Source organism: Bos indicus x Bos taurus, chromosome X (assembly GCF_003369695.1).
Source record: "Bos indicus x Bos taurus breed Angus x Brahman F1 hybrid chromosome X, Bos_hybrid_MaternalHap_v2.0, whole genome shotgun sequence".
Classification (NCBI taxonomy): domain Eukaryota; kingdom Metazoa; phylum Chordata; class Mammalia; order Artiodactyla; family Bovidae; genus Bos; species Bos indicus x Bos taurus.
The window spans coordinates 59738591-59882769 of NC_040105.1; the positions used below are offsets into that span (position 1 = coordinate 59738591).

A 144179-nucleotide genomic window follows, 5' to 3' on the forward strand; every position below is an offset into this window, starting at 1 on the left:
CCCATCTGTTTGTGTCATCTTTGATTTCTTTCATCAATGTCTTATAGTTTTATGCATACTTGTCTTTTGTCTCTTTAGGTAGATTTTTTTTTCATAGGTGTTTTATTCTTTTTTGTTGCAGTGGTGAATAGGGAATATTTCCTTAATTTCTCTTTCTGATTTTTTATTGTTAGTGTATAGAAATGCAGAGGATTTCTGTGTATAAATTTTGTTAACATGGGTCTTCTCCCATTTTTTTCTTGATGAGTCTGGCTAATGGTTTGTCAATATTGTTTATCTTCTCAAAGAGCCAGTTTTTAGTTTATTGATCTTTGCTATTATCTCCTTTTATTTTTTACTTATTTCTGTTCTGATTTTTATGATTTCTTTCCTTCTTCTAACTTTGAGGTTTTTTAAATTGTTTTTCTAGTTGCTTTAGGTGTAAGGTTAAATTCTTTATTCAATGTTTTTCTTGTTTCTTGGGATAGGCCTCTCTCAGCAGTGCTTTTAGTGCATCTCATAGGTTCTGAGTTGTCATGTTTTCATTGTCATTTGTTTCTAGGTATATTTTCAGTTGCTTTTTGATTTCTTCAGTGACCTATTGGTTGTTCAGAAGTGTATTGTTTACTCTCCATGTGTTGTGGTTTTTGTATTTTTTCCCTGTATTTGATATCTAATCTGATAGTGTTGTGGTCAGAAAACAGGCTTGAAATGATTTCTTTTTTTCCCCTAAATTTACCAAGGCTTGATTTGTGGCCCAAGATGTGATCCATCCTGGAGTAAGTTCCATGTGCACTTGAGAAAAAAAGTGAAATCTCCTGTTTTTGGATGAAATATCCTGCAGATATTGATTAGGTCCATGTGATCCAATGTATCTTTCAAAGCTTGTGTTTCTGAAAGGGTTAACAGCCTTGGTAGGGAGGTCAGAGGTCCCCAAGCAGCAGGGGGAAATAAACTGCAAGTGGCAGACTTTTTTTTTCCTTCCCTATACAAAATTAAAGGAAGCTTCTTTTAATTCTGTGTTGCCATGACAACACCTGGTTCTACCTGAATTAATACTTTTCTCAAACCTTGAGCTAACCAATGCAATGTTAGCTATGGAAATGTTTTTCTTAAGCTATGTTAATGAAACTGTATTTGCTTTGGAATCTGCCTTTCTTCAAATCGGTTCCACCTAAGGCTAACATTTTTCTCAAACCTTGAGTTGATAATAGCTCAGCAAACCAGTGTGTCTTACTCATGGAAAAGTTTTCTTAAACTATGTTAATGAAACTAAATATTTGCTTGGGAATATGCCTTTCTTCAAGATTCATGTCAATTGTTTTATGGCTGGAGATGACTCCCCTAGTGCCATTCTATTTCAAAATGCATGCTGTGGGAGAGGGGCCTAGTGCAACTCTCTCAGTCTTAAGGTGTTTCTTTTATCCGATTAGAAACTTGCTAACAATGCAAAGAAATAGAGGAAAACAATAGAATGGGAAAGACTAGAGATCTCTTCAAGAAAATTAGAGATACCAAGGGAACATTTCATGCAAAGATGGACTCGATAAGGGACAGAAATGGTATGGACCTAACAGAAGCAGAAGATATTAAGAAGAGGTGGCAAGAATACACAGAAGAACTGTACAAAAAAGATCTTCATGACCCAGATAATCACGATGGTGTGATCACTGACCTAGAGCCAGACATCATGGAATGTGAAGTCAAGTGGGACTTAGAAAGCATCACTACGAACAAAGCTAGTGGAGGTGATGGAATTCCAGTTGGGCTATTTCAAATCCTGAAAGATGATGCTGTGAAAGTGCTGCACTCAATATGCCATCAAATTTGGAAAACTCAGCAGTGGCCACAGGACTGGAAAAGGTCAGTTTTCATTCCAATCCCAAAGAAAGGCAATGCCAAAGAATGCTCAAACTACTGCACAAATGCACTCATCTCACATGCTAGTAAAGTAATGCTCAATATTCTCCAAGCCAGGCTTCAGCAATACGTGAACCGTGAACTTCCCGATGTTCAAGCTAGTTTTAGAAAAGGCAGAGGAACCAGAGATCAAATTGCCAACATCAGCTGGATCATGGAGAAAGCAAGAAAGTTCCAGAAAAACATCTATGTCTGCTTTATTGACTATGCCAAAGCCTTTGACTGTGTGGATCACAATAAACTGTGGAAAATTCTGAAAGAGATGGGAATACCAGACCACCTGACCTGCCTCTTGAGAAATCTGTATGCAGGTCAGGAAGCAACAGTTAGAACTGGACATGGAACAACAGACTGGTTCCAAATAGGAAAAGGAGTACGTCAAGGCTGTATATTGTCACCCTGCTTATTTAAATTATATACAGAGTACATCATGAGAAACGCTGGACTGGAAGAAACACAAGCTGGAATCAAGATAGCCAGGAGAAATATCAATAACCTCAGATATGCAGATGACACCACCCTTATGGCAGAAAGTGAAGAGGAACTCAAAAGCCTCTTGATGAAAGTGAAAGTGGAGAGTGGAAAAAGTTGGCTTAAAGCTCAACATTCAGAAAACGAAGATCATGGCATCTGGTCCCATCACTTCATGGGAAATAGATGGGGAAACAGTGTCAGACTTTATTTTTTTGGGCTCCAAAATCACTGCTGATGGTGTCTGCAGCCATGAAATTAAAAGGTGCTTACTCTTTGGAAGAAAAGTTATGACCAACCTAGATAGCATATTCAAAAGCAGAGACATTACTTTGCCAACAAAGGTCTGTCTAGTCAAGGCTATGGTTTTTCCTGTGGTCATGTATGGATGTGAGAGTTGGACTGTGAAGAAGTTTGAACACCGAAGTTTTGATGCTTTTGAACTGTGGTGTTGAAGAAGACTCTTGAGAGTCCCTTGGACTGCAAGGAGATCCAACCAGTCCATTCTGAAGGAGATCAGCCCCGGGATTTCTTTGGAAGGAATGATGCTAAAGCTGAAACTCCAGTACTTTGGCTACCTCATGCGAAAAGTTGACTCATTGGGAAAGACTCTGATGCTGGGAGGGATTGGGGGCAGGAGGAGAAGGGGACGACAGAGGATGAGATGGCTGGATGGCATCACTGACTCGATGGACGTGGATCTGAGTGAACTCTGGGAGTTGGTGATGGACAGGGAGGCCTGGCATGCTGCGATTCATGGGGTTGCAGAGTTGGACACGACTGAGTGACTAAACTGAACTGAACTGAACTGAACAGGTATAAAACACCTTGCTAAGAACTAGCAAGGCGGCATTCTTTCTGTCTCCTTCTGATTTCTATGTCAGAAGCTTTCTCTGTCTCATTTTATACTTTAATAAAACTCTGCTACAAAAAATCTGCAAGTGATCAAGCCTCGTCTCTGGCCCCAGATCAAAATCCTCTCCTCTGGAGGTCATGAATACTGGTGTAGCTCACGTTTCATGACCACAACTTTTCATGTCCTTATTAATTTTCTATCTGGATGACCTGTCCATTGGTGTGCAAGTGGTATTAAAGTCCTGAACTATTTTTTTGTAGCTGTCTATTTCTGCTTTAATAGTTTTTGACATTTTTTAAAATGTATTGATGTGCTCTTATGTTGGGTGCATAGATATTTATAATTCTTATATCTTCTTAGATTGATCCCTTGATCATTATGTAGTATTCTTCATTGTGTCTTGTGCATTCTTCATTTAAAAGTCTATTTCATCTGATATGAGTATTGCTACTCCCATTTTCTTTTGATTTTTATTTGCATGGAATATTTTTTTCTAGCCCCTCACTTTCAGTCTGTGCATGTCCCTAGGTCAGGGGTGAGTCTTTTGTAGACAGCATTTATAGGAGTTTTGGTTTTTTATCCATTTAGCCAATCTCATTTTATTTTCAAGATTTTGGATCATCTGTATTATTATTGCTCTGAATTCTTTTTTCAGGTAGACTGCTTATTTTCTCTTCCTTTGTTTGGTCTTGTGGGTTTTTACTATGTCCCTTCATTTGTTACATGCTTCTCTGTCTTTTCAATTCTTTAATTTACTGTGTTTGGGGTCTCCTTTCTGCAGGTCTGGGGGTTATTGTTCCTCTTAATTGTGAAGTCTGCTCCCCACAGGTGAAGTTGAAGAAGTGCCTTGTGAAGTTTTCCTGGTTGGGAGGACTTGAGACTGAGCTCTGGTGGATGGACCTGGATCTTGTCTTTCTGAAGGATAGTGCCATGTCCAGTATTATGCTTTGGGATGTCCATGGGCTTGGTATGGCTTTAGGAATCCTTCATACTAATGGTCAGATTTGTTTTTCTCTTTTGCTAATGGTTTGGCATGAGGTGTCTGACATTGGAGCTTTTCGGCCTTTGGGTAGTGATTGGTCTTAGTGTTGAGATGAAGGGATTTGGAAGAGTTCTCTTCAATTAATGCTCAATGGGGTCTTCAGGCCTCTGGTGGTTCAATGTCCTGGACTCAGATCTACCACCTTGGGGGTTCAGGCCCAACCAACTGCAGCACCAAGAATTCACAGGCCTCACAACGCAGAAGACAAAGCTTGCATACTTACAAAGAGAAAGGAAGAGAGAAAAAGGTGAAAAAAAAAAGGATGAAAACAAGAGTCAAAAAGAAGAGTGTAATAATACTTTAAAAATAAGAAGAAATATAAAATAAATTTATTTAGAAATAAGACGTTTTACACATGGAAAATACCAGTTGTAAAAAATAAAAATTAAAGGAATAATAGAGAAAGAACATAAGAACAATATAGGGGGAAATGAGGATAAAGGAAGTAAGGAAAAAAAGAAAGGAGAATAAAGTATATAGGTTGGTAGCTCTACCTCTGCCTCCCTAGGAGACCCTCCAATACCAGAGTGTTCTCTGGACCTGCTTTGGCAACAGCTCAGATTCTAATCTGGCCCTATTCATGCTTGTACTTGTCTCCAGTGTCCACTGTTGCCAGAGCCAGGGCTTTTTCTTTTGTGTAAGCACTCATTGTCCTTTTATATGCTCCATAGACACAAAGTCTACCTAGTTGATCATGTGGACTTAATCTGCAATTCGTACAGTTGGGGAAAGGTTTTTGGTCCTCCTCCTTAACCACACTGCCCCTGGAGTTCAGCTGTGGTTTTATCCCCACTTCTGCATATGCATCACCTACAGGAGTCTGCTCCTAAGGCTGCCCTGGAGGACTTGGCTCTGCCCCAGTGAGGACCGATCATGGAGGTGGTGCAGCTGCTTGGATCATGGGGACCTTGGCAGCACCAGGTACACAGGGGAGCCAATGGCCACAGATGCAGGGGTATATGGTGCTGTTAGTTTTTTTTTTTTTTTTTCCCTTGCCTCTGGTATTTCTGCCTAAATGAGGACAGGACATTGAGTTAGTCATGGCTGCTCAGATTGTGGGGAACCTGGTCGTGTCAGGTGTTCAAGGAAGCCTGCATCCATGGGTGTAGGAGATAAGGCGCTATTAGAGCCTTTTTCTAGCCTTTGACATCTTGCATTCAAAAGGGCTTCCCTGGCTGGTCCTTCTGTGTTGCTTGGTGCAGCAGGTGCTCAAAGCCCCCCAGTGCCCCTCCCCACCCCACCTGGCTGGGGTCTTTCTCAATTGTCCCATGAATGAGGTACTCAAAGGGCCACCATGTCCGAGGTCTTCCTCCATTGGTTAGCTGCTGTGCACCAGCATGTGGGGAGAGGGAGAGGCTACAGTGATAGCTTCACCCCCTGCATGTGAGTGAGCAGTTTTGCCCTTCCTCCGTGGCCACCAGGCTTTCCTCCCAGGGCATTCCCTGCTGGGATCTCCTTCCTCAGCTCCCCTTGGGTTATCTCCACACAGTCAGTAGCTGTCCTCACCTTGGGGTTGCCGTCCAATCCCTACATTCCAGCTCCCATCCACTGCTTTTACCAAGGACCAGTGTCCCTGTTCAGAGTATGTAGGGCTGAGGTACGGAATTGTCTGTGTGGTTCTCACCCCATTCAGACTGTCACAGATGAGCTGCTGCACTCTCCAACAGCCTCAAATGCTTACTTTCTGTCCCAAACAATTGTCCTGATGTGGGAATCTGCCCCTGCTTCAGTTCCTCCACCCCTCTGGTGCTTGTTCAGCCCCACTCACTTTCCTCCTCTTTTTCCCTTCATTCCTTCTTCCCACGGAGTTTTGTGTGAAGAAGTGAAGTGAAGTGAAAGTTGCTCAGTCATGTCAGACTCTTTGTGATCCCATGGACTATAGCCTGCCAGGCTCCTCTGTCCATGGAATTCTCTAGGCAAGAATACTGGAGTGGGCTGTCATTCCCTTCTCCAGGGGGTCTTCCCAACCCAGAGATCAAACCCGGGTCTCCTGTGGCTCCTGCATTGCAGGCAAATCTTTATCATCTGAGCCACCAGGGAGGCCTGAGTTTTATGTGGATCTATATATTCCTTTTCAGTGATCAGGGATTCCAGCCAGCTCTCAGCTGGTGCTCTGTGAGATCCTTTGCATCTGAAGATGTATTCCTGATGCATCCATAGAGAGTACTCCAAGTCCACCTACTCCTCTGTCATCTTGAAATCTCCTTAACCCTCCTTTTAAAGTTAAGTTTGGATGTCGCTTGCTTTCACAGCCTGAAGACTCTGTCCAGGAAGCTGACATATTAGAAATCGTCTGTATTTGAGCATAAGCTTACATATGATTCTGTAATTGGGATGATTTGTAGGGGATTAGTTAATATACATTAGGAATAATACCAGTTTCAACCTCAAAGGGCAAAGAGTTGAGTTTAAGAGAAGGATGCAGAGGCAGGAAACAAAGTTGATGGAAGTTTTTGAAGGGTCTTTTAGAGGAGCAAGTAGATTACCTGCGGCCATAACCATGATAAATAAAGCTGTAAGTAGGGGAGAGAATTTTTCTATGGGGAAGAGGTTCTCAACCCCTGGCTACTCATTAGTATCACTTGGAGAGGCTTTTTTTTTTTTTTTTTAATTATGTTCAGGCTGTACTCCAAAATAAGTTAAAATCTCTAGAGATGGGGATCTATGCATCAGTATTTTAAAAACTCCCCAAGTGATTCCAGTATAAAACCAAGGTTAAGAATCACTGCTGCAGGGGTGTTGGACTAGAGTAGGAAGGTTCAATTCACATTAATAAGAAATACATCCCATACAAGACAATTGGAAGGTAGAATGAAGAAGTGATTAATCAGTGATTATCAACAACTAAGGCTTCTTGGAGAGAGTCTCTGACCAAAACCCAGGCTTTTAATTTTTATCCAAATGTGTTGTTTAATATAATACTTTTCAATATTGTTACTAATTTATGACTTTAACAAGAGATCTAGTGTATATACAGCATACAAATGAGAAGAAAAAATGCATCATGGTCTGGCTCTTTTGTTCTTCCTATTGAAAGCTTAATTTCTCAGATGAATCTGGAGGATCTGAAAATTACCTCTAGAGGCACCTTTAATGAACATTTAGTTAAAATTTCAGGGTATTAAAAACAGATGATTACAAAATAGAATGGAAAACATCAATAAAACTCATAGGTTAAAAAAGTTGCATTTACTCAGTTGCATTCTAGTCACTATTTCTTGTTATCTTCTCTGTCCTTCCTCTTCGAAATATCCTGCTACCAAAAGTGAGTCTATAGCAAAACTAGTTCTTGTATGTTCATTGTACATCAGTGTTGGAAACCTCTCATAGATCATTGAGTCCAATCTTCCTTGTGCACCATGGGGGAAACTGAGGCCACAAAAAGTACCCTTTTCTTACTCTAGCAATTCAGATCTCCAGCATGTTCTTTCAATGACAACATTGTGGCCAAGGAGACAACATGATCAATGTGGTCCTTCTGATTATATGGGAATGATTAATGTATCATGAGTTCATAATACTTTGACACTGCTATGTGATACTTAGAGATGCCTGGGGAGACTCTCTGATGTAGCCTATCAAGCTATGAACTATGAGAAATCCAGTGGAATAAATTGTTTTCTCTTTCCTGAGGTATGTCTTAGAGAGGCAGCTGTGGCATAGTGGGAAATGCTTGTGCCTCAGAGTCAGACAGACTTAGACTGGAATTCCAGCACATCATTTACTATTGCATCACCATAAAAAATTATTAAATCTGGGAATTTGAGTTTCTTTTGTAAAACGAAGGTTATAAAGAGTATCTACTGCTTAGGGATATCATGAGGATTGAATGAGACAAAATATGAAAATGAAAGAGTACATGAGAGATAACCACTAAATACTGATTCTACTTTCCTCTTCTATTTCATTGTTGCACTATTACTTAGAAAGGAGATATGAAAGAAGGGAATATACTGGCACTAGAGACCACAAGGCAAACAAAAGCTTTGGGGATGATGATCATGTGACTAGGCAGCTGCTTTAACTGGAGATCTATTTTGTCCAGGTAGGCAGCACTTGAGACACACACACACACACACACACACACACACACACACACACACATATGCTTTAGAAAGCCTTAAAAAACTACCTGTTGGGTATACAGAAACTTGCCAATCATGTTGTGAACATAAAATGAAAGATCATGATATTAGTATAAATATACAAGTGGTCCTAGTCCCTAATAAAAATCATCAAAGCATGCCTTATTTAAGAGTTTGATGACTTGCTTGCTGCTTTAATCCATCTGATTTCCCTATGTCCTTCTTGGGTAAGGAGTAGGAGTTCACTGCCCTATGACTTGTACAAGCACACGCTGATATTGGCTACAACAGATAAATGCTAACCCTTCCTATGCCTTAGTCACCGTCTATAAATTAGAGGGTTAAATCTCTTCTACTGTAGCAGAATTCAATTTTTTTGACTAAGAATGGGAAGTCTGATTGGGGAAAAAGGTCTTTTATGACACAATAGCAGGACAGACTTACCAAAGGGCCTGGATTCTTACCTGCCAATTAATTCCCAGTCACTCTTTCTCATTCCATAGTGGTTCCTTCAAAAAACTGTAGCCTGTGACTGTATTTTCCAATATCTCTTTTCCTATACCCACCCTTAAAGCTATAGCAGTTTCCTTTGTTCTTTCTCCTTTGGTTTTGAATGATATTTCCTGTAAGTTCCTTCTTGATCATCCTTTCTCTTTCCTTCAGGCTAAATAGAGAGCTCAAAATGAAGAGAAGCAAATAGGACTCTAGTTTTGTCTCTTTCTTTTGTCTTGAGTAATTGGATCATGTTTGTGTATGTGTGTGTGTGTGTGAGTATGTCTGTCTGTCTACCTGAGAGAGGGCAAGAGAGAGAGAGGGAGAGAAAGGGGAAGAGAGAAATTTATATTATTTCTGTCAGTGCAAGTATTTGGAAAGTAATCAAATTGTTAAAACAAACTCAAGTCTACTTAGATCAATGGTCACATAATATTTTTAAAATGTATTATTGAAGGATATTTTACACATGACAAAATTCATCCATTTCAAGTATGCTTTTCAATAATTTTTATTAACTTTACTGAAAGTTGCAGCAATCATCATAGCTCAATTTTAGAACATTTTCATCCCCAAATAAGATCCCTCATGCATATTTACATTTATAGATTTTTCCTGACTTACAATCAGGTTACATCCTGATAAATTCACCATAATTTGAAACTATCCTGTGTAAAATGCATTTAATATTCTTAACCTACCAATCATCACAGCTTAGTCCAGCCTGCCTTAAACGTGTTCAGAACACTTATATTATTTTACAGTTGGGAAAAATCATAAAACACAAAGTTGATTTTTATAACAATGTCTTGAATATCTCATGTGATTTATTGAATAGTGCACTGAAAGTGAAAAACAGAATGGCTATATGGTAGTGAATGGTTATAAGTGTATCAATTGTTCACCTTTGTGATTTTATAGCTGACTAGAAGCTGTGACTCTCAGCATTACAAAAGTAATTAGAGAGGGGTGGTCCTAAGATGGCAGAGAAATAGGATGGGGAGACCACTTTCTCCCCTACAAATTCATTGAAAGAATATTTGAACGCTGAGCTAATTCCACAAAACAACTTCTGAATGCTGGAAGAGGACATCAGGCACCCAGAAGGCAGCCCATTGTCTTCAAAAGGAGGTAGGACAAAATATAAAAGATAAAAAGAGAGACAAAAGAGGTAGGAATGGAGATCCATCCTGGGATGGGAGTGTCAAAAGAGAAGTTTCCAAACACCAGGAAACACTCTCACCAGCAGGTCTGTGGGGAATCTTGGAATCTCAGAGGGAAACATAACCAGGAGGATAAATAAATAAATAAATAAATAAAACCCACAGATTACGTGCTAAACAGCAACTCCCAGTACTCGCAGATGCCACCAACAAGCAGGGGCTGAACAAGGAGGCGCCGGCTGCATTGCTTAGGGTAAGGACCAGCTGGAGTGCCCTGAGGGCAATCTGAGGGAGCTAAAGTGAGATAGCAATCCAAACTGTGGGATAGCCAGAGAGAGAGGGAAAAAAAAAAAAGGGAGAGAGAGAGAAAACTATCCTGCAAAAAGCCCTAACCTGAGGCACTGCCAGGCCTGCTCATAGAACAAAGGACTGAGGAGAGCTAGCAGGCTGTGAACCACCCCATTCCCCACCGGAGACAAGCAGGTGGGGGAGGGGGTGTTGGGTGGCACAGCCAGAGCCAGAAAGGGGCAATTGCAGCCCCAGAGAGGTATCCTCTAGCAAACTGCAAACAGGCTCCATTGCTGATCAAGAGTTCCTGGGATTCTGGATGGTTGACATCCGCTGGGAGGGTCGCAGCCAGAAATCAACTCCCCAGAAGAGACATACGGCACACCTGAGAAGGTGTGACCCTTGTACACCAAGGAAACCGAGCGGCTGGAACTGGGGAGGCAATAAGATGCACCGCCCACCTGAGGAGAGTGCACTCGCCAAACACATGGTTACCTGAGCTGCTCGGACCTGGGAAGGGCACAGGCCCAATCGAGTCTGCGCCTTTGGGGAGTACTCGAGAACCTGAACCTGAGCGGCTTAGACCTGGGAAGTGCACGCAACCCAGGGCCTGCCTCAGACAGTTCCCAGCAGAGTAACCTGGAGCCTGAGCAGTATAGACTGGGAAAGCACACATGTCATGATCAGGGGCAAACCCAGTGTGGTTGAAACACTGTGAGCACCCCCCACATATGCTAGGGATATTTGTTTGCAGTGTTCCTCCCTCCCCACAGAACGACTGAACAAGTGAGCATAAAAAAGTGACCACTTTCACCCCCTGGTGTCAGGGCTGAAATTAAACACTGAAGAGACCAGCAAACAGAAGAAGCTAAAATAAACAGAGGGAACCGCTTTGGAAGTGACAGGTGCAACAGAATAAAACCCTGTAGTTAGCACTGACTACATCAGAAGGGGCCTATAGATCTTGAGTAGTATAAGCTGGATCAAGGAACTATCTGAAACTGAACTGACCCCCCACTGTCCACAAGAACTCCAGAGAAATTCCTAGATATATTTTTACTATTATCACTTTTTAAATTAAAATTTTTAAAAAATTTAAGTCCTCTATTACTCCTTTAATTTTCATTTTTATAATCTACTATTACCTTGCAAAAAAAAAAGATCCTATTTTTAAAGTAAACTTCATATATATATTTTATAATGTTTGTGACTCTGTTTTGTTTTTTTAATATTGTATTGTTGAGAGTCTAACCTCTACTCTGGATTTTTAATCTTTGCTTTTTGGTATTTGTTATAAATTTTGTACATTTGAGAATCCAATCTTCAGTACCCATTTTTACTTGGGAGTGTGATTACTGGCTTGATTGCTCTCTCCCCATTTTGACTCTCCTCTTTCTCCACCAGGTCGCCACTATCTCCTCCCTCCCCCTTCTCTTCTCTATCCAACCATGTGAATCTCTTTGTGTGTTCCAGGCTGTGGAGAACACATAGGGAACTGATTATTGTCTGGATCTGTCACTCTCCTTTTGATTCCCCCTTTTATCCTCCTGGCCACCTCTTTCTCCTTCCTCCCTCTTCTCTTCTCTGTGTAACTCCATGAACATTTCTGAGGGATCCAGACTGTGGAGAGTACATAGGGAAGTGATTGCTTGCTAGCTTGCTTTCACCCCTTTTGATTCCCCTTCTTCTCCTCCTGGTCACATCTATCTCCCTCTTCCCTCTTCTCTTCTCCATGTAACACTGTGAATCTCTCTGGGTGTCCCTCACTGTGGATAAACTTTTCATCATTAACCTAGATGTTTTATCATTGGTGCTGTATAGATGGAGAAGTCTTGAGACTACTGTAAGAATAAGACTGAAAACCAGAGGCAGGAGGCTTAAGTTCAAAACCTGAGAACACCAGAGAACTCCTGACTCCAGGGAACATTCATTGATAGGAGCTCATCCAAAAGCCTCCATACCTACACTGAAACCAAGCACCACCCAAAGGCCAACAAGTTCCAGAGAAAGACATACCATGCAAATTCTCCAGCAACAGAAACATAGCCCTAAGCTTCAATATACTGGCTGCCAAAAGTCACACCAAACCAAGTGACATCTCAAAACTCATTACTGGGTACTTTATTGCACTCCAGAGAGAAGAAATCCAGCTCCACCCACCAGAACAGACACAAGCTTCCCGAACCAGGAAACCTTGACAAGCCACCCATCCAACCTCGCCCACAGTGAGGAACCTCTACAATAAAGAGGAGATACAAACTGCCAGAACACAGAAAGGCCACCCCAAACACAGAAATCTAAACAAAATGAAAAGGCAGAGAAATACTCAGCAGGTAAAGGAACAGGATAAATGCCCACCAAACCAAACAAAAGAGGAAGAGATAGGGAATCTACCTGAAAAAAAATTCAGAATACTGATAGTGAAAATCATCCAAAATCTTGAAAACAAAATGGAGTTACAGATAAATAGACTGGAGACAAGGATTGAGAAGATGCAAGAAATGTTTAACAAGGACCTAAAAGAAATAAAAAGAGTCAATATATATATATAATGAATAATGCAATAAATGAGATTAAAAAAACACTCTGGAGGTTACCAACAGTAGAATAACGGAGGCAGAAGATAGGATAGGTGAGATAGAAGATAGAATGGTAGAAATAAATGAAGCAGAGAGGAAAAAAGAAAAAAGAATGAAAAGAAATGAGGACAACCTCAGAGACCACTGGGACACTGTTATTGCCCAAACATTTGAATCATAGGAGTCCCAGAAGAAGAAGACAAAAAGAAAGACTATGAGAAAATACTTGAGGAGATAATAGTTGAAAACTTCCCTAAAAGGAAAGACTATGAGAAAATACTTGAGGAGATAATAGTTGAAAAGTTCCCTAAAAGGGGGAAGGAAATAGTCACCCAAGTCCAAGAAACCCAGAGAGTCCCAAACAGGATAAACACAAGGTGAAACACCCCAAGACACATATTAATCAAATTAACAAAGATCAAACACAAAGAGCAAATGTTAAAAGCAGCAAGGGAAAAAAAAAAAAAAAACCCACAAATAATACACAAGGGGATTCCCATAAGGACAACAGCTGATCTTTCAATAGAAACTCTTCAGGCCAGAAGGGAATGGCAGGGCATACTTAAAGAGATGAAAGAGAAAAACCTACAACCCAGATTACTGTACCCAGCAAGGATCTCATTCAAATATGAAAGAGAAATCAAAAGCTTTACAGACAAGCAAAAGCTGAGAGAATTCAGCATCACCAAACCAGCTCTCCAACAAATGCTAAAGGTTCTTCTCTAGATAGGAAACACAACAAGGGTGTATAAACTCGAACTCAAAACAATAAAGAAAATGGCAATGCAATCATATTTATCAATAATTACCTTAAATGTATATGGGTTGAATGCTCCAACCAAAAGACAAAAGCTGGCTGAATGGATACAAGAACAAGACCCCTATATATGTTGTCTACAACAGACCCACCTCAAAACAAGGAACATATACAGACTGAAAGTGAAGGGCTGGAAAAAGATTCCACGCAAATAGAGACCTAAAGAAAGCAGGAGTGGCAATACTCATATTAAGTAAAATAGACTTTAAAATAAAGGCTGTGAAAAGAGACAAAGTAGGACACTACATAATGATCAAATGATCAATCCAGGAAGAAGATACAACAATTATAAATATATATGCACCCAACATAGAAGTACCACAATATGTAAGGCAAATACTAACAAGTATGAAAGGGGAAATTAACAATAACACAATAATAGTGGGAGACTTTAATACCTCACTCACACCTATGGATAGATCAACTAAACAGAACATTAACAAGGAAACACAAACTTTAAATGATACAATAGACCAGTTAGACCTAATTGATATCTATAGGACATTTTACCCCAAAACAATGAATTTCACCTTTTTCTCAAGTGCACAAGGAAACTTCTCCAGGATAGATCACATCCTGGGCCATAAATCTAGCCTTGGTAAATTAAAAAAAAAAATTGAAATCATTCCAAGCATCTTCTCTGACCATAATGCAGTAAGATTAGATGTCAATTACAGGAGAAAAAAGTATTAAAAATTCCAACATATGGAGGCTGAACAACACGCTGCTGAATAACCAACAAATCACAGAAGAAATCAATAAAGAAAACAAAATATGCATAGGAATGAATGAAAATGAAAACACAATAACCCCAAACCTGTGGGACACTGTGAAAGCAGTGCTAAGGGGAAGGTTAATAGCAATACAGGCTTACCTCAAGAAACAGGAAAAAAGTGAAATAAATAACCTAACTCTCCACCTAAAGCAACTAGAAAAGGAAGAAATGAAGAACCCCAGGGTTAGTAGAAGGAAAGAAATCTTAAAAATTAGGGCAGAAATAAATGCAAAAGAAAAGAGATCATAGCAAAAATCAACAAAGCTAAAAGCTGGTTCTTTGAGAAGATACATAAAATTGACAAACCATTAGCCAGACTCATCAAGAAACAAAGGGAAAAGAATCAAATAAACAAAATTAGAAATGAAAATGGAGAAACCAAAACAGACAACACAGAAATACAAAGAATCATAAGAGAGTACTATCAGCAGCTATATGCCAATAAAATGGACAACATGGAAGAAATGGACAAATTCTTAGAAAAGTACAACTTTCTAAAACTAAACCAGGAAAGAGTAGAAAATCTTAACAGATCCATCACAAGCAAGGGAACTGAAACTGTAATCAGAAATCTTCCAGCAAACAAAAGCTAAGGACCAGATGGATTCACAGCTGAATTCTACCAAGAATTTAGACAAGAGCTAACACCTATCCTACTCAAACTCTTCCAGAAAATTGCAGAGGAAGGTAAACTGCCAAACTCATTCTATGAGGCCACCATCATTCTAATACCAAAACCAGACAAATACGCCACAAAAAAAGAAAACTACAGGCCAATATCACTGATGAACATAGATGCAAAAATCCTTAACAAAATTCTAGCAAACAGAATCCAGCAACATATTAAAATGATCATACATCATGGCCAAATGGGCTTTATCCCAGGGAGGCAAAGATTCTTCAATATCCGCAAATCAATCAATGTAATACACCACATTAACAAGTTGAAAGATAAAAACCATATGATTATCTCAATAGACGCAGAGAAAGCCTTTGACAAAATTCAACATTCATTTATGATAAGAACCCTCCAGAAAGCAGGAATAGAAGGAACATACCTCAACATAATAAAAGCTGTATGTGACAAACCTACAGCAAACATTCTCCTTAATGGTGAAATATTGAAAGCATTTCCCCTAAAGTCAGGAACAAGACAAGGGTGCCCACTCTCACCACTACTGTTCAATAGTGTTTTGGAAGTGTTGGCCACAGCAATCAGAGCAGAAAAAGATATAAAAGGAATCCAGATTGGAAAATAAGAAGTAAAACTCTCACTGTTTGCAGATGATATGATCCTCTACATAGAAAACCCTAAAGACTCCACCAGAAAATTACTAGAGCTAATCAATGAATATAGTAAACTTGCAGGATATAAAGTTAACACACAGAAATCCTTTGCATTCCTATACACTAACAATGAGAAAATAGAGAAATTAAGGAAACAATTTCATTTACCATTGCAACGAAAAGAATAAAATACTTAGGAATATATCTACCTAAAGAAATTAAAGGCCTATATATAGAAAACTATAAAACACTGATGAAAGAAATCAAAGAGGACACTAATAGATGGAGAAATATACCATGTTCATGGATTGGAAGAATCAATATAGTGAAAATGAGTATACTACCCAAAGCAATCTATACATTCAATGCAATCCCTATCAAGCTACCATTAGTATTTTTCATAGAACTAGAACAAATAATTTCACAATTTGTATGGAAATAAAAAAAATCTCAAATAGCCAAAGCAATCTTGAGAAAGAAGAACGGAACTGGAGGAATCAACCTGCCTGACTTCAGGCTCTACTACAAAGCCACAGTCATCAAGACAGTATGGTACTGGCACAAAGACAGAAATATAGATCAATGGAACAAAATAGAAAGCCCAGAGATAAATCCATGAACCTATAGATAGCTTATCTTTGACAAAGGAGGCAAAAATATACAATGGAGAAAAGACAATCTCTTTAACAAGTGGTGCTGGGAAAACTGGTCAACCACTTGAAAAGAATGAAACTAGAACACTTTCTAACACCATACACCAAAATAAACTCAAACTGGATTAAAGATCTAAACATAAGAGCAGAAACTATAAAACTCCTAGAGGAAAACATAGGCAAAACACTCTCTGACATAAACCACAGCAGGATCTTCTATGACACACCTCCCAGAGTAATGGAAATACAAGCAAAAATAAACAAATGGGACCTAATTAAACTTAAAAGCTTTTGAATAATGTAGGAAACTATAAGCAAGGTGAAAAGACAGCCTTCAGAATGGGAGAAAATAATAGCAAACAAAGCAACTGACAAAGAATTAATCTCAAAAATATACAAGCAACTCCTACAGCTCAATTCCAGAAAAATAAATGACCTAATCAAAAAATGAGCCAAAGAACTAAATAGACATTTCCCAAAAGAAGACATACAGATGGCTAACAAACACATGAAAAGATGCTCAACATCACTCATTCTCAGAGAAATGCAAATCAAAACCACAATGAGGTACCATTTCATGCCAGTTAGAGTGTCTGCTATCCAAAAGTCTACAAACAATAATTGCTGGAGAGAGTATGGAGAAAAGGGAGCCCTCTTACCATGTTGGTGGGAATGCAAACTGGTACAGCCACTATGGAGATTCACAGCCACAGTGCGGAGATTCCTTAAAAAAATGGAAACAGAACTGCCATATGACCCAGCAATCCTACTGCTGGGCATACACACTAAGGAAACCAGAATTTAAAGAGACACGTGTACCTCAATGTTCATCGCAGCACTGTTTATAATAGCCAGGACATGGAAGCAACCTAGATGTCCATCAGCAGATGAATGGATAAGAAAGCTGTGGTACATATACACAATAGAGTATTACTCAGCCATTAAAAAGAATACATTTGAATCAGTTCTAATGAGGTGGATGAAACTGGAGTATATTAAACAGGGTGAAGTAAGCCAGAAAGAAAAACATCAATATAGTATACAAATGCATATATATGGAATTTAGAAAGATGGTAGCAATGACCCTGTATGTGAGACAGCAAAAGAGACACAGATATATAGAACAATCTTTTCGACTCTGTGGGAGAGGGCGAGGGTAGGTTGATTTGGAAGAATGACATTGAAACATGTATATTATCATATGTGAAACGGGTCACCAGTCCAGGTTTGATGCATGGGACAGGGTGCTCGGGGCGGGTGCACTGGGATGACCCAGTGGGATGGGATGGGGAAGGAGGTGGGAGGGGTGTTCAGGATGGGGAACACATGTACACCCATGGCTGATTCATGGCAATGTATGGCAAAACCACCACAACATTGTAAAGTAATTAGCCTCCAACTTAAATGAATAAATTTATTAAAAAGAAGTAAAAAAAAGTAATTTGAGTGCACACTGATAGCTCAGGAAAAGATCAAAACTCAAAATTTGAAGTATGGTTTCTGTTGAATGTTTATCACTTTCACACTGCCATAAAGTCAATAGTTGTAAGCTGAACAACTTAATTATCATAAATTGGGGACTGTCTATAATTCCTTTCCAGCCTCAGTCAACTTTAATCTAACTTCTGTCTCTATTAGCTTGCCTATGTGGATATTTTATACAAATGGATTCATACAATATGCAGTCTCTTTTGTCCGGCTGTTTCATTTAGCTTGTTTGAGGTTCATTTATGACATATTATGTGTTAGTTCAATCATCTTTATTACTGAACATTACATTATATGTTTATTTGACAATTTGTTTATCCATTCATCAGTTGATAGGCATTTAAGTTGTTTCTACTATTTGGATACTATAGATAATGTTTCTATGAATATTTGTGTAAAAGTTTTTTGTGCACATATATTTTTAATTATCTTGAGGTACATACATAGTGGGGAGAAGGCAATGGCACCCCACTCCAGTACTCTTGCCTGGAAAATCCCATGAATCGGGGAGCCTGGTAGGCTGCAGTCCATGGGGCCGCAGGGAGTCAGACATGACTGAGCGACTTTACTTTCACTTTTCACTTTGATGCGTTGGAGAAGGAAATGGCAACCCACTTCAATGTTCTTGCCTGGAGAATCCCAGGGATGGGGGAGCCTGGTGGGCTGCCATCTGTTGGGTCGCATAGAGTCGGACACGTATTTATTTCCACATACATAGTGAAATTATTGGATCATATAGTAATTCTAACTTTAAATTTTAGAGGAATTGTTAGGCTGTTTTCAAAAGTTGGTGCACCATTTTACAATCCCACTGACAACATATGGGCTTTCCCATTCTCCACATCCTTGCCAACATGTGTTGTTAGCATATTAAATATGGGAGAAACTTAGATCACTCTAGGTCTTGAGTAAGATTATAGTAAAACACAGAATTCAAAGTTAAATAGTATATCTTTAGGTGGTTCTTTAAATTCAATGAGATTGTAAACAGACTCTAAAATGGCCAGGTAGTACTTCTAAGAGATAATAATCTAGATAATCTAAAGATAATATGCTTCTATGCTTTAAAAAATGCTATGATCAAAATGAAAAAACATACAAACTCAGACACTTTGCAGATGTCACAAGACATGTGCTTAGTCCTCTTAACATGGAACCCTGTTTTAAGAAGTGTTAGTTTAGCACACAAAAAATTTTAGTAGATCTGTAGCCTACGAAAAGACAGATGCCATAAGAAATTCAGAAATATTGAAGGAAAACTTGGATTATCACCCAGATCTCTTGGGTGGAAACTCAGTGAATCCAACTACCCTTGGTGCTGAATTCACTGATAAGAAATATGTTTCATGAGCAAAGACACACCAACCAAAGGAGGCATCTTAGTTATTTGAAAGTAGAGGAATAAACAAGGTTTTTGGATGCATTTTTAATTTATTGGCTAATATGAAATATCTCCAGAGCATCAGAAATAAAACATTCTGTCAGTAGCTACCACATATATAAGGCTCAAGATTCAACAAAATGTCTCCAAATAACCAATTTAGGATAATAAAAGTAATTGAAATTTACCTACATTCAATGTAAAACACCAGAGACCTTGGTAGTGAGGTTAGCAGGGTGTTACATGCATAAGAAATTATCTTCTCAGTACAGTAGGGGTTTGTGTTTTGGAGAAGGTGCTACAGTATTGACACTCTTACTGAGCCTGAGTCTGAGAACCTAGAAGAAGAAAGCGGCTCTCCTAGGCTCCTCTTTGTCAAAATTCAAATCTAAGTATACAGAGAAGAAAATACTAAATCAAAAAAGTAAACTCATCCACAGCAAATACTTCTCCTCCCTTACAAACAAAAAACAATTTTCTTTTGCTAGTTCAAATATAGACGACTCAATTATTATCTAGTCTTAGGGGCATGTTGAAAATCTTTCTGTCATGTGTCTTTTGTGATTCCACTAACAAATATTACCCAAGTAGAAAAGATACATGAAAGCAAGGCATTCAAAGATACCTGTACTTTAAGAGCAATGAAATCTTTAAAAGCACTCCCCAGGAACAAAAACTTGAGTGTGACATTTGCTATGGCCAAGCAGCAATTATGGAGAAAATGGCAACCCCCTCCAGTATTCTTGCCTGGAAAACCCCAAGGACTGGACGGAGGAGCCTGGTGTGCTGCAGTCCATTGGGTTGCAAGGAGTCAGACATGACTGAGTGACTTCACTATAAGCAGTAATTATAAAGAAGAAAAACATCCTTCACCTCACCTCCACCCAAGATGTCTTAAAAAGCAAAGTAAAACATTTCCCTAGCTCAATTGCTAACTACAAATTTTTAAAGTTAACTTATTTAATTGGAGGATAATTACTTTATGATATTGTGATGGTTTTTGCCATACATCAACATGAATCAGTCACAGGCATACATGTGTTCTCCTCATCCTGAACTCCCCTAGAACCAAGGTGATCCTGGGTATGACTTGGGATGATCATACAATGTTCATACCATGAGGACCTTGCTCTTGATTGGCATACTCATGTACTGAGGTAAGCCTGGCAACAAAGGCTGGTGTCTTAATTGCTACAGAAAAGGCCACTGCTAAGAAGTTATTCTGGGCTGTGTATTCTAGCCAGAAAGTTTCTTGTCTTGGGTGGAGCTTACAATGAGCTTTGTATTGATTGTGTTTAAGGATATACCATTGGGCAATTTTGCTACATGGCTGCTGTTTTTTTTTTTTTTTTTTTTTCCCCTGCAATGTTGCTCTCAGTGTCACTATGGTAACTGTACCATGTTAAAGCAATTGTTAAAGTGAAATTATTAGGGGTAAACAGTGGAGAAAGCCCTGGTCTAGGGATCAAGAGACTTAGGTTAGACTGACTTCTAGTCTGACAAGTGACATATCTAATATAAGCTGCTTTTCTCTTCTTCAAAAGGAATATTATAACACCCTATTCAGGGGATTGTGAGGATGAAATGAGACCATAAATATAAAAGAGCTCTGTCAATTACAGTCTAGAGCAGGCACAGTGAAGATGGCTGGCTGTAATATTTTATCATTATATTATTGTTAATATAATTGTGACACAATCACTACCTTTCCCATAGATGCAGCAATATTAGACTTGAATCACAACAATGCAAATGGTAACTTTTGAACACCTAAGACCTCCTCTAGCTGAATCATCTTCAATTTGGATACTGGTTCTTGCACTACCAGAAGCTCCAGACATGGCTAATTAGAATCAGTGAGATAAGAATAAGCTGTCCCAGAAAAAAATAACAGAGAACTTAAAAGTCAAGACCTAAACCCTTGGCTCACACATATTTGCCAATACCTGTGTTAAGTCAGGCTGCTTGATGCAGGCTTGCAATTCAATTGCTTCTAATCCCCAGTGCAGTACAATGGGAACTTTTAATTTTTTCCTAGGTGCTTTTTAGAACTTAACTAGTGGGTTGCCCTGGGAACCCTTAATCAGTGTTTGTAGATGAACTGTTCCCTACGATACATTTAATAAAACCTTGAAAGCAGAAGTCCTGTTGTAGAGAGCATTCATTTGCCAGTACTAGGACCTATTGAAGTGCACATGCTGTTTAATGTACTTAATTAACCACCAAGTAATTGTGGGACAAGAATTAGCTGTACAGGACTGAAAAACAACAACAACAACAACAACAACAACTGATAATACAGAAGAATATAGCCTCCAAGTTACTTATTACATCATGCTCATGAGATATATAAGTTCAGTTCAGTTGCTCAGTCATGTCCTACTCTTTGCGACCCCATGGACTGCAGCACACCAGGCTTCTCTGTCTATTACAAACTCCCAGACCTTGCTCAAACTCATGTCCATCAAGTCAGATATGCCATCCAACCATCTCATCCTCTGTCATCCCCTTCTCCTCCCACCTTCAATCTTTCCCAGGATCAGGGTCTTTTTTAATGAGTCAGTTCTTCGCATAAGGTGGCCAAAGTATTGGAGCTTCAGCTTCAGCATCAGTCCTTCCAATGAATATTCAGGATTGATTTCCTTAATAATTGAATGGTGTGATGTCCTTGATGCCCAAGGGACTCTCAAGAGTCTTCTCCAATACCACAGTTCAAAAGGATAAATTCTTTGGTGTTCAGCTTACTTTATGGTCCAACTCTCACATCCATACATAACTACTGGAAAAACCATAGCTTTGACTATAAGGACCTTTGTTGGCAAAGTAGTATCTCTGCTTTTTAATATGCTGTCTAAGTTGGTCATAGTTTTTCTTCCAAGGAGTAAGGATCTCTTAATTTCATGGTTGCAGCCACCATCTGCAGTGATTTTTGAGCCCAAGAAAATAGTCTGTCATTGTTTCACCATCTATTTTCCATGAAGTGATGGAACCGGATGCCATGATCTTCCTTTTTTGAATGTTGAGTTTTAAATCAGCTTTTTCACTCTCTTCTTTCACTTTCATCATGAGGCTCTTCAGTTCCTCTTTGCTTCCTGTCATAAAGGTGGTGTTATCTGCATATCTGAGGTTATTTATATTTCTCCCATGAGATATATAAGTAGAAATTAAAGGAAAAGCATAATTCTGAAGGAATCAAACAGGAAGGAATGATGAGAAATCTGAGATCCAACTGACATTTCAATAGGAAGAGGCAGTAGGTCTTCTTTCCTGTCCCCACTCAGCCACCCCTAAGTATGTTGGAGGGTATCTTTTGAGGTCTGCTAGGAGGTACTTTGGGGAATTCAGGCCCAAGAGGGAAGGTCACTTTGGCTCCTAAATATTCTGTAAGGTTCCAAGAAGGCAAATTCCCACCATGCTCCCTGTTGGAGGCAGGGAGTTATAGGACTTCAAGTAAAGGGTGAGGCCTGGGAGACTCACAGGGAAATATTTGCCACGCCCTATGTTGCAACACAGGATCATCACTCTTCAAACATGCATAAGACGGTCCAGCTGACACGGAGTGTGATGAGTCTAAAGTGACTTGGAATAAGGGAGGAGAAAACTTGTAGGCCATAGGCGGTAAGAGCTATTCAGAGAGTAAAGCAAAAACGAAAAGAAACCCTCTCCATCCTGGATGTGGATAAAGCCATGTGTTGTTTTTCAATGGAAGACTATGCTGCTGCCTCCACAACTTAGATTATGGAGCCAGCTGATTTTTCTGGTGGTGGAAATGAACTGCTTTACTCACTATCCAAAGTCTCTTCCCTATGGTCCTTAATGATCTTTTAAAGGTTATTTAGGCAATGTCTAGTGGAGAGAAATAACCAGTGCCCCCCGACACCTCTGTCTGTCCTGCCATGGTGGTACTGGTTTAGTCGCTGAGTCATGTCTGACTCTTTGTGACCCCATGGACTGCACCCCACCAGGCTCCCCTGTCCATGGGATTTCCCAGGCAAAATACTGGAGTACATTGCCATTTCCTTCTCCAGGGTATCTTCCTGACCCAGGGATCAACCCTGGATCTCCTGAATTTTAGGTGAATTCTTTATGGATTGAGACACCAGGGAAGCCCTTCTGCCACAGTCAAGAGAAATTTCTGCTTTACCTGATCTTCCCTGGGCTCTGTTCTCAGCCATGGAATCCATACTTTGGTCTGGGGATGGGAATGTGGAGCAGGCTGCCTTTCCCAAATATGAATTGCTTTGAGTAAGTTACTATTCCTGTCTTGAACTCAGGTTCCTCATCTTTAAGACAGGTATAATGTATGAAAGAACTTTTTTTACAATCTAAAGCACTAAAGTATTATAATTGACAGATTTTTTTCCAAATATCTGCAATCTATCTGGGAGAGGCTTTTAAAGATGGGATATTTGCCCTCTCCTACCTCGAAATAAAGTTGAAGACTCAAGTCACTGCCAAAACTAAGATCAGAGACTCTTAAATTGAACACAGGAGGGTAGGAAGGACAAGTAGGGTGTACGCTTCTACTGGTTTCAATCTTTCTCCTTTCTCTCTTACCCACCAGGGGAAAATGAGTAAGATAGACAGATGGAGTCTTGTCTGACCTTACAGCTCTTCTCACTTTTCAATCTCTTGAGAGATAGTGCTGATGGAAAGTCTCTTACCTTTCCACTGGCAGAGAATATACATCAAAGCCAGATATAGGGTGGGAGTAGGGGAGCTGATGGGAGGCAGAGAGAATAGGCCCGGTATTGTGGGCAAGGATATTACCTTAATACGTTCAGGCATAGGGGTCTTATTTGGCCCCTCACCCATTTTCCTCCCCCAGAGTTGTTTTCTGGAACAGATATGCCAGAAAACCTGCTACTACAAACACTTCTAGAAAATGAAAATTTCAAGATACTGGAGAGGCCCCTAGCTTTAATAATTATGATATACATCACTGAATAATCTAAGGTCAGTCACCTTTTGTCTCTGAGCCTCAGCTTCATCATATGCAAACTGGGGATGGTAATCCTGGCCTTCAGTTCAGTTCAGTCACTCAGTCACGTCCGACTCTTTGAGACCCCATGAACCGCAGCATACCAGGCTTCCCTGTCCATCACCAGCTCCCAGAGTTTACCCAAACTCATGTTCATTGAGTCAGTGATGGCATCCAATCATCTCATCCTCTGTCATCCCCTTCTCTTCCTGCCCTCAATCTTTCCCATCATCAGGGTCTTTTCAAATGAGTCAACTCTTTGCGTCAGGTGGCCAAAGTATTGGATTCAGCTTCAACATCAGTCCTTCTAATGAACACCCGGGACTGATCTCCTTTAGCATGGACTGGTTGGATCTCCTTGCAGTCCAAGGGACCCTCAAGAGTCTTCTCCAACACCACAGTTCAAAAGCATCAATTCTTCTATGCTCAGCTTTCTTTATAGTCCAACTCTTACATCCATACATGACCACTGGAAAAACCAGAGCCTTGACTAGACGGACCTTTGTTGGAAAAGTAATGTCTCTGCTTTTCAATATGCTGTCTAGGTTGCTCATAACTTTCCTTATAAGGAGTAAGCGTCTTTTAATTTCATGGCTGCAATCACCATCTGCAGTGATTTTGGAGCCCCCCAAAATAAAGTCAGCCACTGTTTCCTGGCCTTGGGTTTGTATAAAGATCCAATGAGATGATTGTTCTGAATGCAAACTGCAAAGTTTAGTGCATATACGTAGTAAATTCCAGCATTCGCATCCTAAGATAATTATGTCCAGTCTTGGTTTTTACAAGTTAAATGACCTCCAACATTCTGGATTATGTTGATGTTCAGTCACCAAGTCATATCCAACTCTTCATGACCCCGTGGACTGCAGCACGCCAGGCTTCCTTGTCCCTCATTATCTCCTGGAGTTTGCTCAAGTTCATGTGCATTGCATTAGTGACACCATCCAACCATCTCATCCTCTGTCACCCTCTTCTCCTTCAATCTTTCCAAGCTTCAGGGTCTTTTCTAATGAGTTGGCTATTTGCATCAGCTATTCAAAGTATTGGAGCATCAGCTTCGGCATCAGTCCTTCCAATGAGTATTCAGGGTTGATCTGCCTTAAGACTGACTGGTTTGATTTCCTTGTAGTACAAGGGATTCTCAAGAGTCTTTTCCAACATCACAGTGCAGAAGCATCAAGTGTTTGGCGCTCAGCTTTCTTTATGGTCCAACTCTCACATCCATACATGACTATGGGAAAAACCATAGCTTTGACTAGATGGCCCTTTGTTGGCAAAGTAATGTCTCTGCTTTTTAATATGCTGTCTAGGTTGGTCATAGCTTTTCTTCCAAGGTGCAAGCATCTTTTAATGTCATGGCTACAGTCATCATCTGCAAGGATTTTGGAGTCCTAGAAAATAAAGTCTGTCTCTGTTTTCATTGTTTCCCCACCTATTTGCCATGAAGTGATGGGGCCGCGTGCCATGATCTTTGTTTTTTGAATGTTGAGTTTTAAGCTAGCTTTTTCACTCTCCTTTCACCTTCATCAAGAGGCTCTTTAGTTTCTCTTTGTTTTCTGCCATAAGGATGGTGTTAAAGTGCTGCACTCAATATGCCAGTAAATTTGGAAAACCAGGAGTGGACACAGGACTGGGAAAGGTCAGTTTTCATTCCAATTCCAAAGAAAGGCAATGCCAAAGAATGTTCAAACTACTGCACAATTGCACTCATTTCACATGCTAGCAAAGTAATGCTCAAAATTCTCTATGCTGGGCTTCAACAGTATGTGAACCAAGAACTCCCAGATGCTCAAGGTTGATTTAGAAAAGGCAGAAAAACCAGAGATCACATTGCCAACATCTGTTGGATCATAGAAAAAAGCAAGAGAATTCCAGAAAAGCATCTACTTATGCTTCATTGACTACTCCAAAGCCTTTGTGTGAATCATAGGAAACTGTGGGAAATTCTTAAAGAGATGGGAATACTAGACCACATTACTTGCCTCCTAAGAAACTTGTATGCAGGTCAAGAAGCAACAGTTAGAACTGGACATGGAACAATGGACTGGTTCCAAATTGGGAAAAGAGTATGACAAGGTTGTATATTGTCACCCTGCTTATTTAACTTATATGCAGAGTACATCATGAGAAATGCTGGGATGGATGAAGCACAAACTGGAATCAAGATTGCTGGGGAAAAATCAATAACCTCAGATATGCAGGTGACACCACCCTTATGGCAGTTGTTCCATATAAGGTTCTAACCGTTGCTTCTTAACTAGCATATAGGTTTCTTGGAGACAGGTAAAATCTCTCTAAGAGCTTTCCACAGTTTGTTATGCTCCACAGAGTCAAAGGCTTTAGTGTGGCAGATGAAACAGAGGCAGATGTTTTTCTGGAATTCCCTTGCTTTCTCTATGATCCAGTGAATGTTGGCAATTTGGTCTCTGGTTCCTTTGCCTTTTCTAAACCCAGCTTGGACATCTGGACATTCTCAGTTAACGTACTGCTGAAGCCTAGCATGCAGGATTTTGAGCATACCCTTACTAGCATGGGAGATGAGTGCGACTGTCTGGTGGTTTTAACATTCTTTTGTACTGCCCTTCTTGGGAATTTGGATGAGGATTGACCTTTTCCAGTCCTGTGCCCACCACTGGGTTTTCCAAATTTGCTGACGTATTGAGTGCAGCACTGTGATAGCATCATCTTTTAGGAATTTAAATAGCTCTGCCGGAATTCTATCACCTCCACTAGCTTTATTGACAGCAGTGCTTCCTAGGGCCCACTTAACTTCATACTCCATACTTCATACTGGCTCTGGGTGAGTGACCACACCATCGTGGTTATCCAGGTCACTAAGATATATTTTGTATAGCTCTTTTCTGGGTATGCTGGACTATATAGGCTGCTATTAATACCAAGCAAATAAAATAGTTGCTCTATTCATCTGGGCAACTTTTATTTCAAAATCTGACCTATGTGAGGGAGTAGATGTCAGCTTAATTGGCCTATTATGGACATAAGGGAGACTTAAAAACAATACATGGTGGCTACACCTGAGCCTCGATGTTCTAACCTACCCCGTGGCATCAGCCATGAAGGGAGCAGTTTTACTTTATTCTAAGAAGCGTGTGAAACTGGTCGTGAAGGCTTAGCAATTGATTGGTTGTCTCTAAACTAAGAAAGCACCAATGTTTCCTGAGAGGCCCTAGGGCAGGCTTTAATGAAAACCCAAGGTCTTAAGTGTCTCCCCTAGAGCTCAGGGACTTCACAGTCACCATAAAGACCAATGCTCTGAGCTCTGAGTTTGGCCCTGGGGATGTAGAGAATCAGCCTTGGGCTTAAGAAAATCAGGCACCATGAAGGGACAAAAGAGGCAAGAAAAGAAGAAAAATAAGATAAAAGGAACTTTAGGAAGTACCATTTTAAAGGTAAAAAAGAAACTGAGTTGGATCCCCACTAAAGAAGGTAAGAAACCTATAGGTGGAAAGGAAAACCCCAGGGGGCAAAGGGATTAGCTCTGCAATTGTCACAGCCTCAGCAGTCTAAGAGATGTGTGGGGAATTGAGGTTTCACGCCTCTCCTAACATGTGTGTAGGTGTGTGTGTGTGTGTGTGTGTGTGTGTGTGTGTGTGTGTACTGGGGAGGGGAGCAGTGCAGAGTAGCTGAAGAGGAAAACTTTGATTTTGTCCCTACAGTGCAAGGCAGATGTATCAACAGGATACTGAGAGGCTCCTCCTTTAGGTTCACCTGACGAAAAAGGCAGGCAGTAAAACTCTACCCCATTCATTGCCTTCTATTCTCCTCCTGTCTATAATCCATTGCCATCTATTCTCCTCCTGTCTATAATCAAGCTAAGCTAGGAACATATCTGGTAGTCCCACGACTGGGTAATCTGGCTTTCTAGGCTAGCTTTCTAGCTAGGATAGGAAAGCAAGAAATGCTGCTGGTCAGTCTTGGGAAAATAATGAAGAATCAATCCTTTGGTAGGATGAGATAGGATGCGCTCTGTCTGTAGAGTACAGGTTGTTGTAGATATCATATCCCATGCCCCTGCTGCTGTTGTGGTTTAAGAACAAGGCAGGAGAGTCCAGAGAGAATGATTGGGCTGCCAGAAGCCCAAGAGACCCAGGAAGGGAGTAGAGCAAGTTAGAAACCAATGGGGCAATCTCATTAGCTGCTTCTTCTCTCCATCCCTCAAAAAATGGTTTATGCCAGTGGTTAGGGTACAATAGCAGAAAAACATCACCTGTTTGAGGTGATGACTTAACAATTCTATCTTACTCTACATTGGTAAGACAATTTCACATGAAACTGGATTCAGTTTTAAATACTCCATACTTTAAATGAATCAAAGTGGTACTTTCCAGACAGGAGAAGCTCTCTTTAGACTTCTTCAGGGCTATCTCATGACACAGGAAGCAGATGAGGTCTGTGTGGCCCAAGGAGCAGAGCAGGACCCAGGGTTGGTTACTATAGAGAGAAAGAAAGTTTTTCTTTACATTGAGCTCAAATCCATCAGTCATAGCAACAATACACATTGATGAGTATAGCTTCCTGACATTGTAAGTAGGAGCAAGGATGACACCAACACTTTGTGGGGATATTATAAAAGGGACTCAAGCATGGATTGAAGGACTTGGAAGGGAGGTTGGACTGTATGACCTTGAAGGTATCTAGACTGACCTTAGTAGCAGTCTTGGCTTTCACCTACATATTGTTTACATTTTCTTAGGTGAGATATAGGGAGGGGTAGTCAATGGGGAACCTGGACACTATCATAGCTTAGGAGAAATATTGAAATGGGTGGTGAAAGTAGTTGGTTAGTTGAAAAACAAGAGTCCACTCTCATGCTTCATATTGTCCCCTGTTACTTCCTTAAGCTTTTGAGAAAGTAACACTGGCCATGGAATAGTCACATTGATTGAATTGGACAAGCTCTGGATTGGAGCTTCAATACCTGGGCTCTAGCTCAGTTCTGCCACTGAAATGCTCTGTGACTTTGAGCAAATCATTTCTCCTCTCTGTGTCTCAGGTCTTGCCTCTATAAAATGAGGCTAACAAACCTTGAACTGCTTACCACAAAGGGATGTTATGAAGACCAGGTAACTGTAGTGTATATGTAGGGATATATAAATTGTGACTGGGAGCAAGGATGGGAAAGAAAAACTAACATGGTTTAAATACCTCTAATGAATTAGACACTGTAAAAGGCAATTGCACATGCCATTTCTCACTCACCTCTCACACTATAAGGTGAATAGTATTTCTTATTTTCACAGATTAAGGACCTGAGACTCAGAGAGGTGAAGGAATTTATACAAGGTTCACACAGCTATTAAGGAATAGAGGTAGATTTGAAATATAGGACTGCCAGATACCGAGGTTTTTGTATTTTCCCACTGTACCTTGCTGCTTGAACACATGATGGGAGATAACTGAATATAACTATTAGACAGTGGGGCCCCAAGAAAGCTTGCAAAAGGCCAGGATATAGAAATTGTTATTATGTCAACGTGGCCAGTTCCTTGAAAACTGTAGGCCCAGATCTGTGATGTATGACTGACTGGCTCAAAATAATTAGCATTACCATTGTTGTCCCTCCATCCACCAGTGTTCCTAGCTTGCTGTTCCTCTACCCCTAGCCCTACTGAACTCCAGGGGATAATTCCTCTGGGGATAGTCCCCAGTTTCTGGCCTTTCTGTCTTACCTTTCCAGCTCACCTCAGTAGAGTTAAGGGCTGAGGACTTCAAAGAGCACAGTGAGCTCTGGCCTGTCTCCAGAGCTTTCAGCTGCATTTCCTGCTAAGGTCTCAGCTCCAGTATAGGAAGCAGAACTGGAAAACTTTCGCAGATCCAGCTCTGTGCATTCAATGGGAGTGTGGACCCAGTGGGAATGGCTCTCTGAGGCACAGGAGGCCAAGGTAAAAGATTCTTGTATGGGGAAGCCATGAGTTGAGCTGCCGTTGTCATCTAGGATGGAATTAAGTGGCTGGGTCTCAAATATGCTTTCACTCAGTGGGGACTCAGGGCTGGTCTTCTGGCCAGGTGGTATGGGGAAGAGAGATCCTTCCTCTGCTGTCTCGCCAGCCTCATACTGCAGTGAACCTCCTGCAACTTGAAACAGAAAGCCACTGGGTCAGAGGAAGCCAAAAGTAGGGGCTCCTCTCAGTGGAGCAGCTGGTCCTGAGCACAAAATTGGGAAATATCTGGGAACTAGTGCACTCCTCCCCATCCCTGGGAATCAGAGCACATAGCAACAGGCTAAGATGATACAGTTGAGAAACACATTTACATTGGGGTTTCAGACTGAGGCTACCTGGTGGTGGATCAGAGAAAAAGGAATTTCCCCAGAGAAAGGGAATCCTTTGTGGGAAACAGGAGTCTAACAATCTCCACTATAGATTTGAATATGAGCTTTATTTCCTGGTGCTATTCCTGTGTATATGTTGTGTTATATGGCAAAAGGCAATTTTCAGGTGGAATTAAGATTATGGACCTTAAACTAGGTAGATTATCCTGGATTTCCCAAGTGGGCCCACTGTAATCACACGTGTCCTTATAAAGGGAATATGGAGTAAGAAGAGTCAGAGAGAGTATCAAATATGTGAAATGAAAAGGACTTGACCACCATTGGTAGTTTTGAAAATGGGAAGGGGTCATAAGCCAAAAAGCAGGTGGTATACAGAAACCGGGACTGGCCCTCAGGAAGGAAATGGGACCTCAGCCCTATAACTGCAAGGAACTGAATTTTTCTATCTTTCTGAATGATTCAGGAAGTAGATTATCTTCTGAAGCCTCCAGAAAGGGATATAGCCTTGGCAACACCTTGATTTCAGCCTCATTAGACTCTAAGTGGAGATCCAGCCAAGCTTACAAAGCTTCTGATCTATGGAAATGGTAAGATAATAAATGAGTGTTATTTTAAGCTATTAACTTTGCAATACTTTGGCTACCTCATGCGAAGAGTTGACTCATTGGAAAAGACCCTGATGCTGGGAGGGATTGGGGGCAGGAGCAGAAGGGGACGACAAAGGATGAGATGGCTGGATGGCATCACTGACTCAATGCACATGAGTTTGGGTGAACTCGGGAATTGGTGATGGACAGGGAGGCCTGGCGTGTTGCAATTCATGGGGTTGCAAAGAGACGGACATGACTGAGCGACTGAACTGAACTGAATTTACTATAGAAGTGATTGAAAATTAATATTCCTTTCATCCATAAATCTGATTCAACATCAGGTTACAAACTAAGAGCCTATGGGATGTATGTTTGTTTGACCCCTGCATTGTGCCTTTGGTTGCTTTTAATTACAACTCATTGCTAGAACTTAACACTATTTCATACAAAAATTTAGATTCTTGGCTTCTCTTGAAAATTCAGAAGGTTTTGAAACATTGAATATTCCTACATGGTCATAAACAGCTAAAGCTGGATAGTAGATTCCCTTTAGACAGGGGATGAACTATTCAGTTTGTCACAATTCTTACTCCTCTCTGTTGTACCTTATGTTGGATCCAATTCACATATTAATCTCATCTATACAAGCCCAGTATGCATAAAAGTCAGTGACTTCTGATAAACACCTTCCCCAAATGAGAAAATGTCTTACCCTATTTCCCCTATGGAGAACATGATACCTGCCCTTGTATCCTCAGAGAAGAGTACTGCATTATTATTTTGAAGACAGAGGAGGCGCCAAGAAAGGTTACTTATTTCCCCTCTCCTAAGGCAGGGGGAGGGAAACAGGCAGCTCTCAAATATTGCTTCATCTCCTTCCTTCTGGGCTCTGGAGCCAACATGTTTCATTGCCCATGCCCAGGGATTGGTCAACTGCTCTTATTTGAGAAACTGGCCTCCAAAGTCAGAGACAAGATGGTTCAGCCTGAGCCACAATGTTCCGGGAGACATCAGAGAGTAGAGGTGAGAGAAGCAGAGTTTTAGAAGGATCATAAAGGGATAATAAGGAAATGGCAACCCACTCCAGTATTCTTTCTTGGAGAATCCCATGGACAGAGGAATCTGGCAGGCTACAGTCCATGGGGTCACAAGAGTCAGACACGACTTAGCGACTAAACCACTAAGGGATAATAGTGTTCCCCTTGTGCCCTGCATCCCTGGAAATTCTAGATTTATCTCCACTTAAGTGGTAGAGTCAAACATATCTGCTAATCCTTTTGAAAATCATATAGCAGGCCCTATATCTGAACCTGTAAAAGGCAGATCTATATAAGCAGTATCTTTATACAGAGAGGTTGAAAAAAGTTGTGTTGCTTTGGATCCAATATCCAGTAGACTGATGAGGAGTCCTAAGCATCTGTGTATCTATTAGAATGTATCTTCCCTTTACTAAGTCAACTCCATTTACCAGCCTGGGTTCCTATTTTGGTGTTTCTGTTTAGCTCTCAGCTCCCTTGAGGGCACTGAAGGTACACCAAGACTCAGTACTTGTGATTAAAAATTTAACCGCTTGTTTGATTTTGGCCTGCCACCATCCCACCTCCCCCATATTTGCCCTCAGTGACCTGGACTTTCTGCCCCACATTCTCGGCTAATGGCTGGACTTGTGCTGAAAACAGATCATGATGTCATTCCTGACTTTAAATCTCCTATGGTCTGGGCCAGACCTCTTTGGGTATCATTACGCTCTGAGAAAAAAATCTCTAATTTTGTGAATTCCTCTGGACATTGGACTCTGTTACTCACATCTGGTATATCACTATACTGATAACCATTGCCTGAGACCTCACTCACTTTAATTATAGTCACGTCTCCTTCCAGCCAGCCTTCCTCCCTTCCTGACATGCTCCAGAATCTATACCTATTTGTAGAAATGACTAGCTAGAAAAGAACTTAGAAATTAACTCTATCATTTTAAAGGTTAAGGAGAAAGATTTAAATATTAAGGAGAAAGAAGCTAGATGACTTATTTGAAATTACACAGTGATTTAGAGGTAGATTTAGAACCTAGGTCTCCAGATGCCTTTCTTAAGGGTTTTCCCATAATGTTGTAGTCCTTTATGAACTCCCATACCTTAATGAACCAGGTCCCATAAACTCACAGGGTCACCCTCAATTATCTCTGAAGTCTTGTGCCCATTGCTACCCCCAGATAGTCTACCTCTGAGGCTTTTCATCACTGTAGGGAAAGTCCATTAACTCTCAATCCCATAAAGTTCCTCTATCCAGCTAGTCAGAAACTTGTTCCTGATTCATGTAATATGTGAAGCAGCTACCCTTACCACGCTGGCAATGTCTGTTGAAGAACTGCTTGCAGTAGAGGAAGAAGAGCCCCAGGAAGGCCAGGGTAAACACCACGAGCAGACTGCTCACCAGTGCAACAAGTGTGGCCTCCTGAGGGGATACTGTGGGTACATCTGCCTTCACTAAGCTCAGCTGGAAGGCACCTGTGAGACAAGAAAGTGGGGGAGGTCAGTCACTATAGGCAGTCAGTAGTGATCCTGACACTGGGTCTGGACTTCCTCAGGCCAGCACCCTCTCCCTAGGGTATTCTTCAATTAGGGCTGCTAAATTGGTTCTACTCCCTTGTAGAGCAAGGAAAAGTGTACAGAACAAAGTGAGGAATTCAAATATATTGCTGATATGGTATAAATTAGTATAGCTACTTGAAGATTCACATATCTTGTGGTCTTTCCATGTCACATCTAGTTATATAACCTAGAAAAATAGAAACAAACTAAAATGTTCATCAGGGCACAGGATAAATAAATTATGATATAATTCTATAATGTAATATTATACAGCATTTGAAATAAAAGACCTATATGGTTCAATATAAATAAACCAGAGGGGAAAAGTAAACTGGAGAGTATATAGTTTGATATCATTTATGCAAAATATTACAAAATTTAAAAATAGCATATATTGGCTATCAATATATATATGCATTTGCATGTATCAAAATATGGTTGGAGAGTATGGCAGTCATAATGCTCACCAGTTATCCACATGCTTCTCTACATATCCCAAATACCCTTGTAGTAAGGCCATCAGAGTAATTCTGGCCAATGAACTGTGAGTGGGAGTAATATATGTTACCTTCAGACTGAAATAGTTAACAGCTAATATGTCTGTCTCCTCTATCTCTTACCCCTGTCCCACCAATGTGGAAGTCACATAATTTGATGGTATAGTCACAAGATGGGAGAAGACCTTTGCATAGCAAAAAGCAAACTTTTATTATATTAAACCACTGAGATTTGGGAGTTTGTTACTGTAGTATATCCTACCAACAAGATACACACAATTTTATGTTACTGGTTGCCTCTGGGGAGGTAAAGAAAGACTGAAACTCAGAAAGGACAGAAAAATGAGCTCTGTTTAACCTGTGGAATCTTCGTTTTAAAAAATATCTGAAGCAAATATGTACGATTTTGAGATTTATCACAATAAACTGTGGAAAATTCTGAAAGAGATGGGGATACCAGACCACCTGACCTGTCTCTTGAGAAACCTGTATGCAGGTTAGGAAGCAACAGTTAGAACTGGACATGGAGCAACAGACTGGTTCCAAATAGGAAAAGGAGTACATCAAGGCTATATATTGTCACCCTGCCTATTTAACTCATATGCAGAGTAAATCATGAGAAACGCTGGGCTGGAGGAAGCACAAGCTGGAATCAAGATTGCTGGGAGAAATATCAATAAACTCAGATATGCAGATGACACCACCCTTTTGGCAGAAAGTGAAGAAGAACTAAAAAGCCTCTTGATGAAAGTGAAAGAGGAAAGTGAAAATGTTGGTTTAAAGCTCAACAATCAGAAAACTAAGACCATGGCATCCAGTCCCATCACTTCATGGCAAATAGATGGGGAAACAGTGGAAACGGTGGCTACTTTATTTTTGGGGGCTCCAAAATCACAGCAGATGGTGATTGCAGCCATGAAATTAAAAGACACTTGCTCCTTGGAAGGAAAATTATGACCAACCTAGGCAGCATATTAAAAAGCAGAGACATTACTTTGCCAACAAAGTAATGCCAACAAAGCCGTCTAGTCAAGGCTATGGTTTTTCCAGTAATCATGTATGGATGTGAGAGTTGGACTATAAAGAAAGCTGAGCACCGAAGAATTGATGCTTTTGAACTGTGGTGTTGGAAAAGACTCTTGAGAGTCCCTTGGGCTGCAAGGAGATCCAACCAGTCCATCCTAAAGGAGATCAGTCCTGGATGTTCATTGGAAGGACTGATGTTGAAGCTGAAACTCCAATACTTTGGCCACCTGAGGCGAAGAGCTCACTCATTGGAAAAGGCCCTGATGCTGGGGAAGATTGAGGGCAGGAGAAGAAGGGGACGACAGAGGATGAGATGGTTGGATGGCATCACCAACTCAATGGACATGGGTTTGGGTGGACTCCAGGAGTTGGTGATGGACAGGGAGGCCTGGCATGCTGCAGTTCATGGGGTCTCAAAGAGTCGGACACGACTGAGTGACTGAACTGAACTGAACTAAACTGAACTGATACTGTATAACTGAACATTTTTATTTTTTTTATATTTTTCTGCATTTAAAATATTTTTACATGTTTGAAATACTTTATGCTTTAAAAAGATATCACTCAAAAATGTGTGTTGACATATAGACAGTAGATAGACAAAAATGATGGACATATAAATGGATAGTGATATGGCTAAAGACTAGATCCTAGTATTTCAGTCTGTTACCATTTCTAACAATTAGGGACTTCTATAAACTTCAAATAAATAATGCACAAGTGTACAAATGTTATAATTTATAAAGTGCTTCTAACCTATTATTTCATTAGAAATAGCATCCCACAAGGTATAAAGAACAATTTTCATGACTTACATTTTTTTGAGATAAGGGAAATGAAGTTCAATGAGTTCCAATGATTTTTAGAAGGTTACACAGAAAATATATTGTGAAACTATTATTCAAATGTAACAGATTCTCTTGCCAATTTACCCTATAGGAAGGAGGAGGAGGGGATAGGGGAATACTTTTCTACCCCATTTTGCTGTCATCCAATGGATTGGGGAAGAAAGGAGAGAAGAGAACTGGATACACACACTGAACTTCAGAGGTGGGTGTCTGTTTTGTGCACGGGATACATTCTTGATCTTGTAGGCCTCCAATACGTGTCTTTTGGTAGAATCTGTGGTCAGAACAAAAAGAAATGGCAAGGTGATCAAACAAGTAATGTACTTGGATTGGTGTGTCTTGAACCATAGGGCGCTTCTAAGAGTCTCGCCCTCTAGGAAGCCATCTCTCATTCTGACTCCTCTTGAGTTCTCTGCCTCTGTGTCTGTTTCTGACTTAGAATTCCAGACTCCTCACCTCTTCCCCCATTCACCAGACCCTATAGCCAAAGAGGAACTGGTCTCACAAGAGAAGGAAACACTGCTTTGATACCAACTGCTTCCTAATCTCTTTTAGATCAACAATGAGATTTACCTTGAAACTTGGGTCTGAGCAAAGTATGCCAGCATGATAAAAAAAAAAAAAAAAAAAAAGCTGTTTACAACTCATCTATAACTGACTGTGTGCTAGGCACTTTATAGGAGGATCTTGAGAAGATACTGTTTTGCCCTTATGGGAGCTTAACCTCATCATTATATGGACAGTTAGAATACTTCAACTATGCTCTGAGAGGTAAGGGTCAGTGAGATCTCCAAGGGCTAGAGAAGGACCAGAAGAGTTTGCCCTCATACAGAAGTCTCACCTGGGCAGACAGTTCCCACAGATGGCATTAGAGGTAGCTGTACAATTGGCCTGCTGGATACGATTGATGACAGCACAGGTGATGCAAGTCTGACATCTATGGTGTCCCCAGCTGCTTTTGTATCTGCGGGGAGGGCAGGCTGTGCAGTATGCATCTCCACCCTCTCCATAACCACAATCCTGTAGAGAAATGTAAGTTACTAACATTACAGAAATTTTGAGATAGGATTAGCTATGGGACTAATGGACACTGCATAGAGCAACATTTTACAAACTGCAGGTTGCAACCCACTACTGAATCATGACATCAATTTAAAAGGTTTAAACCAGTTATTATTGAAAGCTGAAATAAGATAAAATAACATAATGACACTAAATATCAGAGTGAAGAGCATGTACTAAAGCTAGGTATTTATATCAATTATCATAAGCTAGGTCAGTTCAGTACAGTTCACTTGCTCAGTCATGTCCTACTCTTTGCGACCCCATGGACTGCAGCACGCCAGGTCTCCCTGTCCATCATCAACTCCCTGAGTTTACTCAAACTCATGTCCATTGAGTCGGTGGTGCCGTCCAACCATCTCATCCTCTGTAGTCCCCTTCTCCTCCCGCCTTCAATCTTGCCCAGCATCAGGGTCTTTTCCAATTAGTCAGCTCTTCGCATCAGGTGGCCAATGTATTGGAGTTTCAGCTTCAGCATCAGTTGTTCCGATGACTATTCAGGACTGACTTCATTTAGGATGGATTGGAACTCTTTGCAGTCCAAGGGACTCTCAAGAGTCTTCTCCAACACCACAGTTCAAAAGCATCAATTCTGTGTTCAGCTTTCTTTATAGTCCAACTCTCACATCTATACATGACTACTGGAAAAAGCATAGCTTTGACTAGACGGACCTTTGTCGGCAAAGTAATGTCTGCTTTTTAATATGCTATCTAGGTTGGTCATAACTTTTCTTCCAAGGAGCAAGCTTCTTTTAATTTCATGGCTGCAATCACCATCTTCAGTGATTTTGCAGCCCCAAAAGATAAAGTCTGTCACTGTTTCCACTGTTTCCCCATCTATTTGCCATGAAGTGACGGAACCAGATGCCATGATCTTGGTTTTCTGAATGTTGAGCTGTAAGCCAACTTTTTCACTCTCCTCTTTCACTTTCATCAAGAGGGTCTTTAGCTTTTCACTTTCTGCCATAAGGGTGGTATCATTTGCATATCAGAGGTTATTGATATTTATCCCAGCAATCTTGATTCCAGCTTGTGTTTCATCCAGCCCAGCATTTCTAATGATGTACTTTGCAAATCAGTTTAAAAAGCAGGGTGACAATATACAGCCTTGACGTACTCCTTTTCTTATTTGGAACCAGTCTGTTGCTCCATGTCCAGTTCTAACTGTTGCTTCCTGACCTGAATACAGATTTCTCAAGAGACAGGTCAGGCGGTCTGGTCTATTTAAGAATGTTCCACATTTTGTTGTGATCACACAGTCAAAGCTTTGGCATAGTCAATAAAGCAATAATAGATGTTTTTCTGGAACTTGCTTGCTTTTTCAATGACCCAACAGATGTTGGCAATTTGATCTCTGGTTCCTCTGTTTTTTCTAAACCAGCTTGAACATCTGGAATTTCATGGTTCACGTACTGTTGAAGCATAGCTTGGAGAATTTTGAGCATTAATTTACTAGCATGTGAGATGAGTGCAATTGTGTGGTAGTTTGAGCATTCTTTGGCATTGCCTTTCTTTGGGATTGGAATGAAAATTGACCTTTTTCAGTCCCGTGGCCACTGCTGAGTTTTCCAGATTTGCTGGCATATTGCGTGCAGCAGTTTCACAGCATCATCTTTAGGATTTTAAATAGCTCAACTGAATTCCATCACCATCACTAGTTTTGTTTGTAGTGATGCTTCCTAAGACCCACTTGACTTCGCAGTCCAGGATGTCTGGCTCCAGGTGAATGATCATACTATTGTGATTATCTGGGTTGTGAAGATCTTTTTGTGTAGTTCTTCCGTGTATCCTTGCCACCTCTTCTTAATATCTTCTGCTTCTGTTAGGTCTATACCATTTCTGTCCTTTATTGTGCCATCTTTGCATAAAATGTTCCCTTGGTATCTCTCATTTTGTTGAAGAGATTTCTAGTCTTTCCCATTCTATTGTTTTCCTCTATTTATTTGCATTGATCACTGAGGAAGGCTTTCTTATCTCTCCTAGCTATTTCTTGGATCTCTGAATTCAAATGGTTGTATCTTTCCTTTTCTCCTTTGCCTTTCACTTCTCTTCTTTTCACAGCTACTGGTAAGGCCTCCTCAGAAAACCATTTTACCTTTTTACATTTCTTTTTTTGGTGATGGTCTTCATCCCTGACTCCTGTACAATGTCATGAACCTCTGTCCACAGTTCTTCAGGCACTCTGTCTATCAGATCTAATCCCGTCAATCTAGTTCTCACTTCCACTGTATAATTATATGGGTTTTCTTTAGGTCATACCTGAATGGTTTAGTGGTTTTCCCTAGTTTCTTCAATTTAAGTCTGAATTTGGCAATAAGGAGTTCATGATCTGAGCCACTGTCACCTCCTTTGCTGACTGTATAGAGCTTCTCCATCTTTGGCTACAAAGAATATAATCAATCTGATTTCGGTATTGACCATCTGGTGATGTCCATTTGTAGAGTCTTCCCTTTGGGGTAGGTAATGCTATGACAGACAGGCAAACTCCAAACTTCTATGTCTCAAAAGAACAAAAAGTTATTTATTTCTCACACTATTTGGCTACCAGAGATTTCCTAGGGACTCTGCCTTGACTACATAGGATGACAGAGGCTTCATTTTTATGCTGCTATCATTGGAGCATCAGAGAAAAGAAAATATTGTGAGCTTATCAAAGACACTTACTCCTTGGAAGGAAAGTTATGATCAGCCTAGATAGCATATTCAAAAGCAGAGACATTACTTTGCCAGCAAAGGTTCGTCTAGTCAAGGCTATGGTTTTTCCTGTGGTCATGTATGGATGTGAAAGTTGGACTGTGAAGAAGGCTGAACACCAAAGAATTGATGCCTTTGAACTGTGGTGTTGAAGAAGACTCTTGAGAGTCCCTTGGACTGCAAGGAGATCCAACCAGTCCATTCTGAAGGAGATCATCCCTGGGATTTCTTTGGAAGGAATGATGCTAAAGCTGAAAGTCCAGTCCTTTGGCCACCTCATGCGAAGAGTTGACTCATTGGAAAAGACTCTGATGCTGGGAGGGACTGGGGGCAAGAAGAGAAGGGGACAACAGAGTATGAGATGGCTGGATGGCATCACTGACTCGATGGACGTGAGTCTGAGTGAACTCCAGGAGTTGGTGATGCACAGGGAGGCCTGGTGTGCTGCGATTCATGGGTTGCAAAGAGTCGGACACAACTGAGCGACTGATCTGATCTGATCTGATCATTAGTAACTACAAAGCAAAATAAAACACAGTTCTATAATGTGCCAGAGGAGGGGAGCTGGAAATATTTGACAATGAAGTCTAATCACTACCTATTCTCAGTATTATTTTATAGAACTTTTACAGATAAAATATGTAAGCATATGTTAGGTTGTGATGAAAATTTTATTTCTTAGATTTTATTGAAGTATATATAGTTGACACAACATTATATTAGTTTCAGGGGTACAACAGTGATTCAATAATTTTTATAGATTACACATCATACAAAGTTATTATATTATTGACTATAATCTCTATAATGTACATTATATCCCCGTGAGGTATTCATTTTTTAATTGGTAGTTTATACCTCTTAATTCCCTTCACCTATTTTCCCCCTACCCCTATCCTCCTCACCCCTGGCAAACACTAGTTTATTCTCTGTATCTGTGAGTCTATTTTTGTTTGGTTAGAATTGTTTATTTGTTTTTAGATGTTTTTGGATGTCACATGTAGGTGAAAACATACAGTATTTTTTTTCTCTGTCTGATTTCACCTATTTTACTCTACCTCTCTCCTCTCTGGCAACCACTATCTTGTTCTCTACATGTGTAATTCTGTCTCAGTTTTATTACACTTTTTTTTTGTTTTATATTTTTAGATTCCACATATAAGTGAAAACATACAACATCTGTCTTTCTGACTTATTTCACTTCACATTATACCATCTAGATCCATCCATGTTGTTGTAAATGACAAGGTTTCATTTTTATGGCTGAGTAATATTTCCTTGTATATATCTGTCTATATATATCTTCTTTATCCATTCATCTGTTGAAGGACACTTAGGTTGCTTCCACATCTTGGCTATTATAAATAATGCTGCAATAAATACTGGGGTGCATATATCTTTTGTTTTCATATCAGAAATGAATTAATGATTTCATTTTCTGGATCATATGGTAGCTTTTCATTGATGTATCAAGTGGTAGTTCTATTTTTAATTTTTTTGAGGAAACTTTATAGTGTTTTCCATAAAGGTTGCACCAATTTACATTCCCACCAACAGTACATGAGGGTTCTTTTTTTTTTCTATATCCTCTCCAAAATTTGTTATTTCTTGTCTTTTTTGTAATAGCCATTCTAAGATATATAAGGTGATATCTCATTGTGATTTTGATTTCCATTTTCTCTGATGATTAGTGATGTTGAACATTTTTTCACATGTCTATTGGCCATCTATATATCCTCTTTAGAAAAATGTCTATTCTGGTCCTCTGTCCATTTTTATTTAATTTAAATTTATTTATTTTAATTGGAGTTTAATTACTTTACAATATTGTATTGGTTTTGCCATATATCAACATGAATCCACTATGGGTGTACACGTGCTCCCCATCCTGAACCCCCCTCCCCACCAGCCTCCCACCTCCCTCCCCATACCATCCCTCTGGGTAATCCCAGTGCATCAGCCCCAAGAATCCTGTATCCTGCATCGAACCTGGACTGGTGACTCATTTCTTATATGATATTATACATGTTTCAATGCTGTTCTCCCAAATCATCCCACCCCCTCTCTCTCCCACAGAGTCCAAAAGACTGTTCTATACATCTGTGGCTCTTCTGCTGTCTCACATACAGGGTTATCATTACCATTTTTCTAAAATTCCATATATATGAGTTAGTATACTGTATTGGTGTTTTTCTTTCTGGCTTACTTCACTCTGTGTAATAGGCTCCAGTTTCATCCACCTCATTAGAACTGATTCAAATGTATTCTTTTTAATGGCTGAGTAATACTCCATTGTGTATATGTACCACAGCTTTCTTATTCATTCATCTGCTGATGGACATCTAGGTTGCTTCCATGTCCTAGCTATCGTAAACAGTGCTGTGATGAACATTGGGGTACATGTGTCTCTTTCAATTCTGGTTTCCATGGTGTGTATGCCCAGCAGTGGGATTGCTGGGTCATAAGGCAGTTTTATTTCCAGGTTTTTAAGGAATCTCCACACTGTTCTACATAGTGACTGTACCAGTTTGCATTCCCACCAACAGTGTAAGAGGGTTCCCTTTTCTCCATACCCTCTCTAGCATTTATTGTTTGTAGATTTTGGATCGCAGCCATTCTGACTGGCGTGAAATGGTACCTCATTGTGGTTTTGATTTGCATTTCTCTGATAATTCCCACCAACAGTGTGAGAGGGTTCCCTTTTCTCCATACCCTCTCTAGCATTTATTGTTTGTAGATTTTGGATCGCAGCCATTCTGACTGGTGTGAAATGGTACCTCATTGTGGTTTTGATTTGCATTTCTCTGATAATGAGTGATGTTGAGCATCTTTTCGTGTGTTTGTTAGCCATCTGTATGTCTGCTTTGGAGAAATGTCTACTTAGTTCTTTGGCCAATTTTTTGATTGGGTCGTTTATTTTTTCTGGAATTGAGCTGCAGGAGTTGCTTGTATATTTTTGAGATTAGTTGTTTGTCAGTTGACTCATTTGCTATTATTTTCTCCCATTCTGAAGGCTGTCTTTGCACCTTGTTTATAGTTTCCTTTGTTGTGCAGAAGCTTTTAATTTTAATTAGGTTCCATTTGTTTATTTTTGCTTTTATTTCCAATATTCTGGGAGGTGGGTCATAAAGGATCCTGCTGTGATTTACGTTGGAGAGGATTTTGCCTATGTTCTCCTCTAGCAGTTTTATAGTTTCTCATCTTATGTTTAGATCTTTAATCCATTTTGAGTTTATTTTGGTGTATGGTGTTAGAAAGTGTTCTAGTTTCATTCTTTTCAAGTGGTTGACCAGTTTTCCCAGCACCACTTGTTAAAGAGATTGCCTTTTCTACATTGTATATCCTTGCCTCTTTTGTCAAAGATACGGTGTACAAAGGTGCATGGATTTATCTCTGGGCTTTCTATTTTATTCCATTGATATATATTTCTGTCTCTGTGCCAGTATCATACTGTCTTGATGACTGTGGCTTTGTAGTAGAGCCTTAAGTCAGGCAGGTTGATTCCTCCAGTTCCATTCTTCTTTCTCAAGATAGCTTTGGCTATTCGAGGTTTTTATTATTTCCATACAAATTTTGAAATTATTTGTTGTAGCTCTGTGAAAAATACCATTGGTAGCTTGATAGGGATTGCATTGAATCTATAGATTGCTTTGGGTACTATACTCATTTTCACTATATTGATTCTTCCGATCCATGACCATGGTATATTTCTCTATTAGTGTCCTCTGATTTCATTCACTAGTGTTTTATAGTTTTGTATATATAGGTCTTTAGTTTCTTTAGGTAGATATATTTCTAAGTATTTTATTCTTTTCATTGCAATGGTGAATGGAATTGTTTCCTTAATTTCTCTTTCTATTTTCTCATTATTAGTGTATAGGAATGCAAGGGATTTCTGTATATTGATTTTATATCCTGCAACTTTACTATATTCACTGATTAGCTCTAGTAATTTTCTGGTGGAGTCTTTAGAGTTTTCTATGTAGAGGATCATGTCATTTGCAAATAGTGAGAGTTTTAATTCTTCTTTTCCAATTTGGATTCCTTTCATTTCTTTTTCTGCTCTGATTGCTGTGGCTAAAACTTCCAAAACTATGTTGAATAGAGTGGTGAAACTGGGCACCCTGTCTTGTTCCTGACTTTACGGGAAATGCTTTCAATTTTTCACCATTGAGGATAATGTTTGCTGTGGGTTTGTCATATATAGCTTTTATTATGTTGAGGTATGTTCCTTCTATTCCTGCTTTCTGGAGAGTTTTATCATAAATGGATGTTCAATTTTGTCAAAAGCTTTTTCTGCATCTATTGAGATACTCATATGGCTTTTATTTTTCAATTTGTTAATGTGGTGTGTTACATTGATTGATTTGCAGATATAGAAGAATCCTTGCATCCCTGGGATAAAGCTCACTTGGTTATGGTATATGATCTTTTTAATGTGTTGTTGGATTCTGATTGCTAGAATTTTGTTAAGGATTTTTGCATCTATGTTCATCAGTGATATTGGCCTGTAGTTTTCTTTTTCTTTTTTTTTTGTGGCATCTTTGGCAGGTTTTGGTATTAGGGTGATGGTGGCCTCATAGAATGAGGTTGGAAATTTACCTTCCTATGCAATTTTCTGGAAGAGTTTGAGCAGGATAGGTGTTAGGTCTTCTCTCAATTTTTGGTAGAATTCAGCTGTGAAGCCATCTGGACCTGGGCTTTTGTTTGCTGGAAGATTTCTGATTACAGTTTCAATTTCCGTGCTTGTGATGGGTCTGTTAAGATTTTCTATTTCTTCCTGGTTCAGTTTTGGAAAGTCGTACTTTTCTAAGAATTTGTCCATTTCTTCCATGTTGTCCATCTTATTGGCATATAATTGCTGATAGTAGTCTCTTATGATCCTTTGTATTTCTGTGTTGTCTGCTGTAATCTCTCCATTTTCATTTATACTTTTATTGATTTGATTTTTCTCCCTTTGTTTCTTGATGAGTCTGGCTAATGGTTTGTCAATTTTATGTATTCTTTCAAAGAACCTGCTCTTGGTTTTGTTGATTTTTGCTATGGTCTCTTCTGTTTCTTTTGCACTTATTTCTGCCCTAATTTTTAAGATTTCTTTGCTTCTACTAACCCTGGGGTTCTTCATTTCTTCCTTTTCTAGTTGCTTTAGTTGTAGAGTTAGGTTATTTATTTGAGTTTTTTTCTTGTTTCTTGAGGTAAGCCTGTATTGCTATAAACTTTCCCCTTAGCACTGGTTTTACAGTATCCCACTGGTTTTGGGTTGTTGTGTTTTCATTTTCATTCATTTCTATGCGTATTTTGATTTCTTTTTTGATTTCTTCTGTGATTTGTTGGTTATTCAGCAGAGTGTTGTTCAGCCTCCTATATGTTGGAATTTTTGATAGTTTTTCTCCTGTAATTGAGATCTAATCTTACTGCATTGTGGTCAGAAAAGATGCTTGGAATGATTTCAAATTTTTTGAATTTACCAAGGCTAGATTTATGGCCTAGGATGTGATCTATCCTGGAGAAGGTTCCATGTGCGCTTGAGAAAAATGTGAAATTCATTATTTTGAGGTGAAATCTCCTATAGATATCAATTAGGTCTAACTGGTCTATTGTATCATTTAAAGTTTGTGTTTCCTGTTAATTTTCTGTTTAGTTGATCTATCCATAAGTGTGAGTGCGGTATTAAAGTCTCCCACTATTATTGTGTTATTGTTAATTTCCCCTTTCATACTTGTTAGCATTTGTCTTACATATTCGGTGCTCCTATGTTGGGTGCATATATATTTATAATTGTTATTTCATCTTCTTGGATTGATCCTTTGATCATTATGTAGTGTCCTTCTTTGTCTCTTTTCACAGCCTTTGTTTTAAAGTCTATTTTTCTGATATGAGTATTGCTACTTCTGCTTTTTTTTGGTCTCTATTTGCATGGAATACCTTTTTCCAGCCCTTCACTTTCAGTCTGTATGTGTCCCCTGTTTTGAGGTGGGTCTCTTGTAGACAACATATGTAGGGGTCTTATTTTTGTATCCATTCAGTCAGTCTTTGTCTTTTGGTTGGGGCATTCAAACCATTTATGTTTAAGGTAATTATTGATAAGTATGATTCCATTGCCATTTACTTTATTTTGGGGGGTTCGAGTTTATACACCTGTTTGTGTTTCCTGTCTAGAGATGATCCATTAGGATTTGTTGGAGAGCTGGTTTGGTGGTGCTGAATTCTCTCAGCTTTTGCTTGTCTGTAAATCTTTTGATTTCTCCTTCATATTTGAATGAGATCCTTTCTTGGTACAGTAATCTGGACTCTAGGTTATTTTCTTTCATCACTTTAAGTATGTCTTGCCATTCCCTCCTGGACTGAAGAGTTTCTATTGAAAGATGAGCTGTTATTCTTATGGGACTCCCCTTGTGTGTTATTTGTTGTTTTTCCCTTGTTTCTTTTAATATCTGTTCTTTTGTTTGATCTTTGTTCATTTGATTAATATGTGTCTTGGGGTGCTTTGCCTTGGATTTATCCTGTTTGGAGCTCTCTGGGTTTCTTGGACTTGGGTGATTATTTCCTTCCCCATTTTAGGGAAGTTTTCAACTATTATCTCCTCAAGTATTTTTTCGTGTTCTTTCTTTTGTCTTCTCCTTCTGCAACTCCTATGATTTGAAAGTTGTGGCATTTAATATTGTCCTGGAGGTCTCTGAGATTGTCCTCATTTCTTTTAATTTGTTTTTCTTTTTTTCCTCTCTGATTCATTAATTTCTACCATTCTGTCTTCTACTTCACTAATCCTATCTTCTGCCTCCTTTATTCTACTATTTGTTGTGTTGGTGTTCTGGTGGGTGGGGCTGGATTTCTTCTCTCTGGAGTGCAATGAAGTGTTCAGTAATGAGTTTTGAGATGTCAGTGGTTCTGGAGTAACTTTGGGCAGCCTGTATATTGAAGCTCAGGGCTATGTTCCTGTGTTGCTGGAGAATTTGCATGGTATGTCTTGCTCTGGAACTTGTTTGCCCGTGGGTGGTGCTTGGTTTCAGTGTAGGTATGTAGGCATTTGATGAGCTCCTGTCTATTAATGTTCCCTGGAGTCAGGAGTTCTCTGGTGTTCTCAGGATTTGGACTTAAGCCTCCTGCTTCTGGTTTTCAGTCTTATTTTACAGTAGTCTCAAGACTTCTCCTTCTATACAGCACCACTGATAAAAAATCTAGGTTTAAAGATGAAAAGTTTCTCCACAGTGAGGGACATCCAGAGAGGTTCACAGAGTTACATGGAGAAGAGAAGAGGGAGGAAGGAGTTAGAGGTGACTCAAATGAGATGAGGTGGAATCAAAAGAGGAGAGAGTAAGCTAGCCAGTTATCACTTCCCTATGTGCACTCCACAGTCTGGACCGCTCAGAGATATTCATGGAGTTATACAGAAAAGAGAAGAGGGAGGAAGGAGACAGAGGTGGCCAGGAGGAAAAAAGGGGGGAATCAAAAGGAGAGAGACAGATCCAGCCAGTATTCAGTTCCCTAAGTGCTCTCCACTGTCTGGAACACACAGAGATTCACAGAGTTGGATAGAGAAGAGAAGTGGGAGGGAGGAGACAGAGGTGAGCTGGTGGAGAAAAAGGAGAGTCCAAAGGGGGAGAGAGCATTCAAGCCAATAATCTCACTCCCAAGTAAAAGTGGGTACTGAAGATTGGGTTCTTAAAGGCACAAAATTGAAAACAAATACCAAAAAGCGAAGATTAAAAATCTAGAGGTTGGATTTTCAAAAATACAATATTAAAGAAAAGAAGAAGAAAAAATAAAGTCACAAAAATTATATAAAAAATATGTATATGAAGTTTGCTTTAAAAAATAGGGTATTTTTTGCAAAGTAATAGGCTATAAAAATGAAAATTAAAGGAGTAATAGAGGACTTACAATTTTAAATAATTAAAAAAGAATGATTGTAATAATAGTAAAAATATATGTACGACTTTCTCTGTATTGTTGTGGGCAGTGTGAGGTCAGTTCATTTTCGGATAGTTCCTTGTTCCGACTTATATTTCTCAAGATCTATAGGCCCCTTCCTATGTAGTCGGTACTAACTACAGGATTTTAACCTATTGCACCTGTCACTTCCAAGGTGGTTCCCTCTGTTTTAGCTTTTTCTGTTTGCTGGTCTCTTCAGTGTCTGATTTCTGCCCTGACACAAGTGGGGCGGTGGTGGACACTTTTTTAGCTTCACTTGTTCAGTCGTGCTATGGGGAGGGAGGGACACTGCTAACAAATAACACTGGTGTGTGCTTGCAGTGTCTCAGCCACACTGGGCCTGCCCCCGCTCACGTTGTGTGTGCCCTCTCTGCCCACACTGCTCAGGCTCTAGGTTGCTCCACCAGGAACCGTCCGAGTCTGGCCCTGAGCTACATGCACCTCCCAGGTCTAAGCCCCTCAAGTTCAGGCACTCGGTTAGTCCTCAGAGGCACAGACTCCATTGGGCCTGCGTTTAGTGCCCTTCCCAGGTACGAGCAGCTGAGGTGATGAGGTGTTTGGCGAGTGTGGTTGCTGCGACTTATCACCTCCCCCGTCCCTGCTGCTCGGTTTTCTGGGTGTACAACCGGCACACCTTCTCAGGCAGATGTTGACTGTCCAGAACCCCAAGAAGTCTTAGTTAGCAAAGAAGCCTGCTTGCAGTTTGGTAGATAATGTCTCTCTGGGTCTGTGATTGCCCTCTTCTGGCTCTGGCTGCCTGTCACAGGAGGGGTATGGTCTGCAGCCGGCTGGTTCTGTTCAGCCCTTTGTTCTGTGCGCAGGCCTGGCAGTTTCATAGGTTAGGGATTTTCCTGTGGTAGCTATCCCGCAGTCTGGTTTGCTAGACCAACTTAGTTCCCTCAGATTGCCCTCAGGGCATTCAGGCCTGGTCCTTACTCTAAGCAATGCAGCCTGTGCCTCCCTGCCCAGTCCCCACTTTCTAGTGGTGGGTGCAGGCATCTATGCTGCTCCTCCACTGGGGGAGTTACTGTTGGGTTCATAATCTGTGGGTTTTAATTATTTATTTATTTTTCCTCCCTCTTACGTTGCCCTCTGTGCTTGCAAGGCTCGCCGCAGACTCGGCAGTGAGAATGTTTCCTGGTGTTTGGAAACTTCTCTTTTTAAGACTCCCTTCCTGGGACAGAGCTCCGTCCCTACCTCTTTTGTCTCTTTTTTTTTGTCTTTTATATTTTTTCTTACCTCCTTTTGACGACAATGGTCTGCTTTTCTGGGTACCTGATGTCCTCTGCTGGCATTCAGAAGTTGTTTTGTGGAATTTACTCAGTGTTTAAATATGTTCTTTTGATGAATTTGTGGGGGAGAAAGTGATCTCCCCATCCTATTCCCCCGCCATCTTAGGACCACCATCCCTCTGCCCATTTTTAATTGGATTATTTGTGTGGCTTTTTTCTTTGGATGTTTAATGTTATCAGTTCTTTGTATAACCTCTTAATGTATATTTCACTTGCAAATATATTCTCCTATCTAGTAGGTTGTCTTTTTGTTTTGTTGATGTCCTTTGCTGTGCATGTTACAGACAGTATCACAGAAGTACAAATAATCATGAATAATTATATGCCAACAAGTTGGACAACCTAGAAAACATGGATACATTTCTAGGAAAATACACTCTTTTAAGACTTAATCTTACTCTTGTAGAAGCTCAAAAATGTTTGAATGAAGATGGTATAGAGGGGAGATGAGTGATCCAGCTGGATCTTGTCTCATGTTTGGTATTGATTCAATGTAACAATGTGACAGGCCAGCCCCTCTACATTTCCAGGCATTAGAGTTCCTGACATCTGGAGATACTGAAATAGATGGTCTTTAAATATTCTTCAAGCTCTGACATTATAACCTAGGAACAAGGCTCCTGGTTCTTATGTCATAGCTCTTTGTCAAAGACACAAATCTACTTAACAAGGGATATTATTTATTTGTTAGCTGTGAAAGAAGGCATTGGAAATGCACTCCAGTACTCTTGCCTGGAAAACCCCATGGATGGAGGAGCCTGGTAGGCTGCAGTCCATGGGGTCGTGAAGAGTCAGACATGACTGAGCGACTTCACTTTCACTTTTCATTTTCATGCATTGGAGAAGAAAATGGTAACCCACTCCACTGTTCTTTCCTGGAGAATCCCAGGGATGGGGGAGCCTGGTGGGCTGCCATCTATGGGGTCGTACAGAGTCAGACACGACTGAAGCGACTTAACAGCAGCAACAGCAGCAGCTGTGAAAGAAGCTTGCTGGTTGTTCACTAAACTCATTCTCCTTTTCTCCTCAGAATACCACTAGTCAACATTGCCTTACTCCACTGCATTTCTGTAGGTCCATGTGCTTAATTTCCAGACAATGGAATATGGATAAAATGATGCATGTATCTCTCAGGACTGGCCAAAAAAAAACCCCTTTTTTTATTTATGCTTATTTTATAATTAGAATCTCCCTAACTTTCTTTATATTTTGATTTTTCTTGTGTACAGGGACTTCCAGAGAGATTTTGGAATCAATATATTAAAAATGACAAGGACATCAGAGAAATGGAGGAAACAGCAGCTCTAAGCTTTCATTCCCTCACAGAGGTGTAGAAAGACAAACAGAAGGTGTCCAAATCAATGTTATTAGAACCCTGGAAAAGAGTCAAATGTTTACAGCAATGAAGCAAATGCTGAAATAAGAAAAAGTCATCCTGAAAATGATAGGAAAGTTTTATGCCATTTTTAGTTGCCTTTACTGCACCCTTCTCCCTAGCAAGAGTCCTCAAATGAAAAAAGTCTTAAAGTAGCGGCAGCCTATGTTCCTAATGTGAAACCCTCACTCCTAGTTCCAGAGTGAATTAAACAAAAATTCTTGAAAAATTATTATGTATGTCTATTTTAAACTATTATCTGAAGGATAGATACATGGTTCTCTTCTCTGTTTCACTGAATTCAGAATTTAGCCTGGAAAATGGGTGGGTATTTGTGTAAAATATTTTCAAAGCAAAGTAATAAGCCAGAGATGCCTGGGGAAAGAAACTATGAGTGGAGACATATAATAGACTGCCTAAGAAAAAGCTGGAGAAGATTATTTGGGAAATTAAGACATTCAAAAGCACCACTATATTTGGAGGGGTAGTGTAAAAAGGTACCAGCATGTCTATGGCAAGATACATGATTAGAAAAAAGTGGAAAACACCCAAAGCTTACATGCAAGACTGACCTACAGGCTAAGTGACAGTTTGGCTAAGTGTTGAAGGAATGCTTCAGCACAGAACCAATCTGCAAAGCCTGAGATATGTGGGGGTTTTGGTTGTTATGTTGTTGCTTGCTTTTAACTGCTGGATTCAAGGAAATCCCTGTTAAAATATTAGCTGAATATGATCTAAATGAATACAGATTTCAGCGATCACATATAACAAGAAATACAGCTTTTGTGCAAATAGTTCTGTTACTGGGTAGGGAGAGGGTCCAAGAGGAACCTCCCTCATGGGCCTCGGTTCTTGTTGAGGACACAAAGAAGAATATGAGCTCTTACCTGTGGCAAAATCAAGTTTTTTAAGGAAAGATCATAAAGAACACCTCAAGGGGGAGGTAGGCCAAGCCAAGAGAGGCACTGGACCAGAAATGATGAAGTATCAGGGATTTTGATGGCAGGGCATTTACATATTTGTTTAGGTGGGCATGAACTGACAATTTTGATTGATCGTTGCAAGTTACATACCAACAGGTTCTACTGTGCATATCTTTCCCATAATTCAGTCTGCTACAATAAGACATATGTATGCCTGCAATGCAGGAGACCTGGGTTGGATCCTTGGGTTAGGAAGATCCCCTGGAGGAGGGCATGGCAACCCACTCCAGTATTCTTGCCTGGCGAATCCCCATAGACAGAGGTCTCTGGTGGGCTACAGTCCATAAGGTCACAAAGAGTCAAACATAACTAAGTAACTAAACACACGGCACATGTATATATAGAGTATTTATGAACCCTTAATAGATTGCCAGGACAAATATCAATAACTTCAGATATGCAGATGACACCACCCTTATGGCAGAAATTGAAGAACTAAAGAGCCTCTTGGTGAAAGTGAAAGAGGAGAGTGAAAAAGTTGGCTTAAAGTTTAACATTCAGAAAACTAAGATCATGGCATCCTGTCCCATCACTTCATGGAAAATAGATGGGGAAACAGTGGAAACAGTGGCTGACTTTATTTTTCCGGGCTCCAAAATCACTGCAGATGGTGATTGCAGCCAGGAAATTAAAAGACGCTTACTCCTTGGAAGGAAAGTTATGAACAACCTAGACAGCATATTAAAAAGCAAACATTACTTTGCCAACAAAGGTCCCTCTAGTCAAGGCTATGGTTTTTCCAGTGGTCATGTATGGATGTGAGAGTTGGACTATAAAGAAATCTGAGCACCAAACAATTGATGCTTTTGAACTGTGGTATTGGAGAAGACTCTTGAGAGTCCCTTGGACTGCAAGGAGATCCAACCAGTCCATCCTAAAGGAGATCAGTCCTGGGTGTTCATTGGAAGGACTGATGTTGAAGCTGAATCCAATACTTTGGCCACCTGACGCAAAGAGCTGACTCATTTGAAAAGACCCTGATGCTGGGAAAGATTGAGGACAGGAAGAGAAGGGGACGACGGAGGATGAGATGGTTGGATGGCATCACCGACACGATGGACATGGGTTTGGGTGAACTCCGGGAGTTGGTGATGGACAGGGAGGCCTAGCGTGCTGCGGTTCATGGGATCGCAAAGAGTCAGACATGTCTGAGTGACTGAACTGAACTGAACAGGTTCCCAGCTGCCTAAGGTCTCAGCTGTGTATCAAGAGGGCGTGTACCAGACCTGGAGAAGCCCTATTGTTAGTTTGTATCCACTGTGTGCCTAGGGAGCATACACTGGAGTTGGAAAGGTCTCCGTGGTTATTTTGTACCATATCTGTGAATTCTCCTTGGCTGCACTGGGGCATGTCTGGGGTAGGATTTAGAGATAAGCTTGCATCTTTTTCAGCTAGACCACCCCTCATTGCTCATGCCTATCTTCCTACCTAACAATTTGGTTAAAACTCCTAAACAAATGGACTACTATAGCCATCATCAAATAAAGTAACAACTGAAAACAGTTAACAATGGGGAAGGGGGAGAATCTGATTTCCAGATTTACCACATTATAATTAAAACAGTGACCAGTTTTTAACAATGACAACAAAAAACACAAGGCATAAAAAGAAACAGGAATGTATGACTCATTTAAAATAACGAATAAAATTGACAGAAACTGTTCCAGAGGAAGTCCAGACATCAGACATACTAGACAAAGATGGAAAAGTACTTTCTTAAATGTGCTCAAAGAAAGACATGGAAAAACAGAGACAAAGAATTAAAGAATACAAGGAAATAAATGTATGAGGAAAATGGGACTATCAGTAAAGAAAAATTGTAAAAAGGAACAAAACAGAAGTAATAGAATTGAAAAGTAAAATAAGTGAAATAAAAAATTCACTAGAAGAGTTCAACAGCTGATCTGAGCAGGTTTAAGAATAAATGAGCAAACCTGAAACCTGACAGTTGAATGTATAAAGTCAGAGGAGCATAAACATAAAAATAATGAAAGGAGCAAACAAAACCTGGGGAGACACCATCAAGTGGGCCAATAGACACATTATGGGAGACCCAGAAGTAAGAGAGAGAGAAAAAAAAGCCAAAAATTTTTTTTGAATAAATAATGGCTGAAATTTCTAAAGATTTAGAAGAGACATGAATAACACATTCACCATGCTCAACAAACATTAAGTTGGAAAAACTCAAAAAGACCCATATTGAGACATAAACAATATGTAGATAGTCAAAGACAAAATGAAAATCTTGAAGCAGAAGGAGAGAAACAATTTGTCTAGTACAAGGGATCCTCAATAAATTCAAAGTTGATATCTTTTCAGAATCTGTGGACGTTTGAAGGCAATAAGATGACATACTTAACTGTCAAAAGAAAGAAACTGTTAGTGTATAGGAATTCATTCCTATACACTAAAAATGAGAAAACAGAAAGAGATGTTAAGGAAACAATTCCATTCATCATTGCAAAGGAAAGAATAAAATACTTAGGAATAAATCAACCTAAAGAAACAAAAGACCTAAGTATAGAAAACTATAAAACACTGATGAAAGTAATAAAAGATGACACAAATAGATGGAGAAATATACCATGTTCATGGATCAGAAGAATCAATATAGTGAAAATGAATATATTACCCAAAGCAATCTATATATTCAGTGCAATCCCTATCTAGCTACCAACGGTGTTTTTCAGAGAACTAGAACAAATAATTTCACAATTTGTATGGAAAAAAAAACCTCGAATAGCCAAAGAAATCTTGAGAAAGAAGAATGGAACTGGAGAAATCAATCTGCCTGACTTTAGACTATTCTACAAAGCTACAGTCATCAAGACAGCATGTTACTGACACAAAGACAGCTATATACATCAATGGAACAAAATAGAAAGCCCAGAGATAAATCCATGCACCTATGGACACCGTATCTTTGACAAAAGAGGCAAAAATATACAATGGAGAAAAGACAATCTCTTTAACAAGTGGTGCTGGGAAAACTGGTCAACCACTTGTAAAAGAATGAAACTAGAACATTTTCTAACACCATACACAAAAATAAACTCAAAATGGATTAAAGATCTAAATGTAAGACCAGAAACTATAACACTCCTAGAGAAAAACATAGGCAAAACACTCGCTGACATAAATCACAGCAAGATCCTCTATGATCCACTTCCCAGAGTAATGGAAATAAAGGCAAAAATAAACAAATAGGACCTAATTAAACTTAAAAGCTTTTGTACAATGAAGCAAACTATAAGCAAGGTGAAAAGACAGCCTTCAGAATGGGAGAAAATAATAGCAAATGAAGCAACTGCTAAAGAATTAATCTTAAAAATATACAAGAAGCTCATGCAGCTCTATACCAGGAAAAAAAAAAAAAAACTCAATCAAAAAATGGGCTCAAGAACTAAACAGACATTTCTCCAAAGAAGACATACAGATGGCTAACAAACACATGAAAAGATGCTCAACATCACTCATTATCAGAGAAATGCAAATCAAAACCAAAATGAGGTACCATCTCACACTCATCAGAATGGCTGCTATCCAAAAGTCTACAAACAATAAATACTTGAGAGGGTGTGGAGAAAAGGGAACCCTCTTACAATGTTGGTGGGAATGTAAACTAGTACAGCCACTATGGAGAACAGTGTGAAGATTCCTTAAACAACTGGAAGTAGAACTGCCATATGACCCAGTAATGCTACTGCTGGGCATACACACCAAGGAAACCAGAATTGAAAGAGACACATGTACCCCAATGCTCATTGCAGCACTGCTTATAATAGCCAGGACATCGAAGCAACTTAGATGTCCATTGGCAGATGAATGGATAAGAAATCTGTGGTACAAATTCACAATGGAATATTACTCAGCCATTAAAAAGAATACATTTGAATCAGTTCTAATAAGGTGGATGAAACTGGAGCCTATTATACAGAGTGAAGTAAGCCAGAAAGAAAAACACCCATACAGTATACTAACACATACATATGGAATTTAGAAAGATGATAACGATGGCCCTATATGTGAGACAGCAAAAGAGACACAGAAGTATAGAACAGTCTTCTGGACTCTGTGGGAGAAGGCGAGCATGGGATGATTTGAGAAAATAGCATTGAAACATGTATATTATCATATGTGAAACAGATCACCAGTCCAGGTTTGATGCATGAGACAGGGTGCTCAAGGCTGGTGTACTGGGATGACCCTGAGGGATGGGATGGGGAGGGAGGTGAGTGGGATGTTCAGGATGGGGAACACATGTACACCCATGGCTGATTCATGTCAATGTGTGGCAAAAACCACTACAATATTGTAAAGTAATTAGCCTCCAATTAAAATAAATAAATTTTAAAAAAGAACATTCTCAAACAAAATACACAAAAAATAAACTCAAAATGGATTCAGGTCATAATTATAAGACCACATGCTAGAAAACTCATAGAGGAAAACATAAGGAGAACACTCTATGATATAAATAACAGAAATATCTTTTTGGATTCACCTCCAGAGTAATGAAAATAGAAATAAATATAAACAAATAGGACCTAATTAAACTTAAAAGGTTTTTCATGGCAGTAGAAACAATAAACAAATCAAAAAGGTAACCCACAGAATGGGATAAGATATTTCCAAACAATGCAACTGACAAAGGATTAATCTCCAAAATATACAAACAGCTCAATATATATATATGCAAAGAACCTTATCAAAAAATGGGGAAATGATCTAAATAGATCCTTCTTCAAAGAGGAATAATGGATGGCAAAAAAACACATGAAAAAATGCTCAACATCACTCATTATTGGGCTTTCCAGGTGGTGCCAGCCATAAAGAATCCACCTGCCAATGCAGGAGATGCAGGAAATGCAGGTTCAAACCCTATGTCACGTAGATCCCCTGGAGAAGGGAATGGCAACCCATTCCAGTGTTCTTGCCTGGAAAATCCTGTGGATAGAGGGGCCTGGTGGGCTACAGTCCATGGTGTCACAAAGAGCTGGACATGACTGAGTGAGCATTTTTGGAATTAATAATAACTAATTATTAGAGAAATACAAATCAAAACTGCAATGCAGTATCACCTCTCACTGGTCAGAATGACCATCTTCAAAAAATCTATAGACAATAAATGCTGGAGAGGACGGGGGGAGAAGGGAACCCTCTTGCATTGTTGATGGGAATGTAAAATGATAAAGCTACTATAGAGAACAGTATGGAGGTTCTTTGCTGCTGCTGCTGCTGCTAAGTCGCTTCAGTCGTGTCCAACTCGGTGCGACCCCAGAGACGGAAGCCCACCAGGCTCCCCTGTCCCTGGGATTCTCCAGGCAAGAACACTGGAGTGGGTTGCCATTTCCTTCTCCAATGCATGAAAGTGAAAAGTGAAAGTGAAGTCGCTCAGTCGTGTCCGACTCCTAGTGACCCCATGGACTGCAGCCTACCAGGCTCCTCCATCCATGGGGTTTTCCAGGCAAGAGTACTGGAGTGGGTTGCCATTGCCTTGTCTGATGGAGGTTCTTTAGAAAACTAAAAGTAGAGTTACCAGAAGATCCAGCAATCCCACTCCTGGGCATATATATGGCAAAAACCATACTTCAGAAAGATACTTGAACTCAAATGTTCATTGAGCACTATTTACAATAGTCAAGGCATGGAAATAACCTAAATGTCCATCTACAGTGAAAGGTTAAAGAGATGTACATTTGTATAATGGAATATTATTTCATCATAAAAATTGAAATAGTGCCTTTTGCCACAACACAAATGGAACTATAGATTATCATGCTAAGTAAGTCAGACAGAAAAAAACAAATACTATATCATCCATATGTGGAATCTAAAAAATGATACAAATAAACTTATTCAAGAAACATAAAGGGACTCACAGACTTAGAAAATAAATTTATGGTTAACAAATGAAAGGTTGAGTGGAGGGATAAATTAGGAGGTTGGTTTTAACAGATACACATTACTATATATAAAATAGATAATCAACAAGGATCTACTGTATAGAACAGAGAACTTGTCTCAGTATTCTCTAATAACCTATATGGGAAAAGGATCTGAAAAATAATATATTATGTATAGATATATAACAAAATCACTTTTCTGTATATCTGAAACTAACACAACATTGTAAAACAAGTATACATGTAAAATAAATATTAATAACAAAGAAATGAATTTGGGTATACTATTATTAACTACAAGCTTACAGAAATTAAATAAAATTAGCAAAGAATATTTGAACAATTATATACCAACATATTAGATAATCTAGATGAAGGGGGTAAGTTCCTAGAAATCCACAAATTACCTAAGCTGAGTCAATAAGAAATAGATAATATCAACAGAATTATAACAAGGAAAGACCATGAATCAGTAATCATAAATCTCTCAAAGTAGAAAAATTCAGGAAGAGACAGCTTCTCTACTCACTCTAACAAACATTAAAAGAATTACTCCTGTGGCGGATTCATTTTGATATTTGGCAAAACTAATACAATTATGTAAAGTTTAAAAAAAAAATAAATAAATAAAAGAGAAAAAAAAATAAAAGAATTACTCCTAATCTTTTTCAAAGTTTACCAAAAAATTAAATGAAATTTAATACCTAACTCATGTTATGAAGCCAGCAATAACCTGATAAAATATCAGATAAAAACACACAACAAGAAAAGAAAATTATACACCAACATTCACCATGTATATTCACTTAAACATTTCAAAAAATATAAGCATAATGAATCCTATAGCATATTAAAAGGATTACATACCAAGAGAAGCTTATCATAAGCATGCTTGGATGATTTAACATAAGAAAATCAGTGTTAACATCATTCACTAATAGAATAAAGAGGAAAAAAAAAGACATGATCATCTCAATTGCCAAATTAAACTAGAAATAAAAGGGAACTTCCCCATTATGGTAAAAAACATACATGAAAAATCCAAAGTTTATATCAAATTCAATGGTAAAATACTGACACCTTCCCCCTATGACAAACAAAAAGAATGGCCACTTTTACTACTACAAGTCAGCATCTTAATAGAAGTTCTAGCCAAAGTTATTATAGAAGGAAAATATATAAAATGGATACAAATTGGAAATAAAGAAGTCCCTGGACCACTAGGGACTCCCCTGGTGGTCCAGTGGTTAAGACTCTGCACTTACAATGTAGAGGGTGAAGGTTCGATCCCTAATTGGGGAATTAAGATCCCATGTGCTGTGCAACATGGCCAAGAAAAAAAAAAAAGTAAAACTATATTTGTAGATCACAAGATCCTATGGGTAGCAAATCCAATTATTACACACAAATGCCTACTAGTCAATTTTTATAGGCTAAATTATGTGCTGTGGTGCGCTTATTCACTCAGTCATGTCCAACTCTTTGTGACCTCATGTACTGTAGCCTGCCAATCTCCTCTGTCCATGGAATTCTCCAGGCAAGAATACTAGAGTGGATAGCCGTTCCCTTCTCCAGGGGATCTTCCCAACCCAGGAATGGAATCCAGGTCTCCCACATTGCAGGTGGATTCTCTATCAGTTTAGCCACCAGGGAAGCCCAAGAATACTAGAGTGGGTAGCCTATCCCTCCTCCAGTGGATCTTCCCAACCAAGGAATCGAACCAGGGTCTCCTGCATTGCGGGTGGATTCTTCACCAGCTGAGCTACCAGAGAAGACCACAGAATTACCTCCCACCCCCCAAATCATATGTTGAGGCCATTACTCTTATACCTCAGAATGTGACTGTATTTCCAAGCTGGAATATTTACAGAGATAATTCAATTAAAATGGGATGGTAGGGTGTACCCTAATGCAATATGACTAATATCCTTACAAGAAGAGATTTTGGGGGGCAGTCCCAAGATGGAGGAGGAATTGGATAGGGGGTTCACTTTCTCCTCCCAAAGTACAACAAAAGATCATCTGCATGTGGAGCAACTCCCACAGAACAACTTCTGAACACTGGCGAAGGACACCAAACGCCCAGAAATGCAAACCAATCTCCTCAGAATGAGGATAAGGATGAAAAGAGAGACAAAGGGTTTTGGTACAGGGACTCTCCTTGGGGAGGGAGTCATGAAGGAGAAGAAGTTCACACACAATAGGAAACCTTCTCAAAGCAGGGTCAATGGGAGCTTAGGAAACTCAGAGGGAAGACTGAGAAAATTTCACCACAGAAATAGTACTGAGAAGAGGCTCACATGCTTGCATCCACAGACAACGAGTGAGAGCTGGGTGCAGAGGCATGGGCTGTGTCATTGATTCTCAGGGAAAGGACCTAGGTTGAATGCTGTGAGGACACTCTGAGGGGGCTAATGTGACATAGCACAGACAGAATGGGGAAAACGTGGGATTTCCAGAGAAACAAAGGACCGTTCCCACGGGACAGCTCTAACACCTCATTTTGATTCCTGGTGTGCTCATAGAATCAGAGTATCAAAGTGGGGTGAACTTGCTGTCATTTACAGCCCAGGAAGCAGAGAGGCAGATGTGCACCAGCCAGAGGCAGAAGGCAAAGGGCCCCTGCAATCTCAGCCTCAGAGACCACATCTGCTGCCAAGCTGTGAGCAGACAGCCAGCCACTACCCATGTCTTCCTGGGATCCTGGACAGCTCAGATCTACTGGGAGTGTCATAGCTTGAGACCAGCTCCCCTGAGGAGACTCATGGTCCACCTGGGACTGTGACCTCACAACGTACCTGGGAGCCCAAATGGATGGCCCTAGGAGGTGCACACCCACCGTGAGCTGTGGCAATCCCTGTGTGGTCCATCCACTCATACATGCTAGCAGTATCCCTCCCTCTCCACAGCACAACTGAGCAAGTGAGCCCGAATAAGTGGCCACTCTTGCCCCCTTGTGTCAGGGTGGAGTTCAGACACTGAAGAGATACTTGCAAGCGGAGGCAGCCAGCAAGAGTAAAGAAAGAAGGGGAACCACCCCGGAAATGGCAGGTGCAACAGATTAAAATTCTGCAGGCCTTCCTAGATATATCAGGAGCCTTCTGAGTGAGCAACTCAGCTACAGCAGGAAAAGAGAACATTCATCTCAGTACCACCGGATACATAATCTCCACCTCCTATAAATTTTTTATTATAATTATTATTTAAATTTTTATTTTATTATTTTAAAATTTTAATTCTTTTTTCTTTTTTCCTAATTTTCCCCCTTTCTTTGCCCCCCTTTTTCTTTTTTTCCCTCATACTGTCCTATATGTTTCTTTATTACTCTTTTAGCTTTCATTTTTTACTCTACTTTTATCTTTCTAAAAAAACTTATTTTAAAATAAATTCAATAACTTTAAAAATGTGTTTGATTTTTTTATATTGTACTTTTGAGAGTCTAATTTTTATTTTAGGTTTTTAATTTTTGCATTTTGATCTTTTGTTATTAATTTTGTATCTTAAAATTCTAATTTTTTAGTATTAATTTTCAGTTAGGGATTTGCTTATTGGCTTGATTGCTCTCTTCCCTACTGACCCTCCCTTTTTCTCCTCCTTGTCACCTCTTTCCCCCTCCTCCCTCTTCTCTTCTCTATATAACTCTGTGAATCTCCTAGGATGTTCTTGGCTGTGGAGAGTTGTTCCAGCATTAACCTATGGGTTTTGTCTTCAGTTCTGTGTGGACTGAGAAGTGAAAACCTGAGGCAAGAGGCTCAACTCCAGAACTTTGGGCTATCATAGAAATCCTCACCCCAGGGAACATTAACAGATGAGAGTCCGCCCAAAAGCCTCTACAGCTCTACTGAAACCAAGCACCACCCAAGAGCCAAAGTTCCAGTGCAAGACTTCCCATGCTTATCCTCCAGAAAAACAGGAAAATAATCCTGAACATTAACAGACAGGCCACCCAAAGCCATGCCAAACCCAGAGACACCCCAAAACTCACTACTGGACACTGTACTGGCCTTCAGAGAGATGAGATCCAGCTCTACCCACCAGAACACAGACAAAATTTCCCCCACCCAAGAAACCATCACAAGGTACTGGTCCAACCCAACCCAGAGGGAGCAGACTCCAAAATTAAGAGGAACTACAACCTTCCAGTCTACAGAAAGGAGACCCCAAACACAGAAAACTAAACAAAATGAAAAGATAGAGAATTTCCAGCAGTGAAGGAAGAGGATAAAAACCTACCAAACCAAACGAAAGAGGAGGAGATAGAGAGTCTACCTGAAAAAGAATTCAGAATAATGATAGCAAAGATAATTCAAAATTTTGAAAACAAAAGGGAGATACAGATAACTAGACTAGAGATAAGGATTAAGAAGGTGCAAGATATGTTTAACAAGGACCTAGAAGAATTAAAGAACAGCCAATTAACAATAAACAACACAATAACTGAGATTAAGGCTCAAACTACCGTACAATTGCACTCATCTCCCAGGCTAGTAAAGTAATGCTCAAAATTCTCCAAGCCAGGCTTCAGCAATATATGAGCCGTGAACTTCCTGATGTTCAAGCTGGTTTTAGAAAAGGCAGAGGAGCCAGAGATCAAATTGCCAACATCCACTGGATCACGGAAAAAGCAAGAGAGTTCCAGAAAAACATCTATGTCTGCTTTATTGACTATGCCAAAGCCTTTGACTGTGTGGATCACACTAACCTGTGGAAAATTCTGAAAGAGATGGGAATACCAGAACACCTGATCTGCCTCTTGAGAAATTTGTATGCAGGTCAGGAAGCAACAGTTAGAATGGGACATGGAACAACAGACTGGTTCCAAATAGGAAAAGGAGTCCGTCAAGGCTGTATATTGTCACCCTGTTTATTTAACTTATATGCAGAGTACATCATGAGAAACGCTGGACTGGAAGAAACACAAGCTGGAATCAAGACTGCCGGGAGAAATATCAATAACCTCAGATATGCAGATGACACCACCCTTATGGCAGAAAGTGAAGAGCTTAAAGACCCTCTTGATGAAAGTGAAAGAGGAGGGTGAAAAAGTTGGCTTAAAGCTCAACATTCAGAAAATGAAGATCATGGCATCCAGTCTCACCACTTCATGGGAAAGAGATGGGGAAACAGTGGAAACAGTGTCAGACTTTATTTTTCTGGGCTCCAAAATCACTACAGAGGGTGACTGCAGCCATGAAATTAAAAGACGCTTACTCCTGAAAGGAAAGTTATGACCAACCTAGACAGCATATTGAAAAGCAAAGACATTACTTTGCCGACAAAGGTTCGTCTAGTCAAGGCTATGGTTTTTCCTGTGGTCATGTATGGATGTGAGAGTTGGACTGTGAAGAAGGCTGAGTGCCGAAGAATTGATGCTTTTGAACTGTGGTGTTGGAGAAGACTCTTGAGAGTCCCTTGGACTGCAAGGAGATCTAACCACTCCATTCTAAAGGAGATCAGCCCTGGGATTTCTTTGGAAGGAATGATGCTAAAGCTGAAACTCCAGTACTTTGGCCACCTCATGTGAAGAGTTGACTCATTGGAAAAGACTCTGAGGCTGGGAGGGATTGGGGGCAGGAGGAGTAGGGGACGACAGAGGATGAGATGGCTGGATGGCATCACTGACTCGATGGACGTGAGTCTCAGTGAACTCTGGGAGTTGGCGATGGACAGGGAGGCCTGGCGTGCTGCGATTCATGGGGTCGCAAAGAGTCGGACATGACTGAGCGACTGATCTGATCTGATCTGAGAGGAAACCAAAAGTAGAGTAACTGTGGTAGAAGAATGGATAAGTGAGCTAAAAGCAAATGGTGGAAATAAATGAAGCAGAGTAGTATAATGAAAAAACAATAAAAAGAAATGAGGACAGCCTCAGAGATCTCTGCAACAATGTTAAGCACCCCAACTTTTGAATCATAGGTGTCCTAGAAGAAGAAGACAAAAGGAAAGGGTATTTGAAAATGCTTGAGAGATAATAGTCAAAAACTTCCCTAAAATGGGGAAGGGAATAGTCACCCAACTCCAAGAAGCTCAGAGAGTCCCATACAGGATCATCTCAAGGAGAAACACACCAAGATACATATTAATCAAACTAACAAAAATTAACCACATAGAGCAAATATTAAATGCAGCAAGGAAAAAGCAACAAATAACATACAGGGTGATCCCTAAAAGGCTAACAGCTGAACTTTCAACAGAAACTCTGCTGGCCAGAAGGAAATGGCAGGATATACTTAAAGTGATGAAAGGGAAAAACCTACAAGCAAGATTACACTATAGAGCAAGGGTCTCATTCAGATGTGAAGGAGAAATAAAAAACTTTACAGATAAGCAAAAACAAAGATGATTCAGCACCTCAAACCTGTCTCTTCAACAAATGCGAAAGGGAAACAGAGACAAAGTCAATAAAAGGGAATTCAAAACAGTGAAGTAAATGATAATGGGATCATACTTCTCACTAATTACATTAATGTAAACAGGTTAGGTGCTCCAAACAAAAGACACAAATTGGCTGAATAGATATAAAAATAAGACCCTATATATGCTGTCTACAAGAGACTCACTTCAAACTTAGGGGCACATACAGACTGAAAGTGAGGGGCTGGAAAATACTATTTCATGCAAATGGAGACCAAAAGAAAGTGGGAGTGGCAATGCTCATATCAAATAAAATAGACTGTAAAATAAAGACTGTTATGAGAGACGATGAAGGTCACTACATAATGCAGGGACCATTCCAAGAAGAAGACATAAATATTATTATTATATATGCACCCAACATAGGAGAACCAAAATACATAAGGTAAATGCTAAGAACTATTAAAGGGGAGTTCATCTTTTAGTATCATATCTTTTTGCCTTTTCATACCATTCATGGGGTTCTCAAGGAAAGAATACTGAAGTGGTTTGCCATTCCCTTCTTCAGTGGACCACGTTTTGTCTGAACTCTCCACCATGACCCGTCCGTCCTGGGTGGCCCTACATGGCATGGCTCATAGCTTCACTGAATTAGACAAGACTGTGATCCATGTGATCAGTTTAGTTAGTTTCCTGTGATTGTGGTTTTCATTCTGTCTCCCCTCTGATGGATGAGGATAAGAGGCTTTTGGAAACTTCCTGATGGAAGGGTCTGGCTGTGGGGAGAACTGGGTCTTGCTCTAGTGTGCAAGGCTATGCTCAGTAAATATTTAATACAATTTTCTGCCGATGGGTGGGGCTATGTTCCCTCCCTGTAGTTTGGCGTAAGGCCAAACTATGGTAGGGGTAATGGTAACCTCCTCCAAAGGACTTATACCAGTATGATGCAAAGAGTTGACCCATTGGAAAAGACCCTGATGATGGGAAAGATAGAAGGCAGAAGGGGGAGAGGATGACAGAGGACCAGATGGTTTGATGGCATCACTGACTCAATAGACATGAGTTTGAGCAAGCTCTCGGAGATGGTGAAGGACAGGCAAGCCTGGGATGCTGCAGTCCATGGGGTTACAAAGAGGCACAACTGAGTGACTGAACAACAACAAAAATAAAGGGGAAATTGACAATACCACAATAATAGGGGGGACTTTAATACTCCAGTCACACAATGAACATATCATCCAGACAGAACATTAATAAGAAAACATAAGCTTTAAATGATACATTGGAACAGTTGGATATAATTGATATCTATAGGGCATTTCACACAAAAACAATGGATTTCACCTTTTATCTCAAGTGCACATGGAATATTCTCTAGGACCAATCATATCCTGGGCCACAAATCAAGTCTTGGTAAATTTTTTAAAAAATTGAAATCTTTTCAAACATCTTTTCTGATCACAATGCTATAAGATTAGATATCAACAGTAAAAAAACAACAAACACATGGAATTGTGTTCATTATTCAGAAGAACCACCCTTCTGAATAATCAACAGATCACTGAAGAAATCAAAAAGGAAATCAATATCTGCATAGAAACAAATTAAAATGAAAAAATGACAAGTCAAACCTATGGAATCAGTAAAAGCAGTGCCAAGAAGGAAGTTTATAGTAATACAGTCTACCTCAAGAAACAAGAAAAACTTCAAATAAACAACCTTACATTATACATAAAGCAACTAGAAAGAGAAGAAAAAAAACCCCACTAATGGTTAGTAGAAGAAAAGAAATCATAAAGATCAGAGCAGAAATAAATGAAAAGGAAATGAAGGAGAATATAGCAAAAATCAATAAAAGAAAAAATTGGTTCTTTGAGAAAATAAAATAGAAAAAACATTAAGCTGACTCATCAATAAAGAAGGGAGAAGACTAAAATCAATAAAATTACAAGTGAAAAAGAAATTACAACAGACAGCACAGAAACAGAATCATAAAAGACTACAATGAGCAATGATATGCCAACAAAATGGACAACCTGGAAGAAATGTAAAATGCTTAGTAAAGTATAACCTTTCAAAACTGAACCAGGAAGAAATAGAAAATATGAACCGATCAATCACAAGCATGGAAATTGAAACTATGATAATAAGTTTATAAACAAAAGCCCAGGACCACATGGCTTCAAAGGAGAGTTCTACCAAAAATTTAGAGAAGAGCTATCCTGCTCAAACTTTTCCAGAGATTTATAGAGGAAGGAAAACTCAAAAAATCATTTTACAAAGCCACCATCACTCTGATACCAAAACCCAACAAAGATGCCACACAAAGAGAAAATTACAGGCCAATATTACTGATGAACACAGATGCAAAAATCATCAACCAAATCCCAGCAAACAGAAACCAACAACATATTAAAAAGTTCAAGCATCATGATCAAGTGGGCTTTATCCCAGGGATGAAAGAATTCTTCAATATATGCAAATCAATCAATGTGATATACCATACTAAGAAATTGAAAGGTAAAAGCCATACAATTATTTCAATAGATGCAGAGAAAGTCTTTGACAAAATTCGAAGCTCATTCATGATTAAAAAAACTCTCAAGAACTGATTCAAATGTATTCTTTTTAATGGCTGAGTAATACTCCATTGTGTATATGTACCACAGCTTTCTTATCCATTCATCTGCTGATGGACATCTAGATTGCTTCCATGTCCTGGCTATTATAAACAGTGCTGCGATGAACATTGGGGTACACATGGGGAACATGTGTACACCTGTGGCAGATGCATGTTGATGTATGGCAAAACCAATACAATATTGTAAAGTAAAAAATAAATAAATAAATAAAATATTAAAAAAAAAACTCAAGAAAGTAGGCACTGAAAGAACAAATTCAGTATAATAAAAGCCATATATGCAAACCCACAGCAAACATTATCCTCAATGGTAAAAAACTGAAAACATTTCCTCTAAAATCAAGAACAAGGCAAGGGTGCTTCCTCTCATCACTACTATTCACCATAGTGTTGGAAGTCCTAGCCATAGCAATCAGAGTAGAAAAATAAATAAAAAATAATTCAGATTGGAAAAGAAGTAAAACTCTCACTGTTTCCAGGTTACACAATTCTCTACATAGAAAACCCTAAAGATGTCACCAGAAAATCACTAGAGGTAATCAATGATTATACTAAATCACAGGATATAAAATTAATAACAAGAAATCCTCTGCATTCCTATACACTAATAATGAAAAATCAGAAAGAGAAATTAAGGAAAGAATCTCATTCACCACTGCAACAAAAAGAATAAAATACTTACAAATAAATTTAGCTAAAGATATAAAAGACCTGTATACAGAAAACTACAAAATGCTGATGAATGAAATCAAAGATGAGACAAATAGAAGGAGAAATACATCATGTTCTTGAATTGGAAGAATAAATATATGTGAAAATGACTATATTACCCAAAGCAATCTATAAATTGAATGCAATCCCTATCAAACTACCAATGGTACTGTTCACAGAACTGGAACAAATCATTTCACAATTTGTATGGAAACACAAAAGATCTTGAATACCCAAAGCAATCTGGAGAAAGAATGGAAATGGATGAATCTACCTTCCTGACTTCAGACTATAGTACAAAGCTACAGTCATCAAGAGAGTATGGTACTGCCACAGAAACAAAAATATAGATAAACGGAACAATATAGAAAGCCCAGATATAAATCCAAACACCTATTAAAAACTTATCTTTGACCAAGGAGGCAAAAATATGCAAGAGAGTAAAGACAGTCTCTTCAGCAAGTGGTGCTGGGAAAACTGGTCAATTATATGTAAAAGAATGAAACTGCAACACTTTCTAACACCATACACAAAAATAAACTCAAAATGGATTAAATACCTAAGTGTAAGAACAGAAACCATAAAAACTTAGAGGAAAACATAGGCAGAACACACTATCGACATAAATCACAGTAAGATTGTCCACCTCCCAAAGTTATAGAATTAAAACCAAAAATAAACAGATAGAACTTAATTAAACTTAAAATCTTTTGCACAATGAAGGAAAGTATAAGCAGGTGAAAAGACAACCCTCAGAATGGGAGAAAACTATAACAAATGAAACAGCTCACAAAGAATTAATCTCCAAAAAATACAAGCAGCTCATGTAGCTCAATGCCAGAAAAACAGATAACCCAATCAAAAGTAGCTGAAGACCTAAACAGACATTTCTCCAAAGAAGACATTCAGCTCAGTTGCTCAGTCGTGTCCGACTCTGTGACCCCATGAACCGCAGCACGCCAGGCTTCCCTGTCCATCACCAACTCCTGGAGTCCACTGAAACCCATGTCCATCGGGTCGGTGATGCCATCCAGCCATCTCATTCTCTGTCATCCCCTTTACCTCATGCCTTCAATCTTTTCCAGCATCAGGATCTTTTCCAATGAATCAGCTCTTCGCATCAGGTGGCTAAAGGATTGGAGTTTCAGCTTCAACATCAGTCCTTCCAATGAACACACAGGACTCATCTCCTTTAGGATGGACTGGTTGGACCTCATTGCAGTCCCAGGGACTCTCAAGAGTCTTCTCCAACACCACAGTTGAAAAACATCAATTCTTTGGTGCTCAGCTTTCTTTATAGTCCAACTCTCACATCCATACATGACCAATGGAAAAACCATAGCCTTGACTAGATGGACCTTGATGGCAAAGTAATGTCTCTGCTTTTTAATATGCTCTTTACGTTGGTCATAACTTTCTGTCCAAGGAGTAAGTGTCTTTTAATTTCATGGCTGCAATCACCATCTGCAGTGATTTTGGAGCCCAGAAAAATAAAGTCAGCCACTGTTTCCACCGTTTCCCCATTTATTTGCCATGAAGTGATGGGACTGGATGCCATTTTCTTAGTTTTCTGAATGCTGAGCTTTAAGCCAACTTTTTCACTCTCCTCTTTCACTTTCATCAAGAGGCTCTTTAGTTTTTCTTCACTTTCTGCCATAAGGGTGGTGTCATCTGCATATCTGAAGTTATTGATATTTCTCCTGGAAATCTTGATTCCAGCTTGTGCTTCTTCCAGCCCAGCATTTCTCATGATGTGCTCTGCATATCAGTTACATAACCAGGGTGACAATATACAGCCTTGATGTACTCCTTTTCCTATTTGGAACCAGTCTGTTGTTCCATATCCAGTTCTAACTGTTGCTTCCTGACCTGCATATAGGTTTCTCAAGAGGCAGATCAGGTGTTCTGGTATTCCCATCTCTTTCAGAATTTTCCACAGGTTATTGTGAACCACACAGTCAAAGGCTGTGGCATAGTCAATAAAGCAGAAATAGATGTTTTTCTGGAACTCTCTTGCTTTTTAGATGATCCAGCAGATGTTGGCAATTTGATCTCTGGTTCCTCTGCCATTTCTAAAACTAGCTTGAACATCTGGAAGTTCACGGTTCATGTGTTGCTGAAGCCTGGCTTGGAGAATTTTAAGCATTACTTTAGTAGTGTGTGAGATGAGTGCAATTGTGCGGTAGTTTGAGCATTCTTTGGCATTGCCTTTCTTTGGGATTGGAATGAAAACTGACCTTTTCCAGTCCTGTGGCCACTGCTGAGTTTTCCAAATGTGCTGGCATATTGAGTGCAGCACTTTCACAGCATCATCTTTCAGGATTTGAAATAGCTCAACTGGAATTCCATCACCTCCACTAGCTTTGTTTGTAGTGATGCTTTCTAAGACCCACTTGACTTCACATTCCATGATGTCTGGCTCTAGGTGAGTGATCACACCATCGTGATACAGATGGCTAATTAACATATGCTCAGCATCACTCATATTATAGAAATTCAAATCTAAACTACAATGAGGTATCATCTCACACTGGTCAGCATGGTCATCGTCAAAAAGTCTACAAACAATAAATGCTGGAGAGGGTGTGGAGAAAAGGGAATCCTCTTATACTCTTCATGTGAATGCAAACTGATGCCAAGTAGTATGGAAAACAATATGGAGATTCCTTAAAAAAAAAAAAAAAAAACTAGGAATAAAACTATCATATAAGCCAGTAATACCACTACTTGGCATTGAAAAAGACACATGTACCCCAGTATTCATTACAGCATTGTTTACAATTGCTAGGACTTGGAAGCAGCCTAGATTTCCATGTATAGATAAATGGATAAGGAAGTTATAGTATATATACATGATGGAATATTACTCAGCTATAAAAAGGATTGAATCTGAGTCAGTTCTAATGAGGTGAAGGAACCTAGAGCCTATTATATAGAATGAAGTAAGTCAAAAAGAGAAAGACAAATACCATATATTAACACATATATATGAAATCTAGAAAGATGGTATCAATGACCCTATGTATAGGGCAACAAAGGAGACACAGACATAAAGAACACATTTTGAACTCAGTGGGAGGAGGAAGGGTGGGATGATTTGAGATATTAGCATTGAAATGTATACATTACCACGTGTAAAATAGATAACCAGTGTGAGTTTGATTTATGAAGCAGGGCACCCAAAACAGGTGCTTTGTGACAACCTGGAGGAATATGGTGTGGAGGTATATGGGAGGGGATTCAGGAAAGAGGGGACACATATATGCTTATGGCCGATTCATACTGATGTATGGGAAAACTGTTACAATATTGTAAAGTAATTACCCTCCAAATAAAGAGATAAATTAATTAAAAATAAGAAAGAGATTAGGGAATAGAGAAAGGGAGAAATCACATATATACATGCATAGAGGGAAAATCGTGAAAACAAAGAGCAAGAAGAGAGATGTAAGCAAGGAGGGCCTCAGAATGAATAAAAGCTAGTCCACACTTTGATTTCAGCATTCTAACCTCTAATATATACACACACACACATAATCAGTTCAGTTTAGTTCAGTCACTCAGTCATGTCCGACTCTTTGTGACCCCATGAACCACAGCATGCCAGGCCTCCCTGTCCATCACCAGCTCCCAGAGTTTGCCCAAATTTATGTCCATTGAGTCGGTGATGCCATCCAACCATCTCCACAACTGGATGTTGTTTTTGCTTTGGCTCCATCCCTTCATTCTTTCTGGAGTTATTTCTCCACTGATTTCCAGTAGCATATTGGACACATACCATCCTGGGGAGTTCATCTTTCAGTGTCCTATATTTTTGTTTTTCCATACTGTTCATGGGGTTCTCAAGGCAAGAATACTGAAGTGGTTTGCCATTCCCTTCTCCAGTGGATCACATTCTGTCAGACCTCTCCACCATGACCTGGCCATCTTGGGTGGCCCCACATGGCATGGCTTAGTTTCACTGAGTTATACATATATACATACACACACATATTTATAACAACTATTGATGTTTTTCAGTCACTAAGGCTTTTCTGACTCTTTGTGACCTCATGGACTGCAGGACACCAGACTTCCTTGTCCTTCACCATCTCCTGGAGTCTGCTCAAACTCATGTTCATTTAGTTGGTGATGCCCTCCAACCATCTCATCTTCTGTCACCCACTTCTCCTGCCCTTAATCATTACCAGCGTCAGGGTCTTTTCCAGTGAATCAGCTCTTTGCATTAGGTGGCCAAAGTATTAGAGCTTCAGGTTCAACATCAGTACTTTCAATGAATATTCAGGGTTGATTTCCTTTCTGATTGACTGGTTTGATATTCTTGCAGTCCAAGAGACTCTCAAGAGTCTTCTCAAGCAGCACAATTCAAAAGTGCTCAGCCTTCTTTAAGGCCCAACTACATGACAACTGGAAAAATGATTTTTCTTTGCCAATGGACCTTTGTTAGCAAAGTGATGTTTCTGCATTTTTGCTGTCTAGGTTTGTTATAGCTTTTCTTTCAAGTATCAAGCGACTTTCAGTTTCATGGCTGCAGTCACCATCTGCGGTGATTTTAGAACTCAAGAAAATGTCTGTCACTGTTTCCATGTTTTTCCCATCTATTAGTCTTGAAATGATGGGACCAGATGCTATCTTTATTTGGCATCTTAGTTTTTTTAATGTTGAGTTTTAAGCCAAATTTTTCATTTTCCCCATTTATCTTCATCAAGAGACTCTTTAGTTTCTCCTCACTTTCTGTCATTAGGGTGGTGTTGTCTGCATATCTGAAGTTATTGATATTTCTCCTGGCAATCTTGATTCTAGCTTGTGATTCATTAAGCCCAGTATTTCCCATGATGTACTCTGCATAAAATTTAAGTAAGTAGGGTGAAAGTATACATCCTTGACATACTCTTTTCACAATTTTCAACCAGTCCTTTGTTCCATGTATGGTTGTAACTGTTGCTTCTTGTCCTGCATACAGGTTTCTCAGGAGGCAGGTAAGGTCCTTTGGTATGCCATCTCTTTAATTGTTTTCCACAGTTTTTTGTGATACACACAGCAAAGGATTTAGAATAGTCAATGAAACAGAAGTAGATGTTTTTCTGGACTTCTCTTGAAGTTTCTATGATCCACGATTGTTGGCAATTTGATTTCAGGTTCCTCTGCCTTTTCTAAGTACAGCTTGTACATCTTGAAGTTCTCAGTTCATATGCTGTTGAAGCCTAGTTTGAAGAATTTTGAGCATTACCTTGCTATTACGTGAAATTCAGACAATTGTACAGTAGTTTGAACAGTCTTAGGTATTGCCCTTCCTTGGGATTGGAATGAAAACTGACCTTTTCCAGTCCTGTGTTCACTGCTGAGTTTTACATGTTTTTTGGCAGATTGAGTGCAGAACTTTAATAGTATTATCTTTTAAGATTTTAAATGGCTCAGCTAGAATTCCATTATCCACACTATCTTTGATTTTAGTAATACTTCCTATGGCCCACTTGATTTCCCACTCTAGGATCTGTCTCTAGGTAAGTTATCACACCATGGTGGTTATCTGGGTCACTAAGGCCTTTTTTTGTGCAGTTCTTCTGTGTATTCTTACCACCTCTTCTTAATCTCTTCTGCTTCTGTTAGGTCCCTGCCATTTTTGTCCTTATTTTGCCTATCTTTGCATGAAATTTCCCCTTGATAGCTCTCATTTTCTTACCTCTAGTCTTTCCCATTATATTGTTTTCCTCTATTTCTTTGCATTGTTCATTTAAGAAATTATATATGCATAGATTCTAGACACATATATAGTTATAGTTCTATAGTTATAGTAGGCCTAGCAAAGTAATACATATATGAATTCAGAAAAGTAGCAGTATGCAAGATAAACACAGAAAAATCTGGTGTATTTTAATACCCCACACGAAACAATCCAAAGAGGAAATTAAAAAGTAGTTACACTTCATGATATCTAAATACATAAAATATCTGGAAGTTAATTTAACTGAAGAGAGGAGTGTCCAAAATGGCACGATAGGAATAGTCTGAGCTAATCCTCTGCCATTGGCATACAATTGCAATTATTTACAGAGGGACTATTGCTAACAACGCTTGGAAGATTAGAAAAAAAAGATCTTCCACAGCTCAAGGTAAAGAAAGAACTACACCAAAAATGTAGGAAGGATAAAAGTATGATATATTCAAGACATACATCCCAATGTGGGTGATCCATAAGTGGGAGGACAACTACAACTGCAGAAGTTCTCCCCTAAGGAGTAAGGGGGCAGAGACCCATATTAGGGTCTACAGTCCAAGAGTCCTGAACTGGGAACACAAGTCCCCAGGACATTTGGCCATTTGGGTTTACTTACAGGAGAGCCAAAGTGTTGTGGGAAACAGAGACTCTGTTCTTATTTTTTTCTAATTAATACATTTATTTGGCTGCACAGGTCTTAGTTTTGTCATGGAAAATCCTCTAGTTACACCATGTGAACTCTTAGTTGAGGCATGCTGGGTCTAGTTCTCTGACCAGGGATCAAACCCCAGGACCCCTGCATTGGGAGTGTGGAATCTTAGCCACTGGAACACCAGGGAAGTCCCATAGAGACTCCATTCTTAGAGGATGGAGAAACTGGAGAGCAATTGTACCAAACAAAATTTCACACACTCCAGGACCCAGATCAGAAGCAGTAATCTTATAGGATGCTGGGCAGACCCACCTGTTGGTCTTGGATTGCCTCCTGGAGAGACAAGATGCAACTGGAGACAGCTCACCCTGGGGATATAGATACTTATTGCAGCAATTTTTTTGTGAGCTGGTTCTACCATGAAGATACTGGTGCTGGTTATTGCCATTTTGGAATCACACTTCTAGTTTATTAGTGCAGTGACCCAGCCGTGCCTGGGTAAGCAACACCTACAGCCAAGCAACTAGTCACCAGGTAGGGATGAAGACCCACTGGTGAGGAGGAAGGCTGCCTTAAGATCCCTTGAGCCTACAGCCAACCAGGAACACAACTCAGTCCACCAGATGGCCTAATACTTTGGCCTGCAACAAACCAGTTCACCAGCACTAGACCTGGGAACACAAGGGCCTTGCAGCCACAGATGCTGAAATCTGACTATGTTCACCTACTGGGACAGCATTAGCTCTGAGATCAGCTTCACTCACCAGTTGACAGAAACTATCCCCAGGTCCCGGTGAGTCCAATTCTGCTCACCAGTGACCTGAAACACCAACACTGGGATCCCCGTGGTCGCATGACCCGGTTCTGCCACCAATGATCTGGTACTAGCCCTGAGAAATTCTAGGCTTCAGTCCTACCCTCAGTGGGCCAATACCAGCTCTGGGATGACCCGGCCCTGCAGCCAGAGGCCTCAAGACATGGTTCTGTCTACCAGTATGCCAGCACTAGCCCCAGGACATGGCTTCATTCACCAGTGGGTGGACAACTGCCCAGAGATACCTTGGACCCTAGCCAGGTGACCCATGATGTAGATCCATTCACCAAAAGGCCAGCATCTATTTGGGACACCATAGACCCAGTACCTAGTTATGTCAGGAAATGACCTAGCCCAGTAGTAGAACAAAAACAGATCTGGGAATACCAACCCTCAGCCACCCAATGCAGAACCTGGCTCCCCCAACAAGAGGGCCAGGACTAGCCCTGGGAAAACATAGGGTTCTGCAGCCAGCTACCTTGTGATCTGGACCTACAAATCTGTGGCAGATAGCCTCTTCACAAGGAAGGGCCTAGCAACCAACTTGACTGGGAGTGAGACACAACCTCCATACCACACACAGTAGTCAGCCTGCCACTATAGGAGGACCCAGACAACTCACATGGGGGATAACCCTATCTCTGATGACCAAAAAGGAGTGCAATGCTGAGGTTCATAGGACATTTCACCCCAAAAGCCACTTATACAATATAACCAATATACCAAATGCACAGAAATGAAAAGAGGATTAGGCAAAATTAACAAAATGAATATGTTCCAAATGAAGGAATAAGTTAAACTACAGAAGAACTAGTGAAGTGGAGATAGACAACCTACCTGATAAAGAGTTCAAAGTTATGTTCATAAAGATGCTCAAAGAACTCATGAGAAGATGATATAAACAGAGTGAAATGTTTAAAGTTTTAAATAAACAATTAGAAACTATAAAGAACAATAAAAGAGGTGGAAAATGAAGTAAGCAAATGAAACATACAATAAAAGGAATCAATAGTAGATTATATGACAATGATACAGAGGACCAGATCAGTGACTTGAAAAACAAAGTAGTGGAAATCACTGAAGCAGAACAGAAAAAAAGAAAAAAAAATACATAAAAAATGAGGAGAGAAGCATAAGTTCAAGATGGCAGATTTGAAGGACGTGGGCTTAACCCTTTCTGCAGAAACACCAAAATCACAATTAACTGCTGAACAATCATTGACAGGTAAACACTGGAACCTGCCAAAAACAAAAAGATACCCTAAAATCAAAGACAAAGAAGAAGCCCCAGTGAGATGGTAGGAGGGGAGAAACTGATAAGATCAAATTCCATACCTGCTGGGAGTCTGACCCACAGACTAGAGAGCAATTGTATCACAGAGGCCCTGCCACAGGAATGAAAGTCCTGAGTCCATGTCAGGCTTCCCAGTTGGGGTTCTGGCAATGGGAGGAGGAGCCCACAAAGAATCTGGCTTTAAAGCCAATGGTGTTTGATCACAAGAAATCATAACAGACTGAATATTAATATCCATAATATGTGTGCTTAGTTGCTCAGTCTTGTCCAACTCTTTGTGACCCCATGGACTGTAGCAAGCCAATATTTCCTGTCCATCACCAAATCTCAGAACTTGCTCAAACTCATGTCCAATGACTCAGTGATGCCATCCAACCATCTAATCCTCCATTGTACATTTCTGCTCCTGCCTTCAATCTTTCCCAGAATCAGGGTCTTTTCCAGTGAGTCTGTTCTTCAAATCAGGTGGCCAAAGTACTGGAGCTTCAGTTTCAGCATCATTCCTTTCAATGAATATTAAGGACTGATTTCCTTTAGGGTTGATTGGTTTGATCCACTTTCAGTCCAAGGGACTCTCAAGAGTCTTCTCCAACACCACAGTTCAAAAGCATCAATTCCTTGGTGCTCAGCTTTCTTTATGGTCCAACTCTCACATCCATACATGACTACAGAAAAACCATAGCTTTGACTAGATGGACCTTTGTTGGCAAAATAATGTCTCTACTTTTTAATATGCTGTCTAGGTTGGTTATAGCTTTTCTTCAAAGGAACAAGCATCTTTTCATTTCATTGCTGCAATCATCATTTGCAGTGATTTTTGACCCCAAGATAATAAAGTCTCTCACAGTTTCCATTTTTTTTCTCATCTATTTACCATGAAGTGATGGAACCAGATGCCATGATTTTCATTTTTTGAATGTTGAGTTTTAAACCAGCTTTTTCACTCTCTTCTTTTACTTTCATCAGGAGGCTCTTCAGTTCCTCTTCACTTTCTCCCCTAAAGGTGGTGTCATCTGCATATCTGAGGTTATTGATATTTCTCCAAGCAATCTTGATTCCAGCTTGTGCTTCATTGAGCCCAGCATTTGGCATGATGTAATGTGCATAGAAGTTAAATACACAGGGTGACAATATACAGCCTTGAGGTACTCTTTTCCCAATTTGGAACTAGCTTTTTGGTCCATGTCCGGTTCTAACTGTTGCTTCTTGACCTGCATACAGAATTCTCAGGAAGCAGATAAGGTGGTATAGTATTCCCATCTCTTGAATTTTCCAGTTTGTTGTAATCCACAAAGTCAAAGCTTTAGTGTAGTCAATAAAGCAGGAGTAGATTTTTTCTGGAACTCTCTTGCTTTTTCAATGATCCAATTGATGTTGGAAATGTGATCTCTTGTTCCTCTGCCTTTCCTAAATCCAGCTTGAACATCTGGAAGTTCTCAGTTTACATACTGTTGAAGCCTCACTTGGGGAATTTTGAGCATTACTTTACTAGCATGTGAGATTAATGCAATTGTGTTGTAGTTTGAACATTCCTTGGCATTGTCTTTCTTTGGGATTGGAATGAAAAACAACATTTTTCCAGTCCTGTGGCCACTGCTGCGTTTTCAAATTTGCTGGCATACTGACTGCAACACTTTAACAGCATCTTCTTTTAGGATTTGAAATAGCTCCACTGGAATTCCATCACCTTCACTAGCTTTGCTCATAATAATGCTTCCTAAGGCTCACTTGACTTCACACTCCAGGATATCTGGCTCTAGATGAGTGATCACATCATCGTGGTTATCTGGGTCATTAATATCTTTTTTGGATAGTTCTTCTGTGTATTATTACCACCTCTTCTTAATATCTTTTGCTTCTGTCAGGTCCATACCGTTTCTGTCCTTTATTGTGGCCATCTTTGCATGAATGGTCCATTTGTATCTGTGATTTTCTTAAAGAGACATCTAGCCTTGCCCATTCTATTCTTTTCCTCTATTTCTTTGCATTGATCACTGAGAAACACATTCTTGTCGCTCCTTGCTATTGTTTGGAACTCTGCTTTCAAATGGGCATATCTTTCCTTTTCTCCTCTGCCTTTAGCTTCTCTTCTTTTATCAGGTATTTGTAAGGCCTCCTCAGACAACCATTTTGTTTTTTGAATTTCTTTTTCTTGGGGATGGTCTTGATCACTGCCTCCTGTACAATGTCATGAACTTCCATCCACAGTTCTTCAGGCAATCTGTCTATCAAATCTACTCCCTTGAATCTATTTGTCACTTCCACTGTATAATCATAAGGGACTTGATTTAGGTCATACCTGAATGTGTTCAAGCTGAATTTAGAAAAAAAGGCAGAGGAACCAGAGATCAAATTGCCAACATCCACTGTATCACCAAAAAAGCAAGAGAATTCCATTAAAAAAAATCTACTTCTGCTTTATTGACTATGCCAAAGGCTTTGACTGTGTGGATCACAACAAACTGTGGAAAATTCTTCAAGATATGGGAATATCAGATCGCCTTACCTGCCTCCAAGGAATCTGTATGCAGGTGAAGAAGCAACAGTTAGAACTGGACATGGAACAACAGACTGTTTCCAAATTGGGAAAGGAGTACACCAGGCTGTTTATTCACATGTGAAATGGCGGGCTTGATGAAGCACAAGCTGGAATCACAATTTCTGGGAGAAATATTAATAACCTCAGATATGCAGATGACACCACCTTTATGGCAGAAAGTGAAGATCTAAATAGCCTCCTGATGAAAGTGAAAGAGGAGAGTGAAAAAGTTGGCTTAAAACTCAACATTCAGAAAACTAATATCATGGCATTCAGTCCCATCACTTCATGGCAAATAGATGGGGAAACAATGGAAACAGTGTGAGATTTTATTTTTTCAGGTTCCAAAATCACTGCAGATGCTAAGTGAAGCCATGAAATTAAAACATTCTTGCTCCTTGGAATAAAAGTTATGACCAACCTGGACAGTGTATTAAAAAGCAGAGACATTACTTTGCAAACAAAGGTCCATCTTGTCAAAGCTATGATTTTTCCAGTAGTCATGTATGGATGTGAGAGTTGGACTATAAAAAAAGATGAGCACTGAAGAACTGATGCTTTTGAACTGTGGTGTTGAAGAAGAGGCTTGACAGTCCATTGGACTGCAAGGAGATCCAACCAGTCTATCCTAAAGGAAATCAGTCCTGAGTATTCATTGGAAGGACTAATGCTGAAGCTGAAGCTCCAAAATTTTGGCCACCTGATGTGAAGGACTGATTTACTAGAAAAGAACCTGATGCTGGGAAAGATTGAAGGTGGGATGAGAAGGGGAAGAAAGAGGATGAGATGGTTGGATGGCATCACTGACTCAATGGACATGCATTTGGGTAAGCTCTGGGAGTTGGTGATGGACAGGGAAGACTGGTGTGCTGCAGTCCTTGGGGTCACAATAAGTCGGACACAACTGAGCGACTGAACTGAACTGAGCTGAATGGTCTAGTGATTTTCCTTGCTTTCTTCAATTTAAGTCTGAATTTGGCAATAAGGAGTTCATGATCTGAGCCACATTCACCACCCAGTCTTGCCTTTGCTGACTGTGTAGAGCGTCTCCATCTTTGGTTGCAAAGAATATAATTAATCTGATTTCATTATTGACTATCTGGTGATATCCATGTGTAGAGTCATCTCTTGTGTTGTTGGAAGAGGGGGTTTCCTATGACCAGTGCATTCTTTTGGCAAAACTCTGTTAGCCTTTGCCCTGCTTCATTCTGTAGTCCAAGGCCAAACTTGCCTGTTACTCCAGGTATATGTTAACATCCTACTCTTTAATTCCAGTCCCTTATGATGAAAAGGACAGCTTTTTGGGTGTTAGTTCTAGAAGGTCTTGTAGATTTCCATAGAACCGTTCAGCCTTAGTTTCTTCAGCATTACTAGTCGGAGCATAGACCCAGATAACTGTGATATTGAATGGTTTGCCTTGAAAATGAACAGAGATCATTCTGTCATTTTTGAGATTGCACACAAGTGCTGCATTTCAGACTGTTTTGTTAACTATGAGGGCTACTCCATTTCTTCTAAGGCATTCTTGCCCACAGTAGTAGATATAATGGTCATTTGAATTAAATTCTTCCATTCCAGTCCATTTTAGTTCACTGATTCCTAAAATGTCAATGTTCACTCTTGCCATCTCCTGTTTGACCACTTCCAATTTACCTTGATTCATGGACCTACCATTCCATGTTCCTATGCAATGTTGTTCCTTATAGCATTGAACTTTACTTCCATCACTAGTCACATCCACAACTGGGTGTTGTTTTCACTTTGTCTCTGTCTCTTCATTCTTTCTGGAGCTATTTCTCCACTCTTCTCCAGTAGCATATTGGGCACCTAGTGATCTGAGGACTTCATCTTTCAGTGCCATATCTTTGTGCCTTTTCATACTGTTCATGGGGTTCTCAAGGCAAGAATACTGAAGTGGTTTGCCAGTCCCTTCTCCAGTGGATCATGTTTTATGAGAACTCTCCACCATAACCCATCCATCTTGGGTGGCCCTACACAGCATGGCTCATAGTTTCATTGAGTTAGACAAGGCTGTGGTCCATGTGATCAGTTTGGTTAGTTTTGTCTGATTGTGGTTTTCATTCTGTCTGCCCTCTGATGGATAAGGATAAGAGGCTTATGGGAGTTTCCTGATGGTAGAGAATGACTGTGGGGGGAAACTGGGTCTTGTTCTGATGGTTGGGGCCATGGTCAAGAAATCTTTAATCAAATATTCTACCGATGGGTGGGGCTGTGTACTCTCCGTGTTCTTTGGCCTGAGATCAAACTATGGTAGGATTATTGAAAGTAATGGCACCTTCTTTTAAAAAGTCTATTTTCCCAGTTCTGTGGAAGTTCTATAAACAAATCCTACTAGCCTTCAAAGTCACATTCCCTGGGGGTTCTCAGTCCCTCTCCCAGATTCCCAGGTTGGGAAATCTGTTGTGGATCCTAGAACTTTCTTAACAGTGCAAGACTTTCTTTGGTAGAATTGTAGATATGTATATGTGTGTGTGTGTGTGTATATATATATATATGTATATATATGTGTATATATATATATATATATATATATATATATATATGTATATGTATGTATGTATCAGTTCAGTTTGGTTCAGTAGCTCAGTCGTGTCCGAATCCCTGTGACCCCATGAATTGCAGCACACCAGGCCTCCCTGTCCATTACCAACTCCCAGAGTCCACCCAAACCCATGTCACACATTTAGAAATGTATTTCACAGATATAATGACATTTGTAAAAAATGGACAAATGGTTCATGTGTGAAGCTACTCATTATAGTACTATTTGTAATAGAAAAAAATTCCATCAGGAGGAGACTGGTTGAATAAACTATGGAAGATAAACAACAGAGTATCTTGCAGGTATAGAAAGGGATGAGGATAATCTATATAGAGTGCAATGAAATGATCTCCTAGACATATTGTTAAATGAAAAAGAAAATCAAGGTCGAGAAAAGCAAGCTACCATTTACCTAAATATGAAAGAGTAAAGTTGGTCCAAGTACACACACATACATATGTGCTTATATTACAAAAAGAAACAATAGAAGGATAAACCATAAAACAAAAATTAAAACAATAATGGAGAGGAGGGGACATACCTAAAAGAAGAAGGAAGGAATACGTTGGATGGGACAAGCATAGAACTGAGAATTTGGGAATATGCATTGTTTTATAGATTAGGCTTTTATTTTTTTTAATTTTATTTTATTTTTAAACTTTACAATATTGTATTGGTTTTACACAATGATATAACAAGATTAAATTGAAAATAAACCAATTGTTTAAAATTTAAATGAAACAAGTCAACCTAAAATGAAAGAGAGAGAGAGAGAGAGAAAGAAGAAGATGATGAAGAAGAAAAAGAAGAAACTGAAGGGGAAGAAGAAAGGTGAGGGGAGGGGAGAAGAAAGAAGGGAAAGGAAAGAGAAGAGGAAGGGAGAGGAAGGAGGATGTGTGTGTGTGTATAATGCTATCATCATGACTGAAACATAGTAAGTCTTTAATATACATTAGGTATTGTTCTTATCGGAGGCATTTCTTTATCATGAGCACTGGAATAAAAAGACCTGGACCTCACTCCTCCGTTGTTCACTTGCTAGACAAGGGAATGATGAGACCTAGCCAGCTAGTATTTATTGGGAATCAACCATGTGTCAGTCATGCCTCTTTATTTTATTCATAAATTCAAACAATATTTAATGAGCAACTACTCTGTGTAATGATGCTATTCTAGATGTTGTGACTAAAATGAATCAATCAGAAAAATTCCTGTATAACAATCCCAAGTTGTACACTCTCATCTATGTTTCACAAATAAGCAGGGTTGAGGTACAGTGGTGTATCACAACAAGTGACCCATCCTGGGAAAACTCTTCCATAATCAGAGATACTAGGCTGCAGTGGGTGCAACATGGTCAGTTGTTCAGTCGTGTCCAACTCTTACTGGCCCCATGGACTGTAGCCTGCCAGGCTCCTCTGTCCATGGGATTTCCCAGGCAAGAATACTGGAGTGGGTTGCCATTTCCTTCTCCAGGGCATCTTCCCAACCCAGGGATAAAACCTGCCTCTCCATGTATTGGAGAAGGAAATGGCAACCCACTCCAGTGTTCTTGCCTGGAGAATTCCAGGGACAGGGGAGCCTGGTAGGCTGACATCTATGGGGAGGCACAGAGTCAGACACGACTGAAGCAACTTAGCAGCAGTAGCAGTGCCACCTGGGATGCAAGGGGGATTCCAAAGCAACATGTATCCAGTCCAAAAAGACTCTCTGTCCTGTGAGTCTGAAATTTCTCCCCGACCGAGAGACATGTGGCAATGGTGTATTGGTGCAATGTGATGGTTCAGTTCAGTTCAGTTGCTCAGTCGTGTCTGACTCTTTGCGACCCCATGAATTGCAGCACGCCAGGCCTCCCTGTCCATTACCAACTCCCGGAGTTCGCCCAGACTCACGTCCATCAAGTCAGTGATGCCATCCAGCCATCTCATCCTCTGTTGTTCCCTTCTCCTCCTGTCCCCAATCCCTGCCAGCATCAGAGTCTTTTCCAATGAGTCAACTCCTCACATGAGGTGGCCAAAGTACTGGAGTTTCAGCTTTAGCATCATTCCTTCCAAACAAATCCCAGGGCTGATCTCCTTCAGAATGGACTGGTTGGATATCCTTGCAGTCCAAGGGACTTTCAAGAATCTTCTCCAACACCACAGTTCAAAAGCACCAATTCTTCGGCGCTTAGCCTTCTTCAAAGTCCAACTCTCATATCCATACATGACCACAGGAAAAACCATAGCCTTGACTAGACGGACATTTGTTGGCAAAGCAATGTCTCTGCTTTTGAATATACTATCTAGGTTGGTCATAACTTTCCTTCCAAGGAGTAAGCGTCTTTTAATTTCATGGCTGCAGTCACCATCTGCAGTGATTTTGGAGCCCCCCAAAATAAAGTCTGACACTGTTTCCACTGTTTCCCCATCTATTTCCCATGAAGTGATGGGACCAGATGCCATGATATTTGTTTTCTGAATGTTGAGCTTTAAGCCAACTTTTTCACTCTCCTCTTTCACTTTCATCAAGAGGCTTTTTAGTTCCTCTTCACTTTCTGCCATAAGGATGGTGTCATCTGCATATGTGAGGTTATTGATATTTCTCCCGGCAATCTTGATTCCAGCTTGTGTTTCTTCCAGTCCAGCGTTTCTCATGATGTACTCTGCGTATAAGTTCAATAAGCAGGGTGACAATATACAGCCTTGACATACTCCTTTTCCTATTTGGAACCAGTCTGTTGTTCCATGTCCAGTTCTAAGTGTTGCTTCCTGACCTGCACACAGATTTCTCAAGAGGCAGGTCAGGTGGTCTGGTATTCCCATCTCTTTCAGAATTTTCCACAGTTTATTGTGATCCACACAGTCAAAGGCTTTGGCATAGTCAATAAAGCAGAAATAGATGTTTTTCTGGAACTCTCTTGCTTTTTCCATGATCCAGCGGATGTTGGCAATTTGATCTCTGGTTCCTCTGCCTTTTCTAAAACCAGCTTGAACATCGGGAAGTTCACGGTTCATGTATTGCTGAAGCCTGGCTTGGAGAATTTTGAGCATTACTTTACTAGCGTGTGAGATGAGTACAACTGTGCGGTAGTTTGAGCATTCTTTGGCATTGCCTTTCTTTGGGATTGGAATGCAAACTGACATTTTCCAGTCCTGTGGCCACTGCTGAGTTTTCCAAATTTGCTTGCATATTGAGTGCAGCACTTTCACAGCATCATCTTTCAGGATTTGAAATAGCTCCACTGGAATTCCATCACCTCCACTAGCTTTGTTCATACTGATGCTTTCTAAGGCCCACTTGGCTTCACATTCCAGGATGTCTGGCTCTAGGTCAGTGATCACACCATCGTGATTACGTGGGTCGTGAAGCTCTTTTTTGTACTGCTCTTCTGTGTATTCTTGTTACCTCTTCTTAATATCTTCTGCTTCTGTTAGGTCCATACAATTTCTGTTCCTTATCGAGCCCATCTTTGCATGAAATGTTCCCTTGGTATCTCTAATTTTCTTGAAGAGATCTCTAGTCTTTCCCATTCTGTTGTTTTCCTCTATTTCTTTGCATTGATCGCTGAGGAAGGCTTTCTTATGTCTTCTTGCTACTCTTTGGAACTCTGCATTCAGATGCTTATATCTTTCCTTTTCTCCTTTGCTTTTCACAGCTATGAAATGTGATGGTATCCTACCTCAAAAAGTGCACTGGTCTGGGAGTGTCCTTTCCTTTCCTCCACAACTCAGAGACTTCTTTCCTCTAATCTAGATGCATCAGAGACCTGGCTCAATCCCTTACATCCCCTAGACAGGATCAGGTAAGAGTATTGAGAGCCAGAGAAGAACTAGATAAATCACACAGACCAAAATCACAACCACAAAGACTCTGAAATTTAAATTATTAGAACCAGACTCACAAAAGTAGACTATGATCTGTGTGATAAACACAAACAGGTAACTGTCTGCTAAAATAAAAGATTTAAATAGAACCCTGAATCTCCTAATTGAGAAAATGTCCAAAATGTGAAAGAAAAATCTCCTGTCAAAACAAGAATCAGGGAAATGCAATGTGAATAAGAAATGGCAATCACTGACATCAATACTTAGATGAAACAGATGTTGGAATAACCTGACAAGGATTTTAAGGCAGGCATCAACAAGCAATCACAAATTTTACTGAGAGAAAAGAAAAATTAGAAAATCACAGCAAAGAAATAGGAATTATAAAAATATGTAATTTTACATAGAAATTCTAAAAATAAAAACAGAAATAAATCTCACTATATGAAGTCAGTAGTAGTGAGGAGATGGCAGATAATAGAATCACTGAACTTGAGGACAGAAAAACAGAATGTATGCAATCATGGACCTGTGGGACAACAATGAAAGTTCAAACAATTATATTATCAGAATTTCATGAAAATAAAAGTAAAATATGTGACTGAAAATATTTTCAAAGAAATAAATGTTAATACTTCACAAATTTGGCAAAACAGCTACTGATTCAAGAGGATGAGAAATTCCTAAATAGAGTAAGTTTAGAGAAATGCAAACCAAAACATATTGTAATGAAATTTCTAAAGACTAAGAAAAAATCTTAGAAGTAGCTAGAAATAAATGACACCAACTAAAGACAATACCAATAGAAATGACAGGGGTTTTCTAATTGAAGTTATGCAGGCTTCAATGAAGAGGTCAATGTTTCTCAAGTGCTGAAAGAAAAAAAAAAACTGTCATAAGTGCAAATTCTGTATTCAGTGAAAGTATCCTTCAGGAATTAAGAGGAAATAAAGATATTCTGAGGCAAAGGAAAACTAAAAGAATGTGTTTCTAGTAGATCTATTCTTAAAGAATGGATAAATTGAGTTCTTCAAAGAGAAATAAAAATTCAAACAGAAAATAAATGATTAAATTATAGAAGAAGAAATTCTGGAGCATCAAGAAGAAAATAAGAAACATTGAAAGAGCAAAAATATGGGTATATACAATCAACTGTCCTCATGAGTTTTATAAATTGTGTTTATTGGTTAAAAGAAAAATCTCAAAATTATCTGATACTCATAGCAATGATATTTGTAAGTGAGAAAGTAAAGGAACCTAAGTAGAATGAATGTTTCCATACTGTATTCAAAAAATGATAAAATGTTGATACCAGTGGAGAGTGTTAATTCACATGTGTATAATACAGTAAATCCACTCTAAGTCCACTATATACAAATGAATTCCATTCTGAGAGCATGTTCATTAAGTCCAATTTGTTTGTAAGTCCAACGAAGTTAGCATAGGTACCCAGTTGGCTATACAGTAGTGTACTGTCATAGGTTTATAATACTTTTCACACAAATAATACATAAAAACAAAAAATAAAGAGAACATTTTAAATCTTACTGTATATAACCTTGAAAAGTACATTAGTACAGTGCAACAGCTGGCACACAGGTGTTGGCATCTATTGAATGGGCAAGATTTAATGACTGGAGAGGGAGAGGAGGTGGGAGATAGTAGAGATAAAGGATTGTCAACAATAGGAGATGGAGGGCAAGCTGCAATTTCACTCACATCTGACACTGATGGAACACATACTTGTATCTTTGAAAATTCACAACTTGAAGGTTCAAATGTAGGGGACTTAGTATACCCATAATGATGTCAAGGAAAACTATACAAAATTATCACAAATAAATCAAGATGGAATCCTAAAAATTTGTTCAAGTAATCCACAGGGAAGCAAGGAATGATGCGTGGAAGAACAAGAAACATAAAAAACAAATGGATAAAATGGCATACTTAGGGTCTAACATATCAACAGTTACTGTAAATATAAAAAAATTAGTACACCAATTAAGAGCTGAGATTGGCACAGTGTATACAATAAACACTATCAAATTGCCCTCAGTAAGAATTTCAGGGATGGCTTCAAGATGGTGGAGGAATAGAATGGGGAGAGCATCTTCTCCCCTACAAAAGATCACCTCTCCCACATCAAAAGATCATCTCCATGTGGAACAATTACACCCAACAACTTCTGAACACTGGCAGAGGACCCCAGATGTCCAGAATGGCAAAACAATCTCCTCAGAATGAAGGGTTATGTCTTCTGTGCTGTGTAGCCTGAGAAGTCTTGATGCCACTGTAAGAGGTTAGGCCTGAACCCCAGAGGCAGTAGACTCAACTCCAGTTCTTTGAACCATCAGAGAACCCCCAAAGCCATGGAACATTAATAGATGAGAGCCCACCCAAAGGCCTCCATACCTACACTGAGACAAAACTCCACCAAGAGCCAGCAAGCTCCCAGTGCAGCGTGCCCCATTCCAATCCTCCAGCAAAACAGGAACACAATGCTGAATATTAGCAGACAGGGTGCCCAAAGCCATAGCAAACCCATAGACACCCCAAAACTCACTACTGGACACTGCAAAGCCCTCCAGAGAGAAGATATCCAGTTCTGTCCAACAGAACACTGGCACAAGTCCCCCCACCCATGAAACTTTCACAAGGCACTGGTCCAACCCCACCCATGGGCAGCAGACTCCACAATTAAGAGAAACTACCACCCTCCAGCCTGCAGAAAGGAGAACCTAAACACAGAAAACTAAACAAAGTGAAAAGACAGAGAAATACACAGCAGATGAAGGAACATGGAAAAAACTCAGAAGATCAAACAAATGAGGAGGAGATAAGGAATCTATCTGAAAAATAATTCAGAATAATGATAGGAAAGATGATCCAAAATCTTGACAACAAAATAGAGGCATGGATAAATAGTTGGAGGCATGGATTGAGAAGATACAAGAAATGTTTAACAAGGACCTAGAAGAATTAATGAAAAAACAGTCAACAATGCAATAACTAAGTTTAAAAATACAGTGGAGGGAACCAACAGTAGAGTAATTAAGGCAGAAGAATGGATAAGAGAACTGGAAGACAGAATGGTGAAAATAAATGAAGCAGAGAGGAATAAAGAAAAAAGAATAAAAAGAAATGAAGATAACATAAGAGACCACTGAAACACCATTAAGCACCCCAACTTTTGAATCATAGATGTCCCAGAAGAAGAAGATAAAAGGAAAGGGCATGAGAAAATATATGAGATTATAACTGAAAACTTCCCTAAAATAGGGAAGAAATACCCATCCCAAAAGCCCAGAAAGTCCCAGGCAGGATAAGCTAAAGGAGAAACATGTCAAGATACATATTAATCAAACTAACAAAAATTAAAAACAAATATTAAAAGCAGTGAGGGAACAGCAACAAATAACACACAAGGGGATCCCCATAAGGTGAATGACTGAATTTCAACACAAGCTCTGCAGGCCAGGAAGGAATGGCAGGAATACTTAAAGTGATAAAAGGGAGAAATTTACAGCCAGGATTACTCTATTCAGAAAGGATCTCATTCAGATGTGAAGGAGAAATCAAAGGCTTTACATACAAGCAAAAGCTAAGAGAATTCAGCACCACCAAACCAATGCTTCAACAAATGATAAAGGAACTTCTCTAGATAGAAAACACAGCAAAGGCCTATAAAAACAAATCCAAAACAAAATAACAAAATATAAACACAATATTAAACTGAAAACAATAAAGTAAATGGTAATGGGGTCATACATATCAATAACTACCTTAAATGTAAACGGGCTAAATGCTCCAAGAAAAAGACATAGATTGGCCATATGGATATAAAAACAAGACTCCCATATATGGTGTTTACAAGAGATTCACCTCAAATCTAGGGACACACATAGACTGAAAGTGAGGGGCTGGAAAAAGATATTCTATACAAAAAGAGATCAAAAGGAAGCAGAAGTAGTAATACTCATATCAGATAACATAGACTTTAAAATAAAGACTGTTTTAAGAGATAAAGAGGAACACTGCATAATGATCAAGATATCAATCCAAGAAGACAATTATAAATATATATGCACCCAATGTAGGGGCACTTCAATCCATAAGGCAAATGACAACAACTATTAAAGGGAAAATTGACAGCAACACAGTAATAATGGAGGCCTTTAATAAATACTCCACCCACACCAATGGACAGATCATCTAGACAGAAAATTAATAAGGAAATACAAGCTTTAAATGACACATTGGAGCAGTTGGACCTAACATATCTACAGGGCATTTAATCCAAAACCAATAGATTTCACTTATTTTCTCAAGTGCACATGGAACATTCTTCAGGATAGATCACATCCTGGACCATAAATCAAGTCCTGTTAATTAAAAAAACAACAACAACAACAACAAAAACCAAATCATTTCAAACATCTTTCTTGATCATTATGCAGTAAGATTAGATATCAACTACAGAAAAAAAGACTATAAAAAACACAAACACATGGAAGATAAACAACACAGTTCTGAAGATCACTGAAGATATGAGAAAGTAAATCAAAATATGCATAGAAACAAGTGAAAATGAAAACACAACTACTCAAAACCTACAAGATGCACTAAAAGCAGTGCTAACAAGGAAGTTCTTAGCAATACAAGCTTACCTCAAGAAGCAAGAGATACATAAAGTAAACAACCTAACATTACACCTAAAGCAACTAGAGAAAGAAAAACAAAAACAAAAAACCAAAGTTACTAGAATGAAAGAAATCAGAAAGATCAGAGCAGAAATAACTGAAAAAGAAATGAAGGCAGCTATAGCAAAGATCAACAAAACTAAAAGCTGGTTCTTTAAGAAGATAAACAAAATAGACAAACCATTAGCCAAACTCATCAAGAAAAAACATGGAGAAGACTCAAATCAATAAAATTAGAAATGAAAACAGAGAAGTTACCACAAACAAATCAGAAACAAAAAGGATCATAAAAGACTGCTACAAGCAACTATATGCCAATAAAATGGACAACTTGGAAGAAATGGGCAAATTCTTAGAAAAATATAGCCCTCTAAAACTGAACCAGGAGGAAACAGAAAATATGAACAGACCAATCACAAGCATGGAACTCAAAACTGTAAACAAAACTCTTCCTAACAAACAAAAGCCCAGGACCAGATGGCTTCACAGTTAATTTATACCAAAAATTTAGAGAAGAGCTAACACTTATCCTACTCAAACCCTTCCAGAAAGTTTCAGGGTAAGGAAAACTGCCAAACTCATTCTATGAGGCCACTATCACCCTGATACCAAAACCAGATAAAGATGACACACATGCAAAAAAAAAAAAAAAAATACAGGCTAATATCACTGTGGAACGTAGATGAAAAAATCATCAACTAAATTCTAGCAAACAGAATTCAACAACATATTAAAAAGATCATACATCATGATCAGATGGGCTTTACTGCAGGGATACATAGATTATTCTATATATGCAAATCAAACACTGTGATATGCCATGCTAACAAATTGAAAGATAAAAACAAGATGATCATCTCAGTAGATGCAGAGGAAGTCTTTGACAAAATTCAATACCCATTATGATAAAAACTCTCCAGAAAGTAGGCACAGAAGAAACATACCTCAACATAATAGAGACCATATACAACAAACCCATAGCAAACACTATCCTCAATGGTGAAAAACTGAAAGCATTTCCTCTAAAATCAAGATGAAGGAGCCACTTTCACCACGACTATTCAACATAGTTTTGGAAGCCATAACCACAGCAGTCAGAAAATTAAAGAAACAAAAGGAATTCAGATTGGAAAAGAAGCAAAACTTTCACTGTTTGCAGATTACATGATTCTCTACATAGAAAACCTTAACAACACCATCAGACAATTACTAGAGCTAATCAATGAACATAGTAAAGTCATAGGATATAAAATTAATACACAGAAATCCCTTGCATTCCTATACACTAACAATGAAAAATCAGAAAGAGAAATTAAGGAAACAATTTCATTCACCATTGCAACAAAATGAATAAAATACTTAGGAATAAATTTATCTAAAGAGAACACCTATATACAGAAAACTATAAGACACTGATAAAATAAATCAAAGATGACACAAACAGAGAGACACACCATGTTCTTGGACTGGAAGTATCAATATAATGAAAATGACTATACTACCCAAAGTAATCTATATACTCAATGCAACCCCTATCAAACTATGAACTGTACATCTCACAGAACTAGAACAAATAATTTCACAATTTGTATGGAAACACAAGACATTTTGAATAGGCAAAGCAATTTGAGAAAGAAGAATCGAGCTGGAGGAATCAACCTTCCTGACTTCAGACTATACTACAAAGCTACAATCATCAAGATAGTATACTACTGGCAAAAACCCAGAAATATTTACCAATGGAACAAGATAGAAAACCAGAAGATAAATCCATACACCTATGGACACCTTATCTTTGACAAACGAGGCAAAAAAAAAAAAAAAATACACTGGAGAAAATAGTGTCTTCAACAACATCATCTCATACTGGGCAGAATGCCACCATCAGAAAGTCTACAAACAATAAATACTGAGAGGGTGTGGAGAAAAGGGAATCCTTTTACACTGTAGGTGGCAATGAAAATTGATACAACCACTATGGAGTATAGTATGGAGATTCCTTGAAAAACTAGGAATAAAACTACCATGTGCCCCAGCAATCCCAGTACTGGGCATATATTCTGAGGAAACCATAACTGAAAAAGACACATGTACCCCAATGTTCACTGCAGCATTATTTACAATTGCTAGGATATGGAATCAACCTAGATGTCCAGATTAATGGGTAAGGATAAGATAAGGATAAGGATAAGATAAGAATGGATAGCAACCTAGATGTCGTCAGATGAATGGATAAGGAAGTTATGGTGCATATACACAATGGAATATTACTCAACTATAAAAAAGAACACATTTGAGTCAGTTCCAATGAGGTGAATGAACATAGAGACTATTATACAGAGTGAAGTAAGGCAGAAAGAGAAAGACAAATATATATTAATGCACATATATGAAATCTTGAAAGATGGTACTGACAATCCTATGTGTAGGGCAACAAAAGAGACACAACATAAAGATGAGACTTTTGGACACAATGGGAGGTGAGGTGGGATGATTTGAGAAAATAGCACTGAAATATACACATTACAAATGTGAAATAGATAGCCAAGGGGAGTTTCATCTATGATGCAGGGGATCCAAAGCTGGTGCTTTGTAACAACCTGAAGAGGGGTGGGTAGGGAAGCAGTTGGAAGAGGGGTTCAGGAGGGCAACGATACACATATGCCTATGGCAAATTCATGCTGATGTATGACAGAGGCCATTACAACCTTATAAACTAATTATCCTACAATTAAAATAAATTAATTAATTTTAAAAATAATTTCTTAAATAGGAGTTTCATTTCTTAAGAAATTAGAAAGGAAGAAAGTATCATGAAAAATTTATATTGAAAATTTTGTTTCCTAATGGGGAAACAAAGAAAACATGTTCAAATGATCATGTCCGCCCAAATTCTTTTCCTGCTAACTAGTTTTATAACAAGAAAAATATTGATGTTCTTAATTAATTTTACCAAGCTAACACAGTTCTGATATAAAATTTGAGGCACAAGGGCTTCCCTGGTGCCTCAGACTATAAAGAATCTGCCTGCAATGCAGGAGTCCTGGGTTCGATCCCTATGTTGGGAAGATCCCCTGGAGAAGGGACTAGCTAACCACTCCAGTATTCTTACCTGGAGAATTCCATGGACAGTGGAGCTTGGCAGGCTACCATCCATGGGGTCGCAAAAAGTCATACACGACTGAGCAACTAACACTTTTACTTCATTTTCAGCATAGTGCTGATATCAATTTTGATGCTGATAGTGTACTTATTTATTATGCTGCTACTGCTAAGTCGCTTCAGTCATGTCCGACTCTGTGCGACCCCAGAGACAGCAGCCCACCAGGCTCCCCCATCCCTGGGATTCTCCAGGCAAGAACACTGGAGTGGGTTGCCATTTCCTTCTCCAACGCATGAAAGTGAAAAGTGAAAGTGAAGTCACTCAGTCGTGTCGGACTCTTAGCGACCCCATGGACTGCAGCCTACCAGGCTCCTCCATCCATGGGATTTTCCAGGCAAGAGTACTGGAGTGGGTTGCCATTGCCTTCTCCAACTTATTATTATACTTATTTATAAATAAGAGTACTTATTTATTATAAATAAAATATTAACATAAAACATAAGAGGGCATTTAACCCAAAATCACAATAAAAAATGCCTTATCCTGGGGATGGAAGATATTTTAATTTTGGAATTTATTAATATAGGTTATCAAATTAATATATCAATGATACAGTCATTAAATAGTCAAGAAATAATGACAAAATGAAATAAAATTAAAAATCACTTCTGATTTTTAAAAATATTATACATTATATAAAAGATTTTTAAAATACTCCATATTCTGCTATATGTATTTCTAGTCAGGTGCCCTACATGAGTGAAGGATGAATGATAAACAGTGAGTAGAATAGGAAAACAAAAATTCAGAAACAGTTCACAACACTGCAAATAAACAAACACCAAAAGGTGATATTTTCCCCTATCAAATAAAAAAAGGAAAAACAAAACAAAACAAACTCCTCTCATGTTAGTAATGTAATGTGACAAAGGAAGACATAAAATAGATGATAGACACATACATTATTTATGCTTGGTTAGGTTTCTGGGATATACTAACTCCATGCACTATTGACAATAATTGTAATTATAGTGGAAATTAGTAAAATAAAGAAAAAAAAGTGTTATCTGCTAATATATTACAGGATTCTTAAAACTGAATGCATTATTTAGATTGACCATTTTACTTCTAAAAATGTCCTGCTGGAAGAGTGTTGCTCTTCTCTAAAGATTTATTTACAGTGATGTTTACAGTTCATCCTGGAGAAGGAAATGGCAACCCACTCTAGTATTCTTACTTGGACAAGTCCATGGGCAGAGGAGCTTGGTGGGTTACAGTCCATGGGGTCACAAAGAGTTGGACACGACTGAGTGACTAACACTTTACAGTTCATATGAGTGAACTTAAAAACTAAATAAAATAAATTATAAAAATAAGATTGTGTCAGATGCTGTTAGCTTCTTATCCAAAATTCATTGCTCATTTTCTTCCTTATTAACATAACATTTATTTAATTCTGGGTGGTAAAGTGACCAGTCTCAAGAACTGATTCTTTTTTTTTTTCTAATTTTATTTTATTTTTAAACTTTACATAATTGTATTAGTTTTGCCCAATATCAAAATGAATCCGCCACAGGTATACATGTGTTCCCCATCCCGAACCCTCCTCCCTCCTCCCTCCCCATACCATCCCTCTGGGCCGTCCCAGTGCACCAGCTCCAAGCATCCAATTGGTCTTATTCTGTTATGGCAATCTCATTTTTGTTTGCCAAGTACTCATGTCCTAGCATCTGATGCAATTTTGAGATACTTATAATGCCCAACTCTGGTTAATATGATACAAAAGATTCAAAAGGAAATCTGTTGGGGAGCTTCTAGGAAAACGTGTGTGTGTGCTAAGTCACTTCAGTTGTGTCCAACTTTTTGCGATCCTATGGACTATAACCCACCAGGCTCCTCTCTGTCCGTGGCATTCTCCAGGCAAGAATACTGGAGTGGGTTGCCATGCCCTTCTCCAGGGGATCTTCTCAACCCAGGGATCAAACCTTTGTTTCTTCTGTCTCCTGCATTAGGCAGGCAGGTACTTTACTGCTAGCGCCACCTTCTCCCCTTACAATATTAAGCTGCTTTTTCCCCTGCCCCTTCTTCCTAACTGACTATGATGTAAGGATGTAATGCTTTCAGTTATGGTAACCAAAAGACCACAAGCATGAGGAAAAAATAGCAAGGTGCCCAGGATGTTGACAACATTCTGCCCAACCAACACCAAGGTTTCTTGCTTCCAGATTTTATTACATAAGTAAACGTGTTTATGGTTCAAATCAGTTTTAAGTTTTATGTTATTTTTAACTTAGTACATCCTAACTGAATAAAAGATTGATTTGCCCACAGCAAAGCTGGGACTCAAATCCATGTGCATCTGTCTCATGTTTATTTTTACTGAACCACTGTGACTTTAAGCAAGACACATATCCTCTTTGAGTCTTAGTTTCATCATCTAAAATGGGGTTTATAATACCTTCTTGGTGGGAAAGACAGCCAAATGAGATAATGCACATGAAAGCTCTTTATAAAGCACAGACTGCTATACAAGCACAAGCTATTTATATGTAAAGTTGTTGGAAGAACACAGTATTGCAGTTAATTCATTTTTTTCTGAGCTTTATAGTAGTGCTAAAACAAATTACAACCAAAGAGATGATTAGACACTTCATCATGGGCTAATTTTGAGAGTTTGGTAACAAATAACAGTTTGACAGAAAGACCTGTTTTTTCCCCTTGGAGAAGTTTGGGTTTGTAAATATGGGTGACTTATCTAATACCTTGTTCTTATAAAAGTGCTGAGACTTCTGATCATGAAGATCAAGGTGATATTTAAAATAGATTTTATCAAGCCAAGCAGCTTATTCCATTGGGTCCATCCTAATGTCCAGCATGACTGAACTCTTGGTGATCATTCCTTGGTCTTGAGATCCCTTATAAATCATGTGGGTACCCCACTGTGGTATAGAATGTTATGTGTAGAGGAGTTAAAATTAGAATTAGTGCTTGTTTCTTGATATCCCTGGACCTTAGTCTCTATTTGCAAAATAGGTAGAAAAGAGGCAGGCTAAATAATTACTACATTTTGTTTCAGTCAGGGGATCATGTCACTCTCCAACCTGTGAAGTGAAGTGATAGTTGCTCAGTTGTGTCCTACTCTTTGTGACTCTTGGACTGTAGTCTGCCAGGCTCCTTGTCTACGAAATTCTCCAGGCAAGATTACTAGAATGGGTTGCCATTCCTTTTTCCATAGGATCTTCCTGATCCAAGGATCAAACCGGGGCCTCCTGCATTGCAGGCAGATTATATACCATATAAGCTACCAGGGAAGCTCAAACCTAAAACTCTCTGAAGGATTCCTGGTGCACTTAAAAAAAAATTTCTCAACATAAACTTGAAGAGTCCCCATGATTTGGCAATATCTCTCTCTGAGACTTCATTATGTACTACTCTGTCTCTCACCCAACAATCATCAGCTGTACTTACATTCTTCCTCTTCTTTGAACATTCCTAGTTCACTCTCACCTTGGAACTCTGTAGTAGTTCTATCCTCTTCCCAGAAGGCACCTCCTTAAAAAGGCATTCCTGTACTACATGATAGGAGCTAACCAGTCATTCTGTATAAGATCACTGTAATTTAATTCTTGTCATACTTCCATATCTATGTATGTATCTTTTTCACTGTTTCACTAATTTACTTATGATTGATTCATGTGGAGGTTTGACAGAAAACAGCAAAATTCTGTAAAGCAATTATCCTTCAATAAAAAATAAATAAATTTAGAAAAAAAGGTAAGGTTGGTGAAGGCAAAAAATTTTGTTTTGCCACATCCACAGTGCCTAAAACCATGCCTGCCAGTTTGTAGGTGTTTAAACTATCTCCCAAAAAAGAAATGAAAACAGGCAAAATGGTTGTCTGAGGAGGCCTTACAAACACTGTGCAAAGAAGAGAAGCACAAAGCAAAGAAGAAAGAGAAAAATATACCAAACTGAATGCAGAGTTTCAGAGAATGGCAAGGAGAGATAAGAAAGACTTCTTAAGTGAACAACGCAAAGAAATAGAGAAAACAATAGAACTGGAAAGACTAGAGATCTCTTCAAGAAAATTAGAGATACCAAGGGAATATTTAATGCAAATGTTAGTCACTCAGTCATGTCTGACTCTTTGCGACCCCATGGACTGTAGCCTACCAGGTTCTTCTGTCCATGAGATTCTTCAGGCAAGAATATTGGAGTGGGTTGCCATTCCCTTCTCCAAAGATGGACACAATAAAGGACAGAAATGGTATGGACCTAAGAGCAGCAGAAGAGATTAAGAAGAGGTGGCAAGAAAACACAGATGAACTATACAAAAAAGGTCTTAATGACCTGGATAACCTCAATGGTGTGACCACTCACCTACAGCCAGAGATCCTAGAGTGTGAAGTCAAGTAGGCCTTAGGAAGCATTAGTAGAAACAAATCTAGTGGAGGTGATGGAATTCCAGTGGAGCTATTTCAAATCCTGAAAGATGATGCTGTTAAAGTACTGCACTTAATATGCCAGCAACTTGGGAAAACCCAGCACTGGCCACTGGACTGGAAAAGGTCAGTTTTCATTCCAATCACAAAGAAGGGCAATGTGAAAGAATGTTCAAACTACCACACAATTGCACTCATTTCACATGCTAGCATGGTAATGCTCAAAATAATTCAAGCTAGGCCCCAACAGTACATCAACTGAGAACTTCCAAATGTACAAGATGGATTTAGAAAAGGTAAAGGAACCAGAGACCAAATTGCCAACATCTGTTGGATCATAGAAAGAGAAAGGGAATCTAGAAAAACATCTACTTCTGCTTCATTGACTATACTAAAGCCTTTGACTGTGTGGATCACAACAAACTGTGGAAAATTCTTAAAGATATGAGAGTACCACACCACCTTACCTGCTTCCTGATAAACCTGTATGCAGACCAAAAAGCAACAGCTAGAACCGGACATGGAACAATGAACTGGTTCCAAATAGGGAAAGGACTACATCAAGGCTGTATATTGTCACCCAGCTTATTTAACTTATATACAGTCAGGTCAGTTCAGTCACCCTGTCATGTCCAACTCTTTGAAACCTCATGGACTGCAGCATGCCAGGGTTCCCTGTCCATCACCAACTTCCAGAGCTTGCTCAAACTCATGTCCATTGAGTCAGTGATGCCATCCAACCATCTCATCCTCTGTTGTCCCCTTCTCCTTCTGCCTTCAATCTTTCCCAGCATCACAGTCTTTGCCAATGAGTTAGTCCTTCCCATTAGGTGACCAAAGTACATCATGTGTACAGATATACAGAGTACATCATATGAAATGTTGGGCTGGATGAAGCTTAAGCTAGAATCAAGATTACCAAGAGAAATACCAATACCCTCAGATATGCAGATGACACAACCTTAATGGCAGAAAGCAGAGAGGAACTAAATAGCCTCTTGATGAAGGTGAAAGAGGACAGTGAAAACACTGGCTTAAAACTCGGCATTCAAAAAACTAAGATTATGCGATCTGGTCCCATTCAGTTCAGTTCAGTTCAGTTGCTCAGTCGTGTCCGACTCTTTGCGACCCCATGAATTGCAGCATGCCAGGCCTCCCTGTCCATCACCAACTCCGAGTTCACCCAAACTCATGTCCATAGAGTCTGTGATGCCATCCAGCCATCTCATCCTCCACTGTCCCCTCTTCCTCCTGCTCCCAATCCCTCCCAGTATCATAGTCTTTTCCAATGAGTCAACTCTTCGCATCAGGTGGCCAAAGTACTGGAGTTTCAGCTTTAGCATCATTCCTTCCAAAGAAATCCCAGGGCTGATCTCCTTTAGAATGGACTGGTTGGATCTCCTTGCAGTCCAAGGGACTGTCAAGAGTCTTCTCCAACACGACAGTTCACAAGCATCAATTCTTCAGCGCTCAGATTTCTTCACAGTTCAACTCTCACATCCATATATGACTACCAGAAAAACCATAGCCCTGACTAGATAGACCTTTGTTGGCAAAGTAATGTCTCTGCTTTTCAATATGCTATCTAGGTTGGTAATAACTTTCCTTCCAAGGAGTAAGCGTCTTTTTTTTTTTTTTTATTCTTCCAATTTTATTTTATTTTTAAACTTTACATAATTGTATTAGTTTTGCCAAATATCAAAATGAATCCACCACAGGTATACATGTGTTCCCCATCCCGAACCCTCCTCCCTCCTCCCTCCCCATACCATCCCTCTGGGCCGTCCCAGTGCACCAGCCCCAAGCATCCAGCATCGTGCATCGAACCTGGACTGGCAACTCGTTTCCTACATGATATTTTACATGTTTCATTGCCATTCTCCCAAATCTTCCCACCCTCTCCCTCTCCCACAGAGTCCATAAGACTGTTCTATACATCAGTGTCTCTTTTGCTGTCTCGTACACCGGGTTATTGTTACCATCTTTCTAAATTCCATATATATGCGTTAGTATACTGTATTTATGTTTTTCCTTCTGGCTTACTTCACTCTGTATAATAGGCTCCAGTTTCATCCACCTCATTAGAACTGATTCAAATGTATTCTTTTTAATGGCTGAGTAATACTCCATTGTGTATATGTACCACAGCTTTCTTATCCATTCATCTGCTGATGGACATCTAGGTTGCTTCCATGTCTTGGCTATTATAAACAGTAAGCGTCTTTTAATTTCATGGCTGCAGTCACCATCTGCAGTGATTTTGGAGCCCAGAAAAATAAAATCTGACACTGTTTCCACTGTTTCCCTATCCATTTCCCATGAAGTGATGGGACCAGATGCCATGATCTTAGTTTTCTGAATGTTGAGCTTTAAGCCACCTTTTTCACTCTCCTCTTTCACTTTCATCAAGCGGCTTTTTAGTTCCTCTTCACTCCAGTCCCATTGCTTCATGTCAAATAGATGTGGAAACAATGAAAACAGTGACATATTTTATTTTCTTGGGTTCCAAAATTACTGTGGACAGTGACTGCAGAAATTAAAAGACGTTTGCTCCTTGGAAGAAAAGCTATGACAAACCTAGCCAGCATATTAAAAAGCAGAGACACCACTTTGCTGACTAGGTTCATATAGTCAAATCTATGGTTTTCCAGTAGTCATGTATGGATGTGAGCGTTGGACCATAAAGAAGCCTGAGCACCGAAGACTTGATGCTTCTGCACTGTGGTGTTGGCAAAGACTCATGAGAGTCCCTTGGACAGCAAGGAGATCAAAGCAGTCAACCTTTAAGGAAATTAACCCTGAATATTCACTGAAAGGACTGATGCTGAAGCTCCAATACTTTGGCCACCTGATGCAAAGAGCTGAATCATTGCAAAAGACCCTGATGCTGGGAAAGATTGAGGGTAGGAGGAGAATGGGGTGACAGAGGATGAGATGTTTGGATGGCATCATTGACTCAATGGATATAAGTTTGAGCAAACTCAGGAGATAGTGAAGGATAGGGATAGGGAAGCCTGGTGTGCTGTAGTCCATGGGGTCGCAAAGAGTAGGACATGACCTAGTGACTGAATAACAATGAACAAAACCAGTAAGTGATTGCTGAATTAATAGACAACTGCAGAAAATATGTGAGTGTGAAAAAAATCTGCTGGCTGTCTGCTCCCAACCTTTGTGTCCTCAACTTCAGTCTCAATTTAATACCACTCTCAGTTTCTGGGATCAATGGGGACCTGAAGCAGAAACAATAATGCAGCTCTGCAAATCAGGGTTGAGTATATAATTCCTGCCTTGTGGGTTGTTTTGTTACCAACTGGGATTCTAGACCCTTCCTAGTTCCCCATCAGTGAATCCTCTCTTGCAGTTTCCTCAGTGGCCCAGTTCCTCTATACAGAGGCCACATTTCAGCCTACTCAGTTCTCTCTTTTCCATTCCCAAGACTTGATAGCTGGCTCCTGAACCCCAAATGAGTGGGTCTTGCTTTAGTTGACATATGTCTATAATACTTAACAGCCTTCTTAAGCCTTTGTATTATATATCTCCTCTTGAGATACTCCATTATCTCATGGAATCCTCACCTGCCTCTGATGCTGCCAGGTTGAATTCTTAATGGAACTGTGAATGCTATTGTCATAATCTTTGGATTTCATATGTTTTATTTGCTAACCCTATTAGCCACAGATTGGGTTGACTCTCCTAATCTTGGACTTTCTTGGTTGCCAGTTCTGCTTTTCTAGGATGTAACAGAAATAAGTATCCTGACCAGGGGTACTTACCTTGGAGAGCTCTTGTCCAGGTCCACACAGTTGGCAAGTGACACACCGTCCCCATTGGTCCCAGTACTCATTTTCTTGGCAATCCATGGTGGGAAGGCTATGGGCACAGAATACAATTATGGAACAAATGGAAAGGATCTCAAGGCAAGTAGTGGCTTCCATCTTAGTTGGTTTATGGACCTCTTAGTCTATTCTCTGGACCTGGGTTAGAAGGTTTGAGGAAGCCAAATCAAAACAGCTAATGCCTAGATAGCACTAACCATGTGCCAAGAAGTCTTAAATGGTTTAAATGTAATAATTCAAGCTTTAAAACAACCATATCATAAATTATTATTAACCTAATTTTGAATATGTGAAAAATGAGACATAAAGGCCAAGGAATTCACCAATGTTCATACAGTTAGTGGTTGTAACACTTGCTGAACTGGAAAGAAAATGATAAGACAAGGAGCTGGTATCTGCCTAGAAACTAGAGTATAGCCACAATCTCTCACATGTTACCAGCTATCAACAGTTTTGAAAGCACTTTCATACTCATTATATTTGATCCACATAACATTCATGTTGCAAGCAATAGAGATTATTATCCCTTTGTGGATGAGAAAGCTGAAGCATGGTTCTCTTTTGCCAAAACTGTCTCAAGTACCTTTGAAGACAACTAGCTGTCATTGCTTCTGTCCTTGGAAGCGTGGGAGGGGAGAATGATCCAGCTTGAAGAAATGTCCTGGTACATCAAAGTGCAGAGAAAAGGAAACACTACTCACAGGTTTCAAAATACAAATGGTATAGGGCACTGGCACTAGCATTGGTCAAAGAGTTGGGAGATATCGGTTCTATCCTGGATACAGGTTTGTTGAGGACTAATAAGCTTCCTCAGGATATGGGACTTTCAGGGTTGAAACTAGGACAGTCTCAGGTAAACTGGGATGGTTGGTCAACTTACTTGGCTCTTCTTTCAATCTATGATTCTGTATGAGTCACTTTATTTTTTCTGGCTTCAGTTACTTAATCTGAAGAAAGGGGTCGGTACGTTCCTTACCTACCTTATATAGTCCTTGGAATGATTAAATGAACTAAGGTCCATCAAAGCATTCTGAAGGATTTGAGAAGTTATACAAAATAAGATAGAGTTGAGTATATAGAGAGGTAATTTTCTACAAAGATGAATTTTACTGTAAGTAACTGATACATGGGGCTTGCATTGCTCAAAGAGAAAGGTGGGGTGAGGTTCTTTTGTTCACTCCTTAACCTCATACCACGGTGAACTTAAGGTGGTTTCTCAAAGTATATAAAATCCTAAATGTGTACTTCCAGTCAGAAGAGAGGAGAGTGTGTATGTATAACTTGTGCTAGATACCATCATTCCTCCCTTTAAAAGTCCCCAGTAGCAATGGAGTAAGTTTTCCTGTCTGGGATTCTTGCTTGAATGTACCTTTTCCCACGATCAACTGGGCCATTCTTTCCCATTTCTTAATTCAGAACAAAGTAGACTACAAAATCTATTTTTTACATAAGCTTAAGATGCCCCCGTCTGTTGTTTTTATTATTGACCCATAGTGTCAGCCTCAGTAGGCACACTCCCCTCCCTACCCCGCATCATGTCATTAGGAACAAGAACTATCAGTGGTCTCACAGCTCTCATGACAAGATAATTAAGTGTCATGGGCACAGGGCCAGAATACTGGTCTGGGCAACTCCCCTGTATCCTATTCTTGCCCACAAAAACAGAAAATCATTGGCAGGAGCCAAAGAGCAGTCATGCCCTTATGATAAGCTCCCAATATAGGCATCTGAAATCTCCATAGCATCTGTTTCTGCCCTTTGGGTATCTGAGACACTTTATTATATTTGGTATCCAGAGCCCCTTCCATCTAATAAATGTCATGTGGCATGAATCTTAATATGTCCCTCTAACCTTGGCTTTGAGACCTGTGAGTAGGCAAGTTAGGTGTATGGCCAAATCCCCATATCAGGCTCCAGGGAACAAACATAGGGCTTTTTTTTTTTTTCCTTCTACTTTGTCAAACTGTTTATCCCAAGCAAGCAAATTAAACTGTCTTTCACAATAAGTTTAACAAATTACCTTTTTTAAAGAGAAGCCACAATGACTCTGATCTGTTATGAAGAGGTCATGGCTATGAGTAAAATTGTCTAATAATGGTTAAATTATTACCAAGGGACAAACTCAGGCCTTATGTCAAGTTCTTCCCTGTGGTCAGCAGTGTCCTGTAGTACATGTACTGCCTTTTTATTTTAAGAGAAGGTGAAAGAGAATAACTAAGTTTTGAGAAAATCAGAGCTACTCTGAGGTGCCCTATAACTGCAGCTAGACACTCTTCCAAAGTATCCCAGAAGATACATCTGAATCCTCCAAACTGCTGTATAAGTCAGCAACATAGATGGATCTATAAAATTTTGACATATGTATGGATGTGTGCTAAGTCACTTCAGTCATCACTGACTCTTTGCAACCCCATGGACTATTGCACACAAGGCTCCTCTGTCTCTGGCATTCTCCAGACAATAATACTGGAGTGGGTTGCCATGTCCTCCTTCAGGGGATCGTCACGAACCAGGAATATAACCCACAGTTCCTGTGTCTCCTGCATTGCAGGCAGATTCTTTACCATTGAGCCACCAGGGAATATACTCATACAAATGCTTCCAGATAAAGATAAAAAACCTTTTCATTACCTCAGCAGACTCTCTCATACCCCTTCCCAGTCAATGCCATTTCCTTCTCTGAAGTAATTTCTATTCTGACTTCTATCACCATTATTAGTTTAACCTGTCCTTGAATGTCATGTAAATTTGATTCATATGAGAGCCTTCTTTTGTTTCTGGCTTTCTTTGCTCAGTACAACATCTGTGAGATTTACCCATGACATTGTGTATAGCAACATTTATTCCTTACCATTGCTGTATAGTATTCCACTGTTTGGATATGCCATAATTTATTTTATGTGTGTTTTTTTTTTTTTCTTTTGGTTGATGGGCATTGGGCTGTTTCTTTCTTTTTTTTAATTTTATTTTTAATTTAAATTTATTTATTTTAATTGGAGGCTAATTACTTTACAATATTGTATTGGTTTTGCCATATATCAACATGAATCCACCACGGGTGTACACATGTTCCCCATCCTGAACCCCCCTCCCACGTCCCTCCCCATACCATCTCTCTGGGTCATTCCAGTGCACCAACCCCAAGCATCCTGTATCCTGCATCAAACCTAGACTGGTGATTCATTTCTTATATGATATTATACATGTTTCAAAGCCATTCTCCCAAATCATCCCACCCTCTCCCTCTCCCACAGAGTCCAAAAGACTGTTCTATACATCTGTGTCTCTTTTGCTGTCTCGCATATAGGGTTATCATTACCATCTTTCTAAATTCCATATATATGCATTAGTATACTGTATTGGTGTTTTCCTTTCTGGCTTACTTCACTCTGTATAATAGGCTCCAGTTTCATCCACCTCATTAGAACTGATTCAAATGTATTCTTTTTAATGGCTGAGTAATATTCCATTGTGCATATGTACCACAGCTTTCTTATCCATTCATCTGCTGATGGACATCTAGGTTGCTTCCATGTCCTAGCTATCATAAACAGTGCTGCAATGAACATTGGGGTACACGTGTCTCTTTCAATTCTGGTTTCCTCAGTGTGTATGCCCAGCAGTGGGATTGCTGAGTCATAAGGCAGTTCTATTTCCAGTTTTTTAAGGAATCTCCACACTGTTCTCCATAGTGGCTGTACTAGTTTGCATTCCCAACAACAGTGTAAGAGGGTTCCCTTTTGGGGCTGTTTCTAATTTGCGGCCATTTAGAATAAAGTTGTTACACTATGGTCAAATGATTTTCAAAGAGAGTGCCAAGACAATTCAATGGGAAAGCAATAAGCTTTTCAAAAAAACATATTGTGACAACTGCATAGTCACATGAAAAAGAATCAAATTGGACTCTTATCTCATACCATATATAAAATTAACTTAAAATGGACCAAACCTCTAAATGAAAGATATAAAACTATAAAACTCTTAAAGGAGTTTTTATAAGGAAACAAAAATGTTTATAATTAAATTTTTTTCTTATAGGAAAATATAGGTATAAACCATGATCTTTGATTAGGCAATGATTTCTTAGATCATAGCACCAAAAGGAACACAACAAAACAGGAAAAAAATACATAAATTTTACTTAACCAAAATTTAAAACTTTTGTGCTTCAAGGACACTATCAAGAAAAAGAGGGAGAGGGTGGGAAGATTTGGGAGAATGGCATTGAAACATGTAAAATATCATGTATGAAACGAGATGCCAGTCCAGGTTTGATGCACGATACTGGATGCTTGGGGCTAGTGCACTGGGACGACCCAGAGGGATGGTATGGGGAGGGAGGAGGGAGGAGGGTTCAGGATGGGGAACACATGTATACCTGTGGCAGATTCATTTTGATATTTGGCAAAACTAATACAATTACATAAAGTTTAAAAATAAAATAAAATTTAAAAAAAATAAAAAGACAACCCACATAACAGGAAAAAAAAAAAAAAACTGTAAGTTATAGAGAACTGACAAGCTATATGAAGGGCTTCCCTGGTGGCTCAGACAGCAAAGTATCCACCTGCAATGCAGGACACCCAGGTTCGATCTCTGGGTTGGGAAGATCCCTTGGAGAAGGGAATGGCAACCCACTTTAGTATTCTTGCCTAAAGAATTCCATGGACAGATTTTGCAGGCTACAATCCACGGGGTCCCAAAGAGTCGGACACAACTGAGTAACTAAGCATGAACACACAAACTATATATCAATGTATGTGTGTATATACACATATATATATATAAAATACACATGTATAATGTATATATTGTAATAAAATATATATATTATATAATATATATATTGTAATACACACACACACACACACACACACACATATATATATATATATATATATATATATATATATATATATATATATAATGGGCTTCCCAGGTGGCACTAGTGGTAAAGAAAGGGAAAGGGAAGTTGCTCAGTCGTGTCCAACTCTTTGTGACCCTGTGGACTGTAGCCTACCAGGCTCCTCCAGCCATGGGATTCTCCAGGCAAAAATACTGGAGTGGGTTGCCATTCCCTTCTCCAGGGGATCTTCCCGACCCAGGGATCAAGCCCAGGTCTCCTGCATTGAAGGCAGATGATTTACCCTCTGAGCTACCAGGGAAGTAGTGGTAAAGAAACTGCCTGTCAATGCGGGAGACATAGGAGATACTGGTTCAGTCTCTGGGTTGGGAAGATCCCCTGCAGGAGGGCATGGCAACACACTTCACTATTCTTACCTGGAGAATCTCATGGACAGAGGACCCTGGCAGACTACAGTCTATAGAGTTGCACAGAGTCGGACATGACTGAAGTGACTTAGCACACACTTAGCACATACAATATGGAAATCTTATGACTCAACAATAAAAGGACAAATAATCTAATTAAATATTTGAATATACGTTGCTCAAAAAACATATTAAAATGGCCAATAAGGACAAAAAAAAAAAGAGATGCTTTAACATCATTAGCAATTAGAGGAATGTTGATCAAAATCACCATGAATACTATTTCATACCCACTAAAGTGGCCATAATAAAAAAAAGGGGGATGATTAAATGTTGGGAAGGATGTGGTAAATTGCAACTTCATATACTGCTGGTAAATGTAAGCTGGTGTACTCTCTTTGAAAAATGGTTTTGCAGTTCCTGAAAATATTAAACATAAAGTTACCATGTGATCCAGCAATTCCTATCTTTTGTTATATAACCAAAATAAATGAAAATACATATTCACACAAAAATCTGGACATGAATATTCTTAGCACCACTATTCATAATAGCCCAAATCGTAGAAACAACTCAAATATAAATCAACTGATAAGTGGATAAACAAAGTGTAGTCTGCTGCTAAGTCACTTCAGTCATGTCCGACTCTGTGTGACCCCATAGACGGCAGCCCATTAGGCTCCTCTGTCCCTGGGATTCTCCAGGCAAGAATACTGGAGTGGGTTGCCATTTCCTTCTCCAATGCATGAAAGTGAAAAGTGAAAGTGAAGTCGCTCAGTCGTGCTCGACTCTTAGCGGCCCCAAGGACTGCAGCCTACCAGGCTCCTCCGTCCATGGGATTTTTCAGGCAAGAGTACTGGCAATACAATTAAATATTATTTAGCTAGAAAAAGGAGTGAAATACTCAGTAAGGACTACAACATGGATGGACCTTGTATAATGCTAAGTGAAAGAAGCCACACAAAAGGACAAATACATGATTCCATTTATATGAAATATCCAGAATAGACAATTCACAGAGGCAGAAAGTAGGCTAGTAGTTGCCAGGGGCTGAGGGAAGGAGAGAATGTGAAATAACTACTCAATGGGTACTGTCTGGAACTAGATAGTAGTGATGGTGTGTGATTTGGTGAATATGTTAAAAAAAAAAAAAAAAAAACAGTGAACTGTACACTTTACAAAAGTGAAATTTATGACCTGAGAATTATAGTTCATAAAAATCCTAGTTCTTCAGCGTTTCCTTTAATACCTTGAACTACCCTATATCATTCTATTAGACAATGCTTGTTATTCCCCAAATTAAAATTTAAAAAGGTATTATGAATATTCTTATATATGCCTCCAAATGATTTTTAATGCAAAGTTATCTATTAAGTGCTGTTTGGGTTATTGATTGGGTTTAACCAGAGGGGCTGACAAGTGGCAAGATGACTAGAGTATATCCTTATTTTGTCTGTCTTTGTCATGTGACTGTTCACCCTGTCTATCCTCTTGTCCTGATCCTGTCCCCTTTGAAAAAAATAATCTAGAAAAATAAGAATGCAAGTTGACAGGGAAAAGGATAAGCAATGAGAATGACATTAATAGTAATTCCCACATGAGCTCATGGTGCCCTGAAAAATTGACATTGCCAAGTTTCTGCTGATATTAGGTACTTAAACTACTGCCAGTGCAGCTGCCTTTGGCCACAGCTTGTGACTGCTGTTCTTCTCAACTTGCACATGCCTGTGGGATGAAACGTGCTTTCTCTATCTAGGACGGGTGGGCAAAACAGGATGACAGGTCTAAATTAAGAACTCAGGACTTAATGGAAGATATTTGCCTTGCCTGGGCAGTGCAGGAGATGTGAGATTAAAGAGGATGAGGAAGACAGCAGGTGGTCCATGCCCTGCCCATTCCTCTCCTTGTGAGCCTACCCAGTCACCCACATGCAGGGGACTGGCAAAAATCAAAGTAGGTGCTCAGTGCGGGCTTGAGAATAGTAATTTCTTTGAAAATCAAGCTTCTAATATGTGCAATGCCTTCATTATTTCCAGATGTTTGGCCTATAATCCAGATGTTTTATCACTTGGTGCTGGCTCTCAGCCTTCTCTTTCTTGGCATGGCTCAGGGCCACTTCTATCCCAGCTTTCTCTTGCCCATAATCTGCTTCCAAACTATCAAACTTCATATCTTCTTTCTGCCCACATATTTGTGAATTCTGCATTCCTCAGAATGGTGAGTGGTCCCAGGTCTAGCTGTGCTATCAAAAGTGTATTCCTCCCCATTGCTGGACTCAAGGTCCCCAATCATACCATGAGGATTTGGTCAAATCTTTGACTAGTGGTTCTCACCTAGTGCATCTTGGGAATTCCAAAAAACACATATATTTCGTTTGCATTTCTGAGATTCTGATGTATTTGGAATTTTTAAAAATTCAGGAGGTAATTCTCATGTACAGCCAACTTTGAAAGTCATCGTTTTTTTTCTGTTTTGGTTCCTCAACTCAACTTGTGGGATCTGAGTTCCAGAACCAGGGATCAAACCCAGGCCTCCAGCAGTGGAAGTTCAGAGTCCTAACCACTGGGTAGTTAAGGAATTCCCTGAAAATCATTTAAGACCCTTTTTGGCTCTTGTACATTTTTCCTGAATATTAGGTGCAGTCAGAAAAATGCAGTCTAAATGCAGTCACATTTAGAGGGAACTTGATGAGGGAGTAACTTGAGGCCTACTCATTTATTTTTCTGGAAAGAATAAGTAATAGTGTGACATGGGCTGAAGGTGGAATGATCCTTTAAAACATGTTAAATCATGTCACTTCCAACCTCAAAATGCATTGATGGCTCTCCCTACTCAATAAAACTAAAGTCCTCATAATGGCCAATGAGGCTTTAGGTGATCTTCCTATCTCCCCATCACCTCTTTGATCCCATAATCTACTCTTCTTCCTATTATTCTCTTAACTCAAACCATGCCAACCTCCTTGCTCTTCCTGAAACTAACCTGAAAATGCTCCCACCTTAAGGTCTTTGATACTCACTGTTCCCTTAGTCAGGCATGTGTTCCCCTAGATATGTACATCACTACTTTCCTCACCTTCTTCAGTTCTTTGATCTTATAATATCTTCTTAGGGAGGCTTTTCTAACCACCCTCTTAAAACTTCAACTTCACACCATATTCCCTATGTCTTTCTCCTGTTTCATTCTTCTCAATTGAACTTATGACCATCTGACACATTTTATATCTTACTTATTTACTTCTTTATTGCTTGTTTCTAACACAACTAAAATGTAAGCACCATGAGATCATGGTCATTGTGTTTAGTACTTCATCCCCAATGCCTAGAACATGCCTGGCATACAGTAGAGACTAAATAAATATTTGTTGAATGAGTGAATGGTAAACATTTAAAAAAAAATGGTAACAATCTTCTGGCCTAGTGAAAGGTTTTACAATTGGAAAGGGTTTCATACCAGTTAGCTCAATAGTTTCTTCCAATAACTCTGAGAATAAGCCATGGATTGTTATCATCAATTAATGGATTTTTAAAACAGAGGCTTAAAGTGAAAAAAAAAATACCTCAAATACACTGAAGAATCATACAAAAAAGATCTTCATGACCTAGATACCCATGATGGTGTGATCACTCACCTAGAGCCAGACATCCTGGAATGTGAAGTCAAGTGGGCCTTAGGAAACATCACTATGAACAAAGCTAGTAGAAGTGATGGAATTCCAGTTGAGCTATTTCAAATCCTAAAAGATGATGCTGTGACAGTTCTGCACTCAGTATGCCAGCAAATTTGGAAAACTCAGCGGTGGCCATAGGACTGGAAAAGGTCAGTTTGCATTCCAAACCCAAAGAAGGGAAATGCCAAAGAATGTTCAAACTACCACACAATTGTACTCATCTCACACCCTAGCAAAGTAATGCTTAAAATTCTCCAAGTCAGGCTTCTAGGGTATGTGAACTGTGAACTTCCAGATGTTCAAGCTGGATTTAGAAAAGGCAAAGGGAAACAGAGATAAAATTGCCAACAAATCGTTGGCAATTGTTGACCCATCAAATTGTTGGATCATCGAAAAAGCAAGAGAGTTGCAAAAAAAAATCTACTTCTGCTTTATTGACTACACCAAAGCCTTTGATTGTGTGGATCATAAACTGTTGAAAATTCCTAAAGAGATGGGAATACCAGACCACCTTACCTGCCTCCTGAGAAATCTGTATGCAGTTCAAGAAGCAACAGTTAGAAGTGGACATGGAACAACAGACTGGTTCCAAATCAGGAAAGGAGTATGCCAAGGCTGTATATTGTCACCCTGCTTATTTAACTTATATGCATTATTTAACTTATTTACCTTATAATGAGAGTATATGATGTAAAATGCCGTGCTGGATGAAGTACAAGCTGGAATCAAGATTGCTGGGAGAAATATAAATAACCTCAGATATGTAGATGACACCACCCTTATGGCAGAAAGTGAAGAAGAACTAAAGAGCCTCTTGATGAAAGTGAAAGAGGAGAGTGAAAAAGTTGGTTTAGAACTTAACATTCAGAAAACTAAGATCATGGCATTCAGTCCCATCACTTCATGGAAAGTAGATTGGGAAACAATGGAAACAGTGACAGACTTTATTTTGGGGGGCTCAAAAATCACTGCAGATGGTGAGTGCAGCCATGAAATTAAAAGATGCTTGCTCCTTGGAAGAAAAGTTATGGCCAACCTAGACAGCATATTAAAAAGCAGATACATTACTTTGCCAACAAATCTGTCTAGTCAAAGCTATGGTTTTTCCAGTAGTCATGGATGGATGTGACTATAAAGAAAGCTGAACACTGAAGAATAGATGCTTTTGAACTGTGGTGTTGGAGAAGACTCTTGAGAGTCTCTCAGACTGCAAGGAGGTCAAACTAGTTAATCCTAAAGGAAATCAATCCTGAATATTCATTGGAAGGACTGATGCTGAATCTGAAACTCCAATACTTTGGCCACCTGATGGGAAGAAGTGACTCATTGGAAAAGACCCTGATGCTGGGTAAGATTGAAGGTAGGGGGAGAAGGGGATGAGAGAGGATGAGATGGTTGGGTGGCATCACTGACTCAATGGACATGAGTTTGAGCAAGCTCTGGGAGTTGGTGATGGACAGGAAAGCTTGGCCTGCTGCAGTCCTTGAGGTTGCAAAGAGTCAGACATGACTGAGCACCTGAACTGAACTGAAATTTATTTAACTAGCATTAAACAAAGCCAGGACTCACAGGTAATTTAAGACTTATGATTATGACATGCTTTCCAAGGCAGTATTGAACTCTAAATTAGGGAATGGAGGTCCTCCCAGGCTGTCACTTAAATTTACTATTTCCTCAGTAATCTTATAGGGACAGAAATATTTTCTGAACATTCATCTGTTCTTTAAAGAATGACTAGATAGGTTTTCTGCTCAAGCCCTAGGAGATAAGTGCCAGGACAAACATGGTAGCACTAGGAGCAGAAAGGAAGTGATGATGGGAGATACAGATCTTACAAGGAAAGTCCATAGGACTCTACAATTACATGGACATGAGAATCGAGGGAAAGACACAAGTCAGAGAAGATTCTAAAGGTTTCTGCCTGGGAAGCCAGGTTAATCTTGGGACCACAAAGAGTGCAAAAGGGGAGTTCCTTTTTAGTTAAAAGCAATGACAACAACAACATACTTAGTATTAAATTGTTTTAAGTTTGGAAAGTTGGAGTAAACAAAGGAACATGTCAGTGGTGGTGCCCAACAGGCAATTAAAATATGTAGAACATAGGTTAGGGCTAGAAATAAGTCAAATGCATAAAAATACCAGCTCAGTTCATGGATGCACATCAGAATTATCTGGGGTACTTTAAAACATAGGGCTTCCCTGTTGGCTCAGATGGTAAAGAGTCTGCCTGAAATGCAGGAAACCTAGGTTTGATCCCTGGGTCAGGAAGATTCCCTGGAGAAGGGAATGGCTATCCACTCTAGTCTTCTTACCTGGAGAATTCCACGGACAGAGGAGCCTGGCAGACAACAGTCCATGGGTCACAAAGAGTTGGACACAACTGAGCAACTAACACTTTCACTTTTAAAACATACTTAAACCTTAGATGAGTTAAAAAAAAAAAAAAAAACTTTTGGAAGGTTAAGCAGCATTGGCCTAAGTAAATCACAACAGAGGCTTGATGAGCTAAGAACAATGTTAAGAATGAAACACTAATGGACATCCATATTTGAAGCTGGAAGAAGAAGAATAGCCAGCAGCAACCAAGAAGGGAAATCCAGGGAAGAAAGAATAGAACCTGGATGGGATAGTACAGGACAAAGTTTTAAGAAGTAAAAGATAAGCAATAGTGTCAGCTGTTGGTACAGGTAGGTGAAGGAGCATCAGGACTGGAAATGCATTATTTTGTTGGTATGTGACAAAAGTAGATTGTCTTTTAATATTCAAATATATCACAATATGTGCATGGAATAGAAATAATTCAGAGACCACAGGTGGTTGTTACAGTTTTTATCAAGCTTCTCTTTTCATTTACAAAGTGGTTGAAATATTTCAACTGTTAGTGATAGCAATGTTTGGTCCAATACTGTTGATTAGTATATCAACAGAGGAGAATAAAGAGAGCTAGCAAAGTTAAAGATGTCACAACTATTTACCTTGTTTTTTATTCCAGTGTACAGAGCAACAGATAATGACTCAGCAAGAATAAAGATGCTGGGGTAGAAAAATAAAATAAAATTTTATTAAAAACAATTCTCACTGTACAGATAGAATTAATATCCAATGGGGCAATTCTAATTCATCCAAAAGCAAATGTTAACCATGTGAGTTAAAATCTTTCTCCTTCAAAACATGTGAAAACACACAATAAAAAAAAGCACAAATCTAAAAAAGACAAACATAACTTAAAAGACTGTAAATTGAGGGGGGGGGCATGCTAAAATGTATATAAATATGTGGTTAGTGTCTGGAAACTGCTGAAAAAATTGTTAAAGGGAGTGGGGAAGAGAAAAGTGTAGCTAAGAATATGGTGATATAATTAAGACCAGCCATCTTTGGGCTGATTATGAAAACATATCCAGTTCAGTTCAGTTCAGTCGCTCAGTCATGTCTGACTCTTTGTGACCCCATGAACAGCAGCACGCCAGGCCTCCCTGTCCATCACCAACTCCCGGAGTTTACCCAAACTCACGTCTGTTGAGTCGGTGATGCCATCCAACCATCTCATCCTCTGTCATCCCCTACTCCTCTTGCCCTCAATCTTTCCCAGCATATTAGGAAAACAATGATTGCTAAAATAGTTTTCCCAAGTATGAGCAAGGGTACAAAAACTACCCTGGATGATGTTCAAGGGATAAATGAAATAATGTATGTGAAAGTGCTCTGGAAACTCCAAATTGTGCTACACATATGAGGGGTTGCTATGAGTGTTGTTTCTATTCCACCCAGAGTTTGGGAGCAAAGGACATTGAAGAGAGGCCACAGGTCAGACAAACAACCAATACCCCAAATCACTGCTTTTGTTCCCCAGTGTCCCTAGCCAAAGTGAGTCACATTCATGTACTGACCAACACAAGATACCATGAAATTCTGGTATCATTAAAAGCTACCTACATCACCAGCAGTAGGCTTCCCAGGTGGTTCTAGTGATAAAACAAACAAACAAAAAACCCCACCTGCCAATTCAGGAGACTTAAGAGACATAGGTTTGATCCCTGAGTCAGGAAGATCCCCTGGAGGAGGGCATGGCAACCCACTCCAGTATTCTTACCTGGAGAATCCCCATGGACAGAGAAGCCTAGCAGGCTATAGTTCATAGGGTCGCAAAGAATCAGACACAACTGAATTGACTGAGCATGCACATGCATGCGTGCACACACACACCACCAGTAGTACTAGGTGACTTCCCAAGGAGGATATACTCTTGACTGAGTTCTCCCAGCTGAAACTGGATTTGTAATATGATTTTTTTACAGGGTTAGGAACTCGATAAAACTCATTCAAGTGCTCTCATTTCTGATTTTTATTAATGTTCTTTGGTCTTGCCCCATATTCTCTCCACCCTGCCCAATTTACCAGACTATCTGGAATAGCTTTATCTCTCTGAGGATGTCAATAAGAACAGTGCTTTTTCTCACAAAGCAATCTAAATTCTATCATATGCACTATCTCTTCCTCACAGGCCAGAAATATCCTAAGGAAACAGACATACAAACTGATAAGCATTTGCAAGCACAGCTCAGGGCTACTTATCCTCACAATATGAATGGGAGAATCAGTCCATAGAGTGAAGCCTGTCTGTACAGGATGAGATATTGATGCCAAAATATTGCTTGACTTTTATTTTTTAGGCTGCCTAAGGAAAAGATAGGTGGCGGGATAGTGGGGGAAAGGTGAAACTGATATAACAAGAAGTTCATGATCTCATATGTAAATGTACATCCTATAAAACAATGTTCAGTATTGTACAATCTTAGAATTAGACAGAAATTCAAAAGTCATCTTATTCCCAAAGGTCTGTTGCTCAATAAAGAATGCCATCCATATCTACTTGAACTCCTTTAGTAATAGGCAGGCACCTCAGTTCATTATGTTTTTTTTTTTTTCCCTCATCTTTGGTAACTGGCTAAAACTTCAAACCATCAAATAATTGAAAACATTGTCATGGAATCTCAAAAGGATTCTTTAAGACAACCTAACCTCATTTCCTTGATGATCCAGATGGGGAGACTGAGGCTCCTCTAGAAAGTATAGAATTTCTCTTCATTTACATAGCCAGTCAGTGGCAGAGCCAGGACTAGAATTCGAAGCCTCCAAATTTAGGACCTAGTATCAAAAGTAAAACAAAACAAAACTGACCTTGGAGTAAGAAAAATCTGGTTTCCAGTTTTTGCTCACTTACTAACTCGATGATTTCTAGCAAGTTTCATTTTCTTTGGGCCTATTTGGCCACCTGTACAATTAAGACCAGAAGACCTGGACCTTCCCTAGGGTTAAGTAGTCAGTGGGATTATGTATTTGAAAGTACATGGCACATAGTGGGAATTTAAGAAATAATAAATTACAAAGGAACTTGTCACATTCATCCATCATGTTCCTTTTAGTGTTTCCCATCACTTTGAATGTACCACCACCACTCCAACTTACATAGCTTAAAATCTCAGAGTCTTATTTGACATAACAGCATGCTATAAGAGTAAAGATGGAAGAATTTTTGACCTGGGAATGAAAGATGAATGAGAATCTGGTCTTTGGTTTTCAGATCTTTGAGGAACTATCCTGAAGAGACTGAGTAGACTTCTCTGAGTGGCCCCAGAGAGAATGACTAGAACCTCTGGAAGCCACAGGAATACTGAGTTTAGCTTAACAAAAGGAAGAACTTTGGCAGAGTCAGGGCTTTCTATGACGGGAATGGACTCTCTCAGAGATTATTAAGTACATTCCCTCTGAAAGTATTCAGGCAGAAACTAGCAAAGATTTTATAAGGTGTAGTTAATTGGAGTGAAAGAAAATTATGATTCATAAAAACCTACTATGCATCAGATATCATGCTAGACATTTTACAAGGATTACTTCTTTTAATCCTTTCAACAAACTTATGATATGGATACTATTCTCCCTCTAAACAGTTTTGGAGAAATTCGTATTTCTCAGTGGGCTAGCTACCTGCATAATAAGTGAGTAGTAGGAACAACGCTTTGCTGTATCAAACTGGTTGGCATTAAATGCAGTAGTACTTCATTTCTTGTGTACAAAAATCACACTCCCAGGACCTATTTCTAAATGTCCTATGAGTACTGTTTTGGTCCTGGTTGGAAATAAGGAATAATTGATATGCTTAGGATCACAAACAGCAAAAGTAGCAGACTCAGAACTTTAATAAGCTGTGTCTAACTCAGAAATTGGATACCCTTTCTATTTGTACCATCCACAAAAATGGATGGAATTAGTGGAATACACAACATTTTAAAGTCTAAACCAACCCCAAAAGATATTGAATCTCTCATTCTTCTTTTTTCAATCTCATGTAATTTGTTAACTTCCAAATTCTGCAGATTCATCTTCTGTGATATCTTGTTAAATTCATTGCCTCATTTCCATTCCCATAGTCACCACCTCCAGGGTCTCATTCCCTCTCTGCATCTGGTTTATCTACCTCTCATGTTTTCCTATTCCAATTAAGGTAACTCATGTTTACCAGATTATTCTTTCTGAGACACAGATTTGTCTTCTTCCTTTAGCTCAGAAACTTTCAATGATTTTCCAAAGTCTAATGAATTAAAGAGAAAATCTAGCATTCAAAAGTCTTCCATGGTTTGTCATCAATCTACCATGGCAACTTTAACTTCCATTTTCCACCTAATTGTAATCTAAAATCCAGTTCAGCTGGTGTTCTTTTCACAAGCCCAGAGCTTCCCTTACTCCAAACAGTTGTTCTTGTTTTTTTCTCTGCTTGGACTGCCATCTCTCCTGTTTCCACCTGTTGAAATCCTATCTGTGTTTCATGGCTCATCATAAATAATAATAATAGTTAACATTTATAAAATGCTTATTTTGGTCCAGCCACTGTGCTAAGTGTGTGCAATTATTTCACACAGATTATCTAATTTAATTCTCACAGAAACTTAATAAAGTAAGCTCTATTATTATCTATGGCTTTAGCCTAGATTAAAACAGAATTCAGAGAGGGTGTAGTAATTATGCTTGATCAATGTCACACAGTTAATAAATGGTAGGGATGGGATTTGAGTTCAAGTAGTCTGGCTTTGCAGCTCTGAAAGGTGCTAAAATGTCAAAAAAAAAAAAATTCAAAAACCCTTTCTGATTTTCTCTGGCTTAATTAGATGTGATCCTTATCTGACAACATCAAAACATTTTGACAAGATCTTTAAAGCTTATCTTATTTAATTGCTAATATACCCATGACGAGGTGCTAGTGGGCACAGACTATGTCTTTAGGCATATGTCTGTCTCATATAGTGTGGCACAGAGTAGGTGCTCAATGAGTCTGTTATGTTGAATTGGAGGTATGCTGGGGTGAAGGAAGGGACTGCAGAATTGTGTAGGGGAAGATACCCCATACTCTCCTGCCTTAGCCACCCTGCATGGTGTGATACTGGTCAAAGCTGCCAACATCTGTCTAAATAATATCTTGCAGTCTCTGCTTCCCCAGCCTAGTTTCCTGGCGGGTCTTTTCTTGTCCCCCAGTTCTCACAGCTGTCTTAGCCTTGGCCAATGTTTGAGATAAGGCAGGATCAAAATATCACTGCCCTGGGTTCAGTTTCCAGGAATGAAGGATCAAGTGAAACCCAGCCCGGTGGGTGAGGGTGAAAACTGAAAGCCCCCAAATAGAACCTACAAGCTCTTTACACAAGCCCCGACTTGCCCAGGGGCCACGTGGGTAGGCCAGCAGCTCAACTTTCTTAGGGATACTTTACAAATATGATCCGTCTCCTCCCTCCCTTCCCTAAGCTCCTAGACTCCTTCTCTTCCTTATCTCCCAACTGCAGATAGGGGTGTTGGACGGTCCAGGCATGTTTCCAAAGGACATAGGGGTACAGAAAAAGCCTACCCAGGGGAACTGGCTCACCAAGGTCATCAGGGTATTAGTGCAGGTCCCTGGCATCTTATACAGCACTTTCTGGATACAGATGGGTGGGTAGACAGACAGCCACAGGACACCTTCCCAGCCATTCTGACTTTGTAGCACCTTAGCAGGATCAACCTAACATGATCCTGAACTCCAATATCTATGCTCCACAAATCTCAACCACCTTGCCACACCAGAGAGTGTTCCACACTTACCCTGTAAATGAATGGATGGATGGATCTTGCTCCAGCAACAGAATTCTTGGACAAGTGTACTGCAGCGTGGGCCAGATATCCCACCAAGCCCCCACTTCTCAGCCCCCAGCCTCCATACCACACACTCAGTAGATGAAATCCATTACAGTCAAAGCTCTGCTCTGACTCATTTCACATGTGCAGCAATAACAGCCAGAACCTATTCTCTTTCCTTTCATACTACTGCCTACTTCCCCACCCCCATGAAGCAGCTATTGGATCACTGCAGTGTCTAGGCGTGGCTACACAAAGAAGTTTCACCCCTGACAGGGAGAGTAGGGGAGGAGTTGGGGAAGGGTGGGTGAATAGTGAAAAAGCCCCACCTTTGGCAGGAACTGGAAACTCCAGGTACTAAAGCAGGGAGAAAGGGAATAGAAGCAGGAGAGGTTGTGGAACTGGTTAAGATCTGTGGCTTCTCGGGAGGACTTGAGTCTTTGTGGCAGAGTGTCACTTCTGTACATAAGCCTCACTCATTCAAGTCGTTCCTTTGTCCACTGCATTATGCTTATTTCCTTACTGTCACTGGATTGTAATCTGTAATAATTTAGTTGATAAATTTGCTTGGTTGTTTAATGTCTGTCCTTTCCCTTCCACTAATCGGTAAACATTATGAGCTAACACTCAATAACAACACTTATGCAACACTTGATATCTTCCAGGCACTCTTCTTAATGTTTTACATATATTAACTAATTTAATCCTCATAACTACTCTAGTTTGATTCACAATTTAGAGATAAGAAAACTGAGGCATAGTCTGATTGCCCAATGTCAAATAACTAATATGTGACAGAGCTGGGAAGGAGACTGGTATATAGAAGAAGGAATAAATAAATTAACTAGAGAACCAGGGGTAAAGGACAGAATGGAAGAGGTCAGAAAGACTTTGAATATGTTTAATTTGAGTAGCCACAGAGCCCCACAGGATGAAGAAATGTGAGCTGGCTGCAAGAGGACCCTTTAGCCTGGGGGCACTCTCCCATGGACACATTCTTGCTATCTTTTTTTTTTTTTTTTAAACACAAGTCCTTTCCAGCTAAGATGGAAACATTCTTCAAGGTCAAACTTAGGAGACTTTCAACAACCCTAGCCTCAAGAGCTCAAGATCTTCCCTTCACCCCTTCCCTATAAACCATGCCTCATTTTTTGTACTTTGTTTTTTTATTTTTTTTAAATTATTGGAGTATAGTTGATTTACAATGTTGTGTTAGTTTCTGCTGTACAGCAAAGTGAATCAGTTATACATATACATATATCCACTCTTTTTTAGTCTTTTCCTGTGTAGGCCATTACAGAGTACTGAATAGCATTCCCTGTGGAACTCTAATAAGTAGGTCCTTATTAGTTATCTATTTTATATATAATAGTGTATATATGTCAATCTCAATCACCCAATTTATCCCTTCCCCTTCTTACACTCTGATAGCCATAAATTTGTTTTCTACATATGTAATTTTATTTCTGTTTTGTAGATAAATTAGTTTGTTCCCATTTTTAGATTCTACATATAAGTAATATCATATGATATTTGTCTTTCTCTCTCTCTTAGACTTCACTCAGTAGAACCAAGACTCATTTTAAAACTACTGCCTCACTAGTATCATTATTATTCACCTTCCCTCTTGTGCCCAACCTTTCTACTCACAAAACATACCCTTCTTCCCACTGCAAAGTAAATCTTTTACCACATTGCCTCATCAAATAATAGCCTCATCTCTCTTTCTTTCTCAGCCAAATTTCTGGCTAAAGTAGTCTTCATTCACTGTTTCCATGTCTTCACTTTCCATTAGCTTTCCAATTTATTGTAACCTGGCTTCTAGCCCAATGCTCTTTCCCTGAGGTCACAAATGACCTTTATACTTCCACATTTTAGAGAACATTTTCACTCATTTTCTTATTTATTTATTTTTTTTTCAGTATCAGCCACCCTTTATTTTGGGAAACATTATTTCTTGTGTTGGAAAACATGGTCATCTCCTGGTTTTCCTCTATTTCTCTAACCCTTCTCAGATTATGTCACTGGATATTCTCCAGTGATATAATATTGGCAATGCTGGGACTCTCAAAACACTTTATACATACAATCTCATTTATCCCACAGAACAACTCTTTGAAGTATTATTTTCCTTATTTTATATATGTGGAAACTCAAGATCAGACAAGTTAACTGAATAGCCCAAAGGCACACAGCAAGTACAAGCTTAATCCAGAATTATAACCAGAACCTGACTCTAAGCATGCTACATTGTGCTGTCTTGCTCCAATGAATAAGGACAGGGCACAATAGAATGTCTTTGGAGTCTAAATTGGGATCCCAGAACGGCCACTTAAAATTAAAAAAAAAAAAAATTGCATATTGTGTCATTTTAGGCAAGTACTTTAATCTCTTATAAATTCTGTTTCCCTATCTATAAAATATGGAAAGAAACAAGGTCAGAAGATTTGAGAATATTTATAGACTTTCTAATCCAGTTCCAGACACAGGAACTCAATAACTGAGACCTGTTAGAATGAGAGTGATAACTACTATGTCTATAATTATTAATCTTTTCCCTCTACTTTTCTACCTTTTATTATTATTTTAACCTTATTAGTCTACTTTCTTGTCACTAGTTTCTAATTTTATTTGTTTTTTCCTGATTCAATCCTCCTCTAAGAGAATGTAATTTCGACTGAGGCAATTAGTCAAATCCCTGTGTTTTCCCTACACACTACCTTCTTAGGCCTAGGACTGGAAGTTCAGCACACAGTGACGAGAAGGCTGCATAACTCTGACTATTCTACAAATGTATTTGCTAATAATATTACTTTTAAAACAACAGGTAGCATAGTCCTCTAGAATTCTTTACACATGTATTTCCTGTAATTATTATTACTATGGGAAGGTGCCATTATTATTACTATGCCAATTTACTAATTGTAACCTGGAAAAGGAAATGGCAATTCACTCCAGTATCCTTGCCTGGAAAATCCCATGGACAGAGGAGCCTGGCGGGCTATAGTCCATGAGGTCACAAAAGATTCGGATACAACTTGGCAAATAAACAACAACAACACTAATTGGAAACGCCAGAAATGCCAACTCTTGCATGTGTACTATATGCAGGAACTGAGATAGGCAATTTATATGTTATCTGAATAACCCTTCTAGAGCACATCCAAGATCTGGGGATTATTAGCTCTATCTTAAAGATGAAAAAAAATTAAATGGAATATATAAAACATTAAGTGACATCCAAATGAGCACAGAATTGCTAAGCAGAAGTATTGAGATTTGAACCATTTTTACTATACCATGCTACTTCTTACCTACCAACAGCCTTGTGGGGATAGAAAACTGTCACTAGGAATGGAAACAAACAAAAAAAAGATTTAGATACTTCATTCTAAAGCTCTACTTATAGGATGAGGTCCATAGTAACTTGAAGCAGCATTTCTGCAAAATATTACAGTTGTTTATCTCAGTTCAGTTTCAAAATGAATCCACAGCATGATATGCTTGGCACATAAACAAACACATAAGTTGACAATAAATAAATGCATAAATAGGGGAAAGAATAAAGCTATTGTGACCACACTAAGGAATACACAATCATAAATGATTAATAATCGTATAAGGGACTTATCTTCTGCTTCTGATAGGTCCATATCATTTCTGTCTTTTATCGAGCCCATCTTTGTATGAAATGTTCCCTTGGTATCTCTAATTTTCTTGAAGAGATCTCTAGTCTTTCCCATTCTGTTGTTTTCCTCTCTTTCTTTGCATGGAACAACAGACTGGTTCCAAATAGGAAAAGGAATATGTCAAGGCTGTATATTGTCACCCTGCTTATTTAAATTATATGCAGAGTACATCATGAGAAACGCTGGGCTGGAAGAAGCACAAGCTGGAATCAAGATTGCCGGGAGAAATATCAATAACCTCAGATATGCAGATGACACCATCCTTATGGCAGAAAGTGAAGAGGAACTAAAAAGCCTCTTGATGAAAATGAAAGAGGAGAGTGAAAAAGTTGGCTTAAAGCTCAACATTCAGAAAACTAAGATCATGGCATTTGGTCCCATCACTACAAGGAAATATATGGGGAAACAGTGGAAACAGTGTCAGACTTTATTTTGCGGGGCTCTAAAATCACTGCAGATGGTGATTGCAGCCATGAAATTAAAAGACGCTTACTCCTTGGAAGGAAAGTTATGACCAACCTAGATAGCAGATTCAAAAGCAGAGACATTACTTTGCCAACAAAGGTCCATCTAGTCAAGGCTATGGTTTTTCCAGTGGTCATGTATGGATGTCAGAGTTGGACTGTGAAGAAGGCTGAGTGCCGAAGAATTGATGCTTTTGAACTGTGGTGTTTGAGAAGACTCTTGAGAGTCCCTTGGACTGCAAGGAGATCCAACCAGTCCATTCTAAAAGAGATCAGTCCTGGGTGTTCTTTGGCAGAACTGATGCTAAAGCTGAAACTCCAATACTTTGGCCACCTCATGCGAAGAGTTGACTCGGTGGAAAAGACCCTGATGCTGGGAGGGACTGGGGCAGGAGAAGGGGACGACAGAGGATGAGATGGCTGGATGGCATCACTGACTCGATGGGCATAACTGTGAGTGAACTCCGGGAGTTGGTGATGGACAGGGAGCCCTAGCGTGCTGCAATTCATGGGGTCACAAAGAGTCAGACAGGACTGAGCGACTGAACTGAACTGAAGGGATTTATCTAGTATCCAGAGAGCAGGTTCTAAAATTCTTATTTTTAGCATTGGTGAGACATCCAGATATGCAGGCATTGCCACACCCCACACCGCACTATGTTTGGTTTGAGAAGCCTCAAGCCTTGATCACTTTCTGCCCATATCTGAAGGGAAAGGCCCTCACAGGGTAGAAGGTTTAGATGAGGTTTGTTTCTTTTTTTATTATTTATTTTAATTGGAGGTTAATTACTTTACAATATTGTATTGGTTTTGCCATACATCAACATGACTCCACCACAGGTATACACATGTTCCCCATCCCGAACCCCCCTCCCTCCTCCCTTCCCATACTATCCCTCTGGGTCGTCCCAGTGCACCAGTCCCAAGCAACCACTATCATGCATCGAACTTGGACTGGCGATTCATTTCATGTATGATATTATACATGTTTCAATGCCATTCTCCCAAATCATCCCACCCTCTCCCTCTCCCACAGAGTCCAAAAGACTGTTCTATACATCTGTGTCTCTTTTGCTGTCTTGCATACAGGGTTATCATTACCATCTTTCTAAAATTCTATATATATGCATTAGTATACTGTATTGGTGTTTTCCTTTCTGGCTTACTTCACTCTGTATAATAGGCTCCAGTTTCATCCACCTCATTAGAACTGATTCAAATGTATTCTTTTTAATGGCTGAGTAATACTCCATTGTGTATATGTACCACAGCTTTCTTATTCATTCATCTGCTGATGGACATCTAGGTTGCTTCCATGTCCTAGCTATCGTAAACAGTGCTGCAATGAACATTGGGGTACATGTGTCTCTTTCAATTCTGGTTTCCTCAGTGTGTATGCCCAGCAGTGGGATTGCTGGGTCATAAGGCAGTTCTATTTCCAGTTTTTTTAGGAATCTCCACACTGTTCTCCATAGTGGCTGTACTAGTTTGCATTCCCAACAACAGTGTAAGAGGGTTCCCTTTTCTCCACACCCTCTCCAGCATTTATTGCTTGTAGACTTTTGGATTACAGCCGTTCTGACTGGCGTGAAATGGTACCTGGTTGTGGTTTTGGTTTTCATTTCTCTAAGAATGAGTGATGTTGAGCATCTTCTCATGTGTTTGTTAGCCATCTGTATGTCTTCTTTGGAGAAATGTCTATTTAGTTCTTTGGCCCATTTTTTTGATTGGGTCGTTTATTTTTCTGGAATTGAGCTGCAGGAGTTGCTTGTATATTTTTGAGATTAGTTGTTTGTCAGTTGCTTCATTTGCTATTATTTTCTCCCATTCTGAAAGCTGTCTTTTCACCTTGCTAATAGTTTCCTTTGTTGTGCAGAAGCTTTTAAGTTTAATTAGGTCCCATTTATTTATTTTTGCTTTTATTTCCAATATTATGGGAGGTGGGTTATAGAGGATCCTGCTGTGATTTATGTCAGAGAGTGTTTTGCCTATGTTCTCCTCTAGGAGTTTTATAGTTTCTGTCTTATGTTTAGATCTTTGTATCTTAAGTGGGCAAAGTGAGGACATATGGGTTGAATGTACAGGCATACAGATTTATACTCAGTATAAAGCATGGTTTTCTAATAATCACAGTGAAGGGTTAAGTCAGTCTCCAGTGCTCCAGATAACAGTATCTCACATTTATCTTCACTAATATAATGTTACCAGCCTGGAACTGAGCAGCTATGGTTATTTTCTTTAGTGTCTGCCTCCTGTCTGGATTTGGAGTGATTCCACCAGAGGAGAGTTTAGACCCAAGATTGCCCTCCATCCAACCACCTCTCAAGACTCTCCCTAGCAGGATCTTGTGAACTTTGGTTGTGTTTGCACTCAGTGAGGTGCAAGTTGGCCTCTTATGAGAAAGCTCAGTGCTAACCAGGCAGGCTGGAGGAGGAAGTGGATGCAAGCTTAGCTATAGAATCTATAGGCAGTGTTACTACTAAGCCTCAGGGAGTAGGTCTCTCCAGAAATATCCCTAGAAACCAGTCAGCACCTAGGAATGAGGTGAAGGCAGTTTGAGGGCCTGGACTTAGAGATAGGTGTAGGGCAAAGAGAAGAAGTTGCCAGAAAAAATAAGGATTATTAACTTCTCCATATTGCTCTTAAGCTACTATCAGGCCCTGTTCTAAGTGTGTCTTAACTAATTTATAACAGCCATATGAAATAGGTACCATGATTACCATCCTTATTTTTCAGATGAGAAAACAAGATATATAGAGGCCAAGGAGCTTGTTCATGGTAATACAGCCAGAAAACAGCAATGGATTCCAGAACTCTCACTCAGGTCTCTGGCAGCAGAATCATTACATGGAAGTTTTTTTTGTGTGTGTGTGTGTGTTTGTGATCTTTTTTTTAAATGGAAATTCTCTAACCCCAACCCAGATCTAATGAATCAGAAATTTCCAGGGATAGGCCCAGAAATCTGTGTTTTAACAAGCCCTCCAAGGTAATTCTGATGCCCACTCAAGTTTGAACACCACTGTTCTAATGCACTAAGTGAAATAACTTCTCTCCTTCCCAATTAGAAGCTATTCCCATCTTCCCTGCACAACTATTCTAAATTTCTACAGTTTCCCTAAAGTCCCTACTTTGGCATCTTGTTATCAGTCCAGAAAAATGGACCCCTACCCTTATCATCAAGAAAACAGATGCTATTAGGTATGAATCCCTTCCATCACTTTTCTTTATGCCAGTAAGTTTCTCTCTCCATCCACCCTGGCTTTTCCTCTTGGTGGAGAGGAGAGAGAATAAGCCTATCCTCTCTCTCCTGACCCTATGCACCCTGATGTTTTAACCTCTTTTCCACAGGTACCTTTATTGTTCACCTTTCCTCTTGTGGCCAGTCACTCTACCCACAAACATATTTGAATTCCTCCCATTGGTGGGGGGGGAGGGGGGAATCCTTTTCTCTTGACATCTTCATGATTTACTATGCCTCTGGGTTTATTTCAAGAGACTTAAAGATTCTCCAGCAATAACTCCATGCCTACTTTCACTCAACAACTTCCCTCAACTTCCCTTTAATAACCTTTATCTCTCTGATCCCCAGCCCTCCACCTATAGAGAAGCAGTCTCACTAAGCTAAGAGGTTCCCCCACCTGATCCACATAGAAATCAATCTTCAGCCTCAGAACATCATTAGTTATCACGTCACCCCCTGCTGGGGAGGCTCCACACTTAAGAAATGAGAAGATTCCACCCAGTTCCTCTATCACTCCGTTCAGTTCAATTGCTCAGATCAGATCAAATTAGTCGCTCAGTCGTGTCCGACTCTTTGCGATTCCATGAATCGCCACACGCCAGGCCTCCCTGTCCATCACCAACTCCCAGAGTATACTCAGACTCATGTCCATCGAGTCAGTGATGCCATCCAACCATCTCATCCTCTGTCGTCCCCTTCTCCTCCTGCCCCCAATCCCTCCCAGCCTCAGAGTCTTTTCCAATGAGTCAACTCTTTGCATGAGGTGGCCAAAGTACTGGAGTTTCAGCTTTAGCATCATTCCTTCAAAAGAAATCCCAGGGCTGATCTCCTTCAGAATGGACTGGTTGGATCTCCTTGCAGTCCAAGGGACTCTCAAGAGTCTTCTCAAACACCACAGTTCAAAAGCATCAATTCTTCGGCACTCAGCCTTCTTCACAGTCCAACTCTCACATCCATACATGACCACAGGAAAAACCATAGCCTTGACTAGACGAACCTTTGTTGGCAAAGTAATGTCTCTGCTTTTGAATATGCTATCTAGGTTGGTCATAACTTTCCTTCCAAGGAGTAAGCGTCTTTTAATTTCATGGCTGCAGTCACCATCCGCAGTGATTTTGGAGCCCAGAAAAATAAAGTCTGACACTGTTTCCACTGTTTGCCCATCTATTTCCCATGAAGTTGTGGGACCGGATGCCATGATCTTAGTTTTCTGAATGTTGAGCTTTAAGCCAACTTTTCACTCTCCACTTTCACTTTCATCAAGAGGCTTTTGAGTTCCTCTTCACTTTCTGCCATAAGGGTGGTGTCATCTGCATATCTGAGGTTATTGATATTTCTCCCCAACTTTTTTCGACCCCATGAACTGCAGCACGCAAGGCCTCCCTGTCCATCATCAACTCCCAGAGTCCACCCAAACCCGTGTCCGTTGCATCGGTGATGCCATCCAACCTTCTCATCCTCTGTCATCCCCTTCTCCACCTGCCCTTAATCTTTTCCAGCATCAGGGGCTTTTCAAAGGAGTCAGCTCTCCACATCAGGTGGCCAAAGTATTGGAGTTTCAGCTTCAACATCAGTCCCTCAAATGAACACCAAGGACTGATCTCCTTTAGGATGGAATGGTTGGATCTCCTTGCAGTCCCAAAAACCTATATGACAGCCTCCCACTGCATATGGCATAAAATTTGAGTCTTTTAATGTATAATATTTTTTTGAACTTTGATGAAACTGTTAAGAAATAGTTGGATTTTGTATTTACTTTAAAGTTAAGATTTAGATTATTTTCTATTGAAGTGGGTATGGGCAGTGTGAAAAAAAAAAGTAGGACTTGATGGATTCCTAGGTTCTAGGCTGAACAACTGGATGCATGGTGACAACATTTATTTAGTTGAGAAGACTGGCAGAGAAGCAGTTTTATGGAGGTAGAGAATCATGTATGAGGTTTTGGGCATATTAAATATATATTTTTTCAAAATAGTGATAATTGCAACTGATTATTTTGCCTTTTTAAAATTAATTTTAATGGAATATAGTTGATATGCAATGTTGGATTAGTTTCTGCTGTACAGCAAAGTGAATTAGCTATGTATTTACATATATCCACTATTTTAAAAATTCTTTTCCCATATAGGATATTACAGAATATTGAGTAGAGTTCCCTGTACTATTCAGTAGGTTCTTATTAGTTATCTACTATATATATAGCAGTGTACATATGTCAATCACAATTTCCCAGTTTATCTCTCCCTCCCCGCCAACCTCATTAAACCCTGGTAACCATAAGTTCATTTCTAAATCTGTAACCCTATTTTGATTTTGTAGATAAGTTAATTTGTTCCCTTTGTTTAGATTCCACATATAAGCAATATCATGTGATATTTTTCTGTCTGAACATGTCACTCAGTATGACAATCTCTAGGTCCACCCATGTAACTATAAACAATGTTATTTCATTCTTTTTATCACTGATATTACAACATTTTCTTTTATCCATTCCTCTGTTGATGTACATTTATATTGCTTTCATGTCCTGGATATTGTAAATAGTGCTGCAATGAACTTTCAGGTGCATATTTATTTTTCAATTATGGTTTTATCCAGATAAATGCCCAGGAGTGGGATTACCATAGAATATAGTAGTTATATTTTTAATTTTTTTAAGGTACCTCCATCAGTTCACTTCAGTCGCTCAGTCGTATCCGACTCTTTGGGACCCCATGAATTGCAGCACGCCAGGCCTCCCTGTCCATCACCAACTCCTGGAGTTCACTCAAACTCACGTCAATCTAGTCAGTGATGCCATCCAGCCATTTCATCCTGTGTCGTCCCCTTCTCCTCCTGCCCCCAATCCCTCCCAGCATAAGGGTCTTTTCCAATGAATCAACTCTTCACATGAGGTGGCCAAAGTACTGGAGTTTCAGCTTTAGCATCATTCCTTCCAAAGAAATCCCAGGGCTGATCTCCTTCAGAATGGACTGGTTGGATCTCCATGCAGGCCAAGGGACTCTCAAGAGTCTTCTCCAACACCACAGTTCAAAAGCATCAATTCTTCGGCGCTCAGCCTTCTTCACAGTCCAACTCTCACATCCAAACATGACCACTGGGAAAACCATAGCCTTGACTAGATGGACCTTTGTTGGCAAAGTAATGTCTCTGCTTTTGAATATTCTATCTAGGTTGGTCATAACTTTTCTTCCAAGGAGTAAGCGTCTTTTAATTTCATGGCTGCAATCACCATCTGCAGTGATTTTGGAGCTCCCCAAAATAAAGTCTGACACTGTTTCCACTGTTTCCCCATCTATTTCCTTGAAGTGATGGGGCCAGATGCCATGATCTTCATTTTCTGAATGTTGAGCTTTAAGCCAACTTTTTCACTCTCCACTTTCACTTTCTTCAAGAGGCTTTTTAGTTCCCCTTCACTCTCTGCCATAAGGGTGGTGTCATCTGCATATGTGAGGTTATTGATATTTCTCCCAGCAATTTGATTCCAGCTTGTGCTTCTTCCAGCCCAGCGTTTCTCATGATGTACTCTGCATATAAGTTAAATAAGGAGGGTGACAATATACAGCCTTGACGTCTTCCTTTTCCTATATGGAACCAGTCTGTTGTTCCATGTCCAGTTCTAACTGTTGCTTCCTGACCTGCACATAGGTTTCTCAAGAGGCAGGTCAGGTGGTCTGGTATTCCCATCTCTTTCAGAATTTTCCACAATTTATTGTGATCCACACAGTCAAAGGTTTTGGCATAGTCAATAAAGCAGACAGAGATGCTTTTTCTGGAACTGTCTTGCTTTTTGATGATCCAGCGAATGTTGGCAATTTGATCTCTGGTTCCTCTGCGTTTTCTGAAACCAGCTTGAACATCTGTTCACGGTTCACATATTGCTGAAGCCTGGCTTGGAGAATTTTAATCATTACTTTACTAGCGTGTGAGATGAGTGCAATTGTGTGGTAGTTTGAGCATTCTTTTGCATTGCCTTTCTTTGGGATTGGAATGAAAACTGACCTTTTCCAATCCTGTGGCCACTGCTGTGTTTTCCAAATTTGCTGGCATATTGAGTGCAGCACTTTCACAGCATCATCTTTCAGGATTTGAAAGTGCTCAACTGGAGTTCCATCACCTACACTAGCTTTGTTCATAGTGATTCTTCCTAAGACCCACTTGACTTCACATTCCAAGATATCTGAATCTAGGTGAATGATAACACCATCATGGTTATCTGGGTCATTAAGATCTTTTTTACATAGTTCTTCCATGTATTCTTGCCACCTCTTCTTAATATCTTCAGCTTCTGTTAGGTCCATACAGTTTCCTTCATTTATTGTGCCCATCTTTGCATGAAATATTCCCTTGGTATCTCTAATTTTTTTGAAGAGATCTCTAGTCTTTCCCATTTTTTGTTTTCCTCTATTTCTTTGTATTGATAACTTGGAAGGCTTTCTTATCTCTCCTTTCTATTCTTTGGGACTTCACATTTAAATGGGTATATCTTTCTTTTTCTCTTTGCCTTTAGCTTCTCTTCTTTTCTCAGCTATTTATAATGCCTCCTCAGGCAACTATATTGGCTTTTTGCATTTCTTTTTCTTGGGGATGGTTTTGATAACAGACTCCTGTACAATGTGATGAACCTCTGTACATAGTTCTTTAGGCACTCTGTCTAGAATTCTAGTCCCTAGAATCTATTTGTCACTTGCATTGTATAATCATAAGGGCTTTGATTTAGGTCATACCTGAATGGTCAAGTGGTTTTCCCTACTTTCATAAATTTAAGTCTGATTTTGGCAATAAGGAGTTCAAGAACTGAGCCACAGTCAGCTCCTAGTCTTGTTTTTCTGTCTGTATAGAGTTTCTCCATCTTTACCTGCAAAGAATATAATCAATCTGATTTTGGTATTGGCTATCTGGTGATGTCCATGAGTAGAGTCATCTCTTGTGTTGTTGGAAGAGAGTGTTTGCAATGACAAGTGCGTTCTCTTGGCAAAACTCAGTTAGCCTTTTCCCTGCTTCATTTTGTACTCCAAGGCCAAACTTGCCTGTTACTCCAGGTATCTCTTGACTTTCTACCTTTGCATTCCAGTCACCTATGATGAAAACGATTTTTTTTTTTGGGGGGGGGGGTGTTAGTTCTAGAAGTTCTTGTAGGTGGTCATAGAATTATTTGACTTCAGCTTCTTGAGCATTTGCATTTCAGGCATAGATTTGAAAAATTACTGTGATATGGAATGGTTTGCCTTTGAAACAAACAGAGATCATTCTGTCATTTTAAACATTGCACACAAGTACTGCATTTCAAAGTGTTTTGTTTACTATGAGGGCTACTCCATTTATTCTAAGGGATTCCTTCCAACAGTAGTAGATATTATGGTCATCTGAGTTAAATTTGTTCATTCCAGTGCATTTTAGTTCACTGAGTCCTAAATGTCGATGTTCACTCTTGCCATCTACTGTTTGACCACTTCCAATTTACCTTGATTTATGGACTTAACATTCCAGGTTTCTATGCAGTATTGTTCTCTACAGACTTTACTTCCATCACAAGTCAAATCCACAAATGGGTGTTGTTTTTGCTTTGGCTCAGGCTCTTCATTCTTTCTGGAGCTATTTCTCCACTCTTCTCCTGTAGTATATTGGGCAACTACTGACCTGGAGAGTGCATCTTTCAGTTACATACCTTTTTGCCTTTTCATACTGTTCAGGGGGTTCTCAAGGCAAGAATACAGGAGTGGTTTGCCATTTCCTTCTCCAGCAAAACAAAAATACTCCAGAAGAAATCAATAGAAGAATATCTGAGGCAGAAGAAAGGATCAGTGAGATGGAAGGTCAAATGGTAGCAATTACTGCTAAGGAGCAGAATAAAGTAAAAAGAATTAAAGGAACTGAGGATAGCATCAGAGATCTCTGGGATGATATTAAATGCACCAATATTTGACTTATCAGGGTCACAGAAAAAGAAGGGAAAAATAGTGTATGAGAAAATTTTTGAAGGTATTATAGTTGAAAATTTCCCCAAAATGGGAAAGGAAATAGTCAGTCAGGTCCAAGAGGCACAAAGAGTCAGATACAGGATAAATAAAAAGAGAAACACATAAAAATCAAACTAACAAAGATTAAACACAAAGAAAGAATATTAAAAGCAGCAAGGGAAAAGCAACAAGTAACATACAAGGGAAACACATTATGTTTAACAACTGATCTTTCTGCAGAAACTCTGCCGGGCAGAAGGGAATGGCAGGATATATTTCAAGTACTGAAAGGAAAGAATCTGCTACCAAGATTACTCTATCTGACATGGATCTCTTACAATACTGATGGAGAAATCAAAAGCTTTACAGACAAACAAAAATTAAGAGAATTTAGTACCATCAAAGCAGCTTTATAACAAACTCTAATGGGACTTACATAGTCAGGAAACACTAGTGAAGAAAAAGATCTACAAAAACCAACCCCAAACTATTAAGAAAATGGCAATAGGGATATATACATCGATAATTACTTTATTTTTTTTTTTTTGCACTTTTACTAACATCTGCATATTGTCAGTATTTTTATTTTAGCCATTGTACTAGTTATGGATTTAAAGTGAATTATAATTCCTAAAAATATATACATGGAAGCCTTAATGTCCAAGCTGCCTGTTTTTTTTTTTTTATGTTTAATTTAATTTAATTTAATTTAATTTTTTTTTTTTTTTGTGGTGGCACTATTTATTTCATATCTAATTTCACATCATGGTAGCTAACATTATTTGGGTGAAACTCTCTGGTACATATTATAATGATGAGTGATGAGCTGAGTTGTACAAACTCTCTGACTACCCTTCATGATGAAAAAAGGCAATAGACCCCAAGAAGGACTTCATTAAGTGTGTTTCTGGTCCAATAATCAGTTTCAGGACATACTGCTTCATCACCATCATCGAAGAGAAACTCTGACTGACCTCACAGATTCTAATCATGCTGAGTCACTTCAGTCATATCTAACTCTTTTTTTTTTTTTCCTTGTTAATTTTCTGTTTAGTTGATCTATCCATAGGTGTGAGTGGGGTATTAAAGTCTCCCACTATTATTGTGTTGTTGTTAATTTCTGCTTTCATACTTGTTAGCATTTGTCTTACATACTGCGGTGCTCCCATGTTGGGTGGATATATATTTATAATTGTTATATCTTCTTCTTGGATTGATCCTTTGATCATTATGTAGTGACCTTCTTTGTCTCTTTTCACAGCCTTTGTTTTAAAGTGTAATTTATCTGATACCAGTATTGTGACTCCTGCTTTCTTTTGGTCCCTATTTGCATGGAAAATCTTTTTTCAGCCCTTCACTTTCAGTCTGTATATGTCCCCTGTTTTGAGGTGGGTCTCTTGTAGACAACATATGTAGGGGTCTTGTTTTTGTATCCATTCAGCCAGTCTTTGTCTTTTGGTTGGGGCATTCAACCCATTTACGTTTAAGGTAATTACTGATAAGTATGATCCCGTTGCCATTTACTTTATTGTTTGGGGTTCGAGTTTATACACCATTTTTGTGTTTCCTGTCTAGAGAATATCCTTTAGTATTTGTTGGAGAGCTGGTTTGGTGGTGCAGAATTCTCTCAGCTTTTGCTTGTCTGAAAAGATTTTGATTTCTCCTTCATACTTGAATGAGATCCTTGCTGGGTACAATAATCTGGGCTGTAGGTTATTTTCTTTCATCACTTTAAGTATGTCTTGCCATTCCCTCCTGGCTTGAAGAGTTTCTATTGAAAGATCAGCTGTTATCCTTATGGGAATTCCCTTGTGTGTTATTTGTTGTTTTTCCCTTGCTGCTTTTAATATTTGTTCTTTGTGTTTGATCTTTGTTAATTTGATTAATATGTGTCTTTGGGTGTTTCTCCTTGGGTTTATCCTGTTTGGGACTCTCTGGGTTTCTTGGACTTGGGTGATTATTTCCTTCCCATTTTAGGGAAGTTTTCAACTATTATCTCCTCAAGTATTTTCTCATGGTCTTTCTTTTTGTCTTCTTCTTCTGGAACCCCTATGATTCGAATGTTGTAGCGTTTAATATTGTCCTGGAGGTCTCTGAAATTGTCCTCATTTCTTTTAATTCGTTTTTCTTTTATCCTCTCTGATTCATTTATTTCTACCATTCTATCTTCTAATTCACTAATCCTATCTTCTGCCTCTGTTATTCTACTATTTGTTGCCTCCAGAGTGTTTTTAATTTCATTTATTGCATTATTCATTATATATTGACTCTTTTTTATTTCTTCTAGGTCCTTGTTAAACCTTTCTTGCATCTTCTCAATCCTTGTCTCAGGGCTATTTATCTGTGATTCCATTTTAATTTCAAGATTTTGGATCAATTTCACTATAATTATTTGGAATTCTTTATCAGGTAGATTCCCTATCTCTTCCTCTTTTGTTTGGTTTGGTGGGCGTTTATCCTGTTCCTTTATCTGCTGGGTATTCCTCTGTCTCTTCATCTTGTTTAAATTGCTGAGTTTGGGAGTCCTTTCTGTATTCTGGCAGTTTGTGGAGTTCTCTTTATTGTGGCGTTTCCTCGCTGTGTGTGGGTATGTAGAGGTGGCTTGTCAAGGTTTCCTGGTTAGGGAAGCTTGTGTCGGTGTTCTGGTGGGTGGAGCTGTATTTCTTCTCTTTGTTCAGTCACGCTGTGGGGAGGGAGGGAGGGATGCTGCAAACAAATGACACTGGCGTGCGCTCGCAGTGCCTCAGCCACACTGGGTCTGCCCCCCGCTCATGGCACGTGTAGCCTCCCTGCCCACACTGCTCAGGCTCTAGGTTGTTCCGCCGGGAACAATCCGAGGCTGACCCTGGGTTGCATGCACCTCCCAGGTCCAAGCCTCTCAGGTTCAGGCACTCAGGTAGTCCTCAGAGGCGGAGACTCAGTTGGGCCTGCGTTTTGTGCTCTTCCCAGGTCCGAGCAGCTCAGGTGATGAGGTGTTTGGCGAGCGCCAATGCTGCGACTTATCGCCTCCCCGCCACTCGGTTATCTGGGTGTAAAACCGGCGCACCTTCTCAGGCAGATGTTGACCGTCCAGACCCCCAATAAGTTTTAATTAGCAAAGAAGCCAGTTTTATAGATAATGTCTCTCTGGGGCTGCGATTGCCCCCTTGTGGCTCTGGCTGCCTGTCATCGGAGGGGGAAGGTCTGCAGCCGGCTATCTCTGTTTAGTCCTTTGTTCCGTGCGCGGGCTGGCAGTGTCTTAGGTTAGGGCTGGCTTTTCGCATGGTAGATATCCCACAGTCTGGTTTGCTAGCCCAAATTATTTCGCTCAGATAGTGCTCAGGGTATTCAGGCCAGATTCTTACTCTCAGCGATGCAGCCCGCGCCGCGCCTCCCTGCCCAGCCCCCGCTTGCTAATGGCAGATGCAGGCGTCTGCGCTGCTTCTCCGCTGGGGGAGTTACCGTAGGGCTCGCAATCTGCGAGTTTTAATTGTTTATTTATTTTTTCTCCCTGTTATGTTGCCCTCTGTGCTTCCAAAGCTCGGCACGGATTCGGCAGTGAGAAGGTTTCCTGGTGTTTGGAAACTTCTCTCTTTTTAAGACTCCCTTCCCAGGACAGAACTCCGTCCCTCCCTCTTTTGTCTCTTTTATTGTCTTTAATATTTTTTCCTACCTCCTTTCAAGGAGTTGGGTTGCTTTTCTGGGTGCCTGATGTCCTCTGCCGGCATTCAGAAGTTGTTTTGTGGAATTTACTTGACGTTTAAATGCTCTTTTGATGAATTTGTGGGGGAGAAAGTGTTTTCCGCATCCTACTCCTCCGCCATCTTGGTGCCTTCCCTCCCCCGATAATTACTTTAAATGTAAATGGATTAAATACTCCAACCAAAAGACACAGATTGGCTGAACAGATACCAAAACAAGACCCATATATATGCTGTTTACAAAAACCCACTTCAGACCTAAAGACACATATAGACTGAAACTGAGAGGATGGAAAAATATATACTATGCAAATTTTATGACCAACCTAGATAGCATATTAAAAAGCAGAGACATTACTTTGCCAACAAAGGTCTGTCTAGTCAAGGCTATGGTTTTTCCAGTAGTCATGTATGGATGTGAGAGTTGGACTGTGAGGAAAGCTGAGCGCCGAAGAATTGATGCTTTTGAACTGTGGTGTTGGAGAAGACTCTTGAGAGTCCCATAGACTTCAAGGAGATCCAACCAGTCCATTCTGAAGGAGATCAGCCCTGGGATTTCTTTGGAAGGAATGATGCTAAAGCTGAAACTCCAGTACTGTGGCCACCTCATGTGAAGTGTTGACTCATTGGAAAAGACTCTGATGCTGGGAGGGATTGGGGGCAGGAGGAAAAGGGGATGACAGAGGATGAGATGGCTGGATGTCATCACCAACTCAATGGACATGGGTTTGGGTGAACTCCGGGAGTTGGTGATGGACAGGGAGGCCTGGCGTGCTGAAATTCATGGGGTCCCAAAGAGTCGGACATGACTGAGTGACAGAACTGAGCTGAACTGAAATGGAAATCAAAAGAAAGCTGGAGTATCAACCCTCATATCAGACAAAATAACCTTAAAATAAAGAATAGTACAAGAGATAAGGGAAGACACCACATAGTGATCAAGGGATCAATCCAAGAGGAAGACATAACAAATGTAGATATCTATGCACCCAACATAAGAGCACCTCAATACATAAGAAAATACTAACAGGTTATAAAAGGAGAAATTGACAGTAACACATTAATAGTAGAAGACTTTAACATCTTGCTTACACCAGTGAACTGATCATCAAAACAGAACTTTAATAAGGAAACAAAAGCCTTAAAGGGCACATTAGACCAGAAATATCATTGATATCTTCAGGAAATTCCATCTAAATTCAGAAGAATACAATTTCTTCACATGTGCACAGGAAACATTCTCCAGAATAGACCACATCTTGGGTCACAAATAAAACTTCAGTAAATTTTTTAATCAGTAAAACTGATATTATATCAAGTATCATTTCTGACAACAATGCTATGAGAGTAGATCTCAATTACAAGAAAAACCTGTAAAAAAAAAAAAACATATGGAGATTAAACAATACATTTCTAAATAATGAACACATTACTGAAGGCAACCAGAAGTGAAATAAAATAATTCCTAGACATAGATGCAGTGAACACGCAACAAGTCAACCTATTCAATTCAGCAAAAGCATTTCTAAGAAGGAAGTTTATAGCAATACAATCCTACCTCAAGAAACAAGAAAAACATTGAATATACAACCTAACTTTACACCTAAAACAAATGGAAAAAGAACAAAAATTCTCAAAGTTAGCAGAAGGAAATAAATCATAAAGTTCAGAAGAGAAATAAATGATAAAGAAATGAAAGAAACTAGTAAAGATTAATAAAAACTAAAAGCTGGTTCTTTGAGAAAATAAAATTGGTAAACCTTTAGCCAGACTCATCAAGAAAAAATGAGAGAAGAATCAAATCAGTAAAATTAGAAATTAAAAAGGAGAGGTTACAACAGGCAATGCAGAAATACAAAGAATTATAAGAGCCTATTATGAGCAACTAAATGCCAACAAAATTAACAATCTGGAAGAAATGGACAGAGTCTTAGAAAATTTCAATTTTCCAAGACTGATCCAGGAAGAAATAGAAATTATGGACAACTCCAATTACAAGCACTGAAACCAAAACTATGATAAAAAAAAAAAAATCTCCCCCAAAACAAAAGCCCAAGGTCGGATGGCTTCACAGGTGAATTCTATCAAATATTTAGAAAAGAGCTAATGTCTATCCTTCTATACCTCTTTAAAAAAACTGCAGAGGTAGGAACACTTCTAAACTTGTTCTACAAGGCCACCATCACCTGATACCAAAACCAGGCAAAGACAACCGAAAAGAATATTACAGGCCAATATTACAGATGAACATAGATGGAAAAATCCTGAACAAAATTCTAGCAAATAGAATTCAGCAACACATTAAAAAGCTCATACACCAGGATCAAGTCTGGTTTATCCCAGGGATGCAAGGATTTTTCAATATATGCAAATCCATATGATACCCCATATTAACAAATTGAAAGGTAAAAACCATATGATAATCTCAGTAGATTCAGAAAATCCTATGACAAAATTTAACACCCATTTATAATAAAAACTCTTCAAAAATGGGCATAGAAGGAACCTGCCTCAACACAGTAAAGGCATATATATTAAGACCACAGCAAATATTATTCTCAATGGTGAAAAATTGAAAGCATTTGCCCTAAGATTAGGAACAAGACAAGTGTGTCCACTCTCACCACTATTATTCAACATAGCTTTGGAAGTCCTAGCTATGGCAATCAAAGAAGAAAAAGAAATAAAGGAATGTAGATTGGAAAAGAAGATGTAAAACTCTCACTGTTTGCAGATGACGTGATACTATACATAGAAAATGCTAAAGATAGTATCAGAAAATTACTAGAGTTAATCAGTGAATTTAGCAAAGTCAAAGAATACAAAATTAATACACATACATCATTTTCACTCCTATTTAGTAACAATGAAAAATCAGAAAGAGAAATTAAACAATGAATCCCATTCACTATTGCAACAAAGAGAATAATCTAAGAAAAACCTAACTAAGGAGACAAAAGAACTATATACAGAAAATTATAAGACACTGATGAAAGAAATCAAAGACAACATAAACAGATGGAGAGATATTCCATGTTCCTGGGTTGGGATAATCAATACCATGAAAACAACTATACAACCAAATGCAGTCCACAGATTCAATGAGATCTCTATCAAATTACCAATGGCATTTTTCACAGAACTAGAACCAAAAATTTCACAATTCATATGGAAACAAAAATGACCCTGAATAGCTAACTCAGTCTTGAGAAAGAAAAATGGAGCTGGAGATATCATCCTTCTTGACTTAAGACTATACTACAAAGATATACTCATCAAGACAGTATAGTACTGGCACAAAACAGAAATATAGAACTTGGAACAAGATAGCTAAGAGATAAACCCATGCACCTATGGGTACCTTATTTTTGACAAAAGAGTCAAGACCCATCAATGGGCCAAAGACAGCATCTTCAAAAAGTGGTGTTGGGAAAACTGGACAACTACATGTAAAAAGAATGAAATTAGAACACTTTCTAACACCATTCACAAAGATAAATTCAAAATGGATTAAAGACCTAAATGTAAGATCAGAAACTATAAAACTCTTAGAGGAAAATATAGGCAGAATATTTAATGACATAAATCAAAGCAAGATGCTCTATGACCCACCAGAGTAATGGAAATTAAAAAAAAAATAAACAAGTGGGACCTAATTAACTTAAAAGCTTTTGCACAGCAAAAGAAACTATAAACAAGGTAAAAAGGCAACACCCTTAATGGGAGAAATTAATAGCAAATGAAACAGCTGACAAAGGATTAACTTCCAAAATATGCAAGCAACTCATAGAAGTCAATACCTGAAAAGCAAACAACCCAGTCAAAAACTGGGAAGAAGACTTAGACATTTCTCCAAAGAAGACATACAAATGGCTAACAATCAGATGGAAAAATACTCAACATTGCTCATTATTAGAGAAATGCAAATCAAAACTACAATGAGATATCACCTCACACGAGTAGAATCAGTTCAGTTTAGCAGCTCAGTAATGTCTGACTCTGTGATCCCATGGACTGTAGCATGCCAGGCTTCCCTATCCATCACCAACCCCTGCAGCTTGATCAAACACATGTCCATCAAATCAGTGATGCCATGCAACCAACTGATTCTCTGTCGTCCCCTTCTGTTCCTGTCTTCAATTTTTCCCAGCATCAGGGTCTTTTCCAATGAGTCAGTTATCTGCATCAGGTGGTCAAAGTATTGGAGCTTCCCCTTCAGCATCAGTCCTTCCAATTATTCAGGACTGATTTCCTTTAGAATTGATTGGTTTGATCTCCTTGCAGTCCAAGGGACTCTCAGCAGTCTTCAATACCACAGTTCAAAGGCATCAATTCTTCAGTGCTTGCCTTTCTTTATGGAACAACTCTCACATCCATACATGACTACTGGAAAAAGCATAGCTTTGACTAGATGGAACTTTGTTGGCAAAGTAATGTCTCTGCATTTTAATACGCTGTCTAGGTTAGTCATAGCTTTTCTTCCAAGGAGCTAGCATCTTTTAATTTCATGACTGCAGTCACCATCTGTAGTGATTTTGGAACCCCCAAAATAAAGTCTATCATGGTTTCCCTTGTTTTCCCATCTATTTACCATGAAGTGATGGGACCAGATGCCATGATCTTAGATTTTTGAATGTTTAGTTTTCAGCCAGGTTTTTCACTCTCCTCTTTCACTTTCATCAAGAGCCTCTTTAGTTGCTCTTCACTTTCTGCCATAAGGGTGGTACCATCTGCATATCTGAGGTTATTGATATTTCTCCTGGCAATCTTGATTCCAGCTCATGCTTCATCCAGTCCAGCATTTCGCATGATGTACTCTGCATATAGGTTAAATAAGCAGGGTGAAAATATACAGCCCTGACACACTCCTTTCCCGATTTGGAACCAGTCTGTTGTTCCATGTCTGGTTCTAACTGTTGCTTCTTGACCTGTATACAGATTTCTCAGGAAGTAGGTAAGGTGGTCTGATATTTCCATGTCTTCAAGAATTTTTCACAGTTTGTTGTGATCCACACAGTCAAAGGCTTTGGCTTAGTCAATAAAGCAGAAGTAAATGTTTTCTTGAACTCTCTTGCTTTTTCAATGATCCAGTGGATGTCGGAAATTTGATTTCTGGTTTCTCTGCCTTTTCTAACTCCAGCTTAAACATCTGGAATTTCACGGTTTACATACTATTGAAGCCTGGCTTAGAGAATTTTGAGCATTACTTTGCTAGTGTATGAGATGAGTGCAATTGTGCAGTAGTTTTAACATTCTTTGGCACTGCCTTTATTTGGGATTGGAATGAAAACTGACCTTTTCCAGTCCTGTGGCCACTGCTGAGTTTTCCAAATTTGCTGGCATATTGAGTGCAGCACTTTCACAGCATCATCTTCCAGGATTTGAAATAGCTCAACTGGAATTCCATCACCTCCACTAGCTTTGTTTGTAGTGATGCTTCCTAAGGCCCACTTGACTTCAAATTCCAGGATGTTTGGATCCTGGTGAGTGATCACACCATAGTGGTTATCTGGGTCATGGAGATATTTTCTGTATAGTTCTTCTGTGTATTCTTGCCACTGCTTCTTAATATCTTCTGCTTCTGTTAGGTCCATACCATTTCTGTCCTTTATTGTGTCCATTTTTGCATGAAATGTTCCCTTGGTCTCTTATATCTAGTCAGAATGGCCATCATCAAAAAGTCTACAAACAGTAAATGCTGGAAAGGGTGTGGAGAAAATGGAACACTCTTGCACTGTTGATGGGAATGTAAATTGATACAATCACTATGGAAGACAGTATGAAGATTCCTTAAAAAACCAGGAATAAAATCACCATATGATTCAGCTATCCCACTACCAGGCATATACTCTGAGGAAACCAAAAACGAAAAGGACACCAGTAGTCCAATAGTCATTGCTGCACTATTTACAATAGCTAGAACATGGAAGCAACCTAGATATTCATTGACAGATGAATGGATAAAGAAGCTGTGGCACATATATATAAGGAATATTGCTCAGCCACAAAAAGGAATGCATTTGAGTCAATTCTAATGAGGTGGATTGGAGAAGGCAATGGCACCCCACTCCAGTACTTTTGCCTGGAGAGTCCCATGGACAGAGGAGCCTGGTGGGCTGCAGTCCATGGGGTCGCTAAGAGTCAGACACGACTGAGTGACTTCACTTTCACTTTTCACTTTCATGCATTGGAGAAGGAAATGGCAACCCACTCCAGTGTTCTTGCCTGGAGAATCCCAGGGACAGGGGAGCCTGGTGGGCTGCCGTCTATGGGGTCGCAGAGTCGGACACGACTGAAGCGACTTAGCAGCAGCAGTAGAAATGAGGTGGATGAACCTAGAGCCTTTTATACAGAGTGAAAAGTTGAAAGTGAAAGTCGCTCAGCATATCCTATTCTTTGCGACCCGTGGACTAGGCTGCCAGTCTCCTCTGTCCATGAAATTTTCCAGGCCAGAAAACTGGAGTGGGTAGCTGTTTCCTTCTCCAGGGGATCTTCCTAACCCAGGGATCAAACCCAGGTCTCCTGCATTGTAGCCAGATTCTTTATCAGCTGAGCCATCAGGAAAGCCCATACAGAGTGAAGTAAGTCAGAAAGAGAAAGATAAATATCATATTCTAACGCATATATGTGGAATCTAGAAAGATGGTACTGATGAATTTATTTGTAGGGCAGCAACAGAGAAACAGACATAGAGAACAGATTTATGGACACAGCAGGGGGAGGAGGAAGGAGAGGGTGAGATGGATGAAGAGAGCAACTTGGAAATGTACATTACCATATGTAAAGGAGATATCCAATGGGAATTTGCTCTATGACTCAGGGAACTCAAACGGGGCACTGTAACAACATAGAGGGGTGGGATGAGGAGGGAGATGGGAGTGAGTTTCAAGAGGGAGGAGACATATGTATACCTATAGTTGACTCATGCTGATTTTTGGTATTAACAACAAAATTCTGTAAAGCAATTATTCTTCAATTAAAAAATAAATATATTAAAAAAACCCAGAAATGCAGCATTGCACATTAGCAGACAGGCTGCACAAAGCCATACCAAATCAACAGACATCCCAAAACTTAATACTGGATATGGCTCTGCCTTTCAGAGAGATGAGATCCAGCTCCATCCACAGGCAAAATCTCTCAACCAGGAAACCTTCACAAGGCACTGTTCCAACTCCACACACCAGAGGCAGACTCCACAATTAAGAACTACAACCTTCCAGTCTGCAGAAAGGGGACCCCAAGCAAAGTAAACTAAACAAAATGAAGACAGAAAATTATGCAGCAGGTGAAGGAACAAGGTATAAACCTACCAGACCAAGCACGTGAGGAGGAAATAGGGAATCTGTATGAAAGAGAATTCCAAATAATCATAGTAAAGATGATCCAAAACCCTCAAAACAAAATGGAGCCATGGATAAATAGACTGAACACATGGATCAAGAAAATGGAAGAAATGTTTAAAAATGACATAGAATAATTAAAGAATAAACGGTCAACCATGAACAATGCAATATTGAGATTAAAAATATACTAGAGGGAACCAACAGTGGAGTAACTGAAGAAGAATGGGTAAGTGAGCTGGAAGATTGAATGGTGGAAATAACTGAAGCAGAGAAGAATAAAGAAAAAAGAATGAAAAGAAATGAGGACAGATTCATCAGAGACCTCTAGGACAAGTTTAAGAGCCCCAACATTTGAATCATAGGTATCTCAGAAGAGACAAAAAAGGGCATGAAAAAATATTTGAGGAGATTATAGTCAAAAATTCCCTAAAATGGGAAAAGAAATAGCCACCCAAGTGCAGGAAGCCCAGAGAGTTCCATACAGGGCAAAATCAAGGAGAAATATGCCAAAACACTTATTAATCAAAGTAACAAAGTTCAACACAAAGAACAAATATTAAAAGCAGCAAGGGAAAAGCAAAAATAACATACAAGGGGATCGCCATAAGGCTAACAGATGATCTTTCAACAGAAACCCTTCAGGAGAGAAGAAAATGGCAGGACATACTTAAGGTGATGAGAGGGAAAAACCTACATTCAAGATTACTCTATCCAGCAAGGATCTAATTCAGATATGAAGGAGACATAAAAGCTTTAGAGACAAGCAAAGCAGCACTACCGAACCAGCTCCTCACCAAATGCTAAAGGAACTTCTCTAGACAGAAAACACAGAAAAGACTGACCAAAAAATCCCCAAAACAAAAATTAAATGGTAACAGGATCATGTGAAATGCCAAGCTGGATGAATCACAAGCAGAAATCAAGGTTGCCAGAGAAATATCAATAACCTCAGATATACAGATGACACCACCATTATGGCATAAAATGCAGAGGAATTAAAAAGCATCTTGATGAAACTGAGAGAGGAGCATGAAAAAGCTAGCTTAAAACTCAACATTCAAAAAAGGAAGATCATGGCATCTGGTCCCATCACTTCATGGGAAATAGATGGAGAAACAATGGAAATAGTGACAGGCTATTTTCTTGGGTTACAAAATCCAAAATCAGAGTAGAAATAAATGAATAAGAAGTGAAGGAGACTATAGAAAAAATCAATAAAACTAAAAGCTGGTTCATTGAGAATATGAACAAAACTGACAAACCATAAGTCAGACTTATCAAGAAAAAGAGCGAGAAGACTCAGTAAAATTAGAAATGGAAAAGAAGTTACAACAGACAACACAAAAATACAAAGCATAATAAGAGAGCAACTATATGGCAATAAAATGAATAACGTGGAAGAATGGACAAATTCTTAGACAAGTATAACCTTTCAAAACTGAACCAGGAAGAAAAAGAAAATATGACCAGACCAATTACAAACATGGAAATCAAAAACTGTAATAAAAAATCTTCCAACGACATCAAAAAAAGCCTGGTAGTTCCCTGAGAGAGGGACAGCAGCTGTAAGTGTGCAGATCGCAGATGCTGTGGCCCCTGGAGGCAGGAGCTGCCAAGTGCCCCTCCCTGCCCCTCAATCACCGCCCCCCCAACCCCACCCAGCCACCTGCCATCGGCCAGCACCCATGGTTGCAGGTGCCTGGTGCAGCCGCCCATACCCCACGCCCCACACCACCACCCCGTCCATGGATCCATGATGCCATGGCCAGTCTCACCTGGCATCACAGCCTGCCCATCACAGCCCCAGTGCCCATGGTGATGGCCGAGATGATGGCAAAAGTGGCGGGGGATACCGCTGAGTTGAAGACGGCACAGCTTGCCCACCAGACCTACTCACTTGCCTTGCTGCTTGTCTATGGTTACGAGTTTACAACTTTTCTAAGAACTTTTGTACACAAAGGAACTTTTTAAAAGGCTTTTATATTTAACCCGAGGAAGAAGGATCTTGGGCAATTGGGGGTTTTTGGTTTTGGCTTCATTTCTGTCTTCTTTTCCTCTTTGTTGACTTTGGGGTTCAGGTACCCCCAACTGCTTCAGACTTCCAAGGGCTTTTGGGACCCCCACATTAATGAGGCAGACACTTGATGAGTCTGACATGGCTGTCAGTGACACACTGCTCCTA

The 144179-nt window shown here is 39.4% G+C and overlaps 1 protein-coding gene and 1 pseudogene across 3 annotated transcripts; one reads left to right on the forward strand and one right to left on the reverse strand.

The window, feature by feature from the left end:
* Window positions 1-28627: 28627 nt before the first annotated feature.
* On the reverse strand, window positions 28628-117795 carry EDA2R (ectodysplasin A2 receptor). 3 transcript variants are annotated; one of them, XM_027534705.1, is made up of 8 exons: window positions 117585-117795; window positions 112436-112493; window positions 100457-100553; window positions 36943-37121; window positions 36290-36375; window positions 33482-33646; window positions 29948-30353; window positions 28628-28709 (listed from the first exon to the last, which is right to left on the reverse strand). In XM_027534705.1, the coding sequence occupies exons 3-7, from the start codon at window positions 100541-100543 to the stop codon at window positions 29971-29973; spliced, it is 900 nt and encodes a 299-aa protein (XP_027390506.1). In that variant the 5' UTR covers window positions 100544-100553; window positions 112436-112493; window positions 117585-117795; the 3' UTR covers window positions 28628-28709; window positions 29948-29970. The 3 variants fall into 3 exon arrangements, with proteins under 3 accessions (XP_027390506.1, XP_027390505.1, XP_027390507.1); XM_027534704.1 differs by lacking the exon at window positions 112436-112493; XM_027534706.1 differs by lacking the exon at window positions 112436-112493 and having other exon boundaries at window positions 28631-28709; window positions 29961-30353.
* Window positions 117796-144125: 26330 nt separating this feature from the next.
* Window positions 144126-144179, forward strand: part of LOC113888058 — a 1425-nt pseudogene continuing 1371 nt past the window's right edge.

Bases quoted from the DNA above. Each gene is read 5' to 3' on its own strand.
- EDA2R (XM_027534704.1), bottom strand. From the start codon at position 100,543: ATGGATTGCCAAGAAAATGAGTACTGGGACCAATGGGGACGGTGTGTC. The intron at 37,122-100,456 runs GTAAGTACCCCT...ATTTCTCTACAG, and splicing joins CTGGACAAGAGCTCTCCAAG to GATTGTGGTTATGGAGAGGG. The intron at 36,376-36,942 runs GTGAGACTTCTG...TTCTGACCACAG, and splicing joins TGTGGGAACTGTCTGCCCAG to ATTCTACCAAAAGACACGTA.